We start from the raw sequence: 144,179 nt of genomic DNA, 5'->3' as shown, positions 1-144,179 counted from the left end.
GGAGAGGATGTGGAGAAATAGGAACACTTTTACACTGTCAGTGGGACTGTAAACTAGTTCAACCATTGTGGAAGACAGTGTGGTGATTCCTCAAGGATCTAGAACTAGAAATACCATTTGACCCAGCCATCCCATTACTGGGTATATACCCAGAGGATTATAAATCATGCTGCTATAAAGACACATGCACACGTATGTTTATTGCGGCACTATTCACAATAGCAAAGACTTGGAACTAACCCAAATGTCCATCAATGAAAGACTGGATTAAGAAAATGTGGCACATATACACCATGGAATACTATGCAGTCATAAAAAAAGGATGAGTTTGTGTCCTTTGTAGGGACATGGATGCAGCTGGAAACCATCATTCTCAGCAAACTATTACAAGAACCGAAAACCAAACACTGCATGTTCTCACTCATAGGTGGGAATTGAACAATGAGAACACTTGGACACAGGAAGGGGAACATCACACACCGGGGCCTGTTGTGGGGTGGGGGGAGGAGGGAAGGATAGCATTAGGAGATATGCCTAATGTAAATGACGAGTTAATGGGTCCAGCACACCAACATGGCACATGTATACATATGTAACAAACCTGCACGTTGTACACATGTACCCTAGAACTTAAAGTATTAAAAAAAAATAGGGATGGGGGAAAAAACACTGCAAAATAATATTGTTAATGGTGCCAAGTATTTTATTATGTAAATAATAATAGTTTACAAAAACTGCTTCTCCCATACAGTGTTCCTTGGAACAGTACCATCTGGTGTGATGTTAGAGATGTTACACAAGATAAGAGAGCAGTCTTAAAAATAAATCTGACAAACACTGTTAATAAATGTTTTAGGAAGAAAAAAAAAAGTGAGTTCCCAAAGAAATGATAAATGTTTGAGACGATGGATATGCTAATTACTCTGATCTGATACATACATTCCATATACCAAAACATCACTATGTACCCCATGAATATGTACAATTATTAGTCAATTAAAATAAAATTAAGTCAGTTAATTAAAATATTACTTATAGAAATTAGACTTGATTCAGTATTTCTTCTATTAAAAAAAAAAAACCCTAACTCTTATGTACTTCTTTTAATCCAAGTAGACAAATGAGACAACAGATATAAGTAAAAAAAAATTATTTTTAAAATTTAAGAAATCATCAAAAATAACCAATTAACATTAGAGTATAACCTAGCAGACATATTTATACTTAAAAACAAAAACAAAAAGAAATCATATTGGACATACTGTTTCATAATTGTCTTTTTTTTCACCTGGCACATCAAGAAGTTTTCCTTGTCAGTAAATATGAATCCACATCATCATTCCTAACAGCAGTCTCATATTTCATTTGTATTAGGCCATCGTGCATTGCTACAAAGGAATACCTGAGACTGTGTCATTTATAAAGAAGAAGGTTTATTTGGCTCATGGTTCTGCAGGCTGTATAAGCATGGCACCAGCATCTGCTTGGCTTCTAGTGAGGCCTCAGGAAGCTTTTATTCTAATGGAAGGTAGAGTAAGAGCAGGCATATCACATGGCTAGAGAGTGAGAGTGAGTAAGAGAGAGAGGAGAGGGAGGTGTCAGACACCTTTAAACAACTAGCTCTCCTGTGAACTACTAGAGCAAGAACTCACTCAGCCATTCATGAGAGATTTGCCCCATAACCTAAATACCTCCCCCTAAGCCCATCTCCAACACTGGAGATTACATTTGAACACGAAATTTGGAGGAGACACACATCTAAACTATATCATTATGTCCCTGCTCCCCAAAATCTCATGTCCTTCTCATATTGCAAAGTACAATCATGCCTTCCCAATAGTTCCCAAAAGTCTTAACTCATTCCAGCCTCAACTCGAAAGTCCAAAGTCTCATCTGAGACTGAGTGTGTAAAGTAAAAAACAAGTAATCTATTTCCGAGATACAGTGGTGGTATAGGCATTGGATAAACATTCCCATTCCAAAAGGGAGAAATCAGCCAAGAAAGGAGCAATAGACCCTATACACATCTGAAACCCAGCAGAGCAGACATTAAACCTTAAAGCTCCAAAATAACATCCCATGACTCCACGTCCCACATCCAGGGCACATTGGGGTAAAGGGTGGGCTTCCAAGGTCTTGGGCAACTCCACCTCTGGGGCTTTGCAGGGTACAGCCCCCATGGCTGCTTTCATTGGTTGAAGTTGAGTGTCTGCAGGTTTTCCAGACTCAGGGTGCATGCTGCTTGTGGCTCTACCATCCTGGGGTCTGAAGGGCACAGCAGTGTCCTGATGGGGACTCTGTGTGGGGACAGGCAGTGTCCCAGTGGGGATTCTGTGTGAGGGCTCCAACCCCACATTTCCCCTCAGCACTGCCCTAATAGAAGCTCTCTGAAGGGGATCTGCCCTGCAGCAGCCTTCTGTCTGGACATCCAGGCTTTCTGATACATCCTCTGAAATCCAGGTGGAAGCTGCCAAGGCTCCTTTAGTCTTGTATTCTGCATACCAAGTAGAAACCTCCAAGGCTTATAGTGGCTTGCACTCTTCAAAGTGGCAGCCTGAGCTGTACCTTGGGCCCTTTGAGCTAAGGCTGGAAATGGAGCAGAGTAGATGCAGAAGTATCCTCCTGAGGCAGCACAGAGCAGTAGTAACACTCTGGGCCTGGCTCTCCAAACTGAGGGGCTACCTCGAAGATTTCTGAAATGACTTCATGGCCTTTTTCCATTGTTTTGGTTATTAGCACCTGGCTTCCTTTTAGTCATGGTAATCTCTTCAGCAAGTGGTTGTTCCACAGCCTGCTTGGATTCTTTCTCTATCACATGGCCAGGCTGTGAAGTTTCCAAATGTGTACGCTCTTCTTCCATTTTAACTTTAAGTCCTTTGCTCCCACATCTGAATGTAAGTTGTTAGAAGCAGCCACCCCACCTCTTGAATGCATTTCTGCTTGGAAATTTCTTCCAACAGACACTGTAAATCGTCACTCCTAAGTTTAACCTTCCACTAATCCCTAAGGCATGGACACAAAGCGCCAAGTTCTTTGCGAAGGACTAACAAGGGTGACCTTTGCTTCAGTTCCCAATAACTTCCTCATTTCCATCTGAGATCTTGTTTAGCCCGGCCTTCACCATTCATGTTTCTAAAAGCATTTTAGAGTGCTTCACAACCACTTAACCAGGCTCCAAACTTTCCCTTGTCTTCCTGTCTCTGGAGCCCTCCCAACTCTTCCAACCTCTGCCTGTAACCCAGCTCCAAAGCTGTTTCCACATTTTTAGGCATCTTTATAGCAATGCCCCACTCCTTGGCACCAATTTCCTGAGTCAGTTTTGAGTTGCTAAAAGGAATACCTGAGACTGGGTAATTTATAAAGAAAAGTGGTTTATTTGGCTTGTTATTCTGCAGGCTGTATAAGTATGGCGCCAGCATCGGCTCAGCTTCTGATGAACCCTCAGGAAGCTTTTACTCATGGTGGAAAGTGAAGAGGATGCAGGCATGTCATACAGTGAGAGAGGGAACAAGAAAGAGAGATGGAGCAAGGGAGAAAGAGGGATAAATATAAAGAAGAGGAGGAGGTGTCAGGCCCCTTTAGAGAACCAGCTCTCACATCAACTACTGGAGCAAGAACTCACTCATTACCATGGGAGGACACCAAGCCATTCATGAGGGATCTGTCCCCATAACCCAAACCTCCCACTAGGTCCGCCTTCAACACTGGAGGATGTATTTCAGCATGAGATTTGGAGGGGACACACATCCAAACTTTACCACCGTTGTATGAATTTAACCAAGCTATATGTCTTTCTGGTATAAACATATAGGTGGATTGTTGATTGGAAATTACAAATAATGCCTTATCAATTAGCTTTCACTGTGTAATAAACAACCTCACAATTTCATGACTTAACAAAAACAACATTTCTTTTTTTGTTGTTCATTATTCTGTGAAGCAACTGGGGGTCCTCTCTCCATGTGGTTTCTCATCCATAGTGGTCCAGCCTGGGCTTCCTCACCAGTGGTCTCAGAGGCTTGGACAGCAAGCCCCAGTGTGCAAGTGCTTGTCAAGCCTTAGCTTCTAATATACTTAGTAATGTCTTTTTGCCCAACCCAAGTCATCTGTCCAACCCAGAATCAAGGGGTGAAGAATAGACTCCATTGCTTGGTGGGAGAATCTGCAATGTCACATTACAAAAGGTATAACACAAAAGAATGAAGGAATTTTTGGACATTTTGTAATCTTCCACAAATGCTATGCTAAATATCCTTTCAACTACTACTGGGCACACCTACTTGATTATTTATATGAGACAAATTTTTAGAAGATAAATTGTTCAGTAAAAAGTATGACTATTTTAAACTATGGATTCATACTACCAGAATTGGAATTTATACTCTCATCAAGTAGTCTTTGAGCAATAAGAACTCAGTGCCTGGCATAATGTATAGTATATTTCACAATAAATATTGGTTAAATGAATGAATGAATGAACAAAACCACATACATAAATATAAAAAAAAAAAAACAAGAACAAATTGGTAGCCTGACTAATACTGATATTACCATGCTTTAGATATTTGCTCATTGACAGGTAAAAATAGATCCCTATTTTAATTCCTACATTTTGCATTACTAAGAGCTGTTATGTTTAATGGCTGTTTGGTATTCTACTTTACTGAATTTGAATTGAGCATGTATCATTTGGTCTGTTTCTGGGCTCTCTGTATTTTGTTTCAGTCATTTTGTCTATTGGGATTTAAAACTATCATATCTAAGTTATTCTTTTCACAACTACAATATTCCATTGCATGGAAGTATCCTAATTTACTTAACTGAAATTTTATTTATGGATGGATATACATTCCTAGTCCTTTGATATTAAAAGAAAACTGAAATGAGCATCCTTTATACAACCTTTACATAGATGTCTTTGCTGTCAAGTGAAAGTATATCTTTAGGATAAAACCCTAGTATGATAATTACTGGGAAAATAGTATATTCATTCAAAATATTGATATTTGTTGCATAAATGCCTTCCAAAGAAGTTGTAGCAATTCTCGCTTTTTTTTCCATCAGTGGATAAATGTGCATGCTTCCCTAAACGCTTACTAAAACAACATATCTAAGTTTATCTGATGTGTAAAATGGCAAATCACTTTTTAAATTTTGTATTCCTATTTGAGTTATAGTAAACATATTTTTATTAAGTGTATAAGTTACATTTCTTTATTTCTCTTGGCAAACTGATTCAAATTTTTTGTTCTTTTTTTATTGGGTTGTTGGTTTTTTTCCTTATTAATTTTAATAGCTCCTTATATCTTAAGGACATTAGTTTTAACATTTTCTATTTATGTTATCCATGGTGCTTCTCTGCAGAAGTGTTTCATTTTGATACAGTCCTATTTATTTACTATTTCTTTATTGTTTCTGGCCCTTGAGTCTTTATTCTAAAGGCATTTCCACTCCACTCTCATAAAAAATTATCACTCATATTTTTATTTGGTACTTTTATTTAGTTGCTTACTAACTTATCTTAAGTTTACATTCTTGGGCTCTCCGGAAATTATTTTGGCATGAAGAGCAAAGTCTTAAGTTTCTTTTTTCCAAAGGGCTAGCCAATGCCCTCATAGAATTAAAAAAAAAAATACATCAATTCCCCAGTGATTTGGAATACACTTTTATCATATAGCAAATTCACATATGCATTTGGCTCTATTTTTGAATTGTATTTTGTTCCATTCATCTGTCTTGTCTACTCTAGCAACAGTACCAACCATTTAAAATTAGTTTTGAGAATGCATTTTAATACTAGAGGTACCAATCCTCTTTAATTACTCTTCTTTCTTTTTTAAAATACTTTTTTGGGTATTCTCACATATGTATCTTTGATACACACTTTGGAATCAACTTATCTACTTTTGCAAAGGAGTACATTAAATTTATAGATTTTGAGACAACAGTTTTACACTTGGAGTTTTCATATTTAGAACTACGCATGTCTCTCCAATTATTCAAATTTATTTTATGTCTTATGTAAAGTTTTAAGCTTTCCTTCACTCAAATTTTATAAGTTCTTGTTAATTTTATTTCTAAGTATTTTATTTTAAAAGTTACATATAAGATTCGCGTTTCCATTACATTTTCTGAATAACGTGTACTTATAAGAATGCTCTACCATTTAAAAATCAATTCTCTCACCAGATACCTTATAGAATTCTCATTATGTCATCTGTAAAGAAGTAATTTGCCTTTATATTTCCAATTGTATATCTGACTTTTATAATTAAGGAAAAAAGGTGCTCCCAACTTAAATAAATACGTGGAAGTAAAACAGACTTTCCTGTATTTGTATAATGTATAATACATTGTCTCTCTTTTAAGTTGTGGCAAAATACGCGTAACATAAAATTTAACATCCTAACCATTATTTAGTGTACAGTTCAGTGGAATTAAGTACATTCACTTAATTCCACTAAATTGATGTTGTGCTACCATCACCACCATCCACTCTTTCCATCTTGTAAAACTGAAACTCTACTCATGAAAAAATAATTCCCAATTCTTCCCTCTCCCCAGTTGTCAACCACCATTCTTTCTATCTAGGCATCTGACTACCCTAGGTACCGCACATAAGCAGAATCATACAATATTTGTTCATTTGTGATGGGCTAATACATTGTCTCTTAATGGAATACAGAGATATTGGGGAAAAAACATTCTACAATTCATGTTAACATTCACTATTTCTTAATTTTTTTAACATGTCAACTGCTCATTGTTTCAGAAGTTAAATAATTTTTATTTTATAACCAAAACTAAGTCAGCACTGTATTATTCCACTCCTTGTTAAATTTATATGAATTTATCATTCCAAGTTCAATTGTTTATAGTTCCTTTACATCTGATAGACCTTTTCACATACGTATATCATACAGAGTTGTTCTTAATGTGCTGTTTTAGATCTGAAGGTAAATTAGAGATAATCTTCTTTAATACTTCTTTTCTTTTTAAAACAGAAATGCTGATTCCCCAAAATAGGACCAAACTTATAAAGAGGAAACTGAATCCCACCCAGCCCTAACGAACTGTATTTCAAGGGCATTAAGAGAAGTAGAGAATATGAAATTAAAATCATTGTCAACATTTTTTGTCTCTTAAATAAATCATAGAAACAGTTAACACTCTAGAACACTGGGCAAAGCATATACCCCCATAACAAAAAAAAAAAAAAGAGGGAAAAGATAACTTTGTGGGCAATTGTGTTATAAATTTAAGACCAATCCTGATCACCTTCTTGTGAGTATTTTAAAAAGTTGTGAAAACTTGAGGCTATCATATGTTCACCTAAACATGCCATGTCAACTAAATTCAGTTATTTCATTGCATTTTAATTATGTTCAAGTTCAATGGGAAAAACTAACAAGCATGGAAATGTTAATATATTTATAACATATATATAGTAATGTAACAATTTCCCTCTCAATCTTTTCAGAATGCATGCATATATTACACATAACTGTAATCAGATTTTATACAATTTTATTTCCTACCCTTTCAACTTGATGTCAATTAAAACACATTCTTACTTCTCTACGTAAATCAGATCTCTTATGCTGAGAGGTCTGTGTTACTCAGAGGGAGGATCTATTGAATGGGTAGAAGAGGTATATAGAACTCAAATGAATTACATGCGTAAATTCAGGCCAAATTACACAAGTCTCCTAGGCCTGTGGAGAAAGAAGCCGAGCAGGGAGAAAAGTCACGAGGTAGGGATGCTTGACTGCTTCCCGGCCTCAGGAGTGAGGTCACAAACACAGTGGAAGCTCAACTTAGTGGAGTTCAAGTCTCCAGAAAGGCAGAAACTGCATATGTCTCATTTCTGGTTGTCTGGTTACATTAATTGATGTGTGATAATAAAAACTGTGTGCAATCTGGTAAACAGTATCAGAGGTAGAGCCACAACTTGATGGAGGTCTGAGGAGAACTTTGGAAGAATTGTGCACTGAAAGCTCCCAAGGCTGGGATCCCAAGCTCCTAAAACAGTGTCCACTACCTACAGGGCTCTCTGTAGACATCTGTTAAATGAACAACTTCTAGTACTACACTGATAGGAGGAAGAGGCCAAGGACATTGTATGCCTTAATTTTGATAAACAGCACTTAAAGCTGTGATTATATCCTGTGGATAAAATGCACAGCTTGAGTAATAGTTCTATTACATGTATTTTTACCTGATTGACAAAATATATTCAAACTGTGCATTAATAATTCAAGATACATGCCATAGGACTCTTGTCCTTGGCTTTGTCTGCTTTAGTATTTTCAGTAACAATTTGAGACTGTAGTTCTTCAAACTGATTCCTTGACAGACTTGGTATTTTGTTCATATTATTGCTTAAACATAGGCACACACAAGATTATAAATATAGCTATGGCTTTTATACAATTACAAATCTAAAATTTAAAAATAAAATGAAAATATTATAAAAGTCCAATTAACAACATTAATGTGACAGGTGATGTTCTTTGGTTGACATGAAATCACTGGTTTACCACATGTGTCATCCTGACCTCCATGGAGCAGGTGATTTTGAGCCCCTCGTGTTCATACTGTGAAGGGCCTGGTGACGTCTGTGCAGTTATCATTCCATAGTCTGACACCGTGTCCTTGGCCTTAGCCTAGCAAAAACACGTCAGCGATATACTAGGTTGCCTAGTTTTCTTTTCTCATTAGCCTTTGTCATTTTGGTGAGCAGTTTGCACGCTATTGCAAACAAATGCACCAAAATGTCATGTCAGTTCCAAGATGTCTAGAATGTTCAACTTTTTGTATCAACTTTAAAAGAAACACTGACAATTTTGAATTCTTGTAGAGAAGTCATTCAATAAATAATGACTGAGCACTGACTAGGCATAGGGCAGTTGCCAGATGTGGCAGATCCAGTGATGAACTAGACAGAGCCCACTCCTGCCTGCAGGAAGAACTTAAGGATGGTTTCTTGAATTTGCAGAGAACGCCAGACTAGGAAGGAGATGTAATAAATGGAAATAAGATCTGGATTATCAAGGATTTTTTGTGTGTTTGTTTGAGACAGGGTCTTGCTCTGCCACCCAAGGCTGGAGTGCAGTTGCACAATCACAGCTCACTGCAACTTCAACCTCTTGGGCTCAAGCGATTCTCCCCACTCAGCCTCCCTAGTAGCTGAGACTACAGGCGTGTCCCAGGCTAACTTTTTGTAGAGATGGGGTTTCACCACATTTCCCAGGCTGGTCTTGAACTCCTGAGCTTGACCTTCCACCTGCCTTGGACTTCCAAAGTGCTGGGACTACAGGTGTGAGCCACTGTGCCCTGTCATAAAGCATCTTTATACTTGTATCTTCATTATAATATTTTGAAATTGCTAAATCACTACATAAAACATAATTGTGAGTGATACAGAAGGCTATACACTAAAAACCGAAATCTTCCCCTCTCTGGATACACAGCCCCTAGTCCCACTACCCAGTGGTCACACCTGTGCTAACTTGAACCTTCCAGACCTTTCCACAAGATTGAAAAACAAATTCTGAAAAAGGTCACTCAGTGAGTACAATTCCTTATTTAACCCTTAGCCTCTTCCTCACCCAGTGGCATTTTCTGAAAGATGTCCTTCTTATGTGAGAGAATCCTCCTAGGTTGAAGCTAAAAGGGGTCACAGAGTCTGGACTTGGGAAAAGGCTTCACTTTTGAAGATTCGTTACCCTGTTCTGAGTGTTGTGAAAAGGATTAACAATATTGTATGTACAACATCTGGCACACAGTAGGCACCTAACAAATAGCAAGTGTTACTATTACAATTTAATATGATGTGTGTCCTTGAATGATTTCCAGCTTTTCCAGTATAGTGTGTTTTGTTTATGAAGTGGTGGCAGTTCTTTTTTTGACAATCTTGAAAAAAATCGTCCTTTAATGTGGCTGCCCACTGGGGATTATAGCTTTTCATAATCTTTAGAAAAACCACTTCTCAGTCACCCTTCCAGTGGACATAATATGCCCCTTGTCTTCACGGAGGAGATGTCAGAGGAGAGGTGGAGGTTTGGTCATTTGAAGTGAGACAGGGTGTTAGTATCAGGACCATATTTCTTTTCCAACTCTAAAATCTAATTTCCTCCAAAACTGAGTTTAACAGTTCTGCATTTACAGCTCAAGTTCCTGGCGTCCCACCCCCTCGCCTGTGATACATCACTTAGGTCATGCTTGGAAAGTGCTTTGAAGGAAATGGGCCCAGAAGTGCTAAGCAGAATGACATGATGCGAGCGGACAGTGGGGAGCCACAAGAACAGATAAAATCTTCTGTCTCTGCTAGCTTTCATTTTCTCTGGTAGGTTTTATGGAAACTTCTCTGGTAGATTTCATGTTACACTGGAAATAAAGCAGGAAGTCACATTTTTATGAGTAATACGTATGTTGAATATTGAAAAGAATAACAAAGGAGCGGATTGGAATATTTGCACTCAGTTGGGTATAATAAAAATAGTTAGAAATTCAGAGTCAGCCACTTTCCACTATGCAATATTTTAAATAACAACAAAAAAAAATGAATTTAGGAGAAGGTGAACCATGGAGGAAAGATTTGGGGAAAATTTCTTAAATTGGAGAAAGTAGTTCTGGAGAATTTACAAGGTTCTTGGTCTATGGAGAAAGTTTACTTAAGAAAATTCATTCATCCGTTCATTGATTTATTTGTTCATTTATTAAATAAACTTTTACTAAATACCTTCAGAGGTCCAAGCTGTGTACTGGGCACTTGTATAGAGAGCACTGATTCCTGCTATAGTGGGAGCAGGATAAGTGGTGTCCCTGCAGAACACGGAGAAGGAAATCTTCTGGGAAAGTCAGGGAAAGTGTTCCTCCAGGAAGTGATAACTGAATAAGGGGTGAACAAGTGTTTTCCAGGAAGATATGGGGAGGGAGTCCGTGGCAGTGGAACAGCATCTGCAAAAGCACAGAGAAAGACATGGCAGAGTGAGGGAATGATATCCTGGGACACGGGGTGTGCCCAGTTGGGTTTAGAAGTGAGACCAGAGAGAATAGTAACAGTATTTTGTTACTGTGTTCATTGGTACCACACCCAGTATATCATTTCTAAGATTCAAGAGTGGTGCAGCACAGAGGAAGGTATGGGCTCTGCAGTCAGACTTCCTGAGCTCAACTCCTGAGTCCCATAAACACTAGTTCTGTAACCCTGGGCAAGCTGCTGGCATTTCCTCCTCTGGAAAATGAGAGTACTCACAGTTTAATCTCTAGGGCTGTTGTGTAGACACAGCAGGCTGATTGCTCCTGTTCTGTGACTGCTCTATGTCCTTTGCAAGATCAAAACAGATAAAATTTAGACGTGTTTGTGCATTATCTTCCATAGGGTCATTATTATCATCACCAACATTGTCATCATCCCACAATACATTGATAGAAGAGGCTGCATTTTATTGTATTTGTATGTATTTATTTATTTTGAGACAAGGTCTCACTCCAGTTGACCAGTTTTGAGTGCAGTGGCACAATCTTGGCTCACTGCAACCTCGACCTCCCGGGCTCGGGTGATTCTCCCACCTCAGCCTCCTAAGTAGTTGGGACCATAGGCATGCACCACAATGCCCAGCTAATTTTTTGTATTTTTAGTAGAGACAGAGTTTTGCCATGATGCCCAAGCTGGTTACAAACTCGGGTCCTCAATCAATACACCTGCCTTGGCCTCTCAAAGAGCTGGGATTACAGGCTTGAGCCACTTTGCCCAGATGAAGAGGCTATTTTTGTAAGTGCCTTCCAGCTGTGTGTAAGTAGCAATGAACTAGTTGGAAGGAAAACCCCAGGCCATGTAGCTCAAGAAGAGACACAATACCTTGACATAGGTAATAAACGGATTTGATGATTTTTAAAATAAAGTAAGTGGGGTTGACATCTGAGGAAAAGTGTTTTCTCTTCCTTCCAAATGCTAGAGTGCTGAACTTAGTATTGTGTTTCTGGGCGCATTCTCCCAACCTCATCTTCACTCCCCTCAAATTGAAAAATCATATGAGGAGATAGATTCAGGAGACGAATCCCAACAACATTAATAAAACAGATGGATTACTTGACCTATGAATATATTGAGAGAATATTTTAACTTCTGGCAACCAGCTTAGGACTGAATCACTGATTAGTATATAGAAAAGTAAACCATTCAAAGATCATGGCAATTATTAACACATGGGAAAATAAAAACTTGCTCAAGGATGGAAACATAGTCTTGATATATAACACGGCTCGGTTGTGAAAAATATTCACCTAGTTATATTAACGCAGAAGTTGAATATGTTTCTATCAAAACTTACTCTATAATTATAGTGCAAGGATGTAGAAGGGAAAATGTATGTGTGTGAGTCAGACAGGCAGGAGAGGACAAAATACGTGTAAATGCTAAAGCTGAGAACTCAAAAGAGGACACTTGAACTTGTTATTTAGAAATATGGAGGCAAACACCAGAAGAAAAGAAAAGAAAAGAAAAACAGTGAAAAGAGGTGAAAATGATTACTTCTAAAAGGAGCAGAAACAGAGGTTACTATTTTTCACAATAAACCTTCAAAGGTACAATTTTTTCCACTATAAAACCTATGCACATGTATGAATTTAATAGAAATAAATATGAACTCTTTCAAAAAGCATGAAGAGAACAGTGTTCAGTTTGAAGTGTTTGAATCAAGGGCTGCATGGAAGGGAGTATCAAGATATTAAACCAGTGAATTTTGGTTGAGCCCATTGTGTAGGGCTTCAGAGGGCAAGGAAAAGATGCACATTTTTAAGCGAAGGAGCGACAAGGTCACATCGTACTCTGGAAAAATTTGTATATAAGCTCACCCTGCAGGAATTAGGAAAAGTTTAAAAACAGGGAGGTGAGTGTGCAAACTTTTGCAAATAGTTCTGGCAAGCAATAATGACTTGCAGAACCAAAGCAGTGGATATGGGCATTGAGATAACAAAACAAAACATAGATCTGACTGATATATGTGAGGTGGGCTTATCTTATCTATTTGAGGAGTGAGGAGGGCAAAGTGAAGCCAGGTTCCTGGCTTAGCAGACTGGGAGGATGGGGGTGCCAATACTCAAAATGGAACTTCACAAAGAAAAGCAGGTTCTTAGAGGCGAGGCCAGGGAGGAAAAAATGGTGAGTCTGTTTCTGTACCTATGAGAAGTGACTGAGGGACATCCAGAGAAAGAGCTAGTAAATGCCTACCAGGAGAGCAGGATGGAGAAAGGGCAGCTATCGAGTGACCTGGGAGTCCCTGGTTATATGTGGCGATGGGTCAGGAGGCCATCACAATGTCCAAGTGAAATGTATGGTGTGAATCAGAGCAAAGTCTTGGCTCTGGAGAATAAACATTTTAAAGAAATAATCAGTAGGACAAAGGCCAAAAAAGACAGTGAAATGTCAGCAGAGAAATAGGAGAACTAGGAGAGAGTGTCATCACCAAAACCATGGCAGATGAAAAAAGGAGTGTGTGAATAGGTCCAAAGTTCTCAATAGAAGTCAAAGATGGACAAGGAGGACATCAGTGACCTTAACAAGGTATGTGTAGAGATGGAAGGTGAGCCTGATTGAATTGGTTGAGTGAACAAAAGTTGATTAAGTAGATACACAAAGCATGGCAGTGCCTTCAATACATTTGATGGAAAAGAGAAGAAAGAAAATACAGCATGTAGTGAAAATCCATTTATTTTTGCTGTCCAGTGCCCCTCCCTTCCTTCTGGCTACACCAAGCCTGCCTTCTTTTGAAGAACTGCTCTACCCTCCACTCTTAGCACAGGGGTCTGAAAATGTTGCAATCATGGTACCCATCACAGGGTAGCATGTGGCCCCAGGAAGGTTGATTGGAGTCATCCCTGAAGATGATTCCACTGGAAATAAAAGTTGGTCATTCCTTTCCGGTGGCAATGCTGAAGAGATATGACCCTGGGAGACACCCACAGCCATGTTTCCAGATTGGTGGAGAAACAGTCCGGGTGAATGAAGCCACACAGAGAAAAGCAGATATGTATAACACAGAGACAGGGCATCCTCTGGAGCCCCTCAGGGGCCTGAGCCACCCTCAGCTGTCTTTCCTGAAGCCTGGCTGCTTGTTTGGCTTCCACTTCAGCTGTCTGAGCCACCCTGGGACCCATCCTACCAATCCCTCTTGTGCTTAAATTCATTCAGGTTGCTTTTTCTGTCACTTGCTACCAAAATAAATAAAATAAAATAAAACCTTATAGAGAATGGTAACTTGTAGGAAAGGCAGGTTGGGAAGATAGATAGATAGATAGATAGATAGATAGATAGATAGATAGACAGACAGACAGATAGATAGATGGATAGACAGAAGACAGAGAGAAAGAGAGAGATGATAGATAGCTCAATCAATAGCTAGACAACGGATATACTATTATATGAAGATATTTATATCTGTCTCTCTATATGTTTAGGTAGTTATAGATGTATTGAGGGAAGTAGCATTGTTTGAAAGCAGAGGCAAATGACTCAGAAAATGGAAAGGCTGATCATATAAGGAAAGAGGATGGATGCTAGAGCTTCCAGGGTAAGTGGGATGAGATGGGACTGCAAGCTCAGGTAGAGGGGGTAGTCCCTCTGAGACAGAAAGCAAGAACAGAAGCAGCTTAATATGGTTTGGCTGTGTCCCCACCCAAATCTCATCTTGAACTGTAGTTCCCATAATCCCCATGTGTCATGGGAGGGACCTGGTGGGAGGTAATTGAATCATCTGGGCAGTTATCTCCATGCTATTCTCATGATAGTGAGTGAGTTCTCATGAGGTTTTATAAGGTACTGTTTCTTTGCTTCTCTCTGCACTCCTCCTTGCTGCCACCATGTGAAGAAGGACGTGTTTGCTTCCTCTTCTGCCATAATTGTAAGTTTCCTAAGGCCTCCCCAGCCCTGTGGAACTGTGAGTCAATTAAACCGCTTTCCTTTATAAAGTACCCAGTCTCAGGTATGTCCTTATAGCAGTGTAAGAACAGACTCACAAAGGTAAATTCAGTGGGGGAAAAACTTGAAGAAATTCAGCCCCATGCTACATTTTCTGCAAGGTCATTTCTGAAAAGTAGGGGATGGTTTTAAGGTAAGTGAGTCCAAGGAGAGGAGAAATCACTTCAAATCACTGCCCTGAGCCATGAGAATGGGAGCTGGCTAGGAACAGGAATCCAAGTCTCAGTTTCCTCATCTTTAAATACCATACCATGGCACAGTGCAGCGATGTGTGTGAAAGTTATCATCTGTAAAATTGTGTGCAAGCTGTTATTATGTATACGGTCTATTCATTTCAAACAAGAATATAAGGGCATTTACATAACCAATTCTTGTTTATCTGAAGCAAATTGGCAATTTTTTTTTCTGTAAAGAACTGCATCATAAATTTAAGTCTTTGCAGCCCATATGAACTCTGCCATTGTAGCACCTAAAAAAGAAAGGAAACCCTGGCACATGCTACAGCATGGGTGCAATTTTGAGGACATTATATTACGTGAAATAAGCCAGTCACAGAAAGACAAATGATGCATGATTCTATGTATAGGAATACCTCAAGTAGTCAAAATCATAGAAACAGAAAGTAGAGTGGCAGCTGCCAGGGGCTGGGGGGAAAGAAGATGAGTTCTTTTTTTAATGAGTGTAGAGTTTCAGTTTTGCAAGATGAAAAGAGTTCTGGAGATGGGTTGTACACCAATGTGAATATACTTAACGGTATTGAACTATACACTTAAAAATGGTTGAAATAATATATTTATGTTATGTGTATTTCAACACAATTTAAAGCAAAACAAAACAAAATAGGCCACTGGCCAAACTTGGCCCTCAGTCTAGTTTACCAACCTCTAATTGAGAGAGTCAGGGGCTAATGACTATTGAAAAACAAAAATAACAATTTCACTCATTCTAACTGCCTGTGAGTGCTTTAAGGGCAGGGCAATTCTTGGGCCTCCCTGCATCTCTAGGACTTAGTCTTGTGGGAGGTAAATCATGGGTGCTCAATACATACTCACAACTTGAACCATGGTTTCTCTACAGCACAGGTGTCCAATCTTTTGGCCTCTCTGGGCTACACTGGAAGAAAAAAAATTGTCTTGGGCCACACTAGCACTAACAATAGCTGATGAGCTGAAACAAAAAAATTACAAAAAACCTCATAACGTGTTAAGAAAGTTTATGAATTTGTACTGGGCCGCATTCAAAGCCATCCTGGGCCGCATGTGATCCACAGGCCATGGGTTGGACAAGCTTGCTCTACAGCAAACTCCTAGAGAAGGTTGAGTGTGGAGCAAAACAAATGTGAGGATGAGAAGGAAAGAGGTAGCAAACATTATTTTCCTCAAAAGAAAACTAGTTGCAAGAGCACCAAGGCTCTCCCCAGAATAAAGGTTCCAATACATTAAAAGTATCCTAAGTCCTGGGACCACTTAAGGATCCTCTGAAAAGCCGTTGTGTCTGTACCCTCCAGGGAACTGCTTTCTTTCCAGTGTTGTTTTTTCAGGTGTACCTAAGACAATGTTACAAAATCTCTTGATTGAGTTCGAAACTGTCCTGCTACGCTGTAAATGTAAGATTTCTACCTTTCAAGTAAGAGAACAAAGTTGCCTGTGACAGGAAGGTCCACATTATACACATTCCCCTGGGAGTGAGCTCTCTGAGGTGGGGTGGGTGAGGCGAGACAGGTGGCTCCACTGCTTGGCAGTGACTGTCCTCAGAGATGGCATTGACGCCCATCCATTTATGCCAGTTCTCTGTGAGGACTACCTAACTACACAGTAGTTTCATCCAACCCATTTCTGTAAAGGGCATCTCCCCTGAAGTCTGGAAATGGTTTTGGTGAGAACACAGGACAACATAAGGTCACCACATTATCAGGGGGCATCGTAAAGGGATTTCTGGAGCCTTCAGAACCAATGCCCAGTTCATAGCTTTCCTCTCAGAAAGCCAAACCCCGGGCAGGGAGCTGGGAAACTCTCAAATCCACCTTCAAAGTCGAGACATGCTCATATTTTATAAGGTTCAATGTTGAAAGTGAAGGTTTGATTTTTGGCTCCATAAAAATGGGAAAGGAAGAAAAGGGACAAAAAAATGTGGCCTTGCAGGGTAAGACTTTTATCTAAAGCAGGTACATTGTATGACTCCAAGCCAAGAAACAAAGGGAGCCTTGTGTACCTTCCCTCTGCAGGTCGTTGTAATGCTGTGATGAGAGTAAAGGGAGTCAGGGAAATGGTTTTTGTGCTCCGTGGAAAAGAAAGAGCAATTCATGAGAGCTGCAAATAGGAGGCTTGCTCCCAGGCGCACCAGCAGGCCTGGCTTGACAAGCGGTCATGTTTCAGAGCTAGGAAAGGAGGCCTGCCGAGCTGGGGGAGGGGAGGGTTCTCCCTGCTGCTGATCAGCCATGCACAGGAGGGAGGATGCAGCCTCTCCCCGAAAACATAATCAGAGCAGACCAGGAGGCCCCTTCCCACTTGGGCCCGGTGCCCTGTGGGGAGGCACAGGTGGTTAAAAAACCGGCCCCATGGCTCCACTGCCTGTTCTCGGAGGCAACCCCAGTGCAGAGCCCTGTCCAATACGGCAACACCAGCCAGCAGCAGTTACTGCAGACTTGAAATGTGGCTGCTCTGAATTGAGATGTGTTGAAAGTTTAAAAAACACTCTATTTCTAAGACTGAGTACAAAAAAAGTTAAAATATCTTGCAAATAATTTCTGCATTGAATACATGTTGATGTCATAACATTTGGGGTATATTAAACTAAAGAAAATAAACAATTAATTTTACCACTGCGTGTTACTTTTTAAAAATGTGACTGCTAGAAAATTTTAAATTATATATGTGGCTCACATTGTATTGCCTTTGAACCATGCTACCTTGGAGAACACAGACTAGCTCTAACATTCTCAGCTAATTTCCTTTCTGGTGTTTGGATAAATGAGAGAGTAAGACTGAGGAAATAAGTCCTAGGAACGAATTCATTTACAGTCCCAAAGCCTGTAGCTACTGCTGTGAGGTAGCTAGTTCCTACTCTAGCTTAGGGACGCTATGGATTCATCTACTGCCTTCTCGGCTGTCAAGCCCTTGGGTCTGATTTACATAGTGTTCTTGGCACCTAGCCCAGCACCAAGTGGTCCCTGCATTTGTCCATAGACTAGATGTGGCTGTATGGGCGAATGACTGTGTTCACTTTGTGAGATTTTCCTGTAGTTCTCCACCTCTTCCAAACCCAATTCATAAATAAAGAACTTTGAAAATGAATAGGCAGTTATAATAGCTTATCATTACTATACACCAAGTCCTGGGAAATATCTGTGTGGGAAAGACTGAAAACACAGGTAGAAATGGGGTGTCACCTCTCAGGAGTGGCTTCAGTTTTGAAGTGATGGAGTATGGTGAAAAGGGCTCCAGTGAGGGATCCAAAGCTCTCCATTTTTAGTGCAATGTCACCAGCACTAGCCACATGACTCTGGGCAAGTGACTTAGAGCTGCCACACCTTACTTTCCTTTTCTAACAAAAATGCTAACCGTTGTCCTGATTTCCAATTCAGGTAAAGAGCAAATGAGAAAACATATCCCAAAGCACATGCCAGCATTTAGAATATGAACAAATTAATGTTATTTAGTGTTGAGTCTTATGAATTAAAAAACAAAAGGTCTCAGTGTTTCCCTCTGAAGTGAGCAATGGTATCCGGGACTGGTCAGAGGGCAGGAGAACCAAACCCAACTCTGTCAGTCAGGCAACAGCCCTGTGGATGATCTCACAGAGTCCACAGCCTCACCAGCTGCTGGGGGATTGAAGTGGTGGGAAAATCAGAAGTGTGTTCACTTCACAAATGCTGGAACTAAAACAGCTCTGGGACCATTGGTACTACACCCTTCTATATCAATAAGAAACACACACGAGAGGCAGGGAGGTTAAAAGAACTGTCCTGGGTCACTCTGCCAGCAGATGCCCACCTTTATGTCAAATGCAGTTCTCCCAGTGCAGAGCAGAGCTCGTCCCATGGGGCCCCATGGACCCTCCTCCTGCTGAGCTTACGGTAGTGTGAGGGAGACAGAATCCACAGGTCATACCAACAGGAATGTGAGGCCCCTTGAAAAGCAACAATCTGATCGGCCACCAAGCTTTTTCATCTGCAGGCTCCAGCAAGGCTCCATCCAACAACAGAGAAGGCAGCTTCACTCACGGCCAAACAATGAGAAGACCGAGTTTGTTGTTGTTTTAAGTACGAAAAAGGCTACTTTTATTGAGATAAGATTATATTGAAAAGGAAAGACACTGTTAACAGGTTTATTTGATTGATGCTAGCTAAGTTCACAGTAAGTGGCTGCATGCTCCTGAGCACATTATGCTGAATGTGCTTTATCTCATAAATCACCCTAGCGTCACAATAAAAAAGTTAAATTAACTTTATTGACCCCTGCTGGTTTTTAAATCCTAAATAGGACTTAAAACCTATCTGCAAATTGTCCAGATTTGCTAATTACTGTAGCTGGGAGGAGTTGACTCCCCCAGTGCAGAGGGGAATCCAAAGAGACGAGTGTATTTAGTGCCAGACAGGGTCAAACTTTCAGGTCACCCAGCAACAACAAAGGGTGTCTCTTTCATCTCCCTGAGCCTGGCACTCTCCAGCTCCCAGGAGGCCTGCCTCTTGCAAACCCCACCCACTGTCCTAAGGCTGGGAACTACTTAGGTTTTGCCATCTGCCTTACAGCTTTTGTCTGATGTCCCAAGATAATTTTTTTAAGGGATGGGGAGGGGGTATACAATATGGAGGCAGTTTATGAAAAATCTTCCATCTTCTCACCCCCTGCCCCATCACACACACACACACACACACACACACACACGCACACACGGCTGGAGAATAGACAGTAAGGCTTTGACTAATGATTCGTATCTGATTCGAGAGATGGCACTACTGTTATTCATGGTAAAGCTGTTACCAAGGAGAAACTCTAGCTGGGGAAACCTGGTCCTAAGGGAAGAGCATTCCAGATGGAAATGAGCGATGTCAAGGGCAGAAGACTAAGTTCTTTTAGAAAAACCGGTTTTGAGAACCTAAGAAAACAGCAGATTGAACAAGGTATATCCCCTACATGAGGCTGCCAAAAAAAAACACACAGTTGATTATTGGAGAATGCAAAAGGCTAAGGAATCAGTGGTTTCCCTTTAAGATTGAGGGACAATGCCCAGACAGAATGCCCTTTTCTTTAATAATCAAAAGAGCTAAGAAGTGGATGTGGAAATGAGTGTTAAAAGCAGAACTATCACTAAGTTACATGCTTGGTAACAAAACTTGAGCATGAGCCTGTGGGGTTGGGGTGGGCCGGGAAAGCAAGAGGTGGAAAGTGATCTAGCCCCAGTGGTGGGAGGCAGGCAGGCAGGGACATTTTGAGAAAGAAACCCTGGCACCATGGTGGAGGCAGGAAAAAACATCCAAAGCCACAGCAAAACCCAGAAAAGGGACTGAAGCTCACAGGATTATTAACCCAGAAGGGACCTGGAAGATCTCGTGGTTGTCAACCACTGATGTCTGGTAAGCCTGCTGGCCTGGCTGCAGCAGGATCACCAGGGAAATAAAGGAAATTATAGATTTTTCATATTTATAGGATTGAGGGCAGAAGGATTATTTTCAACAAGCTCCTTGAGGGTTCACATATGCAAAGAAGCTTGAAAACCACTTATCTGGTCCACCTCCCAGTGCCTTTAATTTACAGATGGTGAGGCTGAGATTAAGTGACTTGCCCAAGGACACACAATTGGTTGGTAGCAAAGGAAGAACTAGAATCTGAACGTGTCGTTTTAACCAGTATTATTTTCTTGGCTCCACAATGCCTCTTCAAATTTCTATTTGGGTACAAGATTGGTTAGCTCCAGTTGAATAGCAGTCAACCCCAAAATGTAGCCACTTCGCCACCACGTATTTAGCTCATAATTATGTGGGTTAGCAACTCAGCTGGGTGTTTTTTCTGGTCTCAACTGGGCTTCCAAATATGTGTGGTCAACTACAAGTCAGCCAAGTGACGCCTTCTGGGTCTGCCTGACTCTCAGCTGGGGCAATAGGGAATGGCTGGGTCATATGTCTCTCACTCACAGCAACCTAACTGAGTTTGCCCTAGTGGCAGCTGGGCAGGTTCCAAAATGGCGAGTGCAAGATGCAAGGCCCCATGTGGCCTAGTTGGAACCGTGTGTAATCAATCTGCCACATCCTATTGACCAAGGCCATCACAAGTCCAGCCCAGATTCCAGGGGATGGGGAGTAAACTCTCCTTCTTGAAGGAGAATACTGCAAAGTCACATTACAATGAGCATGCATGGAGGGAGGGAAATAATTTGAACTGTTTTTGCAACTGCATTGTCTGCTTTCCTTAGAGACCCCCTTGCCATTATACCCCATGCTCCAGCCAAACTACAATCCCTATTTCCTAAACATGCTGCCAGGTCTTTTTAGAAATCTACATTTTGGACCTGCTATTTCCTTGAACTAAAATGCCTTTTCATCCCCACATGCCTTTTCATCCTTAAATTGTCCTTTAGAACATAACTTATGATTCCAAGTTCCAAAAGGCAAATTGAAGATGCCTTTTCTTCTACCTCATGAAAACTTAGTAAAATCACATAAAAGGAAATTTCTTTATAAAGATGCATAAACCCACAAGGGCAAAGAGAAGAGAAGATGACAGGTGATAAAATATTTCAACAGAACTTTGGGATGTGCAAAGCACATATATGATATCCAACTTAGCAGACCAAAAAAGGCTGAGCACCTGCAAGTGTGGGGGAGCCAAGCAATAAGGTGAATCTCATCACAGAACCCAGAGGACTCAGAAACTAGGAGTACTGGATGCCTAGGAAGGCAGGGGTGGGTGGTGTGAAAACAGGATTTGTTGAATGTATAAAAAGTGGTTGACACTCCTGGATCTGCTCAACCTCCCCACACAATCATGTGAATATCCTTCTCCACCCAGAAGCCTGGAGAGATTAACCCTGAGGAACCCTGCACTTGGAAAGAGCATGCATAGCTCAGGATAGGGGTGCCATTCTGAAAACAGTAGGATAAAGGAGAAGTTCACATGCTGGAAGGTGAAACTCCCATCTGTATATCCAGCGTGGTTCTGGGAAAGCTGACAACTAGACATATACCTTCCAAGCAAGAGACTGTAGGATTCCTCTTAAGGAAAATTAACCAGCCCTGCCAGCATGGTGGCTCACGCCTGTAATCCCAGCACTTTGAGAGGCCGAGGCGGGTGGATCACTTGAGGCCAGGAGTTCGAACCCAGCCTGGCCAACATGGTGAAACCCTGTCTCTACTAAAAGTACAAAAATTAGCCGGGCGTGGTGGCACGTGCCTGTAGTCCCAGCTACTAGGGGGCTGAGATGGGAGAATCGCTTGAACCTGGGAGGCAGAGGTTGCAGTGAGCCAAGAGAGCGTCACTGCACTCCGCCTGGACAACAGAGTGAGACTCCATTTCAAAAAAAAAACAAAAGAAGAGAAGACAAGAGAATTAGCCAGCCCAAGAGAGAAGACCTGAAAATGTTGACATTTTTGAGCTGGACAGTTAAATGCCAGGATAACCGCCTGATTCCCCCACAGTGGGAATCAGGTGAAAATTATAGTGAAGCCTCCAGTCAACAGGCCTAGCCCTTCCATACAGAGCTCTCAGGCAGCTTTATACAGGAACAATCTGCCAAGGTCATGAGACCTTGGAGCACCGCCTCTGCTATAACAAAACCAAACATCCCAAAAAAGAAATGGGCAGTAGGGAGTGGAGGTCCAGTAATAAGAAAGCGAAGTCCATGTTTTCCATAGAGATAAGCCAATACACAATATTTACCTTTGAAAAAACCCAAGAAAGGCATATTATTTAGAAAAATATTGCTAGCAGAACTAAGACCTAAAAGTGCTGGAAATCAGTCTCCACAGAGTGGGACTCTAAGGAGGAGAGAATGGAGGTTGGCTGCATTACTTTTGCTAGAGTAACTGTTTTTAAATAAACAAAATCTACTTACACATCCTCTTTGTTAAAGACTTTGTCTCACCAGCTAGTCGATGTCTCGCCCGTGTTTTCACATAATTGTGCTCATAGGACTAGCTCATTGAAATGTGCGTAAGTCAATACATCGATGAGAAAACATTCATGCTATAGCCTTTAACTATACTTGATCTGTATTTTATTTTGTTTAATTGTCTGTCTTTCTTACTAGGCTTTAAGCTCTTTGCAGTCAGCACTAAATCTTAATTTGGTGCTAGACATTCAGAAGATGTTTCCTACATATGCGCGAGATGGGGTAGTGGGGAGTGGAAAGAAAATTACAGCCAATTCAAAAGGCAAAATTTTCTCCCTTTATTTAGTGTCTTTCTATTCTATTTATTTTAAATTTCTCTGTTTATAATCAGCCTGTTCCTAAAAAGTGTTTAAGTCACCTTACAGAAGCATATCCAAATTGAAAAGAAATAAGTGAAGAAATTAGGGTAGATGGAAGCCTGTTTTTTAAAAAAATCACACCAGCACATTATTCAAAATGAGAAAGAGAGAGAGGGAAGGAAGGAGGGCGGAAAGAGGGAGGAAGGCTTTGACGTTTTTAATATAGAAATTTTTCATTTTAAAAATAGAATTGAATCTGTAGATTTTTCACTTGTGATTCCTTCTGCCCATCCATTTGTTGCTTTGGATCTCTGGAGAGTGAGATACAAGCATCATTTGCTTTGTTTATAGTGGAGCTAATGCCAATCATATTCAGTTTATCATTTAAATAAACAGCATTCTAAAACTAGAGAAACCAGTTCATCCAAAAACCAGAAGTTTAACTTCAGCCAATTCTAAAGCTCCAAGTTAGAAATTATTATTTTATTTTATTTTATTTTATTTTGAGACAGAGTTTCGCTCTTGTTGCCCAGGCTGAAGTGCAGTAGCGCGATCTCAGCTCACTGCAACCTCTGCCTTCCTGGTTCAAGCGATTCTCCTGCCTCAGCTTCCCGAGTAGCTCAGATTACAAGTGCCCACCACCACGCCTGGCTAATTTTTGTATTTTTAGTAGAGACAGGCTTTCGCCCTGTTGCCCAGGCTGGTCTTGAACTCCTGACCTCAGGTGATCCACCCACCTTGGCCTTCCAAAGTGTTGGAATTATAGGCATAAGCCACTGTGCCCGGCCTAGAAATTATTTTAAATGAAGTGATGAAAAAATTTCATAATGTGTGTTAGTGATGCTGGGGTCAACCATAAAAATACATGTAATAAAGTTGCTAATTGTTCAGTTTATTTAACTTTTTAAAATCGCATTTCCTTTCCAGGTTTTAGGTTCAGAAATTTTAAATGCAAGACTGACCTGTGACTCTTTTAATCATGAATTTGAATTTAATGGAGTCAAACTCATCATATGTATTTACATATAAATACCTAAATGCTTTACAAGCTTGGGAATCAAACGCCAAAATATTAGCATAAGAATTTGATGTTGGCTGTGGGTTTGTCATACATAAATAGCTCTAATTATTTTGAGATACGTTCCATCAATATCTAGTTTATTGAGAGGTTTCAGCACGAAGGTATGTTGAATTTTATCAAAGGCCTTTTCTGCATCTATTGAGATAATCATGTGGTTTTTCTCATTGGTTTTGTTTATGTGATGGATTACGTTTATTGATTTGCATATGTTGAACCAGCCTTGCATCCCAGGGATGAAGCCCACTTGATCGTGGTGGACAAAACTTCTTGATGTGCTGCTGGATTGAGTTTGCCAGTATTTTATTGAGGATTTTCGTGTCGATGTTCATCAGGGATACTGGCCTGATATTTTCTTTTTCTGTTGTGTCTCTGCCAGGTTTTGGTGTCAGGATAATGCTGGCCTCATAAAATGAGTCAGGGAAGAGTCCCTCTTTCTCTATTGTTTGGAATAGTTTCAGAAGGAATGGTACCAGCTCTTTTCTGTACCTCTGGTAAAATCCGGCTTTGAATCCATCTGGTCCTGGGGTTTTTTTGGTTGGTAGGTTATTAATTACTGCCTCAATTTCAGAACTTGGCATTGGTCTATTCAGGGATTCGACTTCTTCCTGCTTTAGTCTTGGGAGGGTGTATGTGTCCAGGAATTTATCCATTTCTTCTAGATTTTCTCGTTTATTTGCTTAGAGGTGTTTATAGTATTCTCTGATGGTAGTTTGTATTTCTGTGGGATCAGTGGTGATATCCCCTTTTTCATTTTTATTGTGTCTATTTGATTCTTCTCTTCTCTTCTTTGTCTGGTTAGTGGTCTATCAATTTTGTTAATCTTTTCAGAAAACCAGCTCCTAGATTCACTGATTTTTTTAAGGGATTTTTGTGTCTCTATCTCCATCAGTTCTGCTCTGATCTTAGTTATTTCTTGTCGTCTGCTAGCTTCTGAATTTGTTTGCTGTTACTTCTCTAGATCTTTTAATTGTGATATTAGGGTGTCGATCTTAAATCTTTCCTGCTTTCTTCTGTGGGCATTTAGTGCTGTAAATTACCCTCTAAACACTGCTTTCGCTGTGTCACAGAGATTCTGGTACTTTGTGTCTTTGTTCTCACTAGTTTCAAAGAACTTATTTCTGCCTTAATTTCATTATTTACCCAGTAGTCATTCAGGAACAGGTTGTTCAGTTTCCACATAGAGAATAAAATACCTAGGAATACAACTTACAAGGGATGTGAAGGACCTCTTCAAGGAGAACTACAAACTACTGCTCAAGGAAATAAGAGAGGACACAAACAAATGGAAAAACATTTTATACTTATGCATAGGAAGAATCAATATTGTGAAAATTGCCAAACTGCCCAAAGTAATTTATAGATTCAATGCCATCCCCATCAAGCTACCACTGACTTTCTTCACTGAATTAGAAAAAACTACTTTAAATTTCATATGGAACAAAAAAAGAGCCCATATAGCCAAGACAATTCTAAGCAAAAAGAACAAAGCTGGAGGCATCATGCTACCTCACTTCAAACCATACTACAAGGCTACAGTAACCAAAACATCATGGTACTGGTATCAAAACAGAGATATAGACCAATGGAACAGAACAGAGCCCTCAGAATAACGCCACACATCCACAACCATCTGATCTTTGAAAAACCTGACAAAAACAAGTAATGGAGAAAGGATTCCCTATTTAATAAATGGTGCTGGGAAAACTGGATAGCCATATGCAGAAAACTGAAACTGGACCCCTTCCTTATACCTTATACAAAAATTAACTCAAGATGGATTAAAGACTTAAACGTAAGACCTAAAACCATAAAAACCCTAGAAGAAAACCTAGGTAATACCATTCAGGACATAGGCATGGGCAAAGACTTCATGACTAAAACACCAAAAGCAATCGCAACAAAAGCCCAAATTGACAAATGGGATCTAATTAAACTAAAGAGCTTCTGCACAGCAAAAGAAACTACCATCAGAGTGAACAGGCAACCTACAGAATGGGAAAAAATTTTTGCAATCTATCCATCTGACAAAGGGCTAATATCCAGAATCTACAAGGAACTTAAACAAATTTACAAGAGAAAAACAAACAACCCCATCAAAAAGTAGATGAAAGATATGAACAGACACTTCTCAAAAGAAGACATTTATGCAGGCAACAAACATACGAAAAAAAGCTTATCATCGCTGGTCATTAGAGAAATGCAAATCAAAACCACAATGAGATACAATCTCATGCCAGTTAGAATGGCAATCGTTAAAAAGCCAGAAAACAACAGATGCTGGAGAGGATGTGGAGAAACAGGAACACTTTTACACTGCTGGTGGGAGCGTAAATTAGTTCAACCATTGTGGAAGACAGTGTGGCGATTCCTCAAGGATCTAGAATCAGAAATATCATTTGACCCAGCAATCCCATTACTAGGTAAATGCCCAAAGATTATAAATCATTCTACTATAAAGACAGATGCACACATATGTTTACTGAAGCACTGTTCACAATAGCAAAGGTTTGGAACCAACCCAAATGCCCATCAATGATAGACTGGATAAAGAAAATGTGGCACATATACATCATGGAATACTATGCAGCCATAAAAAGGATGAATTCATCTCCTTTGCAGGGACATGGATGAAGCTGGAAACCATCATTCTCAGCAAACTAACACAGGAACAGAAAACCTGTTCTCACTCATAAGTGGGAGTTGAACAGTGAGAACACATGGACACAGGGTGGGGAACATCACACACCAGGGCCTGTCAGGGGGTGGGGGGATAGGGGAGGGATAGCATTAGGAGAAATACCTAATGTAGATGATGGGTTGATGGGTGCAGCAAACCACCATCCCGTGTATACCTATGTAACAAACCTGCACATTCTGCACATGTATCCCACAACTTAAAGTATAATAATAATAAAAAAAAGAAAAGAAAGAAAGAAAAAAAAAGATTTTGAAGTGTTCTCAGACAGGAACTGAGAAGAATAAAAATCGAGCAATTCCCCTGGATCACATCTTCCCCGTCTTCCTTTTGCATCCTAGTCCCACAATATTCATGAATATAGTTTTGAAATACAATGAGAACATATAGGATGAAGGAGAAATCACATCTGAGAGAAGGAGAAAAGACTGAAGGAAATACATGGGAGGAAGTACTCCAGCCTCGTTCATATGACCAGCATCCAGTACAATGCATGGCCCACAGCAGACACTCAATGTTTGCTGAATATAAGAAGTTGAACAGCCCTGCTGGGAATGTACAATCAACATTTGATTCAGCGACACCTTATTTTCTTATCTCCTAAGCTTGTATTACCAATCTTATCCTCCTCTGGTTGACAATCTTTCTTTAAAATATGCTTACACATTAAATATGATTATTGGCAAATTTTGCTATTCTGGGAGCCATTCTGACAATAAAAGTTTATATGTTGATTTCACAGCTTTATCCTCTGAATTAATTTTATTTTCCTAATTTCTGATTTTGGGTGTGCATCTCACTTTTGCTCTCCTGTAGTGCCCATGTGAGGAAATGGTATCTGTTTCCTCATATTGCTGTGAGGAATATATCGTATACTGTAAACAAAGTACGTGACGTGTAGTAGGCTTTAAATAAATATTTGTCTAAAAGGATGGTAAATCTTAGGCATGTGTGCTGGAAATTTCTCCTCATGTCTGAAATAGGAGATCAATTGCTAAATGATCATAATACTCTTCCTTATTGAGATGAAACACACCCAGATTTCTATTCAGTACGACCACCGCCAATTTAGAAATTCAAACCTTATTTGCCATCCTCATTCCAAACTATGCAACCCATGGCACGATTCTGGGCTATTGCTGAAGTGAGTGGTCATCCCAGTTCCAACCCTGTTTTTAGTGAACATAGGATAATAAGTCTAGTAACCAAGCATTAGAGACACAGGGTTTCACGCTGCCGTCCTGGCTGGAGTGCAGAGGCGTAATCATGGCTCACGGCAGCCTCAACCTTCCTAGCTCAATCAGTTTTCCTACCTCAGCCTCCTGAGTAGCTGGGACTACAGGTGCACACCACCACACCCAGCTAATTTTTTGTATTTTCTGTAGAGAAGGGGTTTTGTCATGTTGCCTGGCTGGTCTTGAACTCCTGGACTCAAGTAATCCACCTGCCTTGGCCTCCCAAAGTGCTGGAATTACAGACATGAGCTACCGCTCCTGGCTGTCATCTTACATTGTACTTATATTTATACCCTTTATATACCATGATATAAATTCTTTTCAGATTTCTGGAAGATGAAAGAACTGACACATTGTTGAAGACAGATAAGTAGGCCTTTTCAAGGGTGACACAGCCTCTTTGTTTTAAGGGACTAGAAGAAATGTAATCAGGATACAGTTGGATTCAAGTCCAACAAACCAGTGTGCTTCCCTCAAGAGTGAATCGGTAAATATCAGTCTCCCAGTCAGCCTTCTTGACAAAGTAGAAAATCTTTGTGTCAGTCTCTAGGATGAGGCATGGAGAGTGAATATGTGCTTTAGATAGAAATTGAAATGAAAAAGAATGCAAAGTTGTATTAGACTATGAATACAATTATGTAATGAATGCGCATAGCAAAAAAAGACTGGATGGAAAGACATTAAAATAAAGATTGTGGTCTCTCTTAGGATGAAGTTATAGATACTCTTTTTCTTTTTTGATTTTCTATAATTTTTTTAACAATAACATTAAAAATAATGAGGTAACTGTTTCACAGTCTATACTTTTCTAAATAAAGAGAACACAAGAATAGAGCAAACAGGGCTCTCTCAATTTGTAAGGGACTGAAGTAGAGAGAACAGGCAAGTAAACAATGAGCATTTTCTTCATTTCCTGATTCTTGACTATGTACAGAAAGAGACAAACTCATCTGAAGGCAGCCACATGTCAAAATCATGAAACAATGAGACTTCCATATTCCCCAGGAAGGGAAGGTCTTGCTACCTCCAAAAGAGTTAAAACTAAGCACTGGTTCTCTAACTGTACTATTTTAGCTTCCCTGTCTCTCTGTCTCTCTGTCTGTGTGTGTGTGTGTGTGTGTGTGTGTGTGAGCGCACGTGTGTGTGCGCATGTGTATGTGTGTATTTTGAACACAGAGATAAGTATGAATGATCTGGAATCAGAGTCTATTCTTTGCATAATCTGGTTTTATCCAGAGGTACATGATAAAGCTATCACACCTACGAAGAACTGAAAGTTTGTGTATCCTCTTCAAATACTCCAATATTGACTGTTTTGAAAAGACTCATTTTAATCTGGCCAACACTGTAACACGTTACAGAGATCTCAGCTTGCAAGAAAAGTCATAACAATAAGGAAAAGCAAAAGAGTGTTGTCCTTTCATTGTAATCTGTTGGAAGAGATGTATACTTTGAAATGAAACATTTAATAAGAGAACTCTGAACACTGTGTCACTATGAGGAAGCCGTCTTGTTTATCTACAAGAGTCCTGTGTAGTCACGTGCATTACTAGCTATTTCCAGAAACTTGGTGTCTGAATTGGAAATAAGGTAAGAATTTTTTTCTCTCAGAAGTTATAGTTTTCTCTCCTCTAATCACTAGTGAAATGTTGTATCAAAGCCAAAATTGTGATCTTAAGTTGCAAGTTCATTTCCATCCTGTGACATTGTGACATTGTATTTGTCTTCTCCTTCTCATTCTCCTTCTTTTTTTTTTTTTTTTTTTTTTTTTTTTTTTGAGACGGAGTCTCGCTCTGTCGCCCAGGCTGGAGTGCAGTGGCCGGATCTCGGCTCACTGCAAGCTCCGCCTCCCGGGTTCACGCCATTCTCCTGCCTTAGCCTCCCGAGTAGCTGGGACTACAGGCGCCCGCCACCTCGCCCGGCTAGTTTTTTCTTTTTGAGAGGAAGACTTGCTCTGTCACCCAGGCTGGAGAGCAGTGGCTGGATCTCACCTCACTGCAAGCTCCACCTCCCGGATTCACACAATTCTCCTGCCTCAGCCTCCCGAGTAGCTGGGACTACAGGCGCCCGCCACCACACCTGGCTAATTTTTTTTTTTTTTTGTATTTTTAGTAGAGATGGGGTTTCACCATGTTAGCCAGGATAGTCTCGATCTCCTGACCTCATGATCCACCCACCTAGGCCTCCCAAAGTGCTGGAATTAGAGGCGTGAGCCACCACACCCGGCCTGACATTGTATTTTTCACTCATCTTCTTTAGAAGAACGGCCTTAGAAATCTCCCTCATGTTGATTTTAAAAACTTTCTATTTTCTCCAAATCTTCTGAAAATACAGATTTGCATATTAACACAGCATATATCCCCTTTGACTTGCATGCAGCATGCCATTTGACACTGCAAAATGGGATTGAATTGATCTTGTCTCTTGATGAGAGTTTTACTGACAGATTTGCTGTGAGAGTTCGCTGCCCATTCATTCTGACTGGTCCAGCTCACTGGCTTCTTAATCCTTTGCTTTCTTGATTTCCCTAATGTCAACCCCTTCCTGCTCACAATCACTCCGAAATCAAACTTGCTCTTAAATTTTATGTTCTGATTTCATCTTCCTTGACTATCTGTCACATTTCTTAATGTTAGTCATTCCTTTTTTTACTTCCTTACCTCCTTTAAGAGCCCCTTATCACCTGCCTGCACTCTAAATATAGAAATGCTCAAAAGTTGTGCCTTGTCTTTTTTCTTTACATGCCTGCTTCCTTGATAGCCTAAGCCACTGTCACCTTCCTCTCACTTCCTCCACTAACTGTATATTTGGTTGCATTGTTTTTCACTCGTGTTGACGTACTTCAATTTTAATAAGTGGCTTCACCTCAAAGTGCCTTATTCCAAAATGAGATCATTATCTCCTCACCTAAATTAACCCATAATCCTAAATTTCCTATTTTCATTTGTGACAACATAATTTTTTTAGGGATCTAGGCTCAAACGTAAATGATATTTGATATCTTGTTCTTTCTGGTTCCAAACACCTAGACAGTTGTGAGGTATTGCTAATTCTATATTGCAGTATTATCTGAATTTTCCCGTTCTACATTTTCTATACTGGTTTATATTTTCCTTCTATCCAAAGGATCATTACAATGAGCTCCTCTTAGTCTCAGTGTTGCCTGCCACAAGAACCTTCCTTAAATTGTGGCTTCATGCCGGTGCCTGCTCACATCATTCCTGGGTTTCGGGATTGGCCTGCCCCACTTGCTGCACCTGCACCGGCACACACCACTGCAGGATCCTGAGTAGAGGCCTGTACTGCCCACTACTGCCAGTGTGTGTGCATGTCATCCAGGACCCTGGGGATCAACCTGTGCCCTGCCCACCTGTGGGCAACATTTGGGGGCTGAGGACATGCTTGCCTGACCCATGGCAACCGCTGCCAGCGGCTGCATGCGTCATCTGGGTTCAGAGAGCAAGCTTGCCCTGCCCACTACCACTGACACCTATGCCTGAGGGCACTGCCCAGGGGCCTGGGGATTGATCTTCCCTGCCCACTACAGCTGATGCCTGCACAAACCATCAGGGGGGTCTGAAGACACCCTTCCAACACATATGTACTGCCACCAGCACATACGTGTGTTGTCTGGGGACCTGGAAATGGACCTGCTCCATCCACCAGTGCCAGCACCCAGGTGCACCATCCAGGGGCCTGAGAATAGGTTCACTCCACCCACTATGACCAGCGCCCAAGTGCACTATCCAGTTTCCTAGAGATTGATCCACCCCCCCCTGCCCCACTGGTGCTCATGCATACAATCTGGGGGCTTGAAGATAAGCCTACTCTGCCCACCATCACCAAAAAGGGCACCCAAGGATTAGCCCACCTGGCACCTTTGTCTCTAGCACAGCCTCACCACAGCATCCATAAATAATTGCAGTTGAGACCACTGAGGAACTCATAGGACCACTGATGCTGATTACAGCCAGAGAAATCATACAGAGACTGCAGTGCCCACTCAGAGTCAAAGCCAAAGCACCCAACCAAACCAACACTATATATACATATACATAGTGTTGACTTTTTTCACATATATATATGAAAAAATATTTCCCTACAAAAGACAGTCCATAAAATGGAAAGCAGCTACTGCCACACCAGATGCACAGATTTTATGTAATGACACACACACAAAAATAAAACCATGTAAAAAGAAAGGAAACATAAAACCTCCAAAAGAACTCACTAAGTCTCCATTAACAGATCTGAAAGAAAAGGAAATTTGTGAAACGCCTATAAAATAATTCAAAATAATGATATTAAGGAAGATTGGTGAGACACCAGAGAACACAAGTAAACAATACCAAAAAATCAGAAAAACAATTCATGATCTGAATGAGAAATTACACAAAGAGGCAGATATCATAGAGAAGAACCACACAGAAATCCTGGAACTGAACAATTGAATTAATAAAATAAAAAATATAATTGAGTGCTTCAGCAATAGACTAGATCAAGCAGAAGAAAGACTATCTGAACTTGAAGACAGGTCTTTTGAAGAACATAGTCAGACAGAAAAAAAAAATGAGGAAAGCCAACATTGACATATGGGACCCTACAAGGCAAAGAAATACTTGAATCCTGAGAGTTCTAGAAGGAGAAGAGGTGGCCAAAGGCAAAGAAAACATATTTATTAAAATAATAGCTAAAAATTTCTCCAATCTTTCGAGAGATATATTCAGATACAGAAAGCTAAAGAATCCCTAAATAAGTTCAATCCAAAAAGGCCTTCTCCAAAGCACATTATAGTCAAATTGTCAAAAATCAGACAAAGAGAAGATTCTAAAAACAGGAAGAGATAAGCATCAAGTCACATATAAGGGAGTCCTCATCATACTAACAGTAGATTTCTCAGCAGAAACTTAACAGGCCAGAAGAAAATGAGATGATGTTTTCACAGTGTTGAAAGAAAAAAACTGTCAGCCATAAAGTTTCTCGGACAAGCAAACTGAGAATTGCCCTACAATAAATGCTTAAGGGAGTCCTATATCTGGAAGTGAAAGATGATCTCTACCATCACAAAAACATATGAACATATAAAACTCACTGGTAGGGCAGACACACAAATGAGAAATAGAAGGGAGTCAAACTTCACCACTACAGAAAACCACCAAACTGCAATGATAAACATGAGAGGAAGAAAGGAACAAAGGATATACAAAACACCCAGAAAACAATCAATAAAATGACAGGAATATGTTCTCACCTATGAATAATAGCCTTGAATGAAAACAGATTAAATTCCCTACTTGGAAGATACTGACTGGATAAATGGATTAAAAACATCCCAATTATATGCTGCCTATACGAACACTCACTTCACTTGTAAAGATACATATAGACTGTGAGTGAAAGGACTGATAAAGATATTCCATGCAAATGGAATCCACGAGCCAGCAAAAGTAGCTATACTTATATCAGATAAAACAGGCTTTAAGTCAATACCCATAAAAAGTGAAAAAGAAGTTTATTATATCATGATAATGGTGTCAACTTAATAAAACAATTTTAAATATATATGTACACAAGCCAGAGCACCCAGATATATAAAGCAAGTATTATTAAACCTAAAGGTAGCAATAGATGCTAATATAATAATAGTTGGGAAATTCAACACGTCACTGTCAGCATTGGACTGATAATCTAGATAGAAAATCAACAAAGAAACACTGGATTTAAACTGTGCTTTAGACCAAATGAACCTAACAGATTTTTACAGAACATTTCATCCAATAGTGGTAGGAAACACACTCTTCTCAAAAACATGGAACATTCTCTAGGTCATGCTTGGGCACAAAACGAGCCTCAAAAAAATGTTAAAAATCAAACTCATACCAACTGTTTGTTTGTTTGTTTGTTTGAGAAAGAGTCTTGTTCTGTTGCCCAGGCTTGAGCATAGTAGCAAGATCTTGGCTCACTGCAACCTCTGCCTCCTGGGCTCAGATGATTCTCCTGCCTCAGCCTCCTGAGTAGCTGGGATTACAGGCATGCACCACCATGCCCAGCTAATTTTCGTATTTTTAGTAGAGACGGTGTATCACCATGCTGCCCAGGTTGGTCTTGAACTCCTGATCTCAGGTAATCCGCCTGCCTTGGCCTCCCAAAGTGCATACATCAATGAATATGATATAGCACATCAACAGAGTGAATGTCCAAAACCACACGATCGTATCAATAGATACATAAAGTATTTGATAAAATTTAACATAACCTCATAATAAACATTTTCAAAAATTAGGCATAGAAGGAACATACCTCAACGTAATAAAGGACATAGATGGCAAACCAACAGCTAACATCATACTGAATGGGCAGAAACTGACAGCCTTTCCTCCAAGAACTGGAAAAAGACAAGTATGTTTACTTTCACCACCTTTTTTTTTTTTTTTTTGAGACAGAGTCTAGCTCTGTCGCCCAGGCTGAAGTGCAGTGGTGTGATCTCAGCTCACTGCAACCTCCAGCTCCTGGGTTCAAGTGATTCTCCTGTCTCAGCCTCCCAAGTAGCTGGGATCACAGGTGCTTGCCACTATGCCCAACTAATTTTTGTGCTTTTAGTAGAGACAGGGTTTCACTGTGTTGGCAAGGCTGGTTTCAAACTCCTGACCTCACGATCTACCCTCCTTAGCCTCCCAAAGTACTGGAATTACAAGCGTGAGACACCGCGCCCAGCCTCCCCAGTCTTATTCAATATAGTACTGGAAGTCCTAGCCAGGGCAATCAGGCAAGAGAAAGAAGTAAAAGGCATCCAAACTGGAAAAGAAGTAAACTGCCCCTCTTTGCAGACAACATGATCTTATATAGAGAAAAACATAAAGACTTTACCAAAAAATTCTTAGAACTTATAAATGAATTCAGGAAAGTTACAGAATACAAAATCAGCACATAAAAATCAGTAGCATTTATATAAACCAAACACAAACTGGCTGAAAATGACATGAAGCTATCCCATCTACAATAGTTACTCCCCACCCCCAAAATACCTAGGAATGAATTCAATCAGGGAGGTGAAAAACTTCTACAATGGAAAGTACAAAGCACCGATACAAGAAATTGAAGAGGACAAAAACAATGGAAAGACATCTCATGCTCATGGATTGGAAGAATTGATATTGTTAAAATGACCACATTACCCAAAGCAATGTACAGATTCAGTGCAATCCCTAACAAAATAACAACGACATTCTTCAGAGAAATAGAAAAACACTCCTAAAATTGGCATAGAACCACAAAGACCCCAAATAACCAAAGCAATCCTGAGCAAAAAGAACAAAGCTGGAAGCATCAACTATCTGACTTCAAAATATACTACAAAGGTATAGTAACCAAAACAGCATGGTTTTAGTATAAAAATGAACACAGGCCAATGAAAGAGAATAGAGAATGCAGAAATAAATCCATGCATTTACACTCAACTGATTTTTGACCAAGGCACCAAGAACATACATTGGGGAAATTACAGCTTCTTCAATAAATGGTTCTGGGAACTGCATACTTATATGCAGAAGAATAAAACTAGATCCTCAGCTCTCACCATATATAAAACTCATTAAACTGAACTAAATTAATTAAAGACTTAAATGTAAGACCTAAAACTATAAAACTACTAGAAGAACACATTTGGGAAATGCTTCAGGACACTGGCCTAGGCAAAGATTTTATAGCCACTCCTTAAAACCATAGAGAACAAAAACAAAAATATACAAATGGGACTAGGTTGAACTAAACCGCTTCTGCACAGCAAAGGAAACAATCACAGATTGAAGAGTGAAGTTGTCGAATGGGAGAAAATATTTACAAACTATTCATCTGACAAGGAACTAGTACCCAGAATATACAAAGAACTCAAACAACTAAACAGCAAATAACCAAATAATCACATTAAGAAGTGGTCAAAGGATTTGAATAAATATTTCTCAAAAGAAAACATACAAATGGCCAACAGGTATATGAAAAAATGCTCAACATCCTAATCATTAAGGAAATAAAAATCAAAACTGCAGTGAGACATCATCTCACCTCAGAATGGCTGCCATCAAAGAGACAAAAACTAACGAAGACTGATGAGGATGTGGAGAAAAGGGAACTCTTATACACTGTTAGTGGAAATGTAAATTAGTATAGCCGTTATGAAAAACTGTATAGAGGTGTCTCACAAAACTGATCCAGCAATGCCACTCCTATGCAGTTTTTCAAGGAAAATAAGTATATCAAAGAAATACCTGCACGTTCATGTTCACTAGAGCATTATTCACAACATCCATTATATAGAATCAACCTAAGTGTCCATGAATGAATGAATGGATAAAGAAAATATGGTATGTATATACACACAATGGAATACTGGTCAGTCATAAAAAAATTGAAATCCTGTCATTACAGCAAGATGAATGGATCTGGAGATCATTATGTTAAGTAAAATAAGCCAGGCACAGGAAGACAAATATTGTATGTTCTCACTCATATGTGGGAGCTAAAAAAGTTGATCTCATGGAGGTAGAGAGTAGAGTGATGGATACTAGAGGCTGAGAAGAATGAGCAAAGAGGGGTGAAGAGAGGTTAAAGGATATAAACATACAGTTAGATGGAAGAAACCAGTTCTAGTGTTAGATAGCACAGGAGGCTGACTATAGATAATAATAATTTATTGTATATTTCAAAATAGCTAGAAGAGTTGAAATGTTCCCATCACAAAAATATGATATACGTTTGAGGTGGTGAATATGCTAATTATCCCGATTTAATAATTACATATTGCATGCATGTATTAAAACATCACTTGTACCCTGTGAATATGAACAATGATTATGTATCAATTTTTAAAATTGTTGAAAGTGTGGCCTTGACTGTGACACATTCCTTGCTCAAAAACATTCAATGGCTCCCCATTCTCCAACAATGCAGGAGCTAATACTTCAGACTTGCACACATAGCTTTCTAAACTCATGTCCCAACACCCTAGGTACACTTCATATTGAAGTAAAGTAACACTAGCATTTTTTTGTTTCTATATTATCCATGTCTTCTCATTTTGCTAATCCTCTTCCATTCATCTGAAATATCCTTCCTGGTTATATCTATTTCTGGAAATCTTATTCATCCTATTAGGTCCAGTTCACTTTCTTCATAAGCCTTTCCTGACCCCACTGGACCACACACCTACCATTTTTCCTATTTTGTTTTCCTATTCTGCCTTTTAGTATTGCATTTGTGTGCTTTATTGATCAGAAGCGTATCATCAGAAGATGAGAGCTTGATTCTCAGTCTAACTGTCATACTTAGGGCTAGCCCATAACCCCTTTGAGCCTTGGTTTCTTCATTAATTAGATGCATATAATATTTTAGTATAACAGTGATTAAGATTTGGGGATCTGGAGGCAGATAGACTTGAATGTGAGTTTTAACCTTTGCACTGCAATAATGCTTGTAGTGGCCTTGTCTATAAAATGGAGATGTGAAAAGGATCTACCAGCTACGCTAAGGGTTAAATGAGACAATGTGGAAAACTCTTAGCATAGTGCCTGGCACATGGTAAATGGTTACTAAATATTGCCATCACTAGGACTGTCATTAATTCCTTCATAAGATTGTTATGATAAACATGTGAAGTAGGACAAAAGCACTCCGATAGCATCAAGGTCCCTACAAACACAGGTTATGATCAACTGTGTAAACATCGGCTGGAATACAGGATAGGGCAGCAATTATGGGATCTACATTCAAATCAGAATGCAGAATGTAGACGTGCATGCTGCTATAAACCACAATAGACTATATAATATATAAAACACCATCATTAGGTCAGACTCTGTTCCATCTTTATCTTTGAATCTTCTGAGATGGTATGACACAGTGGAAAGAGGAGAGCCTGGGGTTTTAAAAGTGCCAGAGCAACAAACTCTGAGTCTCAGGGTTTTTATCTGTAAAATACAGCTAACCACATCCATTGCAGATATTAAACAGGGTGATTATGAAATTCTTATTATAGTATTTGGCATAAAACAGCTGCTCCATAAAGGTTAGATTTATTTCCCTTATTTCCTCCTTTCCCCAAAAGTGCCTCATGTCTAGTATATATTTAACAAATTTTTGTTGAAGCTAATTAAACTTAAAAAATGCTAAGAGTACTTGCCTAGAATAAGTGTATTTGTCACAGGAGGATTGGTGACTTGTCTACCATCAGACTGACTCCTGGAGAAGCCAAAGTAGTCCCTGAAGATTTTTTTATTTTTAAATAAATTGTATTGATTTGAAAATAAAAACGTTTTACAAAATCTGGGTTGTATAAGAAAGCTTGTGTCTTGAAGGAGAGACATAAATCAAAGCAAGAATTAAAAGGAAACAATATACTGGCATTCCAGGGTAGCTCCAAAGGCTCTTGCTATGAAATGGCCAGATGTAGAGCAAGGGAATTTTCTGTTTTTCTATGTGAATCCAACAAAACAAACCTCAAAGCAAATGTTCTTTCCTCTATAGGCAAATCATAACAATGTATTCACAGAGATTGCTGTATCCTAAGTGTTTCACATGTGATAATTCATCTAATCCCCAAACTGCCCCATGAGGTAGATACTACCATCCTCATATAAGAGATTATGAAAATAAGGCACAGAGAGTTTAAGTATATTGTCCAGGGTCACACAGCTAATAAGTGGCAGAGCCAGGGTTGGAATCTTAGTTCTAGAGAACTAAGTTGCCTGTGTTCAAACAAAGCCTCACAGTAACTGTTACATACAAAGGATATATTTAGTGATATATTTTAGAAAGCACTAACGTAGTGATTACACTAACCATAGCTGAATATCTCAATTGTCTGTGGATTGATATACGGATGCAAATTCCCATTTGCCATCAAGCCCTACTGAATGAAATTCTCCCGGTGAGGTCTGGCTGTGGGTACTTTGAGAAGTTTCAGTGGAAATGATGTAAGGGTGGAGGAGAATGGCCCTAAAGCTTGGCATGCTGAGGCTTGAGTAAGAAGAGTCTGTGGCCACAATATATCTCCGAAGGTGGTTCTGAGAGTCCCATTTCCTGTTGCGGGTTTCCCCTAGAAACATGAAGGCATCTGAAATCTCGACCAACTTACCACATGCCCGCATCTCTCAAGGTGCAATAGTCAGGCACTCTGCAGCACTTTTAAGGGACTGAAGTCACAGTGCACAGAGAGAAAGGCCACCTTGGGCACTCTTATCATGCCCACATAAATCTTCTACTAGTGCTTGTACCAGTCAAAAAGGCCATGCCAGCCAGGTCCCTGCGAAATTCACAGAATTCAGAAGCTGACTACAGATACTGTAAGACGTACTTCTACGGAGGGCTGCCACCAAACAATCCCCCACCTTGACTGTCTTTTCAGCTAGATGGCTGTGAGTGCTTTTCTGCTGGTTTGGGTGCTTTTTTCTCCTTAGGGGGTGGGGAGCAAAATTGGAAAGGGTACTCATTTCTATACTGCTGCTTGCTGCTACAAAGAGGCAAAGTTGAGGGTAACTGCCAACAGCTTCCCCTTTCTCTTCTTTTTGTTCACTCCATCTGTCTGGACCAATGCACAAGGAAAAAAGGCAGCCAGAATGGCACTCCAAAGTTACACTCTGATTTAAAGCTGATAAAGGATGTGTTTTCCACAGCTTAAGAGAAAAATATATTATAAAGTGCCTAAGCAATTAAACAAATGGTATTTGTAAACATCTGTCGTCCAGTACTGTTGCCTGTGTTCAAACAAAGCCTCACAGTGTCTTTGGCAAACCAGAGTGAGAAAAGCTGGGTGCCATTTGCTGAATGAACTCTTCCAGATTACAATTCTGTGGCCTGGGGGAATTAATTCAAATCCACCTTGGGAAATTAATTCCCAGAGAGGCAGTTAGTACCTAAGAGAACAACGAAAGAAACGAGGACCTAGAATAAAGTTGGCAGTAATTCAATGAGCATTTTATTAACCTCTACTAAACCATATTTAATTATTTATGGCCAAATCACAGAATCCTGAAGTTAGAGACTCCAAGCAGAAAATGAGACTTCTGGCTGAGAATGACTTCTGTCTCACAGTGCTAGTGCATCTTCTCCAGTTCCTCCAATTGATACCTGTGAAGATGCACCTAAAGATGGAAACTCAGTAGTATCAATGTCCAAAATGCATAATCTGGAGGGAAAAACACCACTAGTACCTAAAAATGCAGACTCCAGGTTTGAATTCTGACTCTCCTACAGAATAGCTGAGTGACCTTAATTTTCTTACCTGTAAAATAGAGATAATAAGGGATGATATTTCATAGTCCTGAGGATTTGAGGAGGTAATGCCTGTAAGGATCTCAGTACCATGCATGGCATTTAATAAGTAGTCAGTAAATGTCAGCTACTAGTAGTATAGTTTCATGGTTGTTATTGTTGTTATTATAAAACAGAATTTTCCCCATTGTCCTGGAATTGCAGCAAATGCATAAACTGATGGCACAAAATGTTCTAGGTTTACGGCAAGGTGCTGGTCTCCGTCTTCCCCAACTCCAACCCCAGCCAACCTATTAAAATAAAGGAAGAACTGGCAAAGATGTGTTGCCTGTGAGTGAATATTCATAAGAGGCGGCTATAACCACCCTTTTCCCATGGGGGAGGATACCTGATACTTCTTCTCCCCAAAGCTAAGGGAGAAAGACACTAAAAGAAATTCTAGCTAAGTTCTGTACGTTCCCCAAACCCGCACTTTTCATTAACCGAGATATTAATGATCATCTTTCCCCTGAAAGCTGGTAAGGCACCAGGCCTGTTGAGTATTTGTTGTATTGTTTGGTCTTGGAGAAATGAGTGACGACGAGATGGTGGAGTTGAGAGACCTGGCTGAGAAGCTGCTTACATTTCCACTGTTTTCATAGAAAGAATAAAATTCCACGAGTTGGGTGGATACCACCTAGGGGTGGCTGAACATTTTTCATTTCACCTATACCTCAATAAAGAGCCCCACCTACCATGCAAAAGCATCCCAGCTACAAGATGTTGCTGGGCAGACTGTCTTTCACTGGAGTCAAAGGAGACGAAAGAGGTCAAGCGGAAGCCTGATCCTTCAAATTAAGGGATCTGCAGAGGGGAGTATCTTTTGTCTCTCCCAGGGTTCTCCAGAGAGACTGTTAAAGAGCCAGTAAGAGAAAACTAACCACACAGAAGATGTCAACAGTCAGCTGGTGCCAGCAAGAGAAGCAGGAACAACCAACAGGGAAGAACCTGGCTGTTGTCCTTTGGCCTCTTCCTTTTTCCTATTTGAACCTCTGCATGAGAAAGCAGCTCTGGAGTCTCAACTCCAGCCTGACTTAGGTGTAGGGGTGAAATAGACCTTTGAATTGTACAAAAGATTAAAATTAGTCTGGGCATGGTGGCTCACATCTGTAATCTCAGTACTTTGGGAGGCCAAGGTGGGTGGATCACCTGAGGTCAGGAGTTCAAGACCAGCCTGGCCAACACGGTGAAACTCCATCTCTATTAATACAAAAATTAGCTGGGCGCAGTGGCAGGTGCCTGTAATCCCAGCTACTTGGGAGGCTGAGGCAGGAGAATCACTTGAACCTGGGAGGCGGATGTTGCAGTGAGCTGAGATTGTGTCACTGCACTCCAGCCTGGGTGACAAGAGTGAAACTCTGCCTCAAGAAACAAAACAAAGTAAAACAAAACAAAAAACAAATTAGAATAAAACACGAGTAAGGCTTAACTGTCAGAATAAATGTTTTGATAAACAAAAGTGACTGAAAAACATTACAGATCTGAGCAAAATGTCATTAAGGGAGCCACCATCCGGTAGCACAAATGGAAGTTAACAGGGCACAATTATTTACAAAAAAAGCTTTATATCTTGGCTCCAATGGGTTGAGATTCCTCAATAAAGTATAGATGATGATGGTGGTGGTAATGATGATGATAATTAGTTATAAGGCTGACGGAACAAGATCTTTTAAAAAGTATCTACAGAGGCTTCAATTCACAATTGACTCTGGCTTTATTTCATGCAACAGAAGAGGCCTGAGAAAAAGCATAAAGGATTCCGTATGTTTCCACAATGAGCCCACTGACTCAGATGATCAAGCCGATATCAAAGAGGAAAATGGGGTAGTATCCCTCGTGACCCATGAGAAACTGCTCTATCAAATGAATTTATCCTACAGTAGTCCTCCTCATCATCATCTTGCAACCAAGCAGGTAATACAATGAAAATACAAAAAAAAATTCTGGCTCATAAATCAGAGAAGCAGCTGTGATGCTATATGACATCTGCAGCACACATTCATAAAGCACTGGGGTAGGGGTCAATGAATGAGCCTCAACAGAAATGCTCTCTAGTCACTGTACTTCTCCATGCTCTCTCTTGGCTCAAACTGCCAGAGATACACATAGTGAAGAAAAGGAGAGGCAACTGCAACTGCACTACTGTTTGAAAAGTAATGGAGGCTCCTGTAACAATGAAATAATTGGACAAAATGTACGAAACAACCATTCTCACACATTGGCTGGCAGGTGGTATAGTACTACTATGATCACTGAAAAAAGGAAAATAAATGAGGTGACTCCTGAAATTCCCTTGGGTTTCTGTTTGCAGTCACTTTGTAGACCATTGTATAAGAGGTGAATCCAAGCAGAGTAGTAGTTGCACTGAACTGAAGAGATGGAGGCTGGAGTTTTCAGGGCACATAACCACGAAGGAAGGTATCCTGCAGAGCAAAACTTTCAGAAATCTTCGTGAGATCTCTGAGACTGTTGTTGGATACAGAGCCACACTTGAGTAGGATGAGACTGCAAGGCTGAACAAAAAAAATTACTGGGAAATTGGGAGCTGAACAATTTTCAGAGCTCACACAGGGTTGGAGACATTCAAATTGAACACATGCCTTAGTTCTAGGATAAAACTAAAACTAAATTTTATTATACTTGAAGTAGCATAGCCTTTTCAACAAAAGTTAAAAACAAGTCTCGGAATGATCAAGCTGACTTGCAAGTAATTCAACTATCAAAACAAAGTCCAATACTTTTAAAGGAAAGCACAAAAGGAGTCACTCCAGAATGCTAAATTAAAACAATCCAGCATCCAACCAAACCTTACTAAATATGGGGAGAAGCAAGGATATGTGACCATGATGAAGAAGAAAGTTAGTCAATAAAAACAGATGCAAAAATGACAGATGATGGAATTAACAGACAAGGAGCTTAAAACACAGCTGTTATAACCATGTTTAAGTATTTAAAGAAAAACATGTATATAATTAAAAGAGAAATGAATGATATAAAGAAAAACTAAATATGACTTCTGGAGATGAAAAGTACAATATCTAAAATGAAAATTTCATGGTTTGCAGCAGGGTTAGCAGCAGATTAGACACCGCAGAGGAAAAGATAGTGAACACGAAACATAGAAACTATTCAAACAAAAGGACAGGCAGAAAAAAAGCCCTGAAAAATATGAACTGAGTCTTAGTAACCTAAGGGACAATACTAAGTGATATTACATGTGTCTAGAAGTAAGGAATTGGACAAAATATTTGAAGTTATCATGATCAAAGTTTTCCAAATCTGATGAAAATAATAGACTTACAAATTTAAACTCAAGTAGATAATCACAATGAAAACCACACCAAGACACATCATATTTAAACTACTAAAGACCAGAGATAATGGGACTATTTTTAAAATGGAGAAAAATGACATATTGAATAAAAGAAAAAAAATTTCACAGACTTCTCACCAGAAAATATAAATACCAGAAAATAATAGAATGGAAGGGGCTGAATGTGGGGAGGGGACAAACTCCACCAACCTCAAATTCTATATTCAACAAAAATATGCTTCAGAAATGAGGGTGAAAGAAAAATTTTTCAGACAAACAGATGCTGAGCAAATTTATCATCAGCAAGCCTGAATCACAAGAAATGTAAAAGGAAATTCTCAGACAGAAGGATAAAGATGCTACATGAAAACTAGGATCTACAAAAGGAACGAAGAGCACCAGAAATGATAAACATATGGGGAAATTTGAAAGATATTTTTCCTACTTTTAAATTTTTTAAAAAGATAACTGACTGGCAAAAGAAAAGTAATAATAATGTTTCAGGAAGTTTAGAACACATATCTCGGAAAAATACATGACAACAATATGCAACAGGACAAAGGGGGAAGTAGAAGCAAAATGTTGTGTGTTTTTACATACTACTTGAAGTAGCATAGTAGTATCTAAAGGTAGTCTGTGATATGGCATATTGTAATTCTAAGAGAAACCATTAAAAATTAAAAGAGGTATAGCTAGTAAACCCATAGTGGGAATAAAATGGGATAAAGGAAAACAGAGTTACTCCAAAAAAGGCAGGAAAAGGGAACAAAGAACAGATAGAATGCTATAATTTGAATATTTCTGTCCCTTCCAAAATTCATGTTGATATATAATCCCTAACATAATGGTATTAAGAGGTGTGACCTTTAGGAGATCATTAGGTCATGAGGGACCTGCCCTCATGAATGGATTAGTACCTTATTAGAGGATTGAGGGAGTAAATGTGGTCCCTTTTAGCACTTTTGTCCCTTTTGCCATGTGGGGGCACAGTGTTTGCCCCTTCTGCCATTGAGAATGCAACAAGAAGGTCATCAAACACTGAATCTGCCGGAGCCTTGATCTTGGACTTTCCAGCCTTCTGAACTATAAATACATTTCTGTTCTTTATATATTCTCCAGTCTGAGGTATTTTGTGATAGCAGCAGACATGAGACAAAGAGTAAACAAATAGCAAGATGACAGATTTAAACACAACTATAATGAAGTTATATGAAATGTAAATGGCTTAAGTCAGCAGTTCTAAAACTGTGGTCCATAATCCCTTCATACAAATTGAGACATAACATCAATCTTTACTAGCAATCATTGTATTGTCCATCATGAAAACTGCAAGAAAAAAATCCAATTTCACTTACAAAAATACTTCATGAAACAGTAAAAGTTATTGATATTAAATTATAACCTTTCAGTATATCTCTTATAGTTATAAAATATTCTTCTATCTCTAGTAATATTTCTTAGCTTAAAATCTATTTTGCCTGATATCAAGGTAGCTATTCTAGCTCTTATGATTACTGCTTGCATGATTATCTGTTATTTAATTTTCTTATTTTCAACCTATTTATGTCTGAATCTAAATTTTATCTTACAGACGGATAGTTGGATCTTGCTTTTTATACAGTCTGAAAATGTTTGCCTTTTTATTGAGGTTTTTACTCCATTTACATTAAAGTATCATCGGTACAATTGATGTCTGCATGCCATTTTACAATTACTCTTCTGTGTCTTATATTTTTTCTCTGTTCCTTTCTTCCTGCCTTTTTTATTAAACATCTATTTTTAATATACCATTTTAATTCCTCTATTGACTTTAAGCATATTTTATTGGCTTATTTTCTTAGTAGTTAGTATGACAATTAGAATGTCCATTGTAACTCATTACAATCTATTCTGGATTTACACTTATTTAATTCAGTAAAATACAGTAACTTTGTTTCAATATAATTCCATTTCCTTCCTTCCTCTTTCTCTTTATATATATATATATATATATATTTACTGCTTCATGAAGGATTTTCTTAAGTGATATTGACTTGTACATGTATTTTCTGTTATAAACCCAACAGTACAGTATACACTCAGGACCATATAGCAATTATAAATCTATACACACCTAACAATAACACTCTAAAATACATAAAGCAAAACCTGAAAGAAGTAAAAGAAGAAATATCAATTCAACAATATTTAAAGATTTCAATATCCTATTCTCAATAACTGACAGAAAATCTAAACAGAAAAGCAGTAAGGATATAAGACTTCAACAAACACATTAACCAACCGCCTTAACTGACATTTCAGACTACTGTAACCTACTACTATCAGAATACATGTTCTTCTCAAGCACATATGAAAAATTGTTCAAGATATATAATATGCTAATCCATAAAATAAATCCTAATAAATTAAAATAACTGAACTCATACAAAGTGTGTTTTCCAGTCACAACGGAATTAAATTAGAAATCAGTAGCAGAAACAAATTTGAGAAATCTCCACATTTGGAAATTAGACAACATAGTTCTAAACAATCCATGATCAAACAACAGATCAAATGGGAAATAAAGATAATTTTAATTGAATTAAGAAGAACACAGCATATCAAAATTTATGTGATACAGCTAAAGTAGTGCAGGGAGGGCAATTTATAGCTTTTAAAATCTATATTACAAAAAATAAACGTTTCAACCCAGTAACTTACACTTCCATCTCAAAAAGTAAACCCAAAGCAAGTAGAAAAAAAGAAATAGGGAGGAAATTAGAAATTATAGTACAAAGGAAATGGAAAATGATGCGGTGGCTCAAGCCTGTAATCCCAGCACTTTGGGAGGCCGAGGCGGGTGGATCACGAGGTCAGGAGATCGAGACCATCCTGGCTAACATGGTGAAACCCGTCTCTACTAAAAATACAAAAAACTAGCCGGGCGTGGTGGCGGGCGCCTGTAGTCCCAGCTACTCGGAGGCTGAGGCAGGAGAATGGTGTAAACCCGGGAGGCGGAGCTTGCAGTGAGCCGAGATCCGGCCACTGCACTCCAGCCTGGGTGACATAGCGAGACTCCGTCTCAAAAAAAAAAAAAAAAAAAAGAAAAGAAAACAAGACAAAAGTATGTATTTTAAACAGATTAACAAAATTGACAAATCTTTAAAGTACACTAACGAAACAAAACAAAAGAAGAAGATAAGTTACCAAAAGTAGGAATGAAAGAGAGGATATCACTACTGACACTATAAAAATTGAAAGGATTTTAAGGGACTACTATGAACAACTTTACATCAACATATTAGATAACGTGGATAAAACAGACAAATTCCTAGGAAAAAAAAAACATCAATTTCCAAAACAGGCTTAACAAGAAATACAACATCTGAATAGATCTTCCCTACCCTGTGCTGGCCAGATGTCACACGCTACGCAGTGGTGGTGAGTGGGACAATGACAGTGGACTGGGCTGGGCAGGCAACCTCATGACACATGACACAATGTTTGCTCAAGGACTGAAGAGGAAATGCGTTGACTACAAGGAAGACAAGGAACAAGCCCTGATCAGCTTTAAGACTGTCCCTTCCTATAATCTGCAATGACAGTCACTTCTGGACATGTCCCTAGTTAAGCTACAGCTCTGCCACGTGCTGGTCCAGCCCAACCTCTGCCACTGGGTCCTCATAACCAACACTGTCCTGCAGATTCAAGAGAGACGACCCAGGATGGAAAATGGTGGATGGTGGTGCCCCAGGATGAGGGGCAGGTGCTTCTAGACTACCTGGTCTCTGCAGAGATCCTGAGTCACTAAGTGGGAAGAGGTCCCTGAGCCACTAACTGGGAGCAGGAGGGGATGTACCCTGTTCCTGGCTTCGGAGACAGCTCAGGAAACAGGGCCTAGTTTCTGAACTCTCCCTGGTCACCTCAGCACAGTAATCAAGGAACCCACAGAGCAGCATCTAAGAAATGGACAGCCCCTCAAGCAAATAGAGGAAGCTTTCAAAAGTTGCTAGATAAGATATTTGAATATCTGGAGAATTAAAACCCCAGTTCCATGGAAAAGCTTTTTTCAGATGTAGATAGTTCCTACTATGACCTGGATATGGTGCAATGGGTATGGTGAGCAGCACCGATTAGGATCAAAGAATCCTAAAATTCATATGAAAATATAAAGGACCTAGAATAAGTAGAATAATTTTGAAAGAAAAGAACAAAGGTGGACGATTTATACTACCTGAACTCAAAACTTAATATAAAGCTACAGAGTGGTATTGCTATAAGGATAAGAACAACGGAACATAATTCAAATGCTAGAAATAAGCATTAAATTTATGATTAATTGATTATGAATAAATTTGCCAAAACAATTCAATGGGAAAATACAGTCTTTTCAGTCAATGGTACTGACACAACCGGATTATCTATATGTAACAAAACAAAGAAAACTTAGACCCTCACTTCACAGTATACATAAAAATTAACTCAAAATGGATCACAGCAGATAGAAATGTAAAATCTAAAACTATGAAACTTCTAGATAAAAACCTGCATGACCTTGGGTTAAGCAAAGAGCTCTGAGATAGTATCAAAAGCATGATCACTTTTAAAAATGATAAATTGGAATTCATCAAAATCAAAAATTTTGTGCTTCAAAGGATATCATTAAGAAAAAGAAAAGACAAGCCACAAACTAAAAGAAAATATTTGCAAATCATATATCTGATAAAGCCCTTGTATCCAGAACATATAATTCTTATAACAATAAGTAAACAACTTAATAAGTGGGCAAATATTTTGAATAGACAGTTTATCAGAGAAGATATCCAAATGGTCAATAAACATACACATAAAAATATGTTCAACATCACTAGCCATTTGAGAATGTCAAATTAAAACCGCAATGAAATGCCACTACATATTAACTAGGATGGCTATAATAAAGATAATAAGTTATTAGTGCAGATGTGGCAAACTGAAACCCTCATACATTTCTAGTAGGCAGGTAAAATGTGACACACACTTTTAAAACTAATTAATAGTTTATTAAAAAGTTAAATATAAATTTACCATTCAATGCAGCTTTCCACTCTTACGTGTCTACCCCAGATAAATAAAACATATGTCCACACACTTTTATGTAAATTCAAAGCAGTATTACTCATAATAGCCAAAAACTGAAAGCAATCCACATGTTCATCAACTGACGAATAGATAAGCAAAATGTGGCATATTCCTAAGATGGAGTTCTGTTCAACAATAAAAAGGCATACATTACTGACACATGGTACAATATAGATGAACCTCAAAAACATTACATTAAGTGAAAAGAGACATAAAAGACTATACAATGTATGATTCTATTTATAGTAACTGCCTAGAAAAATCAAATCTATAAAAGCATATTAGTGGTTGCCAGGGTACAAGGGGTCCTGGCAAGGTGATGGAAATTTTCTAAAACTGAATTTTGGTGAAGGTTGTACAACTATATATTTACTAAGAAATATTCAATTGTGCACAATACAACAGGTGAATTTTAAGGCATGTAAGTAACAAACAAGAAGAAAATACAAACACATCTGACAAAGGAATGGTATCCAGAATATATAACAAACTGTTTTGACTCAGTAAGAAGACAACCCAATTAAAAATGGTCAAAAGATATGAAAGGACATCTCCATTGGCTGCAAATGTCATGAGGGAAAAAAAAGAAAAGACATCTCCAAAAAAAGAAAATACAAGATTAGTCAATACACACATAAAAGATGTTCAACATCATTAGCCATCAGGCAAATGTTAATTAAAATCACAACCAGATAGACTAGAGCAGCTAAAACTTAAAAAAACCCATAATACCAAGTAGTGGAAAAGACGTGAAGCAACTGGAACACTCATACATCGCTGGTGGGAGTGTAAAATGCATGATCATGGAAAATTTGGCAGTTTCTTATTAAATCAAATATAAACCTACCATTCAACCCAACAATTCTACTCTAAGGCATTTATCCAAGGGAAATGAAACATGTCTTTACGAAGACTTGTATGTGAACGTTCACACAGTTTTATCTAGAGTACAAAAAAATGGAAAGCAACCCAAATGTTTATAGTAAATGAATAGATAACAAATTGAAGATTGTTAATACAATGGAATTTGGCTCAAAAACAAAAAGGAACAGCAGAATGAGTATGACCCCCCAGTGTCTCTTCACCTCATCCTTCCATAGCGGTGTTAGCCACAGCATCACTCTTCAGTGGCAACATGAGGCTGCACCCCAGGCAAGCTGCTAGGTTGTTGGTATGAAAAGGTGGGGCTGAGTGCCCTGAAGGAGTGTGTGTAAGATGGGGACAGCTACCTGGGAACGGGTGGTGTCCCTAGATAACCTTCCACATGCCTACATGCTGCTTGTGTGTGTTGTTGGCCACCTCTCCAAGAGCAGAGCAGTGAGAGTAACCACTGGTCCTGTGGGAAGAGCAGTGGGGAATGAGACCTGGTACCATCTCCTGGTCCTCCCTGCAGAGAAAACAAGAAATCTAGCAAGAGCTTGACTAACAAATGCCTGGACTCAGATAGGAAGACTTCCTTTGTCTATTGCTTCATTCCTGGAAATTGCACTGGAACTGTCTGATTAAGAAAAAGCAAAGAATTCTGAAAGAAAAATAACAGAGAAGAAATATCCCAGAATTCCTAATAGAATAAATTACTGGCTGGTGGCTAGAGGTACCTGGCACTTACCTCCTCCAGAAAGGACCAAAACAGTGAGTAGATCACACATTGAATACAGTGTCTTAGAGAGAACACTGGAATTCAGCAGGACAGTGTCAGAGAACGTCTGAGGCACGGAAGGAGAGAGAATTGAAGCAGTCAGCCTGGTTGGGATAGGCTCGTAGCCAGGAGAAACTTTCCAGTGCAGGGAAAAGGTAAGTGAGAGATCCCTCAGTTCACTTTTCCACTGCAAACTGCTGCAATGTTAGCCTGGGGAGAGCCCCTCAGCCCTCGCAGACCCTGAGACTAGTATAGGGAAATGCCTGAAGTCCATGCAACAGCATTGTTCCAGAGAGGGAGTTTGTTTGGATGGGTCCCACACACCCCCTGAGACCCAAGCAACTATAGCATGGTGCCATTTGAGAGCTCAGCTCCCACCAGACTACATTCTTCCCTGGGACCCAACACCTCTGTATCTCCACATCCCTGGAGCCCTGCTGCCATTCCGCCACATCCACCAAGAGGGCTGCAGCAGAACAATGCTGGCTGGACTCAGCAGTGTGGCTGGGCACCCAGCACTCTAGCCCAAGCAGTGTCTTACATCTCAGGGAATGGACAGTGCAGTGCACCAGGGAGGCTGTTCTGGGACAAAGGGAGCTGAAGCACACACTCCTCAGAGTCTGAGAGCGGCCTGCCTTGGGCCACTGCCACCAACAGCAACCCAGCCCCTTCCCTAGCAGCAGAGTCACCACACACCTGCATGTGCTTTCAGGAGACCTAGGGACCAGCTTACCCCAGTGCCACACAGGGGCCTGAGCCCAGGTCTGCCCCAGCCCCCACTGCTGGCACCTGCACATACCATCTGGGGGTCTGAGGTCAGGTCTGTCCCACCCACTGCCACTGCTGCCTCCATCCAAGTGCACTATCCAGGAGCCTGAGAATTGATCTGCCCTACCTGCCAGCACTGGCAGCCACACACAGCAACACGGGCCCTGACAACGGGCCTGCTCTGCCCACCACCACCAGCACCTGTGCCTACCTTCTGGGGGCCTAAAGACAGACCCACCCTGCCTACCAACACCCAGACATGTCATCTGGGTACCTGAGAATTAACTCACTCTACCCACTACCATCAACATGCCCTCCCCCTCCACACAACTTAGGGGGCAGAGAACTTGCCTGCCCAGCTCACTGCCACCACAACTGGTACCCACACATGCTGCTTGGGGGACTGAGGGTTGGCCCACCACCACTACTGGCATTATCAAAGCCATACATACTGACCAAAGGCCCAAGGGCCCACCAATCTCTCCGACCCACTGCCTCCAAAACCAGCCCTGAGCAAGCTGCCTGGAGGCTCAAGGATTAGTCCACCTAGACCTACTACTACTACAGTGCCCATGTATGCTGCCCAAATACCCAAGGGCCAACATACCTAGCCAACTGCCTCTACCACTGGTGACTGAGTACTAGGCCACCTAGTGTGCTCATCTCCAGCAAAGCCTCACCACACCCTTCACTAACAACTACAGCCTAAGCCACTGTGAACTCACAGTAGTCTGATGCTGATTACACCCATAGAAATAATACAACGACTACACCACTGTGCCCACTCAGAATCAAAACCAAATCACCCTACCCAACCAACACTATAGATACATCTATAGGAAAAAGTCTTTCCCTATGAAAGCCAATCCATAAAAAAAGAAGCAGCAACTGTTATATGAGATGTGTGGATATCAATGTAAGGACACAAGAAACATGAAAAAGCAAGGAAATGTGACACTTCCAAAAGAACACAATTATTCTCCATCAAAAGATTCCAACAAGAAAAAAAATCTATGAAATTCCTGGAAAAAAATGCAGAATAATGATATTAAAGAAGCTCAGTGAAATATAAGAGAACACAAACAATACAAAAATTAGAAAAGCAATTCATGACCTGAATAAGAAATGTATTTTTTATTTTATTGTTTATTTAATTAATGTATTTATTTATTTTTAAGACAGGGTCTCACTCTGTCACCCCAGCTGGAGTGCAGTGTGGCACAATCATACCTCACACTGCAGGTTCAATCTCTCCCAGCACAGGTGATCCTCCCACCCCAGTCTCCCACATAGCTGGGACCACAAGCATGTGCCATCCCATGCCTGGCTAAGTTTTTGTTGTTTTTGTAGAGACAGGGTTTCACCATGTCACCCAGGCTGGTCTTGAACTCCTGAGCTCAAGCGATCCTCCCACCTTGGCCTCCCAAAGTGCTAGGATTACAGATGTGAGTCACCTCACCCATCCCCGAGTGTGAAATTTAACAAAGAGATAAACATAAAAAAAGAATCTGATTCTCTCTTGTTGCCACTATGTAAGGAGTGCCTTTATGGGGCTGGCAAGATGGCTGAATAGGAACAGCTTTGGTCTGCAGCTCCCAGTGAGATCAATGCAGAAGGCGGGTGATTTCTGCATTTCCAACAGAGGCACCCAGCTCATCTCATTGGGACTGGTTAGACAGTTGGTGCAGCCCACAGAGGGTGAACCAAAGCAGGGTGGGGCATCACCTCACCCAGGAAGCACAAGGGGTTGGGGAAATCCCTTCCCTAGCCAAGGGAAGCCATGAGGGACTGTGCCACGAAGGACAGTGCTATCCAGCCCAGATACTATGCTTTTTTCATGGTCTTCACAACTCACAGACCAGGAGATCCCCTCGGGTGCCTACACCACTAGAGCCCTGGATTTCAAGCACAAAACTGGGTGGCTATTTGGGCAGACTGCAGACCGAGCCAGCTGCAGGAGGTTTTTTGGTTTTTTGTTTTTTTCATACCCCAGTGGCACCTGGAATGCCAACAAGACAGAACTGTTCACTCTCCTGGAAAGGGGGCTGAAGCCAGGAAGCCAAGTGGTCTAGCTCAACGGATCCCACCCACACAGAGCCGAGCAAGCTAAGATCCACTGGTTTGAAATTCTTGCCGCCAGCACAGCAGTCCAAAGTCAACCTGGGATGCTCAAGTTTGGTGGGGGGGAGGGGCATCCTCCATTACCGAGGCTTGAGTAGGCTGTTTGCCCCTCACAGTGCAAACAAAGCCACTGGCAAATGTGAACTGGGCAGAGACCACTGCAGTGCTGCAAAAGCACTGTAGCCAGACTGCCTCTCTAGATTCCTCCTCTCTGGGCGGGGTATCTCTGAAAGAAAGGCCCCAGTCAAGGGCTTATAGATAAAACTCTCATCTCCCTGGGACAGAGCACCTGGGGGAAGGGGCAGCTGTGGGTGCAGCTTTAGCTGACTTAAATGTTCCTGCCTGCTGGCTCTGAAGAGAGCAGTAGATCTCTGAGCACAGCGCTCGAGCTCTGCTAAGGGACAGACTGCCTCAAGTGGCTCCCTGACGCCTGTGTCTCCTGACCAGGAGACACCTCCCAGCAGGGGTTCACAGACACCTTATACAGAAGAGCTCCAGCTGGCATCTGGTGGTTGCCCCTCTGAAATGAAGCTTCCAGAGGAAGGAGGAGGCAGCAATCTTTGCTGTTCTACAGCCTCCACTGGTGATACCCAGGCAAATAGGGTCTGGAGTGGAACTCCAGCAAACTCCAGCAGACCTGCAACAGAGGGGCCTGACTGTTAGAAGGAAAACTAACAAACAGAAAGGAATAGCATCAACATCAACAAAAAGGACATCCACACAAAAACCCCATCCAAAGGTCACCAACATCAAAGACCAAAGGTAGACAAGTCCATGAAGATGAGGAAAAATCAGCACAAAAAGGCTGAAAATTCCAAAAACAAGAATGCCTCTTCTCCAAAGGATCACAACTCCTTGCCAGCAAGGGAATAAAACTGGACGGAGAATGAGTTTGACAAATTGACAGAAGTAGGCTTCAGAAGGTGAGTAATAATAAACTCCTCCAAGCTAAAGGAGCATGTTCTAACCCAATGCAAGGAAGCTAAGAACCTCAAAAAAAGGTTAGATGAATTGCTAACTAGAATAACCAGTTTAGAGAAGAACATAAATGACCTGATGAAGCTGAAAAAAAACAGCACAAGAACTTTGTGAAGCATACACAAGTATCAATAGCTGAATTGATCAAGCAGAAGAAAAGATACCAGAGATTGAAGATCAACTTAATGAAATAAAATGTGAAGATAAGACTAGAGAAAAAAGAATGAAAAGGAATGAACAAAGCCTCCAAGAAATATGGGTACTATGTGAAAAGACCAAACCTACATTTTTGATTGGGGTGCCTGAAAGTGGTGGGGAGAATGGAACCATGTTGGAAAACACTCTTCAGAATATTATCCAGGTGAACTTCCCCAACCTTAGCAAGATAGGCCAACACTCAAATTCAGAAAGTACAGAGAATACCACAAAGATATTCCTTGAGAAGAGCAACCTCAAGACACACAATCATCAGATTCTCCAAGGTTGAAATGAATGAAAAAATGTTAAGGGCAGCCATAGAGAAAGGTCAGGTTACCCACAAAGGGAAACCCATCAGAGTAACAGCGGATCTCTCTACAGAAACCCTACAAGCCAGAAGATAGTGGGGGCCAATATTCAACATTCTTAAAGAAAAGAATTTTCAACTCAGAATTTCATATCCAGCCAAATAAAGCTTCATAAGCAAAGGAGAAATAAAATCCTTTACAGACAAGCAAATGCTGAGGGATTTTGTAACCACCAGGCCTGCCTTACAAGAGCTCCTGAAGAGAGCACTAAATATGGAAAGAAAAAACCAGTACCAGCCACTGCAAAAACATACCAAATTGTAAAGACTATCGACTCTATGAAGAAACTGCATCAATTAACGGGCAAAATAACCAGCTAGCATCATAATGACAGGATCAACTTTACACGTAACAATATTAACCTTAAATGTAAATGGGCTAAATGCCCCAATTAAAAGACACAAACTGGCAAATTGGATAAGAGTCAAGGCCCATAGGTGTGCTGTATTCAGGAGACCCATCTCACGCGCAAAGACAAACATAGGCTAAAAATAAAGGGATGGAGGAATATTTACCAAGCAAATGAAAAGCCAAAAAAAAAAAAAAAAAAAAAAAAAGCAGGGATTGCAATCCTAGTCTCTGATAAAACAGACTTTAAACCAACAAAGATCAAAGAGAAAAAAAGGGCATTACATAATGGTAAAGGGATTAATGCAACAACAAGAGCTAACTATCCTTAATATATATGCACCCAAAACAGGAGCATACAGATTCATAAAGGAAGTTCTTAGAGACCCACAAAGAGACTTACACTCCCACACAATAATCGTGGGAGACTTTTAACATCCCACTGTCAATATTAGACAGAATGAGACAGATAATTCACAAGGATATTCAGGACTTGAACTCAGCTCTGGACCAAGCAGAACTAGTAGACATCTACAGAACTCTCCACTCCAAATAAACAGAATATACATTCTTCTCAGCACCACATCACACTTATTCTAAAATTGACCACATAATTGGAAATAAAACACTCCTCAGCAAATGCAAAAGAATGGAAATCATAACAAACCATCTCTCAGACCAGAGTGCAATCAAATTAGAACTCAGGATTAAGAAACTCCCTCAAAACTATACAACTACATGGAAACTGAAAACCAGCGCCTGAATGACCACTGGGTAAATAATGAAATTAATGCAGAAATAAATAAATTATTTGAAACCAATGAGAACAAAGACACAACATACCAGAATCTCTAGGACACAGCAAACGCAGTATTTACAGGGAAGTTTATAGCACTAAATGGCCACAAAAGGAAGCAGGAAAGATAAAGAAATCAACACTCTAACATCACAATTCAAAGAACTAGAGAAGCAAGAGCAAACAAATACAAAAGCTAGCAGAAGACAAGAAATAGGTAAGATCAGAGCAGAACTGAAGGATATAGACATGAAAAACTCTTCAAAAAATACATGAATCCAGGAGCTGGTTTTTTGAAAAAATTAACAAAATAGACTGCTAGCCAGAATGACACAGAATAAAAGAGAGCAGAATCAAATAGATGCAATAAAAAATGACTAAAGGGATATCACCACTGTTGCCACAGAAATACAAACTACCATCAGAGAATACTATAAACACCTCTACACAAATAAACAAGAAAATCTAGAAGAAATGGATATTCCTGGACACATACACCCTCCCAAGACTAAACCAGGAAGAAGTTGAATCCCTGAATAGACTAATAACAAGTTCTGCAATTGACGCAGTAATTAATAGCCTACCAACCCCAAAATTCCCAGGACCAGACGGATTCACAGCCGAATTCTACCAGAGATAAAAAAAGGAGTTGGTATCATTCTTTCTGAAACTATTCCAAACAATAGAAAAAGAGGGACTCCTCCCTAACTCATTTTATGAGGCCAGTATCATCCTGATACCAAAACCTGGCTCAGATACAACAAAAAAAGAAAATTTCAGGACAATATCCCAGATGAACATCGATATGAAAATTCTCATAAAATACTGGCAAACTGAATCCAGCAGCACATCAAAAAGTTTGTCCACCATGATCAAGTCGGCTTCATCCCTGAGATGCAAGGCTGGTTCAACATATGCAAAACAATAAACGTAATCCATCATATAAATAGAACAAATGACAAAAAACACATATCTCAATAGATGCAGAAAAGGCCTTAGATAAAATTCAACACCCCTTCATGCTAAAAACTCTCAATAAACTAGGTATTGATGGAACGTATCTCGAAATAATAAGAGCTATTTATGACAAAACCACAGCCAATATCATGCTGAATGGGCAAAAGCTGGAAGCATTCCCTTCAAAAACTGGCACAAGACAAGGATGCCCTCTCTTACCACTCCTATTCAACATAGTATTGGAAGTTCTAGCCAGGGCAATCAGGCAAGAGAAAGAAACAAAGGTATTCAAATAGGAAGAGAGGAAGTCACATTGTTTCTGTTTGCAGATGACATGACTGTATATTTAGAAAACCCCATCGAGTCAGCCCAACATCTCCTTAAGCTGATAAGCAACTTCAGCAAAATCTCAGGATACAAAATCAATGGGCAAAAATCAAAAGTATTCCTATACACCAATAACAGACAAACAGAGAGCCAAATCATGAGTGAACTCCTGTTCACAATTGCTACAAAGAGAATTTAATACCTAGGAATACAACTTACAAGGAATGTGAAGGAACTCTTCAAGGAGAACTACAAACCTCTGCTCAAGGAAATAAGAGGACACAAACGAAAAAACAATCCATGCTCATGGATAGGAAGAATCAATATGGAGAAAATGGCCATATTGCCCAAAGTAATTTATAGATTCAACGCTATCCCCATCAAGTTACCATTGGCTTCACAGAACTAGAAAATACTACTTTAAATTTCATATGGAACAACAACAACAACAAAAAGCTGGTACAGCCAAGAGAATCCTAAGCAAAAAAACAAAAAACAAACAAAAAAACAAAGCTGGAGGGATCACGCTACCTGACTTCAAACTATACTACAAGGATACAGTAACCAAAACAGCACAGTACTTATACCAAAACAGAGATATAGACCAATGGAACAGAACAGAGCCCTCAGAATAACGCCACACATCCACAACCATCTGATCTTTGACAAACCTGACAAAAACAAGTAACGGGGAAAGATACCCTATTTAATAAATGGTGTTGGGAAAACTGCATGGCCATATGCAGAAAACTGAAACTGGACCCCTTCCTTACACCTTATACAAAAAATTAACTCAAGATGGATTAAAGACTTAAATGTAAGACCCAAAACCATAAAAACCCTAGAAGAACACGTAGGCAATACCATTCAGGACATAGGCATGGGCAAAGACTTCATGACTAAAACACCAAAAGCAATGGCAACAAAAGCCAAAATTGACAAATGGGATCTAATTAAACTAAAGAGCATCTGCACAGAAAAAGAAACTACCATCAGAGTTAAAAGGCAACCTACAGAATGGGAGAAAATTTTTGCAATCTACTCATATGACAAAGGGCTAATATCCAGAATCTACAAGGAACTTAAACAAATTTACAAGAAAAAAAAAACCCCATCAAAAAGTGCTTGAAGGATATTAACAGACACTTCTCAAAAGAACACATTTATGCAGCCAACAGACACATGAAAAAAAGCTCATCATCACTGGTCATTAGAGAAATGCAAATCAAAACCACAATGAGATACCATCTCATGCCAGTTAGAATGGCAGTCATTAAAAAGTAAGGAAACAAGAGATGCTGAAGAGGATGTGGAGAAACAGGAACACCTTTACACTGTTGGTGGGAGTGTAAATTAGTTCAACAATTGTGGAAGACAGTGTGGCAATTCCTCAAGGATCTAGAACCAGAATTACCATTTAACCCAGCAATCCCCTTAATGGGTATATACCCAAAGGATTATAAATCATTCTACTATAAAGACACATGTGCATGTATGTTTACTGCAGTACTGTTCATAATAGCAAAAAACTATGATTTTTGCCCATCAGTTGCCCATCAATGATAGACTGGATAAAGAAAATGTGGCACATATACATCATGGAATACTACGCAGCCATTAAAACGGATGAGTTCATGTACTTTGCAGGGACATGGATGAAGCTGGAAACCATCATTCTCAGTAAACTAACACAGGAACAGAAAACCAAATACTGCATGTTCTCACTCATAAGTGGGAGTTGAACAATGAGAACATACGGACACAGGGAGGGGAACATCACACACCAGAGCCTGTCAGAAGGTTGGGGATCTAGGGGAGGGATAGCATTAGGAGAAATACCTAACGTAGATGATGGGTTGATGGATGCAGCAAACCACCATGGTAAGTGTATACTTATGTAACAAACCTGCACATTCTGTGCATGTATCCCAGAACTTAAAGTATAATAATAAAAACATAAAATAACTTAACAGAAATCTCAGAACTGAAGAATTCAATGAATGAAATAAAAAATTCAATAGAGAGCTTCAACAATAGACTAGATCAAGCAGAAGAAAGAATTTCTCAACTTGAAGGCAGGTCATTTGAAAAAATTCAGTCAAATTTAAAAAATGAAGAAAGCCTATGATGACATATGGGACCTCATAAAGTGACAAAGTATTCCAATCTTGGGAGTTCCATGAGAGGAGATGGCAAAAAGCACAGTAAACCTATTTAATGAAATAATAGCTAAAAACTTCCCAAGTCTTGCCAGAGATACAGGCATCCAGATAGACGAAGTGCAGTGATTCCCAAGTATATTAAACCTGAACAGGTCTTTTCCAATGCACACACAATATAGTCAAACTGTCAAAAGCCAAAGACAAAGGAAATAAATCTAAAAGCAACAAGAGAAGAGCATCAGGTCACATATAAGGAAATCCCCATCAGACTAACAGATTTGTCAGTAGAAAACTTATACGTCAGAGAAAATGGGATGACATTTTTAAAGTGCTGAAACGAAAAGAAACATACTCACAACATGAATGAATCTCAAAAATATTATGCTGAGCAAAAGCCAGTGAAAAACAAAGGACAAAAGCTGGGCACAGTGAATTGCACCTATAATCCCAGCCACTCGGGAGTCTGAGGCAGAAGGATTGCTTGAGCCCAGGTGTTCGAGTTTGCAGTGAAGTTATGATCATGCTACTGCATTCCAGCAGCCTGGACAACAGAAAGAGAGAGATACTTTGTCTCCAAGAAAAAAAAAAAAAAAAGAGAATTTCATTCATGTGAAATTCTGTAAAAAGCAAATCTAACTTATAGTCACAGAAAACAGATCCATGTTTCCTGGAGGCGTGGGAGTTAAGGAGGGGGAGCTGTAAAGTGGCCTGAGAAAACTTTTGGGGTGATTGAATATTCCATATTTTGAATATGTTGATAGCTACATGAATATACATATTTCTAAAAACTCACTGAAATGTACTTAAAATGAATACATTTTGTTGTGTTTAAACTATCCCTCAATAAAGTGATTTTAAAATAGAAGACAGAAAATAATCCATTAAACTCCAAATTATATTTTTAAAAGTATGACGATAGAAAATAAAAACATAGGCTGGGCACGGTGGCTCACGCCTGTAATCCTAGCACTTTGGGAGGCTGAGGCAGGTGGATCATGATGTCAGGAGATCGAGACCACCCTGACCAACATGGTGAAACCCCGACTCTACTAAAAAATAAAAAAAATTTTAAAAATTTAAAAATTAGCCGGGCATGATGGTGGGTGTCTGTAGTCCCAGCTACTCAAGAGGCTGAGGCAGGAGAATGGCGTGAACCCAGGAGGCAGAGCTTGCAGTGAGCTGAGTTCACGCCACTGCACTCCAGCCTGGGCGACAGAGCAAGACTCCGTCTCAAAAAAAAAAAAAAAAAAAAGAAAGGAAAGAAAAGAAAAACATAAATTCTTATTTCAAATAGGAGGAGTTACTAACAGATACCATTTCTTACATGAACATTACAATTAGAAATACATAGGTAAATGCTTCTGAAATTTTTAACATAACCACTAGAAGAATTAAATGCAAGCTATACTTCAAGGACACAAATGATACGGCAAATCAGATGTGAAAAAATGTGCTAAACAAAAAATTGTTGTGGTATTTTTCCCCAGTGTGGTTTTTACTTCTATGAAGACCCAGTAACAGTTAAGCACATCTGTAACATGAAAGATTTGGATTCAACCACTTTTACTTAAATTCAACCAAAGCTCATTAATTTACCCTCATGTGATTATATAAATTATTGAGCTAATCTTGATTTGCTAGATAAATAAAATATGAAAATAAGATCTCAACAGGCAATACTTATTAATTTTTATAAGGACTTTACAAATTTATATTCTATCTGTGAAAGATTTAAAAAAAGGGAATCACTGCTCTTTATTAAGAAACAAATACAATCAAGTGGACCCTGAACTTTAGAGGGGTCGAACTCTATTCTTTAATGTGGTTTATCTCTGGCTACCTCATAAGAGCATATTTTTTATTCATATTTACAGTCTTAGATGTTGACTCATCCCTTCATTTACCTTTTTAAGAAAATATATCCTTCATGAATTATTATTAGTCATGTTTTTATTCACTTTTTCTCTTGATATTTACAAAGACTTTTCCCAGAAAATTACATTAGATTCCTGGCAAATTATTGGACTGACAAACGATGCAGGAAGATGCAAAAATATGTATCAATAACAAATTGGAAAAATTCATTATATATAATGATATCAAGGGTTAGTGAGGATGTGGGGGAAGATGAAACGATATGTATGTTGGTGGGAGTGTAAATTGGTTTGACTACTTTAAAGAGCAATTTGGGAAAGCTTTTACAGTTGAAGATGCACATACCTTACCATTCCACTATTTCACTTCTCTTTGAACAAGTTAATAATAAGGGAAATAATCCACTTAGTGAATAATATATAAACTACAGCTTATTCAAATAATTGTTCTGTGGGATTTATGATGAATGACCCAGATCTACATGAATAAAGATGTTTTGTTTTAAAAATGTGATGCTGATTAAAATTTACATAAATGTAAAATTTTTAAATAGTATCATTTATGGGTGCTACATCCATCATAAAAGTACAAAAACGTCCATGAAAATAATTCACACTGACTTTAGGATGGTGGCTACCTCCAGGGAGGAAAACTGCAGGAGGTAGTTTTGGGGATTTAGATGTATCTGTAACATTCCATGTTTTTAGAAAACAAAGTGAGAAACCAAACAAAAAAGCAAAACATTAGCATGTAATTAATCTTGGTATTTTTAATTACACAAATTTAGTATTATACTCCTCAGCTATTATTTTTCATACTTCACATTACTTTTTATTGTGGCAAAAAGTACATGAGATCAATCCTCTTAGTAAATTTTTAAATATATAGTATGGTACTGTTAACATTTTAAGTATAGTACAGTACTATAAGCATAATGTTATACAACAGAGCTCTAGAACGTTTTAAACTTGCATGATGGAAATTCTATACCTTTTGAACAACAGTTTCCCAATTCCCCCTCCCCACAGCAGCCACCATTCTACTGTTTCTACAAGCTTGACTACGTTAGATTCTTCATATTGGTGAAATCATGCAATATTTGTCCTTCTGTGGCTGGCTTATTTTACTTAGCAAAATGTTGTCAAAGTTCAAGTTACAGCATCTAACAGTATTTCCTTCCTTTTCTATGGCAGAATAACATTCCATTATATGTATATACCAAATTTTCTGAATACATTCAATCATCATTGGACATTTAGGTTGTTTCCATCTCTTGGCTATTATGAATAATGCATCAATGAAATGCAGAGTGCAAATATCTCTTCCAGATCCTGGTTTCATTTTCTTTTTTTGAAAAATATCCAGAAGTGGGAATCCTGGATCATATAACATTTCTAATTCTTCTAAGGAACTTCCATACCGCTTTTCAAAACAGCTGCACAATTTTACACCCCTAGTAACAGTACACAAGGGTTCCAATTTCTCCACATCCTCACCAACATTTTTTTCAAATGGCCATTCTAAGTTTTGAGATGTTACCTTGTTACAGTTTTGCATTTCTCTATTAGTGATGTTGAGCATCCCTTCACGTACCTGTTGGTCATTTGTGTGTCTTCTTTGGAGAAATATCTATTAAAGTCCTTGGCCCATTATTTAATCAGTCTTTATACGGATTTTTTCCTTGCTATTAAGTTGTAGGAGCTCCTTTTGTATTTTGATTAACCTCTTAGCAAATATGTGGTTTGAAAATAACTCCTCCCATTTTATAGGCTGCCTTTTGATTCTATCAACTCTCCTTAGCTGTGCAGAAACTTCTAAAGTTGATGCAGTCCCACTTGTCTATATTTGCTTTTGTTGCTTGTGTTTTTGGTGTTATCTCCAAGGCAGTCAACAATGTTATGAAGCTTTTCCCCCTATGTTTTCTTTTAGGAGTGTTATAGTGTCAGATCTTATGTGTTGTTAATATTTTGTCCATCTGAAATAATTTAGTTTCTCTCTATACACTATTACAGAAACAAAAGTTTCCAAAAATGTACAAAACATTGAAGTTCATAAAAATAAAGCTACATTGGAGTTTATGAAAATAAACTCCAAATGGATTCAAGAGCATAATATTTTAAAAAAACAAAAATATCAAAGTTTTTTGGAAAAATGAAGGAAAATACATAATCTTGATTTAGGAAAGACCTTTCTAAACAAGGTAATAAAACCCAGAAGTCATAATAAAAAGTATTAAATTTCAAGGTAGTTTAATTCTTCCATACAACGTAATGATTGGGCAACATCTCCCATCCTATATACTTTTCCTGAAAAGTGACTCTGACACTCTTCCCATAAAATGGAGTTATGTTCTCTCCCACTGACTCTGGGTAAGCTTGTGACTACAGTAGGTTTGTGACTTCTGAAGCTAGGTGATAAAAGGTGATATAATTTCTCTCTGGTTGTCTTGGGCCACTGTCTTCTAGAACCCAGACACCACGCTGTAAGGAGGCCCAGTTATGTGGAGAGGTCCATGTAGGTGTTCTGGAAAATAGTCCAAGTTGAGCTCCCAGCTGACAGCCAGCATCAACCATCAGGAATGTGAGTAAACGAGGCTTCTGTGGATTGCAGTTGCCAGCCATAGAATCTTCCAAGATCTTTCAGTCTTCCAGCTAAGACCTCAGACACCATGGAAGACAGAAAAGCTGCTGTGCCCATTCTGAATGCCTGACCCACAGAAACTGTGACCATAAAAAAATGGTTGGTTGTTTTATGTCACTAAGTTTGGGATTGTTATACAGCAAAAGTAACTGGAACAATCACCATAAACAAAAACAAGTGACTGGGCTAAATTTTAGAAATGTATTAAATAGATTAAAAAATAATACCCAGGAAATACATTAATAAAAAGTTACTAACATTCGACAAGGAAAGGTAATCTAGTCAAAAACCATAAACAAGGAATACACAAGAGAAAAAATTGGATGTTCACTTCTATTACTTTGCTACAAATTTTAAAGATTAATAGTATTCGTGTGAGAATGTGTGTAAAGAATTTTGGAAGACATTTTGGTACTTCTTAACAAAATTAAAAATATATACATCCTCTGACTTGTCAATTTGACTTCTAGACTTTACCTATAGAAATACTAGCAAATGGGCACAAAGATTTCTGCACAAGACTGTCCTCCATAGCACTGCTACTAATAGAAAAAAAAAAAATCTTTATGATGTCCACCATAGAGGGATGGTTAAATAATAGTTTATTGATATGAACTGTAAAGAAAAGAAGAGGTTGGGCACGGTGGCTCATGCCTATCATCAAGCACTTTGTGAGGCCAAGGTGGGCAGATTGCTTGAGCTCAGGAGTTGCAGACCAGCCTGAGCAACAAGGCAAAATCCCGACTCTACAAAAAATATAAAAATTAGCTGGGTGTGGGAGAATGGGTTGAGCCAGGAGGTGGAAGCTGCAGTGAGCTGATTGTGCCACTGCACTCCAGCCTGGGTGACAGAGGCAGACCCTGTCTCAAAAAAAAAGTTACTATATGTTAATAGGGATAACCATATATCATTATATGATAGGAATATCATATAACGCGTATGATCATGTGAAGAAAGGGGAGTGGAATGATGCACACCCAATTATTGCCAGTAGCTACTTTTGGGGAGGAGGGTGGGAGTGGAGATTTTGGTAACAGGAATTTTTTTCCATTTTGTTCTAGATGGTGATAAGTGCTATGGAGGGGGCGGGGGGAAAAGTAGGGACAAGAGATCAGGGCTGTTGTGGGAGGGTTATGTAAATTTTAAAAACTGATCAAACTACTTTTCATGTTTACATAAAGTATGAAAACATGTATCAGAATGCTACATACCATGTTTAAAACAGTGTTCACCTCTGAGGAGGAAAAAGAAGATTCTACAAGGCTTTGAATACCAAAAAGTAAGGATCACTGAAGACCCTCTTAGAAGGTTCCTCCAAATTATTGGAGACTTCCAAATGTAAAAAAATGCACATGAAAAGTAAATGACAAAAATTAGAGCACTTCACAGCACAGTACCGTGCACTGACTGGATCAACATTTTCCACATTGTGGGTACTTTTCCATGATGAGAATATCAGAAATGCTTTTGAACACTGAAAAACTCTCTAAAAGCCAGACATCAAGTTACAAGTGCAGACCATCCAAAAAACCTTGATACTGGTTACTCCTAAACACCATTTAAAATATGAACCTGTTTAACATAATGAGGATATCTGGTCTACACCTACAAAGCTTATACAAGTTATAAAACAAATTTCATTAACTTGTTGGTCCTGACTTCAGCTAGGATTACCCATCCATAGTTTCAATGTGGAACTATAAAACCTCCATCTCGAATTAGGTACTAAAACATTTAGTTATGGCCAGTAGCTACTTGTGGGGAGGACAGAACATGTCTAATTTTTTAAAGTTGTAAATTTCAATACTAAGAAAGATAAATATCACCCAAACCATGCTACAATGAAACTTACTACTAAAGACACACTCAAATACATATCTACAGTAATATCTGAGTGCTTGGAATTGTATATTCCAAGTTCCTAATTTCCTCAATAGTCTGGCTTTTTAAAAAAATGCAAACACATTGCTATTTTTATTGTGTTTGATCTTTAAACAGAGGTGCTTTCTTGTTTGGAGAAGGGGCCTAATTTGAAAATACTAGTCATCCAGAGGACATACAAAGAATGTGCTTTGACTGATACAAATATTTTTTTTAAGTTAGCTTAGATGTATTTTTTTTTTCTTTCAAGCTAACATATCCTCTATCCTTCCTCAGTACTGTTTGCTCAGCTGGATGTCCACAGGGTCCAATTTTCCTTCCAATTGCCCTTGCACGCTAATATAATTGCTGCTCATATGGGTAATTGGTCAGCCTAGAGCAGCATTTGTATGCATTTGTTCATCTACAGTATCTGGCAACTTCTCAAATGATTTTGCATTCTTATAATAGTATCACATATTTTTAGTTTTTGCCTCTTTATAACAAGGCTAAGTAGATGTGAATCTGTAAAGGATACATATTTTAAGTGTTCAAAAGGTGGAATATACAGATACAAATTCAAATTATTTTTATGCAGTGGACGTTTCTTCTCACTTATCAGAGTAAATCAATCTAGTCTCAAAAGTATGTTGCTCTGCTCTGCCTTCCCCAATTGCATTCCTCCCCAAACAGAGCCAAATTAACTAGATTAAACCACACTTTAGCTTAAAAAAAGTGACAAGCCAGTTTCACTTAACACTGATGAAACAGTAAAAACCATTAATTTTACTAAAGCTTGTTCTTGAGCACACTTTAAATATTCTGTCTGACAAAATGGAAGTACACATAAAGCACTTCAGGTGAATTCCAGAGTTTAATAGTATATTACTAAAGAAAAGCACTTATGTGACTGTTTGAGTTGCAAGCTGAACCAGTCACTTTTTTTCATGGAACACCATTTTATACTTGAAGGAATGACTGATAAACCGCAGTTTTTCAGAGTTGGGTATTTGGCAAGCATCTTCTCAAAAATAAGTGAAGGTAACCTGTCACTTCAAGGACAACTACTGACAGTATGTCGTTGCCAATGACAAAATTCAAACTTTCATGTGAAAATCAGAATTCTGAAAAATGTAATCTGTCTCCATAAACTTAACTGCTTCCCAATACTTACTTTTCTGACAAGGTCAGTGGTAATATTAATCAATTTAATTTTATTTTGTATGGCTAAAAGCAATACTTCTGACAAGACCAGTGGTAATATTAATGAATTTAATTTTGTATGGCTAAAAGAACTTTCCAAAGTGAAAAAGAGACCAGTGGATTTTAAGAAAATGAAAAGTTCCTTGGTATTGTTTCAGACTCCACATTGCAACTAACTAAACTTTAAGAAACCATCACTTGAGTATTTGTGTAGTACCAGAGAATATCCAGTTACTTGAAAAGATGATAAGAATACTCCTCCTTTTTCCAACTACATTACCTGCACAAGATCAGACTTCTCCAGATACTTCTAACAAAATAACAATTCGATTGGTCTAATGCAGAAGCAGTATGAGACCCAACTTTCTTCTATGAAGGCAGATATGAGAGCTTTGCAGAAACATAAAATCATGGGTCTCTAAATAAAAACGTTATTTATGTTAACACGCAATGAGTTTATGTTTAAATGAATTAGCAACTATTTAAATTTTTTCCCATTTTGTTTCAAATTCTCATAGATCCTGATCAGTTTTATTTTCTATTACAATAAATACTGATAAACATAACTTACATAAGCAAAAATTATTTGGGGCCTGCAGTAATTTTTATGAATGTAATGGAGTCTTGAGACCAAAAAGTTTGAGAACGGTTGTAACTTATCACTAAGAAAACATTATTATAAATGCTAGCTAGAATCAAAACAAAGGAAATTGCAAAAGAAACAAGATTAAAGATTTATAATCCTTAAGTTTGTCAGAAGGCAGACTTTCTGACAAATCTGCTTTGACTTACCAATAGAGCAAAATTTATAGTTTTATTTGGCAAATCTATCAAATAATTTATCTACTAATCTAGGATATTTTTCAAAATTACTTTTCTGGTAATAAAAATTTTTTAAAGAATTTTAAAAATAAAGTTAAACCTCTGTCTTTCAATCTCAGGGCAGTTTCTACTAACTCACTGTTTGTAAGACCTACTGATTGATTTGTCTTTTCAGAGCTGATGATTTTTTTTGGCCAACTCATGTTTACTGGCTTTGTGACTTCTTACAAGAAAAGTAATTAGTTTAGGCTTACGAACATTTGTCAACAAAAAACTAAGTACTCTTAGAATGCAACTTCTTAAGAGCAAAGTCTTTAATTCAATATTGCCAGATCTAAAACAGTGCCTAGATGTAAACTTAAACTTTCTGCATTTTATTGTATGTACATTATTCCCCTCAAGAAAAAATACTTCTATAAAATAGTGTCTGCCACAATAAATGTTAAATAAATTGGGTGACTGAATCCAGCCATCTGGGTCATCTCCAAGATAAATATGCCTAACTAGAAATATTGCGTTTGTCAATTTCAACCCTACTATGTACACCTAGTTCTTTTTGAACAGTTAATGAATTTTGTGATTATGGTAGAACAATATCCTAAGACTAGTAATCATGAATAATTATCCACATTGTATAAAATGTTTTAAAGTGACCTATTACATTGGTAGTGCTGAAATCTAGAATTTGGGTTAATTTTCATAAGTAAAAAAGGTAAGATGAGAAAAACAGTCCTAGGTTTTTAAAAAATATTTATTTAAAAATAAGATTTAAAAAAATACAGTACATAATACATTTTGAGAAGTAAAAATTCCACAATTTAAATTAAAAACAATCTGCAAAGAAAATAGAAATATTACGTGAATAAAACTAAATCACTACAATAAATTAAAAACAACAACATTGTTCTTAAGGTAGATACATGGTTTGATTTTCATATTAAGAACCAGTGTAGACTTTTCATCTAAACAAATACATATCAGCTGCATGGTTCCCACTTGTCATTTTCACCCATTTTACTCCCTCAATCTATTCTTATATCCCTCAACCACTATTTTCCCAATTACCATCAGCACAAGAAATGTTGGTGAAGATTTTCTTTAAATTCTCTTAGGGGAAAGACAAGGTAAAAATAAAAGACAATGCAAGGAAAAGAGCACTCAGATCTATACATATTATGCACGGAATAATAAAATGCTTGACAAATTTAAAAACAGGATCTTCCGATGGCACTTGGAACATACTACTATCAAAATAAAAGCATTTTAGGGATATAATACTAGACAGAACTTGGGGTTCACACACAATTTTAGGAGCCTCAAAAATAACACAGATTTTGGCTATTCATTAAACTTGCCAGCCAGATCACACACAAAAAACACTAATTCCAGGGACACAAAGTGAGCTCATACAGCATGATCCATGTGTGCTCTGTCCTTCCAAGAGCCTATCTTTGTCTAATTTTTTTTCTTGAAAATGTTCATCTCTGGGAGACAGTGAATAGTGGTGAATTCTCTACTACTCAGTAACTTGAAAAAGTACTGCATTCAGCCACCCGCATTTAAACCATGCATAAACAAGCCAAATTACTCAGAATCAATATAGTGGCAACATAATCTATGGAATACTGTTGGCAGATTAGAGAGAGACAATGCTGCTTCATCTCATTAGGCTTTCAAACAAATTTTGCTTTCACTTCTAATGATTACGTTCACCTAGATATCTACATATCGTTCAAATGATCTGAAGCCACATTCACATAAACTTCAGACTTGATTCTTTTTTTCCATTCAGAATTCACTGCAAAACCATATACTGTATCTACATTCAAGGAGAGGTTGATTTTAGCTAACAATAATACAAAATATTTTCGAATGTGATTGTCTGCTTTTCCAATACACACACTGTCACCTTCTTGACAGAATGATTAACCATTTTAGCTGCAGTTGTAAGGACACTGAGTGTTTTGAGAGTTTTAAAGGGAAAAATTTGGAACCAAAATAGTATACACAGCAGTATTACATTTGGACAATTACATTTGAAAGGTGTTTTAAATTACGAGTACACTTAAAGGGTGTTTTTCTTCATTTTTGTAAAACGAACTACTAAGCAAAATTAGTTTTAAAAATAATCTTACCCTAACTTTCTATGTAAAGTGAGCAATCATATCCAGACTTTTTTTTTCATTAAGTTCAATTTTCTGTTATCAGTTTTGCTTAAATCAAGGTACATATGCATTTCCTCTTGGGAAAGCATCTCTCTCTCTCTGTCTCTCCGTATCTCTCTCTATATATCTACACACACAGATGTACACATACATATATATGTGCACATACATATATTTTAAAGGTGGTCTTTTCTCTTTGTTTGCAAAGTAGACAAATGGCAATATTATTCTTTAAAGCCACTAAAGATTACACACACACACACATACACGCTGAATTCTTGATTTGTAATGAGAATGAACCCTTAACTCTTCATTTTAGTATTTTGTTTCAGTGTTCATTAAAGTGCCCAATAAGCTATATAGTTCATTTATATAAATTAAATATTAGAGTTCTTACTTTTTTATTCATTGTTGCAGAAATAAAACAACTCGTGAAAAGTGCTTCAATTATCTTTTGTAATTTCAGCCTATCTAACTACCTTTTAAAGTAGCCAAGCTATATTAAAATACAAAATTAAAATCCACACATGCCTAACTAAAAAATAGTCCAAGTGAGAAACATTTAAAATCCATTAAATTGCCACAGCAGCATGCAAAAAATAAGATCTGTTAATCAAACTGTTCTTAGTAACATTAAATTCTACTTTATAAACACACAATGATGTGAGAAGAAAACTCAGTCAACCCAAAAGAAAATTAACTCTTTGGTACAGGAATTAAAAATGTCACTCAATGCTAAAGTGAATAGCACCAGGATGTTTTATAGTTGTTGAGGTTATAAAACACTAACTTCAGGCACCAGTAGGTTAAAATATCATCCAATGCATACTGGCAAGAATATATAGCTTGCAATACGCAGATAAGCCTTCCCTTTAGTTAACAGCCTGCAAAATAAACCCTGTGTTTAGTCAAACAGGCAGGCGAAGCCACAAAAAAGCCCACAACTTTTGTTAAGCTATTTTGTCCACATCTTTGTTTATATATAAAGCTATCAATACCAAAAAAACCAGTGTTGAACTGTTATAAGCACGACATTACATGTTACAGATATTCAAAATACCAATACAAATGGAGACCTTCAGGGTATCAAGAACTCCAAAATATCCCAAATGTTAAAGTGAAAGCCACCCTTATATATTGTTTATTTTTCCTCTGGTGACAAAATTTCCTATATACTCAGTATCTTTTCTTTGCAATAAAGATTTCCAGAAAAGGTACCAGTTTTTTCAAACTTTGGGCAAACTATTCATTTCTCCTCTGCATTAAATAGCTGTGTTTTCCACATTATTTTTAACACTTCACGTTACCATACTCTACACAATTATAATATTTAAAACTAAAATATTTATTAAAGGCATCTGACCAACTGAAGAGAAACATCAATATAAATTCCTTAAGTTAAATAATTCAAACTAAATGTTTATATGCACTAACAACTCCTCCAATAAAAATGGTATAAATAAGAGATAAGGCTAAATGATTATAGCAAAGAGATTTTCTGATGTCAGAAACTGGCTCCAGTCAACTCTGTTGCTGAGATGCTGATTATTCATGCCCCATCTAGCCTTCTCTCCATCTTAGTAAGTTTTTGGATACTCACTACTCATTTGTACCTATTCTCTAGGATGGACAAGGCAAAAAGAACATAATAATAGTAAAAAACTGTAATGATAATGGAAAATACCAGTAATATCAATGACTTTTAAAATACCATTGTTATTTCTGTTTCAAATTAGCAGGCAGTATTGCAACATCTGAAAAACTGACAAAGATGTAGTAAGTTTTGTTGTTAAAAACTGCACAATGATAATAAATCAGAGAAAAGCCACTTTCCTGAAGTTAAACCATCATCACCTCATAAGCAGCAGAAATGCTAAATACCGATTAATACACAGAATTACAACATTGGTTCAAAACAGTTCAAGCAAGTTGGTTCTAATACTTTCTCACATTGTACTGTGGAATATTCTAGAATTCAACTGAGAATGACTAAATATAGAGCATAATGAAATTTGTGATTTATAGATAAATTCAGAGGATGATTTCTAGAGTAAAAGTTAACAAACTTGGGCATTAAATAACACATTCATTAATTATACAGTTAATACTAGCAAGTAGAACACATTAAATGTACATGGCTTATTTGCTACACTTACCAATACTTATGTTTTTTTAAAGCAGTAGTAGAGTTGTGTGAAAATCTAATATTTGTATCTATTAGCAAACTACTCAATGTTTATATGTGTGAATTTTATCAAATAAATTCTAGATATATCTATGTATATTAGAGGTCATGTCAGAAACTTATTTAATAAAGTAACTATAGGTTATTAAACTCGATAAACTTGAGCTAATCTACTGACACAGGAAGCGCAAGAGAAGCAGAGACTAAAGTCCAGAGAGAGACTAGCAGCTCTGTTAATTAATATTAATGGCATATTAAACCAGAGCTTGATACATCGTGATTTTATAGCAATACATGTGAAAACACTTAAACTGCCCCAAGAACTAACACACAGAAAATTGTGTGGCCATAATCTAAATCAATTCACACTTCCTGGTTTGAAATGTTGTCCTAACTTAAGTCTTTATGATTAGCATTCAGAATTAATACACCCTTTGGAGCAAAACATATCACCAACTAGTTACTTGTATGGAAGTGACTTGAACGTCTAACAAAGAATAGTTACCATTAGCCATCATACTTAGAGAAAAATGCCTCTATGCATTGGCAAAAATACAATGATGTTAATTCTGACAGACGTTTTAACTCAGCTGTTACAGTGAGCACTATGTATTATGTTCTCTTTCATTATTAAAAATAAACTATGCTTTTTTCTGAAAAAGAGTTAATATGTTAACTACAATTTAAAATAGCTATTTCTAATGTTAAGCACAAATATTTTTAATACAACTCTTAAGCAAAATAGTATTTTTATTATAAAGAAACATCAGCTAACTTGATATTTTTAACCTATAAGTCTGGGTTACAAAGTACCAATTGCTCTATAACTGAATGCCTACTGCTTGAGGGGTCCTGAACTCAGTTCATCTTTGCCTACAATCTTAAGCCTACATGAAGCCCATAAACATTTTTGTTTGAAGAAAACAACAGTGACAAATGTGATTGTTAAGGAGGTGTAACTTACAGTATCTAGGTAAAAACCTTTCATTTCCAGAAGGCCGACAAATGACTTTACTGATGTAAAAACATCCTTTAACATACATTTTGCTTAAAATCAAATAGAACGTTTATAAAGAAATACTTCAGTCCAACATACATATTACATCAGTAATCCTACTGCTCACGATTATTTTCTAATGCCCAACACCTTTAGTTGTTTTCATAGTTATCCAGAATACATAATAAATTGGCTACTAAAACTATAGATATAACTCTGGGAAAGGTAAAAAAAAAAAAAAAAAAAAAAGAACAAAGAAAAGAAAAGGAAAAGTATACAAAGAATCATTAATCTCTTAGTTAAGGCATAAGTCAGTAAAAAAAATCATTTCAAAACTGAGTAAAATAAACTAAATGTAGTTTTTTAGATATTCATTAAAACACAGTAAATGCTTGGTTGTCTTTGTAGCTACAATACATTTCTATGTTTTGTAATAAATTGGTCATTTTAAAGTAACAGCTTTTCCAATTCTAAGGAATTACTCTGCCAAAGTAAGGTTTAAAATAAAATACATAAAATAGCTTAGTTTATCCTAATCTAATATAAATTTGTGATTGACAGCAAGAATATAATGGGAACGAACACAAACGAAGCAAAGCAGTCATCACATTCTACGAACTAGAAATAACATCATAAAAACATGTTCATTTTCATAAAATTTTACATTTTTGTACATATACTCCTAAGTTTATACTTTTGATATGTTCAGAATGTGGCTATACTATTTACTTATGGGGCAGTAAATCTTTAGAGCCAGTATAATTACATCAATTAGCCAAAAGAGGGCGCAGAAGGAACACCAGTAGATATGCTTAGGAAACTGACAGTTGGTTTTTCTCTAGTGTAGTCTAACAAGAATTAACAATACCCACAGGAGGGTTAGGTATGCTAACTGGGGAATACTGAAAGTCACAGTGTAAGTATATATAGACATACTTTAATATACATTCTTATGTAAATATACTGATAGATAGCATTTCTGCCATTCAAATAAAATAAGCGTATGCTTTTCTAGTGTATTAGTGTGTAGTCCAATAATTTAAGGGAACTGACTACAGAGTGATCAGGACCAGGAAAGGTAAAGAGGAAGAAGGAAAAGAATATGTCCTAGAAGTGGTAAATCTAGGAAAAATAAGAACACAAATCATCACAGTGGGAAAGAGACCCCGCCCAATACCTTTCAGTGTACCTACTGCTACTACAGGAAGTATAAATCAGCTACAAAGTTCTTTAGGGGATCTTCACTTGGTTCTGCTGTTTTCTCAAGGTCCTTATTTGAAAGGAATGTATACAATATAAGGCATTCAACTGATATCTACCTACATTATCTATATATTACTTCCTTATAAAAGTTCTGTCACCAGGCCAAATGGTGGCCAAATAGCTTGCACAAATTCCAACCCATTTGCCTGACATTAACATTCTAATTTTGTGTTTCACTAAGCTTTATAAATATATTTCTTCTATTTAATTTACTACGTCTCTTTTCAGTACCAATAAATACGTTCATCTGCCACTTCGGAGTTTGTAAGTAATAAAGTATTCCAATTAGAACATGAAAAACATGATATTGACATCTCTGAGAAGTACTTACTCTATTATTTCAGAATATGCTACAAGATATTTACAATTTCTGAAAGAACTAACCACAGTATAGCCAACTGACTAACAATGGTAACCTTCTGTTTAATTATTTCCCAGGTATTGTTCCTTACTTTCAAAATTAACTAAAAGGAAAATATTAGCATGGTTCATGAACAGTAGACTTTTTCAATCTTCTCTTCAAGGGAAAGACTGTGAGTACATAAATTTTTTAAAAAGATATATGCGTTTTGCAGTATTCTAATGGAAAAAAATTAAAAGCTGAGTTTTCAAAGCATACTAAATGTCTTTTCATACAAATGTTCTATGCCTTGCGAGAGAACATCACTATTAGTAATTTACATTTGTATAAGGTTAATAATAAACACAGATCATTGTATTTTCTTATTTTAGGGTCACTTCCTAACACTAGCTACTAGTAAAAGGTCTCTCAATGCAAATTAGAGCCGGCCAATTAAAATTTAATTTGAATTTAGGGATTATTAAAGGTAAACAAAGTTAGTGACTTTTTTCAGTAGTAGCTTCCTATAAATAAAATTTCTATATGAGTTGGCCAATATATATAAACCTTCAATGTGAAATTTTACATCTACTAGTACATAAATAAAAGTAAAAAGTATAATCTTTTCAAAAGCACAATATTCCTCTTTATACTGTACATTACATATTATCTAGTTATACCAGTATTTTAAAAACATATGCATTCTAATATAACTGCACTAGAAAAGGTAATTGTGAACTTATTGCAAATTCTCTCCCCTTTTTGCTCATTAAAATCTTAGGGTAAAATAGGAATACATGCCCACCGGTCAGGAGTTCTCCTGGGAGCAAATATTTCAATCACAATCAATAATTACAACAGTAATGGTGAAAACTGAAAAATTATTGTGAAAAAGTTTTTAACATTTCCTTTATAGTAAGGTAGGTAGTTGGTGTTTTACTTCAGTGGTCCTTTAATGTTGGTTTTGGTGAAGAAAAAAGAAGAAAATATAAGAAAGCCACTCCTAAGAAACCAATGCCCGTTTTTTGTTGCTGCTGTTCACTCCTATTGCTGCTGCATTTTTTAAAATGTTGCAGCACATTTAAAAGGAAAGGTTATTTTAAATTGGATTTGAAAAAGAAAATTTACCTATATTATAAGAAGGTGTATCAACTTTTGTAAAACCTGAATAATTAAACTTAGATTTGGTTACTGTTTAAAAGTGAAAATTTTAAAAAAACATCTGAAATTTACCACAAATTAGAATCTGTAACACTGTCAGTACTAAAAGAAATTATGTACAATTATTTCATCCTAATCACTGCCTTTTGAGTTTAATAACAAAAGCATTTAAATAAATCCCTGTGGAAAGCTAATTTGAAAGTAAACATGCTTTAAAACTTAAATATAGATCTTGTATTAGTCCCACAACAGGATCAAGATCACTATTAACATAAAGCCTGGGGCACATTATGATGCCTAAGATTGGTGGGTGGATTTTAATTGACTTGAAGACTGTCATAGTTCTATTATCATAAAACCTGTAACGCATTTCCAGCATGGAGGACCCATCTGTGCCCACCATCCATCTGTTTAGACATGATTGGCAAAGTGGTAGGGAACTCGCAGTGGTTGCCTCTGCCTGAAAGGAATGAACCACAGGATCTTCCAACGAGTGCCAAAAACTTCTGAGAAGGTCTGCTGCCATGGCTTTCGGGGCCTCGATCTACAGAAGACAGCATTATTAGTGAAAGACAGCACTCCCATGGTGCACTTCAGTCAGCTAAAACAATACAGGTTGGCTGGGGATCCATTACTGGACTCTGATGAATTGTGTCCCAGCATCATAAATACAGCTTTTCTTTCATTATGGCATGCAGCTGAGTTTTAACTCTGGATAGCAGATATTGTATCTGTGTCGTCAATCAACCGAGCACAACTTTTGAAGCAGAGGAAAATCTCAGGATTAACAGAATGTGTGTCAACAACACAGTAGCAAATCTCTTTTGATGTACTTTCAGGACAAATAATTTAACTTACTTTAGTTAGACAAGGCGCGAGAATGATCAGCATTTTAGTGTGAAAACTATCATGGCTGGAAAACCCCTACTGTAAGACTGGGGTAGGCTTGTCTAGCACAGGCCTCAGACAAGGCACCAAAAAAAGCCATCATTATATTATCTTTTACTACATGCATATATTTCTCAAATATGTCCAGTTCTTTCCATTTTTAAATAATACTATATACTTCAGTTTTATACTTACATATCTTCACAACAGTTTGACATCTTTTCAATAGATGTTGTATCCTATTAAAAATAAAAAATTACATTCAGATGTAACAAAGTCATTAAGTCTTTATTCTGTATCCATTCTATGATGTTTTTAATCTTATTCCAAGAATATTCTAAAGATTTAAACAGTTTATATATGAGTATTATGAATTTTAAATGATCTTTCATACATTGCTGGAATCCCCTTGGAAAAACAAAATCAACATTATATTACGCAAAAAAAAACCTATTTAAATACAAAAACCTCACAAAAATTGTGAGAGTATCACTTCATTAAAATATAACCTTTTATTACACTTGCTTTCTTGATGATTCCTCTGAAAGTCTACAATCTACTTTCAATTTAACTGTTAGTGAATATGCATTAAAAAATAAATAGTAAAATGACATATGAAATAAACTAATGAACAGAAAACTGCCTAAGAGAGTGCTACTGGTTCTAGGTTTCTGTAAACAACAACAAAATTCAACAAGGCAATCTATGAATTTGCCATATTACAACATCTATTATTCTGAAAACTAAACTGACCAGAGTTCTTTTTTAGCAGAAAAATAACCTTTTTCATAATATAATTTCCTAATTGTATGCTTTCTATGAGGCTCTAACATAAATATGTAAAAAAAACCAAAAAACAAAAAACAAAAAACATTTCAACAAACAGAAGATCGCTTCTAGAAATGCTGGTTTAATTTGTGTTATCAGAAGACTTATCATTAGACTGGTAAATTGTTACAAGTAATAGCCAAATAATCAAAATACAAATTACACAATCTTATTTTTAGGTATTTATTTGTATTTTAAATATACTTTGAAACAGTGCAAAAGAGTACATTCATTCAAATACACCAAAAGCTGGAGAAGTTTTCCTCTTTTTATCCCTTACTTTACCTTAACACTTTGTTTACACATAGGTAGACTTATTAAGCAGTACGATTCATGCGAACACTTGTGGCTACAAGTAAAATCCCAAGAACTTATTTGGCTGTAAAACTTTTCCAGTGATGCTAATAAACAGCACTTTCACTCAAAAACAACTCTTTAGAGATGTTAAATAAATAGTTCATAATATTAAATTCTCATTATGAATAGTTGCATAACTACAGTTAGCCTATATAAGAGAAAACTGATCTACTTTTAAGATAACTAATAACCAATAACAGAGTTTCATTTACAGATTTTCCAGGAATTTTTTAAAAGTTATAGATTAGCTACATATTCTATATTCATTAGTTTTCCTATGAAGCTTTGTAATTCAAGGTATCCAGTGACAATTCTATTAATAATTAACCTTTCTCAGCTCTGTTGTAATTTCCTCAAAATGTCTTACTTTATGAAAACACAGTCTACAAACATATGAGAAAATTGATTAGGGTCTCAGAGGAAATTTGGGCTTCAGGTTCCACATTTGTAAAGGAAGTAAGTGAAGTCATTTTAATTGTTTCTTAGAGTTTTGATAGTGACACATTGTTCCAAAGCAATTAAAACAGCTTGTGCAAAAGTACAAAGAAAAAGATGAGATAGAAGTCAAAGAGAAAGATGAAATAGAATAGCTATTAGGAAACGTATATGAATGGCCTAAGATCGCAGATGTGGACAACACTTAAAAACTATACAGTATTCCATGGTGTATAAGGCAAATGCAAGGTCAGACTACTCTCACCAGCTAAGATTAAGGGCAATTTTTACTGTGCAGAAATTACAACTTGCTTATAATCCTAAGGGATTTATTGGTGGCATTAAAAAAATCTACTTTAAAGATTTCAGATTTAGATTTCATACAGAAAAAGCTTTTATTTTCAAGTGTTTTTGATACCTTTCTTGAATCTGTTTTGGGAAATAACTAGAATACTATCTATCAAATCATCATAAGCATGGTTATTCGGTTATTCTTTCAAACAATGTGATGTTTACCATTACTTTATGAGTAGGATTTGTGAGGTTAGCCAAAATAGGCTATTTTTTTCCTCTAGAAATGGCAAATGCTCATCTCTCTGTAATTCTGCTATCCAGAATACTGTTAAAAGTACAATTTGTGTTTTGGTAACCAAACATATCATCAAGTTTTTGCACTGGTGCTTACATATAACATACCCAGAGCAATACAAATTAGGTTATCACATTCACTAGCAGGACAGAAACAGCAAACTAGAAGAGGACAGGAGTTACTACTATCAAGAATACGAAAAACCACAAGTTATCCTCAAGTGTCAAATTAAATTTAATATACTTTTGGAATAAAAAAACACTAAAATAATTAAAATATTTTGATGCAGATAACTTCATTCGATACTAAAGACTCAACACAGTGCTCATCATGAAAGGACCAATAAGATAACTATTATCCTCAAGGAGTTTAAATACAAAGTATAAGTTCTTAGTTATATGTAAAACTCAGCTATCCAAAGAAATTCATTTGTCCAGGAATGATAACAAACAAGTTTTTACTATGTGTTGTCTATAAGAACACTTTTATTTATAAATATTTACACCTTGATTACAGTCTAATGATCAAAATATCTAAGACTTTCCTCAGTCTACATGACCAAGATATATGAGAATGATGTACTATTTTAAAAGCTGGACGTCCTTAAAAATAATGAACTAGAAACAGCAAGACATACAGAAATATAGGCCCTACCTATTTTATCTAATATTTTATCTTCTGATGGGTGGTCTTACCTAAGAAATTATTTTTCAGGCCTAGTCTAAAAAGTTATGTTGACTATTGAAACTGCATCCTAAGTAGTAAAATTATACCTGGAATGGGGGGGGAAGTTCCTAAGAGAAAGGGAGAAAGTGGTATCTCTTGGCTTGATGTTAGGAAAATGAGAGGTTGCAAGGGGGGCGGGATAAAGAGCAAGAATTTATCACCAGAGGTTTCCTGGTTAACAGACCTGAGAACCCAGTCCTCTTGGCATAGAGCGCTTGATGATACAATCCATCCAACTAACTCATCCTGTTTTGAGTTCATTCTCACCAAGCAACACTTTGCCACATATGTTGTCATACAGGAGAAAGAATGTGCTGAAGAGTCCTTTGGCACACCTGACAATCGCACATAAAGGAATAAACAATTTGTTATATGACTATCTCTTTTGAGTCTGGAAGTAAGAGCCATTGCCTCTGGACCTGTTTAACCCTGCAAACAATTTCAAAATGGAGTTTCTAGATCTGCCAAACTGCAGACCTGAGGAAAGTAAAACAATTATTTTTGTTAGACTCCTTGAAAACAGTTCAATCTAACCTCAGTTATCCCCTGCATTCTTTATTATTATAGATCTCGTTGATGCTTCTAAGTCTGCCACACATAGTCACCTAATGACTCTACGGTGATTTAATCTAGAGCTTAAAACACTGTTCTATACACAAAATCAACTCAAAATGGATCAAAAACTTCAATTAAGACCTGATCCTATGAAACTACTGGAAGAAAACATGGAGGAAATGCTTTATGACATTGCCTGGATAAAGATTTTTTAGGTAAGAAATAAAAAACAAAGGCAACAAAAACAAAAATAGAGAAATGAGATTACATCAAACAAAAAAGCTCTGCACAGCAAAGGAAACAACACAGTGAATGGCTGGGTGCGGTGGCTCACGCCTGTAATTACAGGACTTTGGGAGGCCGAGGCAGGTGGGTTGCTTGAGGCCAGGAGTTCAAGACCAGCACAGCCAATATAGTGAGGCCCTGTCTCTACAAAAACAAAAGAAAGACCTTTAAAAAAATAGAAGGTATGGCATGGTGGCATGTGCCTGTAGTCCTCGCTACTCAGGGGACTTAGGTGGGAAGTTTGCTTGAGCCCAGAAGTTCAAGGCTGCAGTGAGCTATGATCATGCCACTACACTCCAGCTTAGGTGATAGAGTGAAATCCCATCTCTTAAAAAAAAAAATACATTGAAGAAACAACCTAAAGAATGGAAGAAAATCTCTGCAACTATACATCTGACAAGGGGGTAATACACAGAATACATAAGGAACACAAACAACTCAACAGAAAAATAAAAGAGAGAGAAAAGAAAAAAAATCTGATTCTAAAATAGAGAAAAGATTATACAAATGACCAACAGGTATATGAGGAAATGTTCAACACCACTGGTCATCAGAGAAACGTAAATTAAAAACCATAATGGGAAATCATGTCATCCCAGCTAGAATTATCCCAGGGTATTATCAAAAAATACAAAAGGTAAATGTTGGCAAGGATGTGGAGAAAAGGGAACCCTTACACAGCCTGGGGAAGAAACCTTACTCCTGTTGGGGAAAATGTAAATCCATACAGCCATTATTAAAAAACAGTATGGAGGCACCTCAAAAAGTTAAAAATAAAACTTCTGTATGATCCAGCAATCACAGCACTGGGTACAAAGTCAGCCTTCCATATTTGTTGGTTCTGTAGCTGTGATTCAATCAACCATGGATCAAAAACATTTTAAGAAAAACTATTTTTAAAAATTAAAAAAAATACAGATAAAAATAATATAGTTTAACAACTATTTACATAGTATTTACTCTGTATTGGGTATTATAAATAATCTAGAGGTGATTTATAGTATAAGGGAAGATGTCCATAGTTTATAAGCAAATACTATACCATTTTACAAAAGGAACAGGAGCATCAGTGGATTCCGATATCCCTGCGGGGTCCAGAAATCAATCCCCTATGGAGAGTGAGGGACAACTGTATATTCAAAGGAATAAAATCAGTATGTCAAACTTCCATGCTTATTGCAGCACTCTTCACAACAGCCAAGATATGGAATCAACCTGTGTCTAACAGCAGATGAATAAAGTAAATATGGTATATATACATACTGGAATACTAATCAGTCATAAAAAAGAATGAAGTATGATCATTTGCGATCACATGGATAAACGAAATAAGCCAGTTACAGAAAGACAAATACTGACTGTTCTCACTCATATGTAGAATCTTTAAAAAGTTGATCTCATAGAATTATGAACAGAACAGTAGTTAGCAGAGACTGGGGAGGGTAGAAAGAAGGGAAGGATGGGGAAGAGGATGGTCAATGAGTACAAAGTTACAATTAGAGAGGAGTAATAAATTGTGGTGTTCTATTGCACAGCAGTGTGATTACAGTCAACGAGAAGGTACTGTTTATCTCAGAACAGCTTGAATATAGGATTTCGGATGTTCTCACCAAAAATAAATCATAAATGTTTGAAGTGATGGATAAGTTCATTACTGATTTGATCATTACATTATGTATAAAAATATTGAAACATCACATTGTACCCCGTAAATATGTACAATTATTATATATCAATTAAAAATTAAAAAATTGAAAACACTACTCAGGCAAGTGTTTCACAATTCGAGATTTGCCTGTTTTATCTATTACTAATTTATATTAATTCTAAGAAAGACTTTCATTTCACTTCTTAGCACCTCTGATTAGTTATGAACAGTAGCTCATTTAACTTTAAATTTTTCCATAGCACTTAATTAGCAGCACATATTGTACAAAATGGTCAACTTAATATAAATTTGCGGCACTAAACTAACTGGACATGAAGAAATAGCATGATTCCTTATTTTTAGTTTTGTTTTCAATCAAAAGAGGGAAATGTTCTGTTAATCTCAGCTCTGTCTTCCTTTTAAGTCAGAACTACTTTCCTCACTTCAAATGAATGGTTCTTTAAGCACCCATTTCCAACAAAAGACCAGCTATGTCTTTTATTAGGGATCTGAAGTTCACATAAACATCTAATCAATCATAGAACAAAAGTGAGAAGGCAACAGATCTTATATTTATAGACACTGAAAATCTCTTTCCAAAATAATCCCCCCACTTCTCTTAATCACGCCACTTTCTGACTATACAACCTAAAGAAAATTGCTAAAACTCCATACCTCCATTTCCAAATAATAACCCTTACCTCATAGGTTTTTGTGGGGATTAAATGAGTTAATAATGTCAAAACTCCTTAAACTCCTCAATAAATGGCAGTCTTAGATTTTAGTGATATTGCCTACTACCTACTTTCTGAGACAGCTTGGAAATAAATACCTCAATTACCTCAAAATGTAACTTTTCAACATTATGTTTAAACACACAAAGAAGTGGTTTTATAATGAAAAATAAAACAATAGAGACTACAAGAGACTACACATATAAAATCCTACGCCCTCTAAGAGCTTGTAATCCAGTTGAAAAAACAAGTCCTAAACACGTAAACCATGATGCATTTATTCATTTATTCATCTATCAAAAATTTACTAAGTATCTATTATGACACAGTCCTTAGCATCATGGAACTTACAATCTAGTAAAAGTAGTCAAGTATACAAGAAATAATTATATAGGAATATAGAGAGAAAGCCAGCGAGGATGATTATACACAATAATGTTTTCTATAAATAAGTCTTGCACTAATTAGAATATTTGGAACAGCTGAAAAACTATGTTTATAATCAAAACTCAAATTTAACTACTCTTACACTTTTAACACCAAAATTATACTTTGATAAGATTTTTGGTTATTAGTAGAAATAAGATGGGTACTTAATATGCCCCTTTCGCTGAGATTCAGGGAATAACGTATCAATAAAATGTACATAAATTATTGTGCTGAAATACCATAAGCAAACCATAAATATAAGATTCACTGCTTTCTGCAATCCTATGTTTTAATGTCAGATTGAATATTTGTGTGGATTTAAATCATGAAATATAAAATGAATGTCTAGGAAAAATGGTTAGTAAAAGGAAAACCCATAAATGTTTAGTTTTCTTACCAACATTTTTTAAGCATCTATTTAATCACTCAAGCAATTAGTAGTGATTTAAGAACATACAAATTATAGAAAAAGATTTGTTTTTAATTACTTTTATCAAAAATACTTCAAAGCAGTTTACTACACTGAGCAAAGAGAAATTATGCAATATAAATATGCTTTTACATAGGAACATGTGTATGGTAAAGAGTAATCCAATTCCACACATCACAATTATCAAAATAATTTTGATAATTCTTTTTTAGAAACAGTATTTCATGTAAGTATGAAATGTAACTTGGTATTTAAACAAATGCCCTTGGCAAGGGGGAACCTACTTTTTAATAAACTTATCATATACAAAATTCTAAAAAATATTACACCCAATTTTACTGTATGACATTAAAAGCATATTTAAAAAGAAGGGACATTTTAAATTTTAATTAACTTTCTGGATTTTAAAAAAGCTATAAAATCTTTCATATAATATTACTACTACTATATTAGAAATACATTTATTTTGTTTTTATCAAGCAAAAATTCAGAGGAAAACAAAAATGGTATACAGAGCTTCCTTTATAGAAGTATAAGTGAGCTGGGGTCAATATAATTAGCACTGATGTTCATGTCTGCAATGCTGACCTGGAGTTGGGCAGATCAAACATAATTGTTATAAAGAGTTTACTGAATGCTGTTAATTCAAAACAACTTGGCAGAATACTAGGCAAAATTTATAGGGATTAATAATTTCAGGACTACATTTCTGTGTATAGATTAAAAGGCAAGTAAATCAACTAATTGATTAGTAAAATGATGTTTAGTAGTCTCCTTTAAACTGATTTAACATTTTGAACATAAGATACTTTTCATTGAGTAAGATAACCACCTTAAAATGGTCACCCCTGCATTTATGATTTCTCCTGTAGTTACCTAAGTAAATATTAACTTTATGAGTTAAATACGAGCCAGTATTTTGGGGAGAAAATATTTTCTTCTTAATTTGAAAAGCTTTGATTTAAGCTATCTTCAGCAATTCAAATAGACTCCAACAATAGTACCTGTGAAACCAAATGCAAAAATCACTATATTTTTGTTTGAGAATTTACTCTTTTTCAAAATTGCAACTAAATACATCTGTCTCACCCTACCCCCAACCTCACCACAACTGAGAAAATCTCCAGAGACATCATCAAAAGCTTACACTATTATATAAACTTCACAGAGCCCAGAAAACAAAAATGCTTGTATATAAAATTTAGATAAACTGTCAGAGCAGTGTCATGGTACACAATAGCTCACTGTCAGAACCTCACCAGAATGTGCTGTACCAGCTGTTACAGCACTTCTTGATTAACTCTCTCCAAGCCCAGTAACTGAAAACATGACGAATACAATCATCCAGCACTATCAGTATTGGTGCTCATCAGAATGGACATTATTGTTGGCTATGTGTGAACTACTGCTCAATAATTCAGACAACATCAATTACATTAATAACATCACTATCCATTTCATTCAGAAACAGAAAAAAAAAAAAAAACAGGCTAAACAGTCTGAAGTCTAAAAAATAATTTGACTAACCTGTTTCCCTTAGAAGTAGATTGATTTGAAAACATTTTTATTTCAATATAAATTGTAGTAAAAATGCACAAACATGTAAATTTGAATCCTGTTTAAAATTAAATCGAAAAATAATCACAGGTAATCCTTTTGGATTGGGCTTCAGATTAGTCTATTTAACAGAAACATCTGGTTGTGTTTTATCTTTTAACCTTGAAAATGAGATTAGAAATCCAGTATTTTTAAGTTAAAGTAATTTCTAATTATTTTATCTGGGTCACAGATAATCTACTCTTGCTAGGTCTAAAATGACATCAGATTATCACTGCTATGATTATCCTGTTACCTTCCACTATCAATAGGAAGATGAGATTTTTCTTCCTATACATGAAATAAATGATTTATTTATTCCAAGAAAAAATGAATAATGGTAAAAAATTACTGAAAACTGATATGCCGCTTCCCTGAAATCTCAAGCTAAACCTCAAAGAGACAGCACTTATTTTGCTTGTTTGACATCTAATAGGTCTACATTCAAGCTATGCAATAAAATAGTGTATGTAATGAAATGATATCCATATCAGTAGTTTCCCAAAATGCCTCTAGGATCTGTAGGGTTCAAGAGTAGGGGAAGAAGTAAGACTGCAATGGAAGGATTAAGTTTACTGTGATTCTTTCTCCCACTTCTTTCTTATGCTACCTAACAAATTCATCAGTTAACACTGTAAAGAGAGATCCATGGATTCAAATTATGACAAAAACATGTGCAGATGTAAAATTTCTTGTAATCTTAATTTTATCACAAAACAGCAAACTTATTTTATAAAGTAAGCATAATCTATATTTTAACTTAATTAAAATATTGAATCGTATTAAAGTGCTAATAATTCATTAGATTTAAAATTAAACACTGAATGCATTAGACTTTTAAATAATCAAGCCTCAAAGAATCTTAAATCAATGTGAGGAGGAGTGTATTCTGGAAATCCTTTTTAATTTTTTTTAAACACTAAAAGGATAATGCTTGAGGTTCACTATGAAATCCCAGCCAAAGAGATTTAAAAATTTATTGTAATTCTAAAAAGTACTTGTATTCAAGAGAAAGTAAAGTGACTAAGGGTTAGGATAACAAATACAATATATCCTCTCTCTTGCTTTCTTTCTTAATCATTCTTTTTTGAATGTTTCACAGAGATATAATTGCTATAAACAACAGCACTGTCTGGTACAGTGCTCCGAGAGGGTACTACATATATGCAGAAAGAGATGAAACTTTTGGAGTAAGCATTATTTAACAAATGTGGTTTCTACTCAGTTTTAGAAATATCACATCATAACCGAATCTCTCTACCTGAATAAAATATGATGTTGCTCAACACTACAGAAAAAAAAAAATACCCTTGCAATTTGAGAATTAACATGTTGATAGAAGACAACAGAGTCAGAATCAAACCTGATATATAAAAACCATAAATAACTTACAGAAACACCTCGAAGATATTGCAAGTTTGGTTCTAAACAATGAAGCCAGTATTGCAATAAAGCCAGTAACAAAAATTTTTCGGTTTCTCACTGCATATAAAAGTTATGTTTATGCTATGCTCTATTAGGTGTACAACAGCATTATGTCTAAAACACAATGTACATACCTGCCTTAAATTAAAAATACTTTATTGCTAAAAAATGCTAATGATCATTTGAATCTTCAGGGAGATGTAATATTTTTGCTGATGGGGGTCTTGCCTCCAAGTTGATAGCTTCTGATTGGCCAGGGTGGTGGCTGCTGAAGGCTGGGGTGGCTGTCACAATCAAAACAATAAACCGGTGGCTCACACCTGTAATCCCAGCACTTTGGGAGGCCGAGGCAGGCAGATCACAAGGTCAAGCGATCGAGATCATCCTGGCCAACATGGTGAAACCCCATCTGTACTAAAAATACAAAAATTAGCTGGTGTGGTGGTACACACCTGTAGTCCCAGCTACTTGGGACTAAACCCGAGAGACAGAGGTTGCAGTGAGCTGAGATCATGCCACTGCACTCCAGCCTAGTGACAGAGTGAGACTCCGTCCCAAAACAAGCAAAAAACCAATAAAATCTGCTGCATAGGCTGACTCTTCCTTCCATGAAAGATTTCTCTGTAGCATGTGATGCTATTTGATAGCACTTTACCCACAGTAGGACTTTGTTCAAAAATTTGGAGTCAATCCTCTCAAATACTGCCACTGCTTTACCAACTAAGTCTGTATATTCTTCTAAATCCTTTGTTGTCATTTCAATAATGTCCACAGTATCTTCACTAGGAGTAAACTCCATCTCAAAACATCACTTTTCAGGCTCATCCATAAGAAGCAACTTCTCATTCATTCAACACTGATCATGAGATTGTAGCAATTTGGTCACATCTTCCACTTCTTATTTCTCTTGTTATTTCTAGCACATCTTTAGTTACCCCCTCCACTGAAGTCTTGAACCCTTCAAAGTTAACCATGAAGTTTAGAATCAACTTCTTCCAAACTCCTGTTCATATTGCTATTTTGTTCCCCTCCCATGAATCACAAATGTTCTTAATGGCATCTAAAATGGTAAATCTTTTCCAGGTTTTCAATATACCTTCTCCAGATCCATCACATGAATCACTATCTATAGCAGCTATAGCCCATCAAACATGTTTGTTAAATGGTAAGACTTAAAAGTTGAAATTACTACTCCTGATCCATGGCATGCAGAACAGATGTAGTAGGCATGAAAACAACATTAATCTCCTTGTGTATCTTCATCAGAGCTCTTGAGTGACTTGATGCATTGTCAATGAGCAGTAATATTATGAAAGGAACTCTTTTTCTGAGCAGTAGGTCTCAATAGTGGGCTTAAAATATTCAGCAAACCATGCTGTAAACAGATGTGGCTGTCACTTAGGCTTTGTTTTTCTATTTCTAGGGCAAAGGCAGAGTAGATGTAGCATAATTCTTAAGAGTCTAGGATTTTGGGGATGGCAAATGAGCACTGACTTCAACTTACAGTCACCAGCTGCATTTAACCCTAACAAGAGAGTCAGCCCGTCCTGTCCTTTGAAGCCTTGAAGCCAGGCATTGACTTTTCCTCTGTAGCTACAAAAGTTCTACATGGCATCTTCCTCCAATAGAAGGCTGTTTTGTGTACACTGAACATCTGTTGTTTTGTGTAGCCACCTTCATTAATCATCTTAGATCGTTTGGATAATTTGTTGCAACCTCTACATCAGCACTTGCCACTTCACCTTGCATTTTTTATGTTATGGAAATGCCTTCTTTCCTTAAGCCTTAAGAACAAACTTCTGCTAGCTTCCAACTTTTCTTCTGCAGTTTCCTCACCTCTCCCAGCCTTCATAAAATTGAAGAGTGAGGGCCTTGCTCTGGATTAGGCTTGGTTTAATGGAATGTTGTGACTTGTGTGATCTTCTACCCAAACCACCAAAACTTTCTCCACATCAACAATAAAGTTGCTTCAGTTTCTTATCATTTGTACATTCTCTGAAGTAGCATTTTAAATTTCCTTTGAAAACTTTTCCTTTGCATTCATAACTTGGCAATTTGGCACAAGGGGTCTAGTTTTTGGCCTATCTCAGCTTTTAACACGTCTTTCTCATTAGTTTTAATCATTTGTAGCTTTTGATTTGAAGTGAGGGGCATGCAACTCTTCTTTTCACTTAAATACTTAGAGGCCACCATAGGGTTATTATTTGGCCTAATTTCAATATTATTGTATCTTAGGGAATAGCAAGGCCCAAAGAAAAGAGATAGAGGAATGGCCAGTGAATGCAGCAGTCAGAACACACACAACATTTACCAATTAAGTTTGCCATTTATATGGGCGCAGTTTGTGGTGCCCCAAAATAATTACAATAGTAACATCAACAATCGCCAATCACAGATCATCATAACAGATATAATAACCATGAACATGTTTGAAATATTATGAGAATTACCTAACTATGGCACAGAAACAACAGGTAAATACACACTGCTGGGAATATTGTACTGAAAGACACACTCAATGCACCGTTGCCGCAAACCCTCAACTAGTTTAAAAAAAAAAAACACACAAAACACTATTTACAAAGCACAATACAACAAGTATGCCTGTATAGCATATATACTGTGGATAAGAAATTAAGTGTTTATCAGAATATATTCAGTAAAAATGTATGAAAAATGTATCAAAACTACTGTCAAACAACAGTAAGAAAGTGTGCTACTGGCATAAAGGTATCTCTATGTCATAAAGATAGACATATAAATAAAATAGAGTTAAGAGTCCAGAAAATATCCAATTAATTTTCAACAAAGGTGTCAAGACTATTCAATGGTGGAAAGAATCGTCTTTGCAAGAAATGGTGCTAGGACAACTAGATATCTACATGTAAAAGAATGAAGATGGACCCCTACTTCACACGATCTACAAAAATTAACTTAGAATGAATCGTAGTACTAAATGTAAAAGCTAAAATAATAAAATCCTTAGAATAAAATACAGGAGGGAATTTTGTTGACCTTGGATTAGGCAATGGTATCTTAGATAAGACACAAAAAGCACATACTACCAAAGAAAAAAATAGATAAATTGAAACAATAAAAAGTACAAACTTTTGTGCTTCAAAAGACACTGATAATAAAGTGAAAATGTAATTAAGAGAATGTGAGAATATTTGCAAATCACATATTTGTAAATAATATATCTGAAAAGGGACTTATATCTAGAACATATAAACAGCTTTTCTAACTCAACAGTAAAACGGCAACCCAATTAAAACATGATCAAAGGATTTCTCCAAAGATACATAAATGGACAATAAGCATGTGAAAAGGTACTCAATCTCATTAGTTAATCAGGGAAATGCAAATTAAAACCATGATGAGGTACTACTTCAAAACCACTAGGATGGTAACCATTTTTTAAAAGACAGGTAATAACAATTGTCACCAAGGCTGTAGAGGAATCAGAACCCTCAAATACTGCTAGTGGGAATGTAAAATCATGCAGCAACTTTAGAAAATAGTGGCAGTTCTTTAAAAATTAAATGTAGCTTCCATTAGACTCAGCAATTCCACTTCTATATACCCCAGAGGAATGAAAATGTATGTCCACACAAAAACCTGTAGGTGGGCTTCAAGATAGCTGACTAGAAACAACTGGTACTCACCTCCTCCACAAAGAAGAACCAAAATAGGGAGTAGATAATCACACATAAAATATATCATCTAAGAGAACACTGGAATTCAACAGAGAAGTGACTGGAAACACCATCCTAAAGCAAGGACTGAGAGGAAAGCAAGGCGGCCTGGTTAGCCAAAACTGGCTGGAGGCATGCAGAGGCTCCCCAGTGCAGGAAAAGGGTAAGTCAGTGACCCCCAATGGCCAACATTCCCACTGCAGACTCCTGCATCCTAGCGAGAGGAAAGCCCCTAGACCCTCTCAAGTCTCAAGACTAACGGGAGCTGCCTGGAGAATACATGAAGGCACCACCCCAGAGAGGAAGATCATGCTGGGTCCCACACAGCCTTTGAGCCCTAAGCAGTTCCAGGAAGGCACCATATGAAGAGTCCAGCCCCCACCAGACTGTATCCTGCCAGTGAGCCCAACAGCCCCTGCATCTCCACATTTCTGGAGCCCCACTGATATTCCCTGCCCACAGCCACTGCTGCCATTGGCTGCCACCACCAAGGTTGAAGCACAAAACCATTGGCAAAGACCCTGCTGACTCCAGCAGCAAATCCAGCATGCATTTTCACATGCCCCAAGGACAAACCCCCCGCCCACAGCAGCTGTTGTGGGCTGGCACTGCCAAGCTGACGTGCAAGCAAAGTGGGCAATCCCCAGCCCACTGCATACAGCTGCAACCACTGAAAGCAACCCCGTCCTCCCCAGTAGCATGGCTGCAATGGATGCCACCCCCACCCAAACATTTTGCCTTGGGCCTGGAGATCACCCCACCAATGCCTACCATAGCCAGTGGGTGAATGTACCACCAGGGGACCTGAGGCTAGGTCTCCCCAACCCCAAACTCCAGTAGCTGAGGCTAGGTCTGCCCATATCCAAACTCCAGTACCTGAGCACACTGTCCAGGAGCCTGGGAACCATCTACAGCCCAGTCTACCATTGTCAGCACCTGAACACTTCTCTCTGGGGCCAGAGGTCAGGCTCACCCAGCTTGCTACTACCACCATAGCTGGCACCCACACATGCCACCTGTGGGTCTGAGAGCTGGCCCACCCAGCCCATCGCTGATACTGTCAACACCTATGCAAACCACTTGGGAGCCAGAGGTTTGTTCTGCCAATACTACTGCCATCACCCACGACATGCCCATTTACCAGGACCCAAGAACCTGTCCACCTGCCTAGTGCATTGCTGCCACTATCCGCACCTGAACAAGCCACCTGGAGGCCTAAGAATTGGTCTGTGTGGACCTGCTAACAGCAGTGCCAAAGCCACCCTGGTGCCCATGGACAGGCCCACTTGCTGCTGCCACCACTAAGGACCAAGGACAAGCCCACCTGACAACCCAGTCCCTAGCAAAATTTCACCACAACATCCACTAACAAACATACCCTAAGCCACTGAGGAAATCACAGATACCACTGATGCTGTTTACAGCCAAACAAATCATACAGCAACTATAATACTGCACATTCCCAGAATCAAAACCAAAGGGGCCCCAACCAACCAACACAACAGATACATCTCCAGGAAAAAGTCCTCTCCTACAAAAGCAAAAAAATTAGAACAAACATCTGTTGTTTCTTCTATATCACATATCGTAGATACCAACATAAGGACCCGAGAAACATAAAAAAGCAAGGAAATATGGCACTCCAAAGAAATACAATAATTCTCCAGTAAAACATTACAATCAAAAAGATATATGAAATCCCAGAAAAATAATTCAAAATAATATTAAAGAAGCTAATTGAGATAAAGAGAATACAGCAAATATGAAGCAATTAGAAAAATAATTCCAGATCTGAATGAGGAATTTACTAAACAAATACAAATAAAAAAGAACCAAACAAACTGAAGAATTCACTAAATGAAATACAAAATATATTTCAAAGTTTCAATAATAGACTAGATCAAGGACAAGGAAGAATTTCATTACTTGAAGACAGGTTATTTTCAAATAACCCAGTCTGACAAAAATAAAGAAAAAAGCATTTAAAAAATGAACAAAACCTATGTGACAGATTGAACACCATAAAGTGACCAAATACTTTAATGTGTAATCTCCCAGAAGACAAAGAGAAAACAAAAAACCTAGAAAACCTACTTAAGGATATAACAGCTGAAAACTTCTCAAGTCTGGCAAGTGACCTAGACACCTAAGTACAGGAAGCTCAGGGATCCCCAAACAGATACAATGTAAAAAGATCTTCTCTGGCACACCATAATCAAACTATCAAAAGTCAAAGACAAAGAGAATTGTAAAAACAGCAAGAAAAAAGCATCAAGTCCCATACAAGGGAATCTCCATCAGACTAACAGTGGATTTCTCCACAGAAACTTCATAGGCCAGGAGAAAATGGGATAATACATTCAAAGTGCAGAAAGAAAAACACTTTCAGACAAAAATACTATTTCCAGCAAAATTATCCTTCATAAATAAAGGAAAAAGGCAGGAGATAACAAGCAAAAGCTGAGGGACTTTATCACCACTAGGCTGGTCCTATAAGAAATGCTTAAGAGAGTCCTACACTTGGAAACAAAAGGATGACAGCTACCATCATAAAAACACATGAAAGTATAAAACCCACTCTTGGGAGGTTGAGGCACAAGAATTGCTTGAACCCGGGAGGTACAAGTTGCAGTGAGCCGAGATCACAACACTGCACTCTAGCCTAGGCAACAGAGCAAGACTCTGTCTCAATTTTTTTTATAAAAAATTAATTTAAAACCCACTGGTAGAGCAAACACACAAATAAGGAAGAGGAAGAACTCTAATGTTACCATTACAGAAAACCACCAAACCACAATGATAAACAATAAAAGAGAAAGAAAGGTACAAAGAATATACGAAACATCAGAAATCAATTAATAAAATGACAGGAGTAAGCCCTCACATATCAATAATACTCTTTAACGTAAATGGATTAAACTCCACATTTAAGACATATAGACTTTCTGAATGGACTAAACAAACAAACATGACACAACGATATGCTGCCTACAGCACACTCATCTCACCTACAAAGACACATATAGACTGAAAGTAAAAAGACAGAAAACGATATTCCAAGCACACGGAAACCAAAAGTAAGCTGGAATAGCTAGCTATACTTATATCAGATATACAGACTTTAAGTTAAAAATAGTAAAAAGTTACAAAGCAGGCCATTATATGATAGTGAGATCAATTCAGCAAGAAGATATAACAACTCTAAATACATATGCACCCAACACCAGAGCACCCAGATATATAAACCAAGTATTAGATTTAGAGGGAAAGATAAGACTCTAATACAATAATAGTTGAGGACTTGGACACAGGATTCTCAGCATGAGACAGATCTAGTAAAATTGTTAACAAAGAAACATCGGATTTAAACTGCTCTCTAGACCAACTGGACCTAACAGATATTTACAAAACATTTCATCCAACAGCTACAGAATACACATTGTTCTCATCAGCAAATGGAACATTTCCAAGATAGACCATAGGTTAGGACACAAAACAAGTCTCAAGAAACATGAAAAAAATCTAAATTGTATCAAGTATCTTCTCAGACCACAGTGGAATAAAACTAAAAATCAATAACTAGAGGAACTTCGGAAACTATACAAATACATGGAATTTAAGCAACAACCACTGGGCCAAGAAAGAAACTAAGTAGGAAATCACTTTCTTGAAACAAATAAAAATGAAAATGAAACATATCAAAACCTATGGACTAAAACAAAAGCAGTGCTAGGAGGGAAGTTTACAGTAATAAATGCCTATATCAAAACAGTAGAAAGATTTCAAGTAAACACAGTCTAATGATGCACCTCAAGGAACCAGAAAAGCAAGAACGAACGAAACCCAAAATTAGTAGAAGGAAAGAAATAATGAAGACCAGATCAGATGTAAAAGAAAGAGACTAAAAAAATAAGCAAAGAGGCAACAAGACAAAAAGTTGGTATTTTGAAAAGATAAACAAGTGAATAAATCACTTTCAAGACTAAGAAGAGAGAAGACCCAAGTAAATAAAATCAGAAATGAAAAAGGAGACATTACAGCTGATACCACTGAAATACAAAGATTATCAAAAATTATTAAGAACAAATATATACCAACAAACTGAAAAACCTAGAGTAAATGATAAATTCCTAGACACATAAAACCTACCGAGATTGAATTGGGTAGAAATAGAAAATTTGAACAAACCAATAAAAAGTAATAATATCAAAGTAGTCATAAAGTCTCCCAACAAAGAAAAGTCCAGGACCCAGACAACTTCACAAATTCCACCAAATGTTAAATTAAGTAGAACTAACACCAATTCTCCTCAAACTATTTCAAAAAATTGAAGAGGAAGGAACTGGAACTCTCAACAAACTAAGCACAGAAGAAACATACTACAACATAATAAAGGCCATCTATGGCCTTTTGTGTTGATGATATTATCTTATATCAAGAAAAACCTAAAGGCTCTACCAAAAAACTCTTCAATCTGATAAATAAATTCAGTAAAGTCACAGGATACAAAATCAGCATACAAGAATCAGTAAATCAGTAGTGTTTCTATACACCAATAATGAACTAGCTGAGAAAGAAATAAAAAAAAAATCCCATTTACAATAGCTCCAACAACAACGCTGTAAGAAATTTAACCAAGGAGGTGAAAGAGCTCTATAAGGAAAACTGCAAAGAACTAAAGAAAGAAATCAAAGGAGGAGGCAAAGGAAAGCTATCCCATGATGATGGATCAGAAGAATTATTACTGTTAAATGACCATACTGCCCAAAGCAATCTACAGATTTGATGTAATCACTATCAAAATACCAACATAATTTTGCACATAATTAGAGAAATAATCCTAAACTTTGTATGAAGTCAAAAAAGTGCCCGAATAGTCAAAGTAACCCTAAGCAAAAAGGACAGTGCTGGAGGCATCACATTACCTGACTTCAAAATATATTATCAGGCTATAGTAACCAAAACAGCATAGTATTGGTATAAAAGCAGATACATAGACACATAGACCAAGGGAACAGAATAGAGAATCCAGAAATAAATTCACATATTTACAGTCAGCTGATTTTTGACAAAGGCATCAAGAATATACATTGAGAAAAGAAAAATCTTTTGAATAAATGGGAAGTGCTGGGAAAATTGGATCTCCATATGCCTAAGAATGAAGAATGAAACTGGACCCCACCTCTCACCATATACAGAAACCAACTCAAGATGTATTAAAGACTTAAACATCAAACCTACAACTGTGAAACTACCAGAAGAAAACCTAGGAAAAATATTTCGGGACATTGGTCTAGATGAAAATTTTATGGCTAAGATCTCAAAAAGTGCAGGCAACAAATACAGACAAATGGGACTCTATTAAATTAAAAAGCTGTAGAGTAAACAATCAACAGAGTGAAGAGACAACCTGTAGAATGACAGAAAACACTTGAACTATCTGCTTGACAAGGGACAGTATCCAGAATATACCAGGAACTCAACTCAACAATAAAAAACGGTACCGTTAAAAAGTGGGGAAAGGACACGAAGACACGTATCTCAAAAGAAGATATACAAATAGCCAACAGGCATATGAAAAGTACTCACTATCATTAATCAACAGGGAAATGCAAGTCAAAACCACAATAAGGTATCATCTTACCTAAGTTAGAACAGCCTTTATTGAAAGGACAAAAAGTAACAGATGCTGGCAAACATGCAGAGAAAAGGGAACTCTTGTACACTGTTGGTGGGAATGTAAATTAGTATAATCACTAAGGAAAATAATACTGAGAATTCTCAAAAAAAACTAAAAATAGAACTACCATAAGATCCAGCAATCCATTATTGGGTATTCATCCAAAGGAAAAAACATCAGTATATCAAAGGGATACCTGCACTTGCATGTTTATCACAGCACTATTCATGAGAGCAAGGATACGAAATCAACTTATGTGTCTATCAACAGATGAATGAATTTTAAAAATTTGGTATATATACACAGTGGAATAATACTAATCAGCCACAAAAAGAATGAAATTCTGTTGCAGCAACATGGATGGAACTGGAGGTCATTGTGTTAAGTGAAACAAACCAGGCACAGAAAGACAAACACCATATTTTCTCACTCATATGTGGTAGCCAAAGGAGTTGATCTCATGGAGGTCAAGAATTGAATGAGAGATTCAACAGGCTGGAAAGGGTGCGTGGGTGGAGCAGGGAATGAAGAGAGTGTGGTTAATGGTTATAAACATACAGTTAGAAGAAATAAGTTATAATGCTCAGTAGCACAGGAGGGTGACTACAGTCAGCAACAATGTATATTTTAAAGTAACTAGCAGAGAGGACTTGAAATGTTCCTAACATATAGAAATGATAAATACTCAAGTTGATGGAGACCCCAAATACTCTGATTTGATCATTATACATTACATGCATGTAACAAATACTCATATGTACCCCATAAATACGTAAGATACTGTGTATCAATAAAAAACTACAAACATGATGTCTATGCTCACATAAAAACACTATATTTGTTAGCTTTCAAAAACAGGATACAGAATTTTATGTACTTTGTACTTGATTATAACTACTTTAAAATTACATAGGCATATGACAGTACTAAAAAGCATTGTTAATTTTCTCCTTTAATTTCTAAACTTTCTATAACTTTTTAGAATTACATTCATAATTAGGTAATATATTCATAAATGTTACTTTACATTAAAAATATACTTACTGTGATGATGCCAATTAGTTGAGTGTAAAAGAGTCCAGTTATTCCGACTAACATAGTAATGCCCATAAAGGCAGCTAGTCTCATTATGGCCAATTCGTGTCTAACAACAAAGAGGTCCTATAAAGAAAAAGAAAGTCTTAAAAACAATTCAGAGTTGCTTATATTGCTTACAGTTGCAATAATAATCAAGAATTGAGCCATAACACATTTTACTTATTATCTTAATAGAACTCCTCTCCCTCTTTTATACTTGTTCTAAAGTGGCACATATACACCATGGAATACTATGCAGCCATAAAAAAGGATGAGTTTGTGTCCTTTGTAGGGACATGGATGCAGCTGGAAACCATCATTCTTAGCAAACTATCACAAGAACAGAAAACCAAATACCGCATGTTCTCACTCATAGGTGGGAACTGAACAATGAGATCACTTGGACTCAGGAAGGGGAACATCACACACCGGGGCCTATCATGGGGAGGGGGGAGGGGGGAGGGACTGCATTGGGAGTTATACCTGATGTAAATGACGAGTTGATGGGTGCAGCACACCAACATGGCACAAGTATACATATGTAACAAACCTGCACGTTATGCACATGTACCCTACAACTTAAAGTATAATAATAATAAATAAATTTAAAAAAAAATAAAAATAAAAAAATAAAAAATAAAATAAAAAATCAATGTATAACTATTTAAAAATTTCAAAAATAGGTATTTTAATTTACAATAATAGCAAGCTGGAAAATATAAGAGTTTACTACTCTACTGCATCAAAACTCCTCAATCTTAGGTGCCAGTTAGCCTTGTTTTTTGAATCTATTTTGGGCAAAAAGCAAAAAAGAAAGAAAAGAAAAAGAAACCCAAAACAAAACAAAACACAGATGGTTGTACAATCTTTGGTTTACAAAAGGAATTTTATTATTTTTCTGCTAAAAAGTTTGAATACACAGCATAATTCATATTAAAGTTCAAGTGACCAAGATATCTAGAAATCATTAACACGGTCAAAATGAAGGGAAATCATATATAATAGGATCATTTAAGAACAGCTCTCTTCAAGCCTACTTCATTCACTCTTCCATCCAGTCACCCAACCACCATTGCCAAGCACTGTGTTATGTAATAGAAATGTATAAATGATAAAAATACGGTCCATGCCCTCAAGAAGTACAGTTTATTTAGAAACAGAGCCCAACTTTGGAAAATTCCAAAACAATGTGATATATTCTATAACAGGGATGCATGCAGAGTACGGTAGAAACACAAAGGAATGCCTAGATAGGAGGGAGGAATTGAAATGCTGCGATTTAAAGGCAGGCCTTCTGGCTCAGAGATTGAAAATGAGTGTTCTAAAAGTAAACCAAAGATACTGTGGTAGGAAGACAGAAAAACAAGAAGCCTTTCATTTAGCCTCACTGTTACCAACCAACCAGACCAGAGGAAGGAGAGAGAGTTAAAGACTTCTCCTGGAAATCTGCTGTTGCTAAGCTGTGGAATAAAACAACCACAGAAAATAAAAGCACCAAGTGGATGGGAAGGACACCCAAACACAACCACCCACATGCTTTCTTTTATACTGATTCATGTTAGGGATTAAGGTATCCTAATAGCAACTTCAAAAATAGGAAGGCCACCAGAGATAGTATGCTTGCTTGAAACAAAAGAACTGATACTTTTCTGTGTGTATTATATTGAGTCACCACCAGACTTAGGCAAAAATCAGGTTCCACATCCACATTACTTATTCATTAGCCTGGAAAAACTTAAGAATTCAGTAAGACACTTAAAACATTATGTAGCAGGTAAATATTAGGCAATCATTTTAAAACTTCAGTAAAAAGAACCCAATATAGAATCCCTATGAAACATATAAAACCAGAATGATGGGCCTGTGGATGATATAAAAAATTAAATTCTGCATTAATGCTATTTAAAAACACAAATTTGTTCTAACATAATTGATACATTAAACAAGTTTGACCACAGCAATCATTCTTATGCATAATTTTATCTGTGAAAAAATCCTAGGTGAACACAAAAAATTGTACCAAGATGAACTAAAATATGTAGGAATACACAAAACACACTCACCCATCAAACATCTACCAGCCACCTCAGTTTATCTTCCATGCTATGAGCCACACCCACCTGCATCTAGTATTACAACTTTCCCTCCAATTTCACAGACCCTCCTTTCATCACTTCACAATAATTCACATTCTGCAACCCTCCTGATGCTCACTTCCATAAGAAAACTTCAGGTCTTCTTCAAGGTAAAGTGCCATGTTTATCACAGTATTTATGTATTTCTGAATCATTTAACATTTATAAAAGAGTGCTGTTGTTTTTATTAGGTTCCTATCCTTTTAAGTGTCGCAGACAAAGTTTCGGAGTGGTAAGCCCTGTGGTTTTAATGCATGGTTTTACACAGTGAAGTGATTTTTAGGAACGCACATATTGCATTATAGCAGAGCTTACTGTACTAAAATTACCATCTATGACCAAATAAAATCCATCCACTCTTCTCCCAGTGAAAAGATTTTAAAATAATTTTTGGCCAACTACAATTTATAAATGTCAAGGATGGAGATGAGACTAAAAGATACACTTATAATATTACATTTATTCATTTGGTTATACATTTATATTTAAAGTATTTATGTAAAATACAGTAGTAAAAAAACTTTAATCTAGAAATTGCTTTTTATCACTTTTACATTTTCAAAAAAACAACTGTATTCCAAGTTCACACATGCATAATTAACATCATCAGCACTAAATCCGTATTTTGAGTCACTTAACACTGTTCTCTAGAGTACATCTTTACTTCTGTCTTAGATTTTTTTAGATGTAACACTTTTTGAATCCAAAAATTGGCTTAAAAATTTTTATCCAAATCACAGGAACCCATTTGCTATCCCAGATCTTTACTACATAATCAGTGTTATGGACTCAATTGTGTGCCCCAAAATTCATATGTTGAAGCCCTAAACCCTGTACCTTAGAATGTGACTGTAGTTGGAGACAAGGCCTTTAAAGCAGTGACTAATATAAAATGAGGCCCTTAGGGTGGGCACTAATCTAATCCGACTGGTGTCCTTATAAGAGGAGGAAATTTGGACACACTGAGAGACACCATAGATGTTCCCAGAGGAAAGACCATGTGAGGACAGAGAGAAGGCGGTTATCTGCAAACCAAAGACAGAGGCGCCAGGAGAAAACAAACCTGCTGACATCCTGATCTTGGAGTCGTAGCTTCCAGAATGTGAGAAAATGAATTTCTGTTGTGTAAGCCACCCAGTTTGTTTTATTTTCTTAAGGCAGGCCTAGCAAACTAATATAATCAATAAATGTATTTCTTTATTGTTTACATTTCTTCCATTTTGTTAAGAAATGTGCTCATATACAGACAAATTAAAAAAACATGTGTCCAGTTTAAAGAACAGTAACACTGGGCCAGGCACGGTGGCTCATACCTGTAATCCCAGCACTTTGGGAGGCCAAGGCAGGTGCATCACCTGAGGTCAGGAGTTCAAGACTAGCCTGGCCAACATGGCAAAACCCCATCTCTACTAAAAAAAAAAAAAAAGAATACAAAAATTAGCAGGGCATGGTGGTGCATGCCTGTAATTCCAGCTACTAGAGGGGCTGAGGCAGGAGGATCACGTGAACCTGGGAAGTGGAGGTTGCAGTAAGCCGAGATCATGCCACTGCACTCCAGCCTAGGCAGCAAGAGTGAGACTCTGTCTCAAAAAGAAGAAGAAGAGTAACAGTATCCTCTCAAGAATTAGAACATCTGAAACCAAGTAGAGCCTCCTGTGTATTCCTTCCCCATTGCTGGCTCTCCCTCTCCCCTCCCCTACCCTACCCTAAAGGTAGAGGTTACTAACTCCTTCTTCATACATTTTGGATATTGCTGTGTTTCAGTTGCATATTGCAAATATCTTCTGCTCTGAAACTATCCTATTCACCCTCTTGATGGCATCTTTTCATAAACTCAAGTCTTCATTTTAAGTAGTCCAATGTATCAATCTTTTCCTTTAGTAATTTTTATATCCTATTTAATAAATCTTTCCTGATGCTAAAATAAAAATGGCATTCTCCTATATTATCTTGTAAAGCCTTTTAAAAGCTTTGTAAGTTTTGCCTTTCACATTAGGTCACTAATTCACATAGCATTATTAATTAATTTTTTTGTGCACAATGAAAGATAAGAATCTGAATTTACTTTTCGAATATGAATATTCAACTGTTCCAGAATGACTAAAAAGCTATCATTTCTTCAGTGACCTGAGATGAAGTATCCATACATACATGGGCTCTCTACTCTGTTCCCTTGGTTTGTTTATCCCTGTAACAGTGACAAATGTCTTAGTTATTACGGCTTTGTAATAAGTCTCAATATCTGGTAGGCCATGTCATCCCATCTTATTCTTTTGCAAGAATGTCTTGATTATTCCAGATGATTTGTATTTGCATAAAAATTTTAAAGTTAGATTTTCAAGTTACAACACATACTCAGGCATATATTCACATATGATATATTCTCTCCATTATCTTTCGCCAAGTTTCTACTAAAGGCCTTGCACTTTGTCAGATTTAATTCAGTAATTTCCCAGTTTTTGATCTTATTATAAATGGCATTTGCTATTAATTTCATTGTCTAAAGGTTTGTTTGTGAGCATATAAAAATAGATTTTTTAAAATATTGTTTCAGTCACATTTTTTATACTTTCTTAAAAACCCAAAAAAACTATAGATAAATCATTTACACAATTACATCATCTATGCGTAATGACAGTTATATTTCATTTAGCAGTTGTACCTTTTCTTTCTTTCTCTTATCTTACTGCATTGACTAGATTTCTAGTACTGTGTTTAATAATAATAATGGTGATAGTGGGCATCAGTGCCTTGTCCCCAACCTGGAGGGAAGAAGTTAACATCTCATCTTAGCATGCTATAGTTGGTTGATTTTGTGGGTTTTTTTAAGGGGTTGGGGGAGAAAGACCATTTATCCAATCACAAAACTTCTCCTAGTTCTAGTTTACTAAGAGTGTGTAACCTGAATGAATCCTGAATTTTATCTTTGTCTTCATACACTGAGATGCTCATTTGAATTTTTTTTCTAATCTGTTAATGTGATAAAATATACTGACTGATTTTCTAGTGCAAAAAACAACCTTTCATTCCTAGGATAAGCTCAACTTGCCCAGGTTATATATAACCACATTACATACTATATACATAGTATGTACATACATACTATGTACTCTACTGGTGGGATTTTTTATGTATACTTTTTTACTTTGCTTTAGTCTGTAGAAATTGCTAAGCTGTTTCTTTATTTCATAGGAAAAAACAAACACAAAGAATACCATGACACTCATATAAACAGAGAAAGGTAGGAAAGTCAGTTCTACTGCACGTATTCGCGACAGGGTAAGTTTTGCTCCCAAGTGGGAGAAAACTGGTTCTTAGAGGGAGAAAAACAGTCTTAGCTATCACTATGGTTTGTGGCCCTACACAAGTCAATCTTATCTGACAAAATCTTGTTTCTTAGTATTTAACTTCACGGGGTGGTAAGAAGAGAAAAGTTCCGCAGGAGGAAAATGGGAATGAGAAAAAAAAGGTTAAAAACGACTGTTCTACTAGATAATAACATTTCTTATAAAACTATAGTTATAATGACAGTGTGGTATTGTCTCTCCAGACTAGAAACAGAAACACACACACACACACACACACACACACACAAATCATGATTATGAGGAAGATGGCACTACAGAGTGGAGGGGAAAGAATTATCTTTTCAATAAATGGTAATAAATCAACTGACTATTCATCTGTGAAAAAACTGAAACCATGACTTCCATCTCATGAGAATCACAAAATTCAATTCTAGGTGGAAATATGAAAGACAGAAAAATATAGCACCTAGATGATAATAAGGGAGAATTACATTGGTTTTAGAAAGGATAGAAAAATATTTTATAAATTGAACCCAAAAACACTACTCAAAAATGAAACGGTTGATAAGGTGGAGTACATTAAAATTTAAAACCTCTGTTTACCAAAAAACACCATCAAGAGAGTGAAAAGATAAACCAAAGAGTGGAAGATGTTTACAACACATACCAAAAAAGGACTAAACACCCTACAATTACCAACAAAAAGTCAAATGGGAGAAATACTTAAATAGGCACACTTTGCCAAATAGGCCAGTCATATCATCAGTAAATATATGAAAAGAGGTTGAGTATCATTAGTCATCAGAGAAGTGTAAATTAAAACAATGAAGTACTGTTCATACATACCAAATGGCTAACATTAAGAAGACTTAAATGAGTATTAGTAAGGATATGAGGCAATCAGAATTTATATACTCTACTGGTAGGAGTTTAAATCGGTACAACTATTTTGGAAAACTGTTTAACACTATCTAAAAGAACATACCACTTAACCTTTGAACACCAGCACTTCTAGCTCTACATCCAAGTGAAACACATGCACATGTACAGCGGGAGGAATAAACAAGGCTGCTTACAATAGCATTATTTATAATCTCCCAAAACTAGAAACAAAGTAAATGTCCACCAACAGAACGAATAAATGGCTTTATATTAAAAATGAAATATTATGAGGATTCACAACAATGAAAATAAACTGTATCTAAGTAACAAAAAGGATAAATCTTCCAAATGTTGCCCAAAAGAAACATCCGGATGATTCACTTCACTGTTTTTATTTTTATGCACTCCTTCATATGTGTATCACATTTTACAATATAAAAGGTACAAAAAGTTGTGACAGTGAAATATAGAATATAAAAATACTTTTAATTTTAGAAAACCAAACTCTTAAAATACATATAAAACATAAAAGTTAGTTATAAATGGCCTATAAAAAGAGAGACCAAAATTTGTGAAATAAGACACAGAAAAGGATGTGAGAGACAGGAAAAAAGGAGAGGAAGAGTCAGACCAGCTCTCTGATCTCATCTACTACTTTCTTCCTGGCTCACCTTCAACTACACTGACCTCCTTGCTATTTCTCAGACATAGCTAGCCAACTTCCAAATCAGGACTGCTGCATTTGTTCTTCCCAGAAAACTCCCCAGACAACCACATGCATACTCCCCTCACTTTCTTCAGGTTTCTACTTAAATATTGCCTTATCAGAGACCTTCTCCTTGACCAAATTACAGAAAATCCCACTATTCCCTATTTCCTTGCTGTATTTTTTTCATAGTATTTATCTCCATTTGACATATATGTATTTCTTTATTGTTTTGTCTCTCTTAGCAGTACGCAAATTTCTCGAAGATGGGGACTTTTGCCTGTCTTGTTCAATGATGAGTTTCTGGAACGTAGAATCAGCTCCAACTCAACAAATATTTATTAAATGAATGAATGAAAACAAAGAAAGTTGGACAAAGAACTGTCTCTTCCCTCAACATGTGAAGAGACAGAGAACAGTATCTACAAGGATTGTTTCACATGTATAATAGCAGCGATAAACACAGAAAAAGAAACACACAGGCAACATGTACATAAACATAGTTATGTTTATGTTTACACATAAACCAGCAGAGGAGAAGAGGGTCACTCCCATGAAATATTAACAATATTCCTATACTCCTATCTGGTAATCTTTTAGAACTGTATCATTAAAAAATTTTTAAATGTTACAAAACTAGCAGTAGGGGGGCACCACCTCTTAATGCAAGCTAAATGAAAAGAAGAGTCAGATTTGGCTATTTACGATCTAGCAAACAATTAAATACTTGATCTGTGAATTCCTTCAGCTCATTTCTTCCTATAATCTTATCTTCTATTCTAATCTCAATTCTAATTCTAAGGCTATATACTGTATCTTATCATTTCTAAGAACTGCAACTCATAACATAATTATAATTTCAAGTATGTCACCTTATGAATACTACATGCTTTCTTTTGAGCTAATTCCCTGTAGACTATCAGTGCTAACAAACTCTTAACCCCAATGGGAGCTCCAATTCTTTGGCCCAACCACCGTATCATTGACTTTCCCCAACACATTCAACTCCCTACTTGTTTATATTCCACAGTCCATCAAGATAAATTCTCCTTTAATTTACCACCAACTTTCTTGACCCTCTCTCACCACCATTCTACTCCTGTTTCACTGGCTGCAGTCTTAGTCACCTTTCTTGTACCTTTGATCTTTCTAACTTCAAAAACTGAAGAGTGCCTAGAGTTTGGTCTTCAGAACTCTTTTCTTTTCTATTTGTAATAACTGCTAGGAAATCTCCAGTCAGTTTCCATGTCTTTAAATACCATCTTTATGCTGAAAGCTCCCAAATTTATTTATCTAGCTCAGACCACCCCATTGAAATCCAGATTTTTGTATCTAGCTGCTTAATTAACATCTGTCCCTGGAAGTCAAATAGGCAGAGTAAACATGTGTAAAACCAAACTCTTTAACTTCTCCCCAAAACCTATTCTTCCTTCAGGCTCCCTCTCTCAGTAATCGGTATCTCCATTCTTCCAGTTCTTTGGGCTGTGAAGTCTTGGAAATATCCTTGACGTTTCACATTCTATCTCATAGCCCACATTCAAATTATCACCAAATTCTGTTAGCCCTTCAATCTATAATAGACCACTTGTAAGCGCTTCTACCAATACCATAATCATTTCGTGTTTGGACTGTATTTTAGCAGCCTGGTAGCTGGTCTTCTTGCTATTATCCTTGTCCCTCAGTTTATTTTTCATAGCAATCAGGTTGTTGTTTTTTTTTTTCTAAAATGTAAATGAGATTCTGTAGTGGCTCAAAACCCTCCAACAGCTTACAAAGTCCCAACCACTATCTTAATAAAGCATCCAGTCCAATCACAGCCCTTACTACTCTCAACTCATCATCTCCTATTGCTCTGTCCCTAACTCACTCCACTCAAGATATGCTGGTCTCCTTACTGCTCCTTGAGAATGTCAACAGGGACTTGCTTGAGTTCCAGGTCTCTGCTCAAGTGTCCCTATAAGAAAGGTCTTCCTTGACTATATCCACCCCTGTACCCTGCTTTATTATACTTCATAATACTTATATTGTTTACCATACATTTGTTTATTGACTGTCTTCTCTAATCGGAACGTAAGCTCCTTAAACACAGTAACTTTGTTTCAGAGCTTAGACGACGGGGAATAATATGTACATTCAATAATATGTACTGAATGACTGAATAAATGTTCCTCATAATTTTTTAAAATTAAAAACTGTGTTTTACAAATAAAATTTTATATATAAAATGACAATTTTCCTATGAGTCTGAAGCAATTTTTATTTATAAACCACAGCTTATACTTACTTTTCTGTGTTTTTATGAGACTACTCTGAAAAGTAAAAATATGTGTTTTCTTTGTGATCTTCCTCCTACCGAAGAGTTTCTCAACCTCAGCACTACTGGCACTAGGCTGGATAATACTTTGTTGCAGGGGGCTCTCCTGTGCATTGCAGGACATTTAGCAGAATCCCTGGCCTTCGCCCACTAGATGCCAGTAGCACTCCCCTAGTGACAACCAAAAACGTCTCCAGACATTACCAAATGTTTTGTGTGGGAGAAAGTCAACCTCCTCCCCACTGAGAACCACTGTACCCACTGGTAAAGGATTTTGTTTTTCTCTGTTGTTCAAGAATAGAAACACCTAGAGACAATATAGATCATAAAATTAAAAAATAAAAATAACAGAAACAGCTTAGATCACATCTGAGATATTTAAAGCATACAGATTTGAATTTTCAAAATAACAAAATAACCAACTTCACATGCTGAGGGTAGGTTCATGAGGCTAACACTCTGACATTAAAATAAGTAATCTTAATTTAATCCTAAAATAAAATCCTGTGATATCTGTATGGTTATGAGCACTTTTTGGAATGAGCCTTAGCTTAAGTTTATTATATTCCAAAACATAGGAAAAGAAGTTACACGCTTATTCTACATAAAACCCCTCTACTCCCCAACTCAGTGCTCAGGTAAAATGTACTTTTTTCAGTCTTATTACATCCTAATGGCAATTAATATCTAAAGTGAAACAAATAATTATTTATACCTCCCTAATGGCTATCACTGAGTGTTCAGAATTATCCACTAAATTTTGGTAGTCATATGTATGCAACTACCTTACAGAGCATATTTCACTAGCATCTGACTGTCAGGTTAATAGCTGAGGGTGAAATATTCCAGAAAAATTATTTTGTCTGCCTGACCATATTTTAGCAGTAAAAATTCTAGAAAAGTTTGGGCAATCCAATAAGAGAACAGAGTAACATACTTCCTTACTGCATTCACCAATTAATGCAGTGCTACAGTGTTTGGTAAAAGTAAAAGTAAGACAATAAAATTGCTGCCAGGTTTTAACCATTTAAATTCACAGTAACTGTAACAGTCTTACAGAGAAAAAAAAACTGATAAATTTTCTATGTTAAATGCTATTAATATTTATAGCTTACTATAGAAACATGTTTAACAAGGACATACACTCAGTCAACCTGGTATTGTAGGACAGGATTAAGATTTATTATAAAGTTTCTGTGTTCCATCTCTCACTAAAAGCATAGAGATATACTGACAGAATTGGCAATTGTTAGAATAATAAATAGATTATTCTTATTTCTTTAGAAATATAAACTGTATATCTGACATTATTCTTTTCAAGCAAAAAACATAAAAAATGTTACTGAGGAATAATATCTCTACTAGCATCTCAGGAAACAAGAACAAAAAAGCCAAATTACTTTTATATTAGCATTAAAAATAATTTTCGTCTCATATCAATTTTAATTCTACAATATTCTTGGCTATTCTTGACTCTTGGCTATTCTTTCCAAAAATCTAAAAAGCTAAATGTGTATTTCAGCAATTTTTTCCCATCCTTCAGTGAACAAAATAAATGACCTCCTAGATATTAAGAAAACAAAAGTTATTATTAAGCCTATAATATTTTTTCAAATAGCAGAAGTACTCAGACTACTTTAAAACTGATTATAGGAAAAGATTAAAATAAATTATGAAAAGATTTACCAATATTCAAAGCTACCTGCAGCCAAGTCTTCTGACTATTTCTATTTTTTGTTAGCCAAAAGGCTAGGCAAATAATTCTGTGGCACAGTTCTGACATCAAATCCCTAGCAACGCTATTAGATATCAGCCAATTGGAATAATAATAATGTATCTTCCTAGCAGAAGAGTTGGCTAGGCCGCTAAACATTATTTATTTTCCTCTTCTGAATTTTGGCAGCATTTCCTTTATTGAAATTCTCTCTCCTCTCTTCCCCTTCTGTCACCCACTGCTCTCATAGCCTTAAATGCAGTTAGTATGCTTTTCCCCTTCAAATAAAAGTAAGTATACAATAATTAGAAATTATCAGAACCACTTCATCTAAAAAGAAGCTAAAAGACATAATTTTAGAATTAAAGTGGTATGCCATCAAAGATTAGCTGTATAAACTCTGATACTAATAGCCACAAATTATTTTTTTTAAGCTTATACTATTTCTCATGTAGAGAAATAGTAAACATTGCCCGCATCTGATTTCCAGCAGGTACACATTTAAAAACTAGTCTTAACCCACTATGATGCCTTTATAAGATATAACAGACTGCCTCAATGAAAAATGAAAACAGCAAAATATTAATCTACCAATCAGGAGGTTCATTGAGCTTTCTCTGAAGAGCACATATTATGATGTTTAGTATTTTTAAATATATTTGATATTTTTAATCCTACAATAATATTGCTAAAAAATTTCTTGAGGGAAAAATGCAAAAAGCAGTATTGAATGGGAGCTTGAATAAGATATAGTAATAGCAAGAACATGACTTAGGGACATGGGCCCAAATCACACCTCTGCCAAGTGGCGATTTTGTGACTGGACAAGGTATTGAATTTCTCTGAATTTCAGTTACCGTACCTGTAAGATGATAACCATACTATTTAACCCTTCAGAAATATTTCAAATGAGTAGACATTTTCCGCTAATCCAAGTAATATACAAATCCAGAATAATATAAAAAAGAAAACACGTTACCAATAAAATATTCATGGATAAATATATAATAAATTTAAGGTATACTCTTTAAATACAGTGGTACTTTCCTTCATATTTAATTTAAAACCATAAATTTCTAGTATTGGTTTTGGTAAATAACCAGTATCCAATAAAATGAAATACATTATTAGAATTTGACCCAATACACCAAATGACTAGGCATCTGCTTATAAGCATTTAAAGTAACTATGTGAAATAGTCAAATATGGACCTTGGTAAAAAATGAAAGTTCATTTTCTTCAATATCCATCTATTTTATTCACTTAAATGCCAAATCATTACCCAATCTACAGGTTTTAGAACCTAGACAATGATTTTCATCCCAATAAATATTTAAAGTGAAACATTACTTTCGAGAGGGCTTTTAAGTAAAATTCAACGTTATTCTGGAATGATAAATGCAAATGATGCAAACTAATTTAATGTCTAACACCTGAAAAACTTCTCCAAACATCTCAAAATTTATAATCTTTATTGATTTTGTGATTCTAACAAAAAAAAGTTTAATTTATCTCCATTCATTTAGAAAACAAAATTATTACTCAAGTTTCTGCAATTTTTCTAGATATACATTTTTTAAACTATTTGAGAATTTCGGGATTTTTTTAGTTACTATTTCTGAGGAAGACAGTAAATACTAATTCTTTTTAGGTTCATAGGTCTTTTTTTAGTGTAAGACTCAGAATATAAATCAGTATCTATAGCTTAAAAAATAAATCCTAAATTTGGGCATTGATTCATGATAAACTATAAATTCCTTATCTCCTGCACATCTTAGTCCTTACTTCCCTCAACAAAGGATAAATTCAAGTATTTCCTCAAAACTTCACATGGTAAAAACATATAAATCTTTGAATGTCCATAATAAAAGAATATTTTAAAAGATTAAGAAGAAATCTAAAAAGCATTAAGTTACTATAAAAAACAATGGGGCACTTGCAAGGAAATTAAAATAATCCAGCTCAGAAAGAGCTCTCCTGAAAACAGAAGGCGAAGAGAAGAGAGAAATGGAAGAAAATTAGGCTCCCAATCTGTTCATTTCCCAGAATTTGTGAACAACCTGCTTTCTCTCAACTGTCTTTACCATGAGCATGAGCATAACCCACAACGTACCAGTTTTCTACTGAATACAGGTTAAGTGCTAGTACAGCAATGGTCAAAGTGCAACTCATTTTTTGTCGTTGTTGCTGTTAAATGAATAAACATTTTCGCCTTAAAAAAACAAGAAAAGAAAAACAAGAAAGTTAACACTTTCTTTTCCAACCCAGGCAATTCCATTCAGCTTTGGAATTTAAAGATGGGCTAGAAAAGATACTATGCTGCCACCTATCTACCTAAAATGGTAGAAAGAAAATGCAGACTACAGCTTTCGCTTCAGTCTGGATGACAGAAGAACACAGGGTCAAGGTCCATGGCATGCTTTAACTGCATCATTACTCCCACAAAAAATATGTATAATAATCATTAACGTAATATCCAAAGATAGGTAGGGACTTTGGAGGATCTTATTCCATATCCTGAATAACAGAAAGAGTAATAAGATGAATGAATGAAATTCCTGATACTATCTTTATTCACACATAGTTTTATACACATACACATAATCAAGAGCTTGATACAGATTTTTGTTTTAGAGAAAAATGAAAGAAACCCAGGAAAGGGCTTGCAGAAACACTGATGGGACAGTATTTTTTGAAGAATATTCCACCATAAAACATTATTTTTTTCAATGTCAGTGGTAATAATGGTGACTTTTGTTCTGAAATTATTGGTAAATTTTTTCTACCTTTATGAAAAACACAGTAAATATAATTTACAAAAGAACTGCTGAAGTAAGAACATTATTTTATTATTTAGCTTTAAATAAGTTTGTTATACAGCTGGAATTTTACAATGGATTTGCCCTTAAAACCAATTATTCCAGTTAAAGTCTCAAGGCTTTTGTTGTTTTTTTGGCCCAGCAATGACTTCCTTCATCTCCCCATTTGGTTAATCTCTACCTCACCTATAAAGTCCACCATGAGTCTCATTCCCTACACTATAGCAGTTCTCAAACCTTATAGCCACAGAAGTTTTGCGCTGCACAACTCTACAGGATACTATTTACATAGACTATGATGTGAGTGTTACCTCCTGGAGTTATGCAATTAGGCAGCAATGATTAAAATCACCTGGGAAGAAATTTTTTTAAACAAAATGTTATTGCCATTGACACCTATGAGGAAATAGTTTGTATGGGACCAACTCTCACACCAAAAACACTATTAAAAACCAGATAAAATCCAATTAATTAATAAATACACAGCTGTTTGAAGACATTGGCAAGTAGCCAAAGTCTCCAGAACTTATAGGGCCAAAATCTCAGAGAAAGTAGACAGGCATTAAGGTGATCCATATATTCTGCACTGTTTTTTTGTTTGTTTTTTTTTTTTTTGAGATGGAGTCTCGCTCTGTCACCCAGGCTGGAGTGCAGTGGCCAGATCTCAGCTCACTGCAAGCTCCGCCTCCCGGGTTTACGCCATTCTCCTGCCTCAGCCTCCCGAGTGGCTGGGACTACAGGTGCCCGCCACCACGCCTGGCTAGTTTTTTGTAGTTTTTTAGTAGAGACTGGGTTTCACCGTGTTAGCCAGGATGGTCTCGATCTCCTGACCTCGTGATCCACCCATCTCGGCCTCCCAAAGTGCTGGGATTACAGGCTTGAGCCACCGCGTCCAGCCTCTGCACTGCTTTTTATCTGAAAGTACTTGTCAATTCACACTCAGTACTGAATGAAAAGCCAAGTAGAACTGGAGACTCAGAACATCCTGCAAAATCTCCAAGGCCAGGAAAACAGTAACTGTAGGGCACAATCCACAATAAACACCTCAGTTTTTCAGCTGAGACCCCGAAGGACTATACTATTGGAATAAAGGCAAATTGAAACTAGTCTTTCACAAAGACAAATCCAGCAATCAAGATTCCTTACAAAGTACCAATAAACACAATAAACAGCATCTTCCCAAGAACTGCCATGTTGAGACCAATGTTCTGTTATTTAGCATTAGAAATTCTTGTTATACAAACCCGATTGGATAAAAATGAGCCTTCTCTTATATCCTATCAAAAAAAAAAAAAAAAAAGAGTAAAGCAAATCTGAGGAAGGAACACATCAACCACATTTTCTACAATTTGTCATGCAAAATGCTCAGTATTCTGACTTCGGCATGTCAGAGGGCAGGACCAAATATCTGGAAATTGAGAGGAAAAAAGAGTCAACAGAAACGAACCCACAAGGGGATCTCAAAATTAAAGTAATCAAACACAGACATTACAATAACTGTGATTAACATGTTCAAAAAAAATAGATGACAAAATAGATGATTTCACCACAGAAATTATCAATGAAAGAAAGTATCAAATGGAAATTCTAAAAGTGAAAAATAACTGAATTAAGACTCTTTAGAAGGATTTAAGGGTAGATTAGACACGGCAGAAGAGCTGATTAGTAAACCAGAGGATAAATTAATAAGAAATATCCAGAATGAAGCACAGAGAGGGGAATAAAAAAGGAAAGTGAAGAAATAAATTTAGAACATATGCAGCACAATGAGACCTCATGTACATGTAAGTAGAATCCCAGAACTGCAGGAGAAAAAATTGAGCAGAGGTACTATTTGAAGTGATAAAGGCCAAGAAATTTCCAAAACTTAAGAATGACATCAGGCCACAGATTCAAAGTTACATAAACTCTCCAACAGAAAAAAATGCAAAGAAAACAATACCAAAGCACATCACAGAATCACAGAATAACTGCTAAAATACAAAGACCAAAAGAAATCATAAAAGCAGCCAAAGAAAAACACATTTCATTGGAGTAACAGTAAGACCAACAACTGACTTTACAACAGAAATGATGGAAACCATAAGACAATGGAATAACATCTTTTAAAAACTAAACAAAAGTTTAGTTTTGGAACCACCAACCTGCAATTCTGTGCCAAACAATAAATCCTTCAAAAATGAAGGAGAAATAAAAACATCTTCAGGGAACCAACACTGAGAGAATTTGTTCCAACAGACTTGCAATAAAAGCAGAAAAAATAAGCCTAGAGGAGACTCAGACATAAGGAGTACTAGAAAAAGCACCAATACGTAGATAACTCAAAACAAATACTGACTATAGGTAACATATAACTTATATAAGAATATAACACATAATGTATATGTAATAATGATAAAGTCCTGTTACCATGTGATTTTTTTCTGTATCTACTTTCCACCCCAAAATACAAAAAATGATGATGACAGAGGGTGTTCCAAGGCCACTGCTTTCATTAGGTGCACAATGATAAAGTACTAACTTATATTATACTTCAAAAAAATCAGAATAATGTTTTCATTTTTGGAAAACTATAAAAAGAGTAAAAGAGAAAGCCACTAGAAATAGAAAACTGGAATTTTTTTTTAATTAGAAATTCCAAAGCAGGCAAGAAAAGGAGAAAATGGGAACATAGAAGAGATAAAGTCAAATAGTAAATAAATAGGAAGATGACAAAATACCAGTTATACTAAGTAAAAATTTACTAAATTTTTCATATTAAAAGACAATTTTTTAATGATGAAATATCTGCTGTCTATAAGACATATGAGACATAGTAACCAAGAAAGGTTGAAAGTATTAAAGACAGAAAAAGATATACCATGAAAACACTAACTAAAAGACAACTGATATAGTTAAACTAGTAATAGAAAAAAAAATTTGAAGGTAAGAACCATTATTAATAAAGAAGCATGTTTTATAATGATACAAGAGTCAATCCACCAAAAAGATGTAATGAAGTTTGTATGTATCTGTAATATAGCTTCAAATTCTCAACTTCTAAATCAATGAAATGACTAGAAGTCATTTCAATGTATATTGAGTAACTACTGAACATTCATTTGCTTCAGATAATTGGAATATTTAGAGCTACATAGATTATAAAATACTTTCTTCAAGTTTAGTTATAATTCTGGCCCTAGAATTTAGCTTTACTCTATTAAACTTAAGTAGGTTAGAACAGTGCTAATAAACATTCAATTTTATGTATTTAAATTCATCTGTCCTTTCTTACAATGGGAAATATTGTGGTAAAGCTCTTCTCTCCATATACCTAACTTGATAATATATATGAATTACTTCGTTCATTGAGATAATATATCATAAACAAAACTAAAAATTACTTGATTCCTCAAAAGGAAGCAAAATGACCCTGGAAATTTCATAAAATAATCTCTGAGTTTTCATTTCATTACTGCTAATATGGTGGTAATTATACAAGTACCCCACTTGATACAAGAAGGGAACTGTAAGACTTAGGCTAAGAGAACGATTTCTGCTCAGCACTACTAGACATATATAACTCTGTCAGATCCCTAGAATTATTTATAATGTAGTGCTTCATTCCTAAAGTAGCTTTCTAACAACCAATATAATGATTTGATTTTCATTTGGTAAAATGCTAACATATTATGATTTTTATATAAAAAAACACCTGCTTGCATCTACAATTGATTGCTCTAAGGAAAATCTGGTTTGACTTTTCAAAACCCACTTTTCACACTCATTTTTTATATACTTTCTTCTTCCTGATATATTTAATCTTTTAACAAACATTTGCTATGCTGCTGACCTTTTTCCAACATTATACATGTAAACATATACATATATGTAGCATATTCAAATATAACCTATAATCCATTTCTCCATTTTAAAAAAAGGTGACTGCCTAATTGCCACTAATTTCTCCAGTTTCTACCTTTCAGTCAGAGAAGAAAATTCGTTTGTAATTTCAAACACCTTACTCCTTCATTTGATTACTGGAATTTCCTTAGGTGGTCATCAATCTTCCAGTAATAAATGCTTACTGTAAAACTGTCTCTAAAATTTTCACGAAAATTAATAGACCAAGAAAACTGTTTCCTCCCTCTGAGAGTTTTCACTAAAATCAAATGTAACATAAATTGAATGTCTATCACATACCAGCTAAGTTTACATATACTATTTCATTTAATCTCATTATTATTCACATTACAATGAGTGTAGAAGAAAATCACCACTCAGAGAGGTTAAACAATGCGTCAAAACTCACTCATGTAATAAGAAAACACAGGCTTTAACCCTAGGTATGTCTGTTTATAAAGACAAGATCTTTCCACTACCAGAGGCTGGCCAAGTTACTGTAAAGAGCCAGACAGTTAATATTTTAGGCTTTACAGACCATACAGTTTCTGCCACAACTATTCAATTCTGCTGTTACAAAACAAAAGCAGCCATAGACAATATATAAACAAAAGAAAGTAGTTGTTTTCCAGTAAAACTTTTTTAACAAAAACAGGCAGAGGGCTGAACTTAAACAAGGCCCAGAGATTGCCAATACTGCACTATACTACAATGCATTCATTACCTCTTAGCTGCTCTTTGTTTTTCATTAACACCACTAAATTCTACTTCTCTGTTACTTAAAAAAATTACTACCTTAATCCTACTGAGGAATTTCATTTTAATGCTTTTCTTATTAGGCTCAACTATTTGAAACAGATCACTCTGGGGAATATGTACATTCTTTTACATGATCTAACTTTAATGCCAATTGTATCAGAAATTTATCTACAAATAAGATGAAACATTTCTAAAACTATCGTACTAGCATGCATTATATTCTCAGTGGATAACTTTTTAAAGCATCTTGCAAATTCATGTTATCATTGCTGATGAAAGTCAGGGAGAAAAAAAGTTCTTTTTCTCAAGAACATAACTATTTGAGAACCTTTAAAAACTACATTCTGGGAGTTGAACAATGAGGACACTTGGACACAGGAAGAGGAACATCATACACCGGGCGGGGCCTGATGTGGGGTGCGCGGAGGCAGGAGGGATAGCATTAGGAGATATACCTAATGTAAATGACGAGTTAATGGGGGCAGTACACCAACATGGCACATGTATACATATGTAACAAATCTGCATGTTGTGCACATGTACCCTAGAACATAAAGTATAATAAAAAATAATAAAAATCTTGATGACATTATGCTAAAAAAAATACATTCTACATTTTTATTCCTGAAAAGAAACGAACATTTCATCTTTGTTTTTCATTATTATAGATATTTTTAAACCAAGACACATATATTGAAGATTCAATGTGTTGCTTTCTAAAGAAAGCCACTCAACACTAATAAATAACCATAAATGAATTTCATGAAAAGGAAATGTCAGAATAGGGCCCACCTTCTCAATCCCAATATAGTTCAAAATTCACCAATTTAGGAGTTTATTTTCGTTGTTTTGTTCCCAATCTTTTGTACTTAAAGGAACCACATGTTAATAATTGTATGCTACAACTGCTCTAATGTTAGTGGATATAAACATTTCTTACCAAATTACGCTTTTTTAGTGGAAGAAAATAGTAATAGTGGCAGAAAGAAAACATCAGTGCGTAGCAAGTAAGAAGTTCAGTGTAGAAACACAACTGCAGAAAGAGCCAATGATTATCTTCACCAACACAATTGTTAATCCTAAAGAAAAAAAAATGAAAAAGAAACAATATTTTAAGTTCACCTCAGGATCAACAAGACTAAAATAAAAACAAATAATATCACATATGCTTGACTTCATGGAGATATGCTAAGGCCACTCGAAGGTAAAAACAAACTATACAAGGAAAAGTATAAATATACCATCTTACATTTGTAAAGCACTTCACAAAGGAAGTCCACATATGTGATCCCCTTCAACTCATAACAACTCAGCGAGACAGGAAGAGCAGATGGTAGCTTCCTGTGTCACTGATAAGGAACCAGGGAACAAAGGAGTTAAGCCAGAGGATGTACAGTTAGAAGACATAGGGGCCAAGAGAGCAAGAACCCTGCTTCCCTGTATATTGCTCTTCCTTTACAGTATTCTAGCTGTGGAAAGCAATCTGAATGCCCTGAAGTAAAACAGCTGAAACATACTACTCCGACATGACTAATAAGCATTCACAACTTTTTTTGATTTTAAAAATCTATCCCTGGTTGCTGAAAATAAAAATGTATTCAAAACTATTTACAGATACATAGAGCAATACTTCCACCAATACAACAGTGAACCCTAACTAGGAAAGAGGATTAATGTTACAATAAAAAATTTTCAAGGCTAATTTAAGCTGAATATTTTATTGTTCCAAATTTATTGTATCCAAATTGTCAAAGTATCCTAAAACTCCAGCAAAAAACCCTAGTTCAAAACTACAAATGACTTTGCACAAATGTCTTCATTTCAAAATAGTATTATGCTGTCAATGAAAAAGAAATGATGTAACAGGTTTCGGTCCTAACTTAAATCGCTCTTTTTAACTTGTCATTAAACCATTTTTTAAAGTCAAATATAGAACTGAACTGAAAAACCCTAGAGAGGTATTTCTTAGACTTAAGAGTGCATGTTTTGTAAACAAGAAAATCTACTGTGCTTTGTTATTTGCAAGCAGGATTATAAAAGAAGTGTGCTTATACACACTCAAAAATGCTCTTCAACAGCTGCTGAATGAAAGATGGCTTATCCTTGTTCTATCCTTCCTGTCCCCAGGAAGTTTAAGAAACAATGTCTATGATCACAGCTTTCCTAACCAGAACAGCTTTAAGAAGCACTAAGGTACTCAATCTATATGAGTTCTTTTTGCAACATTTGAACTACTTAGAAAGAATGATCAAGCCCGGCGCAGTGACTCATGCCTGTAATCCCACATTTTTGGGAGGCCGATGGGGGCAGATCACCTGAGGTCAGGAGTTCGAGACCAGCCTGGCCAACATGGTGAAACCCCATCGTTGCTAAAAATACGAAAACCAGCCGAGCATAATGGCATGCGCCTGTAATCCCAGCTACTCAGGAGGCTGAGGCAGGAAATCACTTGAGGCCAGGAGGCGGTGGTTGCAGAGAGGTGGAGGTTGAGATCGTGCCACTACACTCCAGCCTGGGCAACAGAGTAAGGCTCCATCTCAAACAAAAACAAACAAACAAACAAAAAGATCAAAGCCAGAAATACAGAAAACCTTGAGGCGTTGTAAGAATTGACCTCCAAACGTAAAACTGTGCTAGGCAGCTAAATAGTACAATTTCTGAAAACGTCAAAAATTTTCCTTGCTTCCAATTTACACAATATATTTCCCCTGTTCTCTGAACATTTCAGCAGTGCTCTATCGGGAAATTTAATCACAAAAATTCCTGAATCTCTTTAGGTCCCTTGTCTACCCTCCTTTCTGATCCTCCGAATCCTTTGTACTTCCCCCTCACTGCTAACAACTTCTGAAAAGTTGACTAAAACTATGGAAGCAAGAGGCCTAGAAAGAGAAATCACCCCAAGGTTAGAATTAAGGTTAAATAGCACCTTATTTGGTCACCAATAAGTGAGTCTTTCCTAGTTGATTTTTTTTTATCTTAAACTATTGCATTCATTTGAAAAAAAGGCATCAATATCCACTTGTATCATGAACATTTGTATTTTAGTTAGTAAGAAACACTACAATAAGAAGTGCTTAAAAACTGAGTTTTCTGTATGATTAGCAATTATCTGAATACATGTTTCACCTAGCTTTCTAAAAATCTATTACTATTGTGACAGCAAACAGATCACCGAGCTTTAGAAGATTACTTGGGAATTAATCTGTTTAAATTCAAGGCACAGTTCTGAATATCAACTATATGTCATATACTATTCTATCTTGTTGACAGATTGAGAAATTTTTTAAATTTTTATGTAGTAACAAAGTGCTTTTATCGAAAATGCTCTTATTTTTTCCTGTGTCAGGAAATTATCTTCTATTTAAATAATCAGTCTATGCAAAACAACAAATTTCCACTGAAAGTTTGCTGATTATCTGTGCTATCAAAATAAGTTATCAAAAATAAGGAAAACTCTAAACTGACTAACATTAGAAAAAGCTAAACTCTACTTGAATCAATTTTAAATAAATGCAATTACAAATTAAGAGGCTCACTATGTACATTTGCATATATGCATGTCTGTGTATACAAACATAAATACTACATATATGTATACAGATACATTTGTCAAACTCTACACTATACCAGTTTAAATATTTATACAGAGAGCCAATGCTAAGAAAACAGAATTAAATACAATATCTTGTTCACAGATTTTTGTGACAGCTTTAAAATGAGATACAATACAGAATTCACACAGCATTTGTTTTCAGAGAGTCTATTTCTCAACTGAACATTTTCTTTAAATATTACAAGAGAGCCCCCTATTGACCAAAACTGTTGGCAGTTCTGCAGAATCATCTAATTATCACTCACATACTTCAACACGTACATAATGGTAGTAGCTATATCCAACACATAATGCTTAAAAAGCTTTAAGGGGTAAGGAAGAGGTTATCAGGGTGTCTGAAATATTATTAATTAAACAAATAAAAAGGGAATACAAACATTCGGATATATATGGTTTACTACAATTAGAAATAGCTACCATTTAAGTACATCCTACATGTCAGATATTTTATTACATGTTTTATATACATTGCCTCATTTAATACAACCACCTTTATCCTTTTGTATATTAGGTTGCATATTATTAGTTTTTTTGCTCAAATCTCTCCTTGTTAGAAAACATAGGATTTCTGTGGAAAAATGACTTTGGGAGTTGACCAATCATATAATCTAAATAACGATATCCTTATTAAGATATTGTAAAACTATGTAACTTTAACGTAACTTTTGTTTAAAGCTGCTAAGTTGTAAGATTTACATTTTATTACCCACCCCCCTATTCTTTACTAGAAGTGAATCACTCTTACCATGGACAGTGATGATCCATTCTCCTCACACAGTGGCCACAGCGGCTACAGTGATGGGAACGCTTTGGTCTCATCAGATTACACTTGTTACATAATTCCCAGAACTCCCTTTCTAGAGAAGGAAATTAAAATCCATTTAATGAAGGCAAGTGGGTAATGCTGAAATGTAGCAACAGTTGTTTAGAAGATTTTATAGGAAGACTTCAACATATAATTCTAAGAGATTTTTCTTCTTCTAAGCCTTTGGTGTAAACGTGTTTGCCATAAATGTTGTGGTTCTATTCTATATATGTCTTATTTTGTGTGTTTCTAATTTAAAAGACTATAAAAATAAGACACTATTGTTATAGTCAAAGTAAGAGACAGAAAACAATGTATTTGGATTCTGGGTATACTGTGAGAATATAAGTAAAATCCAATGACAAAACCCTAAAGCCTAACCAAATTATTATACTAAAACAATTTTATTTAAACAAATTGATTTCTAGAAATTTTATTTTTTGAAGGCTCTAAAGAAGAAATAATGCTGACCCTGGTTTCAGTTGATTAGTAAGTTGAAATCAATCCTATAAACTCATTTGAAAAACAGAGATGGCATTCCCCTCCACACACTTTCCCTAAATCATTTAATTTTTAAAAACATCAATAGATTCATTTAAGAGTGTACGTGACAGGTTAGAGAAGGAGGTCATATGGGTTTGGGAGGTGTCAGAATAGTTTCAGTAGTTAAAAATGTTGTAAGATGACTATTATTTTTAATGAAAATAAAGCACTTCTTCACAAAACACTGAACTACCATCAAGTAGCAATTTCCTCTCATCTGTAGTGAAATAGCACACGATTAAGTTCTGTGCAAAAAACACGAAGTTTGCATAAGAGAAAAGGCTTTTGTTTTCATTAAAAATTGTCCTAATCAGATCCATGAAAACTATGAAAGAGTCATCTTCCTAGAAAAGACAATTGCCTTTTTATACAAAAATGTATCTTTTAAATATGTTGGAATGGAATTTTACTTTTACAAAATTCTTTTAATTTTCATCATTCGTGTTTATACTATTCCATAACCTCATTAAAAGTACGGGCACAGTAAGATTAGCCTAATTCCTATATTCAGATTGAATATTACTATATGAAGAGTGGGACCCTAGCACATAGTAGGTAGTCACTAAATGCTTGCTGATGTATGAAAAGTCTAAAATCAAAACAGGAAAGATTCAAAATAAAAGTGAAAGATAATAGTAGACAGTATTCAATTTTTGAAAAAGATTCTCTATTTGAATTCCATTATTTTAGTTGAATGGTCAGGAGCAACATCAACATGCTGGACTTTTATACAGTAAAGCGTTGGGAAAACATTCCCACTACAGATATCTCTGAAGAAACAAAGTATGAATAAAACCTATATCAAATTAATTGTTCCAGTGATATGAAAGTTGAGAAATTATCTCTTATATTTGAAATCTCATTTTAAAAGAAAATCCTTTTTCATTTCTTAGTTATTTTAATGAAAATAAATCATGCAAGAGCAACAATATTAAAGCTTAATTGACATAGTTAAACTAGTATTATTTACCTCTAAGTGAACTAAAAACTCATTTAATATATAGCATATTACAATGTCACAAGCATATCATATCCCACTCCCCTGCTTAGCTCAATGCTCCCAAACATCCCAATGTTAAAACTTTGAATTCACACATTGCGAGGAATATAGACAGGAAGGAGGCTCTCTCCACAATGAGCCAATTTTCATTAAAAGGCAATATAAAAACTTTGTTTTTATCAACCCCTTAAAACATAAACACGGTGTATTCATTATTGGTAATTTCTGAGAAATCAGCATATAATTCTTCACTTTATATCTAAAATGTATTCTCAGAAAAGAGGAGAGCACATGGCTATAGTTAGAGAAAGCCTATAATTCTTAATCTAGACCACAGATACAAACTACAGTCTGCAGGCAAATCCAGTCTACCACCTGTTTCTGTATGACCTATGAGCTAAGAATAATTTTTACAATTTTAAACTACTGAAAATAACAATTTGTGACATGTAAAAATCATATAAAATTCTAATTTCTGTGTCCATAAAGTTTGATGTACCCATCATTTACATATTGTCTATGGCTGCTTTTGTGTTTCAATGGCAGAGCTGAGGAGTTGTGAAAGAGACTGTACGGCCCATAAAGCTGAAAATGTTTACTACAGGCCTTTATAGTAAAAAATAATTTATTTGCTAATCTATGGTCTGGACCATAAATTGATTTAAAGAAAGAACTTGAGTCATTCCTTTGATAACATGAAGATACCACGTAAGTATCTCAAATGAGAAATACCTGTAAAAACTCACAGTTTCACATATCTATATGAGCACATACATCTCTATATACTTAGGGAAGAAAGGAGAAATCACTATTGTACAAAATCTAGAAATTTAATGGATCATCTAGAAGGTGCTTCTGCCTTGTGTAGCAAGAAAAAAATCCATCCATCTTAACATACCCTACATATCTCCAAAGCCTTTCTTAGTCATTTTCCTTTCCTTTCTTTACTCATGTCCACATAGGATCTTGGTGACTGATACATTCTGATGTCTGATGATTTTTGTACTAGCCATGTAGTAATATTTTTTAAAAGCCTATGAGAAAAAGAATTCAACTGAAAATTTATGATAGCTTTAGAAAAATTAAAAGCTAACAGATACATTTTTAAGGGAAAGAAAAATCAAAATATAAAACAAAATCAAAAAAAAGGCAAACTCCATAAATGACTGAGGCTGTTTAATGTGAATAAATACATCATTTTGTTTAACCTGGAGATTTATTAATGCTGTAAATGCTTGAATGAATATAATACAATGCTTGGTTTGTTTAACCCTCAGAAAGGAAGAAATCACCCTCGACTTGAGTCTTTTAAGAGACTCACCTTTTAAGGGACCCTCACTCAATTAATACATTTAAAATCACTAAGTAATGCTTTGAGGAGAAAAACATTACTTGAAATAACCTAAATCAACACAAAGTTTGGGTCCTAACAGAGATTCCCTGACAAGAATCAGTTGTCAATGTAGGAAATAAATGTCAATAAGTCTCTCACAGATCACCTTTAAAAAGCAATATAAGAGGGAGGATAAAACCAAAACTGTGAGTGAATACATGACCCTGATCACTGAATACAGGCATCCTTACAGCTTGGGGTAAATTTTTCAGAGACTGCATCAAAACATGACGCATTTTTTTTTAACTTGAAAGAATTTCCTCTGTAATGCTATGTCAAAAAAAAAAATGGCTCTAGTAATGACAAAACCACATGTCGAACATGCAAGTGAAAAACTTGATTAAAATGTTCTAAAGTTGATTGCGGTGATGGTTACGCAACTGTGGGTATACTAAAACCCATAGAATTGTACACTCTAACTGGATAAATTATATGGCATGTAAATTATACTCAGTAAAACATTTTTAAACATAGTTAAGAACTTGAATAAAATTTCATAAAATATGAAAGTGATAAAAACATTTTTAACTGAAGGTGTTCATTTTATATTTTATTTCAAATACACATGTGAACAACTCAAGTAATATAAACAAACGTAACAATTTCATTTGACTGTTTCATCTACATGCTCAAAAGTTTATAAAGTCAAATTCTGGGAATCTTTTCATGAGAAAATGGAACATTTCCTTATATTCAAATTGCCTCATATTTAGTAAGTCACATATATACTAAAGTCATTGTGTTTCAAAAAAGCAGAAAGGCATGTAAAATATTTCAGAGTAATTCAATAAAAAAAATAGTTAAAATCACCAAAGTATTAGGGCTTTAAGTTCCCTTTTCTGAAGAATTCAGTTATATGAAATTGCTCAACCTTTAAACATTCCTGAATAAATGTCACTCTTCTATAGTTTCAACTCTCTAGGCATTCAATATTATTTTTCACTGTTAAAATTTTGTAATGTTTTTTACTAAATTAAAATAATATTTACAAAAGAATCAGGTACCCAGCATCAAAAAGTAAATGATGACTTAAGTTTTCCCCAGATTTGTAACAAAGGTGAATAAAAAGCTAAAATTATCAATCTGTATATAGATCCATGGTAATAAGATGACAGAGACAAGGTTCTGGGTCTCTGGGCTGGATCTCACACCAACAACCAGCTGTTTAATCCAGGAAGGACAATCTATGCTCCTGACCACCCAGCCTACCTACCTCATACAATTACCATGAGGATCATACGATAATGCGATACTTTTAGAAAAAGACTATGGAGAAACATTAATATATGACAAGTAAGTGTATTTTTGTCAATGGAGTGAATGGGAAGATTTTTGAATTCAGGGAAGAAAAATAGGCCACATGCCAACTGAGACAAGACGTAAAGCAGACATCCAAACAGTCAGCAAGATGCCAGGGTGTCCTACATCACTACAGTCTAGACATTAAAGATAACAGAGTTGTTACATTTAGACTCAATTAGTCAATTAGGCCTAAAGATACAAATTTTGGGGCATATACAACATTCTTAACTTTTAAATTAGTTTCCAGTGTCTTTTTTTAATCACAAAATTTCTAATAAAAATTAGGATTCCCTGTATTCTGAGAATTTTAAGATCTAACAATCTAATTGCATGACAATTTTACTGTAGCTGAGTAGAGACAACTACTTTCAGATAAGGTATGAAATACTTGCTATATGGCCCCTCTCACTGATTTGCAGTGTCTGGAACATCTAGGCATTTGAGTCTTTCACCACTGCAAACTAAAGAGTTCATCAGAAACAGGTCTTCAAGTTAGAAAATACCTGTTTCTTTGATTTTCATGGGCCACTGGATTTTCAAGTTGAAGTAGATAACACATGTATACAATATTTTAGAGAGTTTTTAGCTAAGCCAGGTGGGAAGAAAAGTGATTCTATACAAATTGCGGAGTGCCACCCTCCCTGCTCCTGTCCCACTGCAAAACACATGTACATACACAAACTTCTAATGACAGTCCTACTGCCTCTATACATTAATAAAAACTTAATATTTAATGTAGTATACAAAAACTTTTACAGTTATATAAACATCAGTGTAATATTCCCATTGAATCTCTGAATTTTCAAGGCCAACTAAGCCTCCAAATGATGGGTGTCGAAAAACAATAATCAGAATTTAAGGGAGACTTTATAAGTAACTTGTCACTTAATCTAATTTCCTAAGAAATTACTGCATTGGTTTCCAAACTGTGCCACACACTGGAAGCACCTAGGATCTTTCAAAAATACTGATACCTGGTTCCTATGCCCCAGACATTCTGATTAAACTAAATGGGGTGTGACCTGGACATTGAGATTTTTTGAAGTTCCCCAGGTGGATTCTAATGTGCAGCAAGTTGGAAACTACTAAATTACTATAAAAAGTATTTTGCTTTGCAATGTACTACACAGGCATATAAATTTCTTACTAGAAGAAAGTTCAGAGAGTTCTCAAAGCTTATATAGCATACAATCAAAGAGTGAGCCTCAGGAATGAAAATAAATAAGGCTATACAATATATACCCAGTATGTAATAAAACAAGCAATACATTTTTAATTCATTTTTGAGATCTGAATGGCTATTATGCAATAGAGTAATCAAAAATCACCTTCGACTGAAACTAGAATAAATGCTTGCCATTTTTCACTGAATTGTTAGAACTTGGAAAAATAGACAATAGTATTCTTAATACTACAAGTATTTATTCTAAGCAATATTGTATTTATAACATAACGTAAGTGGCACCATCAAGAAAACTCCTTTATAAAATTAAAATATAACTTCTCAGATAATTATGTATCATTCAACAACTATGTACTGAGCATCTTAAATGATAGAGACTCTTCTGGATATGAGGGATACAGCAGTGAGTAAATGAAGACAACAAAAACAAAAAATCTATACTCTCACAGAGCTTATGGAGATCTAGAATGGGAGGTGGAAGACAAACAAACAAGTAAACTGAAAAGGAAGCCAAGAGATGGGGTGTGGTGAAATTGCAGGGGTGCCGGGGGAGCAGGGTTGCAATTTTAAGTAGAGAAGTTTGGAAAAGACACATACAAGCAAAGACTTCAAAGTGGTGTTGGATGACATACATAACCAATACATATTAAAGGCAATAAAATATGTAAATAAAGACAGTAATTCTGGCATCAGCAAAACTGATAAATCCAGAGTACCATACCTCCATGTGGGATCTTGGGGTTCTCAGGGAGTCTTCCTGGATCAGTTATTGAGGCCCTCACTAAGGCAACCAGACAGAATATGGCAATGCCATAGAATACTTTAAAATAAATAAATTAAAGAAATTAGTTACTTATCCTTCAAAACATTTTATCAACAATCATAATTAAAGTTTAAAATGTATATTTTAATAAACACCATCAGCAGAAAAATTTTCAAAAGATTAAAAAATAAATAATTTAACTCACCAAATAATACTGTCAGGAGGACTATCTTAAATAGTACTAATTTTAATTATTATTTTACATGATAATAACTCAAACTTCTTATAAATCAGATCCCTTAACAGGGACTTCCTATTAATAATGGCATAAATGAATAGGCTCACTTTTAATTACTACATGTTCTATATTAGAAAGGATCAAAATACCAACAAGTAAACTTTTTTATTAACTGGGTATCTTCAATGTTACTCTGAATTAGTGAAGTTCAACTGTCCCTTTTGATGGATCTTAAAACAATTAATTTGAGAACTAAGACTTCGAAACGTTTTCATTTTAAAATTAATAACCAGAAAACAAAAATAGTAAGGGAAAATAGATTTGGCCACCATAATTCTACATTTTTAAATTAGTAAGAATAGAGGAATTCTGTTGGGGGGATTAAAAAAAACACTGTACATGTAAAAGGAACAGTCTGAGTGCTCAATCCAGGACTGACTGCATACTACTGTTCAGTTTTGTCATATATATAACATTTCCCATGGTTCGTGTGAGGTCAGAATGAGGTAATGGGCATGAAAACTGTAAATGCCATGTACATGCAAAATATATAATTTCAATTTATTTTAATCATAAGCAAGCCATCACTAATTGACTAATAACTATCCAGAAGTTCAAAGTGTTATTATAATCAACCTCGTAACCAATACTTTTCTTATGAAATTCTTTCTTCTCAGTAACATATATTATCTCTATTCTTAAAACGACTACATTTGTAATTAGGTACAAAACAGCAATATTGAAAATACAGATAGACATGCAAGTTATCACTACTGTGTCAGTTTTCTGTTTTTAACAAAATGTTCTTTACGTACTTTGCAGTTAAAAATGGAGATATCACTTTTATCTAACTGCAAATCTATAAAGGCCATTATTTCTGCAAGTTCATAAATAAGTAAATAACTGAATATTGACAGCACTGCTAAAATACTAAATATATTAAAAGGAAAGTTAACATAGTGACACTACACTCCAAAAACGTTCACAGTGAGAAAAATAATTATACAAGAAAATAAAGATCAAAAAACTTACTTATTATTAATATGCCTGGAATATGTCCTTCTTCATAGTGAGGAAAGAGGACAATTTTGGGAATTAAAACAAAATTGTATAACCAAACAAAGACAATCAAACCCATGCAGCACCAACCATGTGGGTCAACAACAAAGTGAATCCGGAGACCCATTTTGCAGTCTTATAACTGCCTGCTAACCCACAAGGAAGGATGATCCTAAGGAGAAGGAACAAAGAAAACAATTACTTACATAGAAAAATTTGACTAAAAACTGTATTTCTGGCAAAACTTCTATAAAATAACAGTGAGTTTTCTTTGCATATTTGATATTTTCTTTCTATAGTTGACATATTTATTGATACTTCTTTGTATATATATTTTTACAATAAATACTTGGGAAAACAAACAGAAGTTTCAGGATATTCAAATTTTACCAAGCTTCAAATAATTTCAATGTTTCATTATGAATTGCTATCACAGCTATAAACTGGAATCATCTACTGAATTTAAAACACAAGTTTGTCCTTAACCCAGTCCTTACCACAATGAGTTGAACTTCCCGTGTAAACCCAAAAGAAATGAATACACATGTCCACCAAAAGATTACGTACAAAAATTTTTAGTAGCTTTAATCAGAAGACTGATGGTCACACAAGTCAAAATGGTGGTTATCTTGTGGTGACCGGGTGTATGTTAACTGAAAAGGAACATGAGAGAACCTTTGAGGGATTTGAAAATGTTCCATATCTTGCTTCCTCTTTCCCTAAGCGGCCTGAGGTAATCTGTGAAAATGGTTCGCTATTCACTTGACCCGGAGAACCCCACGAAATCATGCAAATCAAGAGGTTCCAATCTTCGTGTTCACTTTAAGAACACTCATGAAACTGCCCAGGCCATCAAGGGTATGCATATTCGAAAAGCCACGAAGTATCTGAAAGATGTCACTTTACAGAAACAGTGCGTACCATTCCGACGTTACAATGGTGGAGTTGGCAGGTATGCCCAGGCCAAGCAGTGGGGCTGGACACAAGGTCGGTGGCCCAAGAAGAGTGCTGAATTTTTGCTGCACATGCTTAAAAATGCAGAGAGTAATGCTGAACTTAAGGGTTTAGATGTAGATTCTCTGGTCATCGAGCATATCCAAGTGAACAAAGCACCTAAGATGCGCCGACGAACCTACAGAGCTCATGGTCGCATTAACCCATACATGAGCTCTCCCTGCCACATTGAGATGATCCTTACTGAAAAGGAACAGATTGTTCCTAAACCAGAAGAGGAAGTTGCCCAGAAGAAAAAGATATCCCAGAAGAAACTGAAGAAACAAAAACTTATGGCACGGGAGTAAATTCAGCATTAAAATAAATGTAATTAAAAGGAAAAAAAAAAAAAAAAGAAAATGTTCCATATCTTGACCTGGGTGGTACTTTATGGGTATATACATATGTAAACATTCACTGAGCTGTATACTTCAGAACTGTGCACTTTAGTTTAATTTTAAACTACAATAAAACATTTTTTAAGGATTTTGAAAAATGACAAAAAGTGAAAATTACAAATTGCCAAAAATACTAAAATTCATAGAATGAAGCCCAGCAAATCTCATCATGATCAATTCAAGAAGACTCCTGTTTAAATGAGGCTTTTCTTAGTTGAGTGTTAACAATATGCTAACAGATCTCTCAATGAGACACTTAAGGAGTTAAGACACTTCTATATATATATATATATATATATGGTACCAAAAAAGTGACTTAAAATACATCCATACTTTGGTAGATAAAACTTCCAAGGCTGAAATAATAAATTGTTGCATAAAGTCTAGAGGGCACCTTTTACATAAAATGTAATGGTATAATAATAAACTAGGACAATGGTTCTCTAGCCTGTAAGAAAACCAAAAACACCTGGGGAGCTTTTTAAAAATACATATCCCCAGACCCCATTCTACATTTACTGAATCATAATTCTTCATAAAGCTCAAAAAGCAATAAAATGTTGTAAAATGCTCTGCAAGAGTCTGATAACAGCTGACTGGTGTCTACGAACCACTGACCCATGAGCTTCACAAACACTTCAGTGTTACCACAATGAGTTGAACTTACTTAGTTCAACAAATATTCACTGAGCCTCCACTACACACCTATTACTTGCTAAACACTGCAGATACAATGATGAAGACATGGTCTTTGCTTAAAACAGTCTAATGGGAAAAAGAATCAGAAAAAAGGCTCAATATGGTAAGTTCCAGATTTGCGGACAAAATGTTAATAGGGGCACAGAAGATGGGACTAGATAAACTAAGTCTTCCTATAAGAGATGAAACCTGAATTCAGTCTTAGAAGGTTAGTAAAAGTTATCTAAGCAATGAAAAGTGACAACAATACTGCAAACAGAAGGAATAGCAGGAGCAAGAGTAGAAACTGTGGGAGGTATTACAACCTGCCATCACAAATCATAAAGCTTTCTGTGGAGAGTGAGTGCTAAGAAATACGGGCCTATATCATGAAGGCCATAAAGATGCCATGTTAGAATGCTAAGACTGAATTCTTTGGCAATAGAAAGCTATTGAAGCAGGGGATTAACATGATGAAATGTGTACTGTGAATAAATTACTGAAGCTCTGGTGTGAATGATAAAATTAAAGACAGAGATCCATTAGGCTAAGACAAGGCAAAAGCCAAAATTAGGTTTGCAGAAAGGAGCAATTGTTAGAATCAAACCAGTCTGACTTTCTGGTTGATTAGATATTAGGTGTTACAGGGGAAAATGTCAAGGGTGACTCCCAGATTTTCAGCCTATATCCCAGTCCACTTCATTCTAAGAACAATTCATAATCAATTGAAAAGCCTCAGGGTACCATCCCTTAGAGGCCTTGCCAATGTTCTTCAAGCTATAAAGCTACTGAAACAAAGAAAAAGACACTAAGGAATACTTAATTTTAAAAGAATACCCCTGTTTTCTCATCCCCAGATCCTGCAAATATTGGGGCAGCAGAAAAAAAAAAAAAAAGAACCCAAATGCAATACCACTCAATGGTTTACATCAGATATATTCTAACTTGTGTATGAATTCTAAAACAGAAATAGTGCCTAGGCCACTAAACTAATAAAAGTTTCATTTACTTATCTTTTAATTTAAAAATCAAAAGACAGGTTGGTATCATTAAAATGAAGAAAGTCAGGAAAAAGCATGCTATTTAATTTGCTAAGAATCATTTTAATAAAGGAATCTCAAATACAAATGGTAAGCTATCTACACAGTCAAAAAGAGAAACATTCAAGACAATGTTAATTTTTTAGCCTTGCCAACTATCAAGTGCTAAAAGAAATGACAAGTGCTCTTTCAACATGTTCAATATTATTATTAACGTTTCAGTTCTATTCAAGACTAAAAACAGAACATGAATTTCATTAAGTATATATGAGAGTAACTTCATTACTTATTTCTAAATTTATTAACTTTAGAAACAGAAAAGTACATGAGCCAGCAAAACAAGTGGCAAAATTATCAAATATTCATTTTTGAACTCCATTTTTATTCTCCTCCACTAGAGAACAACAAATTTTTCTTTATCACTAGAAGAGATCTCTCACAACAAAAAAAAAAATTACAAAGTGAAAAGTATAGTTTAAAATGTATCCATTTTTCCTGGATGTAAACACACATAGATGACAATCTCTAAAAGAGCAAGTATCCCTAAGGAAAAGTGAGCACAGGATAGAAAAATATAACAACAAACAAATAAGATGTTGAATATATTTTTTAAAATACCTGACTGGTAAAACTTAGCTCCACATAATCCTCTCAATTGGGTTGCAGAACACAAAACAGTGATCTTCCAAGTGCTCCAAATCAGATGACAAACCACAAATGCGTAACTGGAAGAGGTGCAAGATCATCTCTCCACTCAATTAACATCTACCAGGCGTGGCTTATGGCTGAAGAGGAACTATTACACATCCTGAGCAATGACCAAACTGAACACAATGCTGTTACTTGGTCTTAAGGACAGCATTCATAAAATACTTTCATTAGCAGGAGATTCCAACATACTAATTTGTATATTAAATGGTGAGCTCATAACTCAAAACTCTAATTAAGTAACTAGTGGATATACTGGTACTTCAACTTTTTTTAAGATTGCTATCTGGCAACTATAGTCGACTACAGGGACTAAATGATGTAAATTACTACAGCACAAACTTTAAAAACAATTATAACTTCACTCTAATAAACCAGACTGAGTAAATATTTATAATGTTCAACTTATTCCAGTGGAATACTACCATTTTTTGCCTTTTCAGGCAACTTTATTTCACCACATATTCTCCTCAAGAAGAATACTCAAGTCACTATGAAAATGACAAAACTATTAATGGACAGAAAACTATAACATCAAGATGCAGATTTTAGAAAATCATAAAGATTAGCCAAAATAATTACCAAGAAATATATCCAAACACATATGTCTACGCTTACAGTTTTATATGACTCTTCACCTCAGCCTAAGGGGTCCTGTTACCACTGTTCGACGATATTCCATTAGTCATTCCTCCTATCTGAAACGTCCCTACCATTCTGCTTACTCCATCCAAATTCAACTCAGACTTCAAGGCCAATTTGAATCTCATTCTCCATTTGAAATTTTTCCTGGCACTTCAGTTCACAATGATTTATCTTTTTCTTCTAAATTTCATTGAAAGGAAAAGTATTAGAGTAGCAAGTGGTTTTATATTCCTGGAAGAAGGAAGGCCTTCACAATGAAGACCCATCAGCCATGTCTGACCAGGTAAAAATGAACACATCTGAAGCCCAAAACACATGGAAAGCAAAGTTAAAAGACAAAGCATTCCTGGAAAAAATACAACACATGACTGACAAGAGGCATACAATGTAAATATAAAAAGAAGCAATTCACAAAGGGAAAGAAATCCAATGGCTAATCATTACTGATTAGGAAAATGTGAAATAAATAACAAGGTACATTTTTCATGTATTGTAATGAAAAACTTTTAGAAAGATGATATCCAATGTTAAGATGGCACAGAAAAAAAGGACACTCTCATACATTACTGGTGGGCATGTAAACTGATACAATCATCTTGGGAGGGCAATTTGGCAGTATGTATCAAAAAGTAAAACCCTTTTACCCAGCAGTTTTATTTTTACTATTACCTACAAAAGTACTCCTGAGACTGTATATACATATACGAGGATGTACAAGGATATAGCACTTTCCGTAATCACGAAAGCATGGCACAATCTAAATGTCCATGTAGAGAAAAGGGAATGATCAAATAAATTCTAATACACCCATAGTGTAAACTATTTCCAAGCTATTGCAATTTTTTTTTAAGGCAGAAAAGAAGGCAGATTTAGATCTGCCTATAACTACCCACTACATACTGCTGAGTGAATAAAACAAGTGACATAGACAAAATCCGTTAGGAGTGGAGAGGGAAGAGACTTTAACTGACTTTCTGGAAAGAGACAGGGATAGAGACAGACCAGAAACAGGCATGAGGGAACTCTCTGTGGTGCTAATAAGTATGTTTCTATTGATAATGGAGTCTGAGTTACAAAGATGTATGAATTTGTCAAAACTCAGCAAATGTACACTTAAGATTGTTGCATGTCAGGTATGTAAATTTACCTTTAAGAAACTGTAAACCAATACTGAGCCCTAATTAACAATATGTATACTGAATTATGTAGAGGGAAAGCATACCGATGTCTGCAATTTACTTTGAAATGAATCCCCCAAATTAATAACAAAGTGGATAAAAGATACATGAACATGCTGAAATTTGTTAAAATGTTAGTTAGGAATCTAAGTGATAGGTATTCAGATGTTACACAATAAAATTCAATGCTTCTGTTGGAAATTTTTCAAAATTAAGTGCTGGGGGAAGCAAATTATAGAACAGTTTATATAACATTTTTGTTAGAAAAAATATGTGTGTATGTGCATAAGTAATTTCTGCACAAGGGCAGGAAAAAAAGACTGCAAGAAAACAGACCAACCAAACTGCTCTCAATGGGCTGAGAAAGGAGTAGTGAGAAGGAAGGCTTTCAAATATTTATATGTTCTTCTAAGTTTATCAACAGCCATGTACTTCTAAATTCTTTTCAATTAACTTAAAAATAAAGATAACCTAAGAGATACTAAACTTACAAACAAAATGTTTAATTTAGGCCTCTTTGTCACTATATATTATCCTTATAATAAATGCTTTTAAAATTATTTTTAAAAATGAAGCACGGAAGGATTTGCTGTAAAGCCATGTAACACTTACGATAAGATGTTTCCCAAACTTATTCTTTACAGATTATTTTTCTCTACGGAAAAAGTCTTATTTAAGAAAACAGATTTGGTTAAAACTTAGTATAAAAACTTTTAAATAAACATAAAGTAACTACATTTGCTAACTGACAATTAAGTGCATCTAAGCATAAGACTCCAAGGATACTATGGCACATAATTCAAAAATATATTACCAAGTAAAATCAAAAGCAAACTTACCACTTGCAAATTCACTGAGGTGTGCTGTAATTTTTCTGGCACCAGCATTTAGAGATTTTCTTTTGATTCATTTTTTTTAATTATATCCCACCAAATGGATCTCTCTTCAAGAACAGTTTTCCATGAGGACCTATTAATGGTTTAAGAAACAATGATTTCTCACAAAGATAAAAACGATAAGCAACTAAATATTCTGTCAAAATGCCAATTACAAATGTCTTAAATTTAGAAATAAGAACAAAAAAATTCAACTCCATTTGATTCTGTGCTTTCATATCCCACCCATCCCCTCAGAATTTGCATTTGGTTACCATTATACATGAGAGTCTCTCTTTTAAAATCACCCACTTCCCATAAAATCAAATAAGCATTGTATGTTCAGTATTTGGGCTCCATTACACACTTCCTTGGCCACAAGTCACAAAATAACAATAGATTCTGCTAGAAGTACATAATCACAATTCATAAACAAAGATAAACAGCTTAAAATGGAAGTTTTAATTTAAAATGTTTTAAGACAGTTAATCCTCCTGTAATGAAACCATTAAGAGAGTCAAACATAAGTCAGTTTCTACAATTCAGGCTTAAAAATATATACTGTAAAGTGCTGTATATAACATATACTGATGCACTATTTTATTAACTCAATCAACATTTAACTACTATACATACTACACTTTAACACAGGGTATAGATGAAAAAGAAAGACTCTATCTTCAATGGAGGCAGACTAGCAAACAGACAAGACCAGTAAGACAAGTTAAGAAAGAGGGCAAGGGGACAAGACTGCTACCTCATATGTTAAGGATATTGGTTCATAGGTCATATTACAAAATTTATTTCTTACGGTACATAGCCATCAGGAAAAGATTCCTGAAGACAACAAACCCTGTGAGTTTGCTAGATGAAGAATGGAGACTCTTCAGACCAAGAGAACAGAAAAAGCAAAGGCATAAAAGCAGGCAAAGGAAATCTGAGTAAACTGAAATAACAAGAATCACTGCATATAGAATGGGGTAAGACGTTCATCCTCTTGACCACAACCAACTCTAATAAATTTTATAACATTACTAGTACACACAGATATATATGAATAACTAAAAAAGTTTAATGAAGTGATATTTACCCTTACTACATATGACACACGCTGATGTTGCTATTCTTTTTTTTTTTTTTTTTTTTTTTTTTAGAGTGGGTCTGACTATGTTGCCCACGCTGGAGTGCAGTGGCTATTCCCAGGTGCGATCATAGCACACTGGGCTCAAGCAATCCTCCTGCCTCAGCCTCCTGGGCCGCTGGCACTACAGTTGGGTACCACTGCAACCTATTTATTTTACTTTAATAAAAATGTATAATACTGGTCATAGCCTACTAAACCGATTTCATGACCCACAGGTAGATCCTCAGATTGAAAAACACTGTTAAACCATGCCAATGAGTTTGGATTTCACCTTGAACACAGTGGAAAACCACTCAGGGATTTTAGGCAGTAAAACGCCATGATCAAATTTGCATTTTCGGAAGAACAGACACAATCTGAGGGCTGAATTTTGGTGGACTGATAAAGCACTGAGATTGACTACATGCAACTGTTAACCCGGCAAGAAATGATAAGGGCACATGGGGTAAGCACCCCAAAAATGGTAACTGATAAGGGGAATAGTGTGTGTGTGTGTGTGTGTGTAAGTGGGTGGGGTAGTGACACTTAAGACAGGAGGTATATTGAAAAAGGGCAGATCTGGCAGAACTTAAATAAATAAAACTGATAGGGCTTAGAGATCAATTGGGAGCAAAGGGCAGACTAGGATGGCTCCCAAGTTTCACATTAGGATCTAGGTGAAGGGTGGAACCATTCTCCAAGACAGGAAACAAAGGACAAGTTACAAGTGTGTTAAGTGTGCTGGTTACCACAGCAATAGCAAACTATTAAATACTGAGAATGTAAAAAACACACCAAAATTATTACCATTACATTTCTTTTGCCTTTATATATTTGTGGGGGGCAGGGAACTTGTATTTCCTCCCAAGGTCAACTTCTCTATGGTCCATAATTGTTAGATTGTCAAATGAACTTTGTTTCTACTCTTAACTTTTTAAGCTAATTTAAAGTGGGCTCCTTGGCTGCACCTTTGCTTTTCAGAGACTAAACACAGAATTACAAAGTTAAAGGCTGGGTACAGTGGCTCATGCCTGTAATCCCAGCACTTCGGGAGGCTGAGGTGGGAGGATCATTTGAGGTCAGGAGTTCAAGATCAGTCTGGCAAACACGGCAAAACCCTGTCTTCACCAAAAATACAAAAATAAGCTGGGCATGGTGGTGTGTGCCTGTAATCACAACTACTTACGACGTTAAGGCACGAGAATCGCTTGAACCCAAGAGGCAGAGGTTGCAGTGAGCAGAGATTGCACCACTGCACTCCAGCCTGGGCAACAGGGCGAGACTTCATCTCAAAAAAATAAAAAAGTTAAAGAGCTGCTACCCCAATGGCAAATAAATGAACTCTTTCAGGAAAAAACTCAAACAGAATTAAATGTGGTACAACAAAACGTTTTTGAAACATGGCCAAAAACAATAATGCTGCTAAGTCTATGACTTGAGAGTGGCTTCCTAATGTTTCAGCAAAACAGTAGTTTCTGTCAGTAACGTTAGTAGGTTATAGCACACGTCAATCACCCATGAGTCAAATCCCAGTCACTCACTGGCTTAAAATCAAGAAAAATCCTACTTTACATTTATAGTTATCAGAGCTACACTGCAGACTCTGAAATGAGATTCGTATTTCAGTACTAGATAAACACCACCACCGCTAGAAATCAAATCTCATCTATGTGGTAATAAAAGTAATGCTGGGCCAGACACAGTGGTTCATGCCTGTAACCCCAGCACTTTGGGAGGCCAAGGTGGGCAGATCATCCGAGGTCAGGAGTTAGAGACTGGCCTGGCCAACATGGTGAAACTCTGTCTCTACCAAAAATACAAAAACTAGCCAGGCATAGTGGCGCCCGCCTGTAATCCCAGCTACTCAGGAGCCTGAGGCATGAGAATCACTAGAAGCTTGAACCCAGGAGGCGGAAGCTGCAGTGAGCAGAGATCATCGTGCCACTGCATTCCAGTCTGGGTGCAAGAGCAAGACCCTGTCTCAAAAACAAAACAAACAAACAAAAGTAATGTTGGGCCTAAACATCCAAAAAATTGGAATAACAAAACAATTCCAAAGTTTCAAAACTATATGTCATTAAATATTTTTGATTTTGCTACGCCTGAAAGAATACAATCAACAATTTACAAGCTAAGTTTTCAAACACACCAAATTTTTTTTTCCACAGTGCCAAGAGAAAATGCTTATTAGATGAATATATGAAATTTTAAACTTATTAATTATAGGCAACAATGAATTTAGAAAGCACAGTTACAGCTAAAAACATATTTATAAAACTTTTTGACTTCTGATATCATTCTACTCTGAAAACTGGTCAAGTGTAGGCAGTTAAATAATTCTCTGTAAAAATCACGCTCTCCCTGGCAATTAGGAATTCAATTTTTTAAATATCACATAGATATTCAGTTGATTATCAACAGATTAAAAAATTAATCTTCTACAGATGTTAAAAGAGAAATTATGACACAGTCTCTTATTCACTTTCCAAGCTTCAGTTTATTTTCAAGCTTCAGTTTGACCATCTGTAAAATGGAGATAAAAATGTCAACTTACACAGTTGCTGTCACGCTTAAAAGAGAAATTGCCTGGCAAAGCAGCACCTCCAAAATGCTAACTTTCCAGGGGAGTGAAGGAGAGAGGAGAGGAAGGGAAAGTGAAAGATAAGTTTTACTTCTAGTTTTACAAACTCCAGAATGAAACAATGTTTCTGGGTCCCCATCATTAAAAGTAATGAAACGGTTTAACAATACCCCAGGGCCTGCTCTTGCCTGTAATCATAACACTTGGGAGGTGAGTTGGGTAGGATTGCTTGAGCTAAGGAGATCCAGAGCAGCCTGGGCAACATAGCCAGACCTAGTCTCTAGTTAAAAAACAAACAGCAGTGGCTCATGCCTGTAATCCCAGCACTTTGGGAGGCCGAGGCGGGTGGATCATCTGAGGTCAGGAGTTCAAGACCAACCTGGCCAACACGGTGAAACCCCATCTCTACTAAAAATACAAAAATCAGCCAGATGTGATGGCAGGTACCTGTAATTCCAGCTACTCGGTAGGCTGAGACTTGAACCCAGGAGGCAGAGCTTGCAGCGAACTGAGATTGCCCCACTGCATTCCAGCCTGGGAGACAGAGCAAGACTCTGTCTCAAAAACAACAACAACAAAAAACGAACAAATAGAAAACCAGCCGGGTGTGGGGGCACTCGTCTGTAGTCCCAGCTTATTGGGAGGCTGAAGTGGGAGGATCGCTTAAGCCAGGGAGATGGAGACCAAGGTTGCAGTGAGCTCTGACTACACTGCACTCCAGCCTGGGCAACAGTGAGACTCTGTCTCAAACAAAAAACAAAACAAGCACAAGAACAACAAAATATGCCCCGTTATCTACTTTTCTAAAGTCTGAACAAGTTAAAAAAAACATCAAATATGAGAGCCCTTCAGCTAGTATTACACTAGCTGAAGCTGTATTTCTACATGTTGGCTGCGGGGGGGTTCTTTAAGCAGAAAACCAAAAATAGAGATTTGATCTAAAATAGAATGACTGAACTAGGCCGGGCACGGTGGCTCACGCCTGTAATCCCAGCACTTTAGAAGGTCAAGGTGGGCAGATCACGAGGTCAGGAGATCGAGACTATCCTGGCTAACACGGTGAAACTCTGTCTCTACTAAAAATACAAAAATTAGCCAGGTGTGGTAGTGGGCGCCTGTAGTCCCAGCTACTCAGGAGGCTGAGGCAGAAGAATGGCGTGAACCTAGGAGGAGGAGCTTGCAGTGAGCCGAGATTGCCCCACTGCACTACGGCCTGGGCAGCAGAGCAAGATCCCATCTAAAAAAAAAAATAGAATGACTGAATTAAAGCCCCTAAAGTAAATCACTTTCAAGTAAAAGCAGGACTGGTGAGCAAAGAAATAAAGTGTGAAAGAAAATCAGTACTTGATTTCAGAAGCTAATAAAGAAAGTACAATGCAAGCAGGGATTCTGAATCAATTGCTGAGTTTTCCAGGAAGACTGTAAAAATGTGGGTGGACAAAGTGTCAAAGCATAACATACGTGCATGCACCATCAATAGTTTCAAGACTACTCTGTAGACTAAGTTTTTAAATTACATTCTGGGCAAAACTGAGCATAAGCTGTTGCTCTTCTCATAAATTTGCTTTTGTGTTTACCAGTCTCATGAGTAAAAAGTAAATACAAATGACTGTATTAGTAGTACTACACTGAAGTATTATTAATACTGTTAACACTATCCTGTACTAGCAGTACTAGTACTAGTAGTATTAGTACTGCTAATACAGGCATTTACCTTTATTTTTCCCTACTTGCATTAACTTGCTTTAACTTTAGAGAAAGTAGGTAACTGGGGCACTGTTTTTTATGTGTGTTTGTCTGAGACAGGGTCTCACTATGTTGTCCAGACTGGAGTGCTGCAATCAGAGCTCACTGCAGCCTTGGTCTCCATTCTCCCCAGCTCAAGCTCACTTCATTAGAATCTTCTAACAAAAAGTAAAAATAGCTTGGGAGGTGTGGGGCAATATGAATTAAAGACCACCAAATGTTGTTTCAGTCAGTACAAAATGTCTCTGTGGGAGTTTTCATTTAGGGAGACAGGAGTGGGAAAAGGGACTGAAAGGGCAAGATTAATTGCAGGATAGGGACGGGGATGAAAAACAGATAACTTTTGTTCCAAAATCAGCATAAGGAAAAACCGTCAGATACAGTAAAAGTCAGAAATGAAGAGGCCCAGGCTCTTCCTGGATATGAATCAAGTATGTTCTTCCAAGAAGGAAGGGGAAGCCTGCTACTTACCTTTTAGTACCCACTGCACCAAGAGAGATTGGGTGGGGTGGGGGGTAGGAGACTAAATTAGATTTCCTTCACACCAGGCTTTACCAAAGCAGGCATGATTTAAGAACACTAACACCATAAGAAAATCTCCTCACCTGCTTGCTGAAGCTGAAAATCCTGCAGTAAGTGAAAAAGTTCTTCATTCTGTAATTACAGATAAAAAGCTTAAAATCAGAAGCCTGGTTGATATCACACTTGAGCATTTTACATTAGAATTTTAAAAAATTCATCAGTGAATGGTAAAATACCTATTTTACCCAACCTGCCCTTTTGTAGAAGGAGCAACACATAGGTTAAGAGAATCTCTGAAATGGAGAAGAAGGTGAATCTACCCTGAGAGAAATAGCACAGAGGAAAAAGCAGCTTGAAAGGCAGAAGGCAAACTTCAAAAATGTCACAATTTTACCCAGGTTAGATCTAAAGAGCGAAACAAACAAACTACCATCATACTAAGGTATTTTTGTTCAGGGAGCTATCAATGAGCAGTGATGATTCACATGTCTAAGAAAATGTGCTTTTTAAACTAGCCTGACTTATCAAGAATTCTTAACAAATCACTTTCAACAATAAAAACTGTTTTAACAATTTCACCTGTATTTTAAACTTTAATAAAAGTTATTTAAGCACTGATTATTCTACTAGATGCTAAATTGCCTATTATAACTAATGTATGTGAAAAGTTGAATCTGAGCCCTAATGTTTTACTAAAACAACATAAAAGGTTACATTCCTTAAAATAAAATAAAACTGAATTTAGGGAACAAGCTCTTGGCAATAAAAACAGCCTTTCCTTTGCCTTCCCCATTTTGCCTGGTAGTACTGATACTGCCACTGTGTCACCGCCTATGCCAAAAAAGTTTTCATTGAGTCACATTCAATTACAATTCCAGAAAAACAGCTCCATGGAGACATTACTCAACTTCTCAAGCAGTTTCTTCACTAAACCACTATATAATAAGACTAGCAGGAGGACAAACAGTTTGCTCCTTTATTGACCTTCTCACTCTTTTCCTCTCCATCCAAAGAGGTTTTCGGGAAAATGGCTTACGGATGGCAGCAGCTTGCATTTGTTACTATTCACTATAACAAGTCCCTGGATTGTAACTGCAGAGGCCATTTAAGTCATGGTCTTTTTCAAGCTGTATGTGGGTCACATTTTATAAAACTATTATTTTATTCATGTGCTTTTCCATAGGTTCTGAATCAGTCATTACGAATTAAAGAAATGAGGCAGTAGGCAAATAAGAAGTACAAATGTTACGATTCATTGATTCTTATCTCAGAACTTCCTGTTAAGCTGATTATGTGTCTGCATTTTTAAACGCTTAGATTTATCTTATTAAACAAAGCACTCATAGGCAAAAGTGACACAGTCCTCATTATTTTCTTTAAATGATGTTCTATTTCATTTATTCCAACTACAGCTTCCCAAGTATGTTAACAGAAATCTCAACAGTGTGAAAGGATCTAACAGAATTGTTTCCATCGAAAATGATGAATTCTGGAAGAGTACTACACCAAAACAATTATGGAACTATACATTTTAACTTGTATTTAGATATAATTTTACTAATACGTCGTACATGTTTTTAATGTACCTTCAACACGTTAAAGGGTCTTATATTATTTAAAAACATAACATTTTCCAAGTAAGCATGGAAAAGCTAAAATAAGCCTTAAAGAATTTATGATGATATACAGAAAATAACATGGGTCATTGCCCTACCCATGACCCCACAGCTGGATAGTGACAGAAATGGGACTAGAATCTAGTTTTTCTTTTCATGACACCAAATCTCATTTGGTTTTCTTTCCAATTGATTTCTCATCTCAATTCTTCAAACATCTTTTTGCTTTTAAGAGATGGCACAACTAAGGAAAAATAGAGCATCTCTCTGAAATTTTATCTTTAAAATAAGTAACATCTAAAGAGTTGGAAGAATTTAATATTACACCAAAAGCCTTTTAATCCAGGAATGGCACATACTAAGTAGTCATCAAATGGTGACTGTTATTAATATCATTCTTACCACAAGGAAGGCAGTGAATTTTTAAAAGTGCACATATTAGCACAGTAGGCTGAGGACCTATTTAACACATCTTTTTAAATTGCACTTAATTATCGTTGGTCGTCTTTGGACTGTAACTTTACAATATAATTTATGACCCGCCCACAATGACCTTGATTTTTTTTTCTCTTGTACTTTCAGGGAATGCTATATTGCAATATTTTAAAGTAATAATTGGTCATGTCCTCTCAGCCTGATAATACAGACAACCACCCTGACTCTCAAGGGATCTTAAAATGTGACCCACATATAGCTTGAAAAAGACCATAACTTAAATGGACTCTGCAGTTACAATCCAGCGACCTACTATAGTGAACAGTAACAAGTGCAAACTGCTGCCATCCGTAAGCCATTTTCCCGAAAACCTCTTTGGATCGAGAGGAGTGAGAAGGTCAATAAAGGAGCAAACTGTTTGTCCTCCCTGCAGCTTCACACCAGAAGTCTGGAATGAATGAATAGCTCTGGAATAGCACAGAGAAACCAGGGATCCCAGTGTAGGTCTCCAGACGGGGGTGCGGAGACAGAAACTGTAGTTTACAAGCGAGAAACTCAGGATATAGATTTTTTAAAAATAAATAAATAACTAGCCAACACCATCTCGACTACAGCAGGAACCCCCCACCGCCAGTTTGAGGGACGGGCACTTAGCAGGTGGCTGCATCTCTAGCAGAAGACGCTCTGAGAAAGGCCAGGCCTGGGGCGGGGAGGCACCGAGAAGCCCCGGGGTTCCAAGCAGAGCAGGTGCAGGGGGCGTGCAGGGACAGGTGAGGGCGGCCCGGCGCGGAGGAGCGGCGGGCGGGCCGGGCCCGGCGCGGCGCAGCGGGGGCCGGGGCTGGGGGCGGCCGCTTCGCCCCCGCGCCTGCACACTCACCGTCGCGGCTGGCTCGCCTCTCGCCGCCGCAGCTCTCGCGGCCGCCAACAGCTCTTTCCCCTCCTCCTGTCGCGCCACCTCCGCCTCCTCCGGCGCCGCCGCCCAGGCCGGGCCGCTCTTCCCTTCCGCTTCCGGGAGCCTGAGAGCCTGAGAGCCTGGACCGGCCGAGTGGGTGTCCGCATGCCCGCGCGCCCGCGTGGGGAGGGACGACGGCAGCCGTCGCCGTCTCGCTTCGCTCCCGGGAGCCGCGATGGGAGCCGCTGAGGGCCGAAACTCCTGCAATCGCGCCGCGGCCCCAGAACCGCGGGCCCAGTCCGACCGCACTCTCCTGAGCGCTTGCACCTGGCGCGCCTGGGCACCTCTGCCCCTCCCCAGCCCTGCTTGAGCCGTCCTTCTCATTGTCCCCATATCCTCACTGCTCACCTCTCCCGAGAGACAGGACGGGGACTTTAGCTTAGAAGATTGCATGTATCCTGCCTTCTTCAGGGGATGTGGCCAGCAGGCCTCTCTCGCCGCAGGCGTTCTGGATGTCCCATGGTACCTTGCTTCAAAGTGCGGTCTGCAGCATCAGCATCCTCTGGGAACTCACAATCTTAGAAATGCACAATTTCAGGCCTGCTGAATCAGTACCTGCACTTCAGCAAGGTCACCAGGTGACTCCTAAGAGGTGCACCGTAAAGA

At 36.7% G+C, this 144,179-nt stretch overlaps 1 protein-coding gene and 1 pseudogene across 5 annotated transcripts; one reads left to right on the top strand and one right to left on the bottom strand.

Annotated features, from left to right (window-relative positions):
* Positions 1-68,910: 68,910 nt before the first annotated feature.
* On the bottom strand, positions 68,911-143,706 carry ZDHHC21 (zinc finger DHHC-type palmitoyltransferase 21). 4 transcript variants are annotated; one of them, XR_001440076.3, is made up of 12 exons: positions 143,499-143,706; positions 140,654-140,702; positions 134,563-134,692; positions 128,057-128,255; positions 126,745-126,843; positions 120,543-120,654; positions 117,125-117,263; positions 97,633-97,749; positions 81,994-82,080; positions 80,296-80,446; positions 77,372-77,415; positions 76,741-76,832 (listed from the first exon to the last, which is right to left on the bottom strand). XR_001440076.3 is itself a non-coding variant. In XM_015117682.3 (10 exons), exons 4-10 carry the CDS (start codon positions 128,208-128,210, stop codon positions 76,700-76,702), a joined length of 798 nt encoding a protein of 265 aa, XP_014973168.1. In that variant the 5' UTR covers positions 128,211-128,255; positions 134,563-134,692; positions 140,654-140,702; positions 143,499-143,706; the 3' UTR covers positions 68,911-76,699. The 4 variants fall into 4 exon arrangements, 1 of the variants encoding a protein (XP_014973168.1); XR_003723267.2 differs by having other exon boundaries at positions 81,994-82,060; XR_001440077.3 differs by lacking the exon at positions 81,994-82,080 and having other exon boundaries at positions 68,911-76,832.
* LOC713984 (large ribosomal subunit protein uL22 pseudogene) lies at positions 128,795-129,436 on the top strand (annotated as a pseudogene). The gene has a single exon (XR_001440078.3). The product of XR_001440078.3 is annotated as a large ribosomal subunit protein uL22 pseudogene (transcript).
* Positions 143,707-144,179: the final 473 nt, after the last annotated feature.

Source organism: Macaca mulatta, chromosome 15, assembly GCF_049350105.2.
Source record: "Macaca mulatta isolate MMU2019108-1 chromosome 15, T2T-MMU8v2.0, whole genome shotgun sequence".
NCBI lineage: Eukaryota > Metazoa > Chordata > Mammalia > Primates > Cercopithecidae > Macaca > Macaca mulatta.
This window is presented reverse-complemented; position numbering and strand designations above follow the sequence as displayed.

Excerpts from the sequence above, each read along its gene's own strand:
- ZDHHC21 (XM_015117682.3), bottom strand. The coding sequence starts at position 128,210 with ATGGGTCTCCGGATTCACTTTGTTGTTGACCCACATGGTTGGTGCTGC. Across the intron at positions 120,655-126,744 it reads CCCCAAGATCCCACATGGAG|AAAGGGAGTTCTGGGAATTA; the intron begins GTATGGTACTCT and ends TTCCTTCTCTAG. Across the intron at positions 76,833-77,371 it reads TCAAACTGTTGTGAAGATAT|ATCGAGGCCCCGAAAGCCAT; the intron begins GTAAGTATAAAA and ends TGTCTTCTGTAG.